Genomic DNA, 121,885 nt, shown 5'->3' with positions numbered 1-121,885 from the left:
GGGCTGTGGGGCAGCGGGTGCCCCCCCGGCCCCCCCATGGGCGCCATGGGGTGCGGGAAGGCGTGGGGGCCCCCCCCCCGGCCCCCCCGGCAGCCCGTGGTAGGGGCGGCCCTCGGCGGGGGCGGAGCTCATCCAGGGGGGGCGGCTCTGCGGGGGGGGGAGAGGGGGGGTGAGCGGGGGGTTGGGGGGTGCCCATGGGGGGGGGGGATCTGGTTTGGGGGGGTTCCCCCATTCCAGGGGGTTCCCCCATTCCGGGGGATTCCCCCATTCCAGGGGGTTCTCCCATTCCAGGGGTTCTCCCGTTACCCCATTCCAGGGGATTCCCCATTCCAGGGGACTATCCCATTCTGGGGGGGCGGGGGGGGGCTGCTCTCCCATTCCAGGGGTTCTCCCGTTATCCCATTCCAAGGGGATTCCCCATTCCAGGGGGTTCCCCCATTCCAGGGGGATTTCCCCCATTATGCAGGCGGGTTATCCCATTTTGGGGGGTGGTTCTCCCGCTCTCCCATTCCGGGGGTTCTCCCGTTACCCCATTCCAAGGGGTTTCTCCCATTCCAGGGGGTTCTCCCATTCCAGGGCTCTCTCCCATTCCAGGGGGGATTTCCCCCATTACAGAGGCGGGTTATCCCATTCCAGGGGGTGGTTCTCCCGTTACCCCATTCCAAGGGGGTTCTCCCATTCCAGGGGATTCCCCCCATTCCAGGGGGTGGTTCTCCCGCTCTCCCATTCCGGGGGTTCTCCCGTTATCCCATTCCGTTTCTCCCGCTCTCCTGCTACCCCATTATGGGGGGGTCTCTCCCATTATTCCGCTCTGGGGGGCTCTCCCGTTATCCCATTACCCCATTCCAAGGGTTTCTCCCGCTCTCCATTCCAGGGGGTCTCTCCCATTATCCCCCCTCCCATTCCAGAGGGTCTTCCGCTCCGACTGTCCCTCCCACTCTCCCATTATCCCATTCCAGGGCTCTCTCCCGTTATCCCGCTCCAGCATCCCTCCCATTACCCCATTCCGGGTGTCCCTCCCATTACCCCATTCCGGGTGTCCTTCCCATTATCCCATTCCAGGGCTCTCTCCTGTATCCCGCTCTCCCGTTATCCCATTCCGACTGTCTCTCCCATTATCTTGCTCCAACTGTCCCTCCGCTCTCCCATTATCCCATTCGGGTCCCTCCTGCTCTCCCGTTATCCCGCTCCGGGTGTTTCTCCCACTCTCCCGCCCTCCCGTTATCCCATTCTGGGTGTCCCTCCGCTCTCCCGCTCCGCCTGTCCCTCCCGCTCCGCCTGTCCCTCCCGCTCCGCCTGTCTCCGCTCTCACCGGGGGGGCGCTGCTGCCGCCGCTTCCCTGGCCGCCCCCCCGGTTCGAGAGGGGGCTGTTGTTGTGGGCGGCTGTAGAGGCCGCGTTCCCGGGAGCCTCCCCCAGCTCCGCCATGAGCGACAGGTATTCCTTGTCCATGCGGGCCTTGTCCTGCGCCGACTGTGGGTCACCCGGCCTGCGGGTGACACAACAGGACACCGGGTGACGGGGGGAATGGGGGTGACAGGGACACGACGGGACACGGGGTGACAGGGGGAACAGGGACACGGGGGTGACGGGGGCTCCTTGTCCATGCGGGCCTTGTCCTGCGCCGACTGTGGGTCACCCGGCCTGCGGGTGACACGACGGGACATGGGGTGACAGGGGGAACGGGGGGGAACGGGGGTGACGGGGGCTCCTTGTCCATGCGGGCCTTGTCCTGCACCGACTGTGCGTCACCCGGCCTGTGGGTGACACAATGGGACACCGGGTGACGGGGGGAATGGGGGTGACAGGGACACGACGGGACACGGGGTGACAGGGGGAACGGGGACACGGGGTGACGGGGGGGGACATGGACACAGGGTGACGGGGGCGCCTTGTCCATGCGGGCCTTGTCCTGCGCCGACTGTGCGTCACCCGGCCTGCGGGTGACACAATGGGACATGGGGTGACAGGGGGAACGGGGGTGACGGGGGCTCCTTGTCCTGCGCCGACTGTGGGTCACCCGGCCTGCAGGTGACATGACGGGACACCGGGTGACGGGGGGAACGGGGACACGGGGGTGACGGGGGTGATGGGGGCTCCTTGTCCATGCGGGCCTTGTCCTGCGCCGACTGTGCGTCACCGGCCTGCGGGTGACACAATGGGACATGGGGTGACAGGGGGAACGGGGACACAGGGTGACAGAGGGGAACGGGGGTGACGGGGGCTCCCTGTCCATTCGAGCCCTGTCCTGCGCCGACTGTGTCCCCCCCGGCCTGCGGGTGACGCCGGGGGTGCGGGGTGTGCGCGCGGGGCTGTTGCGGTGTGCGGCGGTCGCGCGCTCCCACCTGGCGAACTTGCAGTCGGAGGCGATGTGTCCGGCGCCGCCGCACTTGGTGCACACGGTGGTGTTGGTGATGCTGCGGGTCTCGGTGCTCTGCCACGGCCGCAGGATCCTGCGCGACACCGCGACGCCGTCAGCGCGGGGGACGGGGGGACACGCACACGCACACACACACACGGTGTACACACACACACACACACACACACACACACAGTCGCTCACTGGTTGTCGTCCTCGCACAGCGTGCCGTTCAGTCGTGCCAGCTCCACACACACGGTGTACACGCGCACACGCACAGTCGCTCAGCGGTTGTCGTCCTCACACAGCGTGCTGTTGAGCCGCGCCAGCTCCCACACACACACACACAGCGCCATGGTGCACACACACACAGTGTATACGCACAGGCGGTGCACAGCCGCACGCGCACAGGCGCTCACCGGTTGTCGTTCTTGTGCAGCGTGCCATTGAGCCGCACCAACTCCCACACGCAACCACACACACACACAGTGTACATGCACACCGGCGCACAGTCGCTCGGCGGTTGTCGTCCTCGCGCAGGGTCCCGTTCAGCTGCGCCAGCTCCCACACACACACAGTACACACACACACACACACACGGTGTACACCCGTCACAGCCGGTGCACAGGCACTCACCGGTTGTCGTCCTCGCGCAGGGTCCCGTTCAGCCGCGCCAGCTCCCGCACACACACAGTACACACACACACACACGGTGTACACCCGTCGCACAGGCGCTCACCGGTTGTCGTCCTCGCGCAGAGGTCCCGTTCAGCCGCGCCAGCTCCCGCAGCTGCATCTTGCGCAGGTCGTTCTGGTCCTCGGGGGTCTCGATCCCCTGCTTCAGGATGTTGCGGATCTGGGGGGGCAAGGGGGCGTCAGGCGCGCGGGGGGGGACGCGGGGGACACGTGGGGACACGCGGGGACACTCGGTGTCATCTGCTCCACCGGCGCCTTGACGTTGTCCATGGTGTTGGCCGTCACCCGCACGTGCAGGGGGTACAGGGGGACGCGGGGGCGCGCGGGGGGTACATTGTCATGCGGTGCCGCGTGGTGTCACATGCGGTGTCACCTGTTCTACAGCCTTCTTGACGTTGTCCATGGTGTTGGCCGTCACCAGCGCGTGCAGGGGGTACAGGGGGACGCGGGGACGCGCACGGGGGGTACATGGGTACATTGTCACAGTGTCACGCGGTGTCACACGCGGTGTCACCTGCTCTACCGCCTTCTTGACGTTGTCCATGGTGTTGGCCGTCACCAGCGCGCAGGGGGACGCGGGGGCCGCGCGAGGGGTACATGGGTACATTGTCACACAGTGTCACGCGGTGCTGCGCGGTGTCACCTGCTCCACCGCCTTCTTGACGTTGTCCATGGTGTTGGCCGTCACCAGCGCGTGCAGGGGGACGCGGGGGACGTGCGGGGGGTACATGGGTACATTGTCACACAGTGTCACGCGGTGTCACACGCGGTGTCACCTGCTCTACAGCCTTCTTGACGTTGTCCATGGTGTTGGCCGTCACCAGCGCGCGGGGGGATGCAGGGGGACGCGGGGACGCGCGCAGGGGGTACATGGGTACATTGTCACGCGGTGCCGCGCGGTGTCACCTGTTCTACAGCCTTCTTGACGTTGTCCATGGTGTTGGCCGTCACCAGCGCGCGCAGGGGGACACGGGGACGCGCGCGGGGTGTACATGGGTACATTGTCACGCGGTGTCACACGCGGTGTCACCTGCTCCACCGCCTTCTTGACGTTGTCCATGGTGTTGGCCGTCACCAGCGCGTGCAAGGGGACGCGGGGACGCGCGCGGGGGGTACATGGGTACATTGTCACGCGGTGTCACCTGCTCCACCGCCTTCTTGACGTTGTCCATGGTGTTGGCCGTCACCAGCGCGCGCAGGGGGTACAGGGGGACGCGGGGGCGCGCGGGGGGTGTACATGGGTACATTGTCACACGCTGTGATGTGGTGTCACCTGTTCTACAGCCTTCTTGACGTTGTCCATGGTGTTGGCCGTCACCAGCGCGCAGGGGGATGCGGGGGCGCGCGGGGGGTACATTGTCACACAGTGTCACGCGGTGTCACACGCGGTGTCACCTGTTCTACAGCCTTCTTGACGTTGTCCATGGTGTTGGCCGTCACCAGCGCGTGCAGCGGTTCGTCCTCCCCCGGCAGCATCTGCCCGTCCTTGCGGCCGACCTTGCCCTCCTTGACGGAGCCCTTCCCGCGGATCATGATCTTGGCGTTGCACTCCTTCTCGATGTTCTTCAGGGTGTTGCCCCTGGAAAACAGGTGTGTGTGTGAACACGTGTGTGTGTGAACACGTGTGTGTGCACAGGCACGGCGTTGCACTCCTTCTCGATGTTCTTCAGGGTGTTGCCCCTGGAAAACAGGTGTGTGTGTGTGAACACGTGTGTGTGTGTGTGAACACGTGTGTGTGTGCACGGGGACGGCGTTGCACTCCTTCTCGATGTTCTTCAGGGTGTTCCCCCTGCAAAACAGGTGTGTGTGAATGTGTGTGAACACGTGTGTGTGTGAACACGTGTGTGTGTGAACACGTGTGTGTGCACAGGCACGGCGTTGCACTCCTTCCCGATGTTCTTCAGGGTGTTACCCCTGTAAGACACGTGTGTCAACGTGTGTGAACACGTGTGTCAACACGTGTGTGTGTGAACATGTGTGTGTGTGCGCACAACGATGGCGGTGCACTCCTCGATGTTCTTCAGGGTGTTACCCCTGTAAGACACGTGTGTCAACGTGTGTGAACACGTGTGTGCACACGTGTGTGCACAGGCACAGCGCTGCACTCCTCGATGTTCTTCAGGGTGTTACCCCTAGAAAACAGGTGTGTGTGTGAACACGTGTGTGTGTGAACACGTGTGTGTGTGAACACATGTGTGCGGGGGGACGGGGCTGCACTCCTTCTCGATGTTCTTCAGGGTGTTACCCCTGCAAAACATGTGTGTGAACACGTGTGTGCGGGGGACGGCGCTGCACTCCTCCGTGTTCTTGAGGCCGTTACCCCCGCGGGCCACGTGTGTGTGAAAACCTGTGTGTGTGCGGGACACGGGTGTGCGGGACACGGGTGTGCACACCGGGACGGGGCTGCACTCCTTCCCAGCGTTCTTCAACGTGTTCCGCCTGTAGCGTGTCAGCAGCAGGGACACCCGTGTGCGGGGACACACCCGTGCAGGAGACGACACCCGTGTGCGCAGGGACAACACGCGCACCCCGCACACACACCCGCGTGCACACCCGCACACACACCCACGCGCACACCCGCACACGCGCACACACACCCGCACGCACACCCGCACACACACCCACGCGCACACCCGCGCGCCGCACACCTGGGCCCGATGAGCAGCCCCACGAAGTTGATCTCGGGGTACTCGTCCTGCGGGATCATCACTTTGTCGCTGACCCGGGTGGCCGGCGGCCTGTGGGGACAGGGGGGGACCCCGCGGTGACATCGGGGACACCGGGAGGGGACGGGGCCGCCGCGACGCGGGGACACCAGGGGGACGGGGACAGGGCCGGGACACCCATGGGGACACCAGGGGGATGGGGACAGGACTGGGACACCCATGGGGACATCCAGGGCCATGGGGACAGGACCAGGACACCCACGGTGACACCAGGGGGATGGTGACAAGCCCGTGACACTCATGGGGACAGGACCAGGACACCCACGGTGACACCAGGGCCATAGGGACAGGTCTGGGACACCCACAGTGACACCAGGGGGACGGTGACAGCCCCAGGATGCCTGTAGTGACACCAGGCGCCACTCAGGGTGATGGTGACAGTCCCGTGACACCCCTGGTGGCACTAGGGCCATGGGGACAGGCCCGTAACAGCCATGGTGACAACGTGGGTCATGGTGACAAGCCTGTGACGTGTCCATGGTGCCACCAGGTGGCTGGTGACAGCCCTGTGCTGCCCGTGGTGACACCAAGGACACCCACGGTGCCACCAGGGCCACTCATGGTGATGGTGACAGCCCCAGGACACCCGCAGTGACACCAGGATGACGGTGACAGCCCCAGGACAGCCACGGTGGCTTCGGGGCGATGGTGACAGCCCCACGATGCCCGCAGTGACCCCGCGGTGACGGTGAGAGCCCCAGGACACCCACGGCGACGGTGACAGCCCCATGATACCCACGGTGACACCAGGATGACGGTGACAGCCCCAGGACAGCCATGGTGACTGTGACAGCCCCAGGACACCCGCCGTGGCTCCGGGGTGACGGTGACAGCCCCAGGACGCCCGCGGTGACACCAGGATGATGGTGACAGCCCCAGGACAGCTGTGGTGGCTCCGGGGCGATGGTGACCGCCCCAGGACACCCGCGGTGACAGTGACAGCCCCATGATACCCGCGGTGACACCAGGATGACGGTGACAGCCCCAGGACAGCCGTGGTGACTGTGACAGCCCCAGGATGCCTGCAGTGACCCCAGGGTGACAGTGACAGCCCCATGATGCCCACGGCGATGGTGACAGCCCCAGGACACCCGTGGTGACACCAGGATGATGGTGACAGCCCCAGGACACCCGCGGTGACAGTGACAGCCCCAGGACGCCCGCGGTGACAGTGACAGCCCAGGACGCCCGCGGTGACCCCGCGGTGACGGTGACGGCCCCGCGGCGCCACTCACTTGTAGTCGGCGGGCGGTTTGAAGTCGGGGTTGAGCGCCACCATCTCGGTGATGAGGTTGTGCCGCTCCTCCTCCAGCTTCTTGCGCGTGCGGAACTCGCGCGTGTTCAACCGCTTCCCCTCGCTGTTGTAGATGGGCTCGGGGGACGGCGACCTGGGGGCAGGCGGCGTCACCCGCGGCCACCGCCGGCGGCGGCACCAACACCGCGACCGTTACGGCTGTCACTGTGACCGCGCTAGCGCCAATGTGACCATTGCTAGTGTCGCTGCGACTGTTACTAGTGTCACTATGACCATTACTAGCGTCAATATGACCATTGTTAGTGTCGCTACGACTGTTACTAGTGTCACTATGACCACTACTAGTGTCAATATGATCGTTACTATTGTCAATATGACCATTACTATTGACACTACAACCATTACTAGTGTCACTATGACCGTTACTATCGTTCCTGCAAACGTTACTACTGTTATTATAGTTACAACAGTAGTTGTTATTGTTACTATAACCATTATCGCTACCATGATAGCTGTTTTTGTTACTCTCACCGCTACTATCGTTACTCTGTTACTATTACTGATTGTTACTATCGTTATTCCCATTATTACTGTCATTACCCAGACCCTTCTTGTTGTCACTATGGTCATTACTCCCATTACTACAATCATTACTTTCATCGTTACTATCATTACTCTGATGGTTACTATTACTTTGATAATTACTATTGATACTATAATCATCATTCTGATCAATACTAGCATTGCTGTAATTGTTACTACTGTCACCCTAATCATTGCTACCATCGTTCTCATTGTTGCTCTCGTTACTATCGTTGCTATAACAATTCTATTGCTATAACAATTCGTTGCTATAACAATAATAACACGTTATTATCACGTTCTTATCGCGCTCTTATCGCGTTAATATCGCGCAATTATCGCTATTCCCGCGATTCCCGACTCTTTTTCCTCATTTTGGCGCCTTTTCCTAACGCTTTTAGGAGCCGCCGGCGGGAAGCTAAAAGGGAAGAGTCAGTCGCGGTCGCCGCGGCAACACCCCGAAACCCCCCAAAAAAGGGAAAATCCTCCAGGTCGCTCTCCCAGGCTGGATTTTTGGCGGCTTTTTGGCGGCTTTTGGCGCTTTTTTGCCTTTTTTTGGTTAAGGTTCGGAACCTTCTTTAAAAACGTGGCAAATTTTACGGATTCGCTGCAAGAAGGGATCAAGGTTACGGTAAAAAAAACCAACGTTACGGTAAAAATAAAGGTTACGGTAAAAAAACCAACGTTACGGTAAAAACAAAGGTTACGGAAAAAATGAAGGTTACGGTAAAAAAGAAGGTTACGGAAAAAATGAAGGTTACGGTAAAAAAGAAGGTTACGGTAAAAAAGAAGGTTACGGTAAAAAAGAAGGTTACGGTCGGAGCGAGCGTTGGGATCGAAAGGAGCGTTAGGGTCAACACGAAGGTTACGGCAATAAAACCGGTTCAAAAGACGTTCCGGAGGCCTCGGATCGGGAAGGGGCTCTGGAGCGGTCGGAGGCGGCGCCGCTGTCGTCGCAGGAGCAAAGGGTGAAGCCGGAGCCGGCCGCGGCGGCGCCCCCCTCCTCCCCGTATTCCCGTATCCCATATCCCGTGTCCCGGAGCCGGTGCCGGTCCCGGCGCGGTCCCAACCTGTCCTCAGGGTTAGGGGGGATGCCCAGGTCTCCCGTGCGCAGTTTGCGGGTCAGGTCTTCGATCTGCAGTTGCACTGCAAGAAAGCGGCTTAGGGAGGGACGGCGGAGCGGCCGGACGGGGGGCGGCTCCGCGGGGCGGCGCTCCCGGCGCTCCCGGCGCTCCCGGCGCGGCCGTTACCTATGTAGGCCCGTTCCTGCTCCCGCGTGAGCCCGGGCGGGATCACCGTGGGCATCCCGGGAATCACCGTCTTCTGCTCCAGGGAGTCCTGGTTCCAGCGGCTCCGCTTGCGCTTCTTGGGGAAGTCTGGGGGGCGGGAAGGGCGGGAAGGGCGGGAAGGGGGGTCAGCGGGACCGCGCGGCGGAGACGGGGCCTTCCCGGCGGATCCCAGCCCTTCCCAGGGGATCCGGGGCCTTCCCGGTGGATCCAGGTCCTTCCTAGCCGATCTGGACCCCCTTCCCGGCCACTCCAGGTGCCCTTCCCAATGGATCCAGGCCCTTCCCAGCGGATCCGGGTGCCTTCCCACCGGATCCAGGCGCCCTTCCTGGCCATTCCAGGCCCTTCCCAGCGGATCCAGGGCCTTCCCAGCGGATCCAGGGCCTTCCTAGCTGATCTGGATCCCCTTCCCAGCCACCCCAGGCCCTTCCCGGTGGATCCAGGTGCCCTTCCCAGCAGATCCGGGTGCCCTTCCCGGCGGATCCAGGCACTCCTGGAAGGTCCGGATCCCCTTCCCAGAGGATCCGGGCCCTTCCTGGCCGATCTAGATGCCCTTCCCAGCGGATCCGGGTGCCCTTCCCAGCCACTCTGGGCCCTTTCCGGCCACTCCAGGTGCCCTTCCCGGCGGATCCCAGCCCTTCCCAATGAATCCGGACCCCCTTCCCGGCGGATCCGGGTCCCCTTCCCGGCGCTCCCGGTCCCGCTCCCGCACGTGGCCCCTCCCGCCCCCCCCGGGGCCCCCGCGGACCCCCCTGGACAAGGACCGCCCCCCCCCCGTACCGGGCCCAAAACCCCCATGACCGGAACCGGGACCCCCCGGACCGGACCGGGACCCCCTTGAACTGGGCCGGGACCCCCCTGTACCGGGACCGCCCCCTCCCGGAACCCCCCTGTACCGGGGCCAAAACCCCTTTAATCTGGGCCGGGACCCGCCCGAACCGGGGCCAAAACCCCCTTGAACCGGGACCGGGATCCCCCCCGCACCCCACGTGTCCCCCCCGGTACCGGAACCGATCCCGGCCCCCCCCCCCGTACCGATCTCGGTCCCGATCGTCCCCACCCCGTACCGGTCCCGGCCCGCTTCCTCCCCCTCCCCCATACCGGTACCGATCCCCCTACATCGTACCGGTACCGGTCCCCCCCCCCCCCGCACTGGTCCCGGTCCCGGTTCCCCCCCGGTCCCGGTTCCGTTCCCCCCCCCCGCACCGGTTCCGGTCCCGGTTCTGTTCCCCCCCCGGTCCCGGTTCGGTCCCGGTTCCGTTTCCCCCCCCCCGGTCCCGGTTCCGGTCCCGGTTCCGTTTCCCCCCCCCCGTTCCGGACCCGGTCCCGGTCCCGTTTCCCCCCCCCGTTCCGGTCCCGGTTCCGGTTCCGGTCCCGGTTCCGTTCCCCCCCCGTTCCGGTCCCGGTTCCGTTCCCCCCCACCCCGGTTCCGGTCCCGGTTCCGTTCCCCCTCCACCCCGGTCCCGGTCCCGGTTCCGGTTCCGTTCCCCCCCCCCGTCCCGGTTCCGGTTCCGGTCCCCCCGTACCGCTCCTCCGCGCGGCTTTGGCCCGGCGGGCCCCTCGCTGTTCCCGGCGGCGGCGGCGGCGGCTCCGGCTCCCCCCCCCCCCGCGCCGCCCTCGATCGCCAGCGGCGGCGGCGGCTGCTCCAGCCCGGGCGGCGGCGACGCCGCGGGGTAGCGGAAGGGCCCGTAGGGCGCCCCGGAGCCCCCGGGCGGCTGCGGCGGCGGCGGCGGCGGCGGGGGGGGAGCGGCGGCGGCGGCGGCGGCGGCGGCGGGAGCCGCTGGGGCCTGCGGGGCGCCGGGCCCGGGGGCTGCGGCTGCTGCTGCGGCGGCGGCGGCGGCGGCGGCTGCGCCTGGGGCTGCGGCGGCGGCGGCGGCGGCGGCGGCGGCGGCGGCAGCGCCGCGAAGGGGTAGGCGGCGGCCGCCATGAGCGCGGGCGGCGGCGGCGGGCGGAGCTTCCCCAGCGGCGCCGCGTTCGCCCCGGTCGCCATAGAAGCCCCCGCCGGGGCCGCCGGCCTTCGCGAACCTTCCAGGCGGCCGCGGCGCCGGGCGCGCGCGGATTGGCCCGCGGGGCTGTCGGTCACGGGGAGGGGAGGCGCCATTGGCCGGCGGGGCTGCCCGTCCGCGCGCGGCGCGGCCCCATTGGCCGGGGAGAGGGCGGCGCGGCCGGGATTGGCCCGCGCGCGCCGGCCGCGCTCATTGGCCGCCCGCCGCGTCGCTCAAGGCGGAGGCGGTGCGCGGTTGGCGGAGGGGGCGGCGGGGCGGGGCTTGCGCTGCGCGAGCGCTGATTGGGCGGCGCGACGGAGGGCGGGCCCGCGGCGGGGCCGAGGCGCGGCGCCATTGGCTGGCGCGCGGCCCCGCCCCCGCGCGCCACGCGCCCCGGACGCTCTGCGCGGGGGAGCGGGCGGCCCCGTGGCGGGCGGGGGCGGTTGGCCGTGACGTCAGCGGCGCCGCCGCCGCCCATTGGCTGGCGCCGCCGCCCCGCGGGCGAGGCGCGCGCTGATTGGTCGGGAGCGGCGGGGGCGGGGAGGGGCCGGCGCGGGGCATCACGGGAGCGGCCCCCCCCCCGCGCACACATGCGCCGCGGGGCACGACGGGAGCGCGGCCATTTTGTGTCCTCCCCCGCTTTGTCCCCTTGGCCCCAAATCCCCCCTTTTTAGCCCTAAATCCCAACCCACCCCCCCGCCCCCCCCCGCGCGCCCCGAATCCGCCGATTTGGCCCCAAATCCCCCCGCTCCCCCCCCCAGGCGCCGTTTCCGCCCCCGGCGCCATTGGAGCCTCCCGGCCCCCCCCGTCCGGGATCCGGGACACCCCGGGGGGGGGGGGGGACACGTGACCCTCCCCGGCCCCGCCCCTTGGGGGGGGGACACAGGGTTGACCCCATTGGGAGCGGGGGGGGGTGAGCTCAGGATGACGTCACGAGGGGGCACGTGGGGGGGGCTCGTGGGTTTGGGGGGGGCCCATTTCCGGGGGGGGCAGCTCTGCAGGATGACGTCACTATGGGGGGGTCGGGACCCCCCCCACATGGGACTGGGACCCCCCAGGAGAACCGAAACCCCCCGAAATCGCCCCAAAATCCCCGGGGCGGGGGGGGGGGGGGGAAACCGTCCTGGGTCACGTGGGTGGTGGCGGCGCTGGGGGGGGCGATTTGCATCGTAGCCCCGCCCAGATCCGGGCCAGGCCCCGCCCCTCGCGCGGCAACCTCCCGCCTCGCTTGGCCCCGCCCTTCCCGGACGGGGTCCCGCCCCCGATGCCCCGCCCCTCTCCCTACGCTCCGCCCACTTCCCATCCAGGCCCCGCCCCTCTTTTCTCTCCCCCCACCCCTCAATAAAGGAGAGGCCGGCACCAAAATGGCGCTTTATGAACCCAAAACGGCGCTTTATGAACCAAAAACGGCCTTTATTAACCCAAAACAGGATGCGGCAGCCAAGCAAAGGGGGGGCGGGGCTGGAGCTGGGATTTGGGGCTAAAAACGGGGGATTTGGGGCCAAGGAGGGGGGTGACATAATGGGGGGGCGGGGGGAGGTTTGGGGGGACCCCGGAGACCCGGGGGGGGGGGCACGAGGCCCCGCCCATTTTGGGGGGATTCCCCCGTTTTGGGGGTCTCGGAGCCCATTTTGGGGGGATTCCCGCGGTTTTGGGGCCCCTTGCATGTGGAGGGGGCAGCGGGGGGGGGGTCCTGTGGTTCTGGGGGGGGTCTCGGAGCCCCATTTTGGGGAGGATTCCCGCGGTTTTGGGGCCCATTGCATGTGGGGGGGCAGTGGGGGGGTCCTGTGGTTCTGGGGGGGGTCTCGGAGCCCCATTTTGGGGTGAATCCTGCAGGTTTTGGGTCACGGCCCCTTCGCGGGCGCTTGAAGCCAAGGGGGGGGGCAGGGAACGGGGGGGTCCTGCGGTTTGGGGGTCCCAGGGCTCCATTTTGGGGTGATTTCCCCCTTTTTGGGGTCCCAGAGCTCCATTTGGGGCGAATTCTCCTATTTTTGGGATCTCAGAGCTCCATTTTGCGGTGATTCCCCCATTTTGGGGGTCTCGGAGCTCCATTTTGGGTGAATTTTCGTATCTTTGGGGTCTCAGGGGGCCATTTTGGGCTAATTTTCCCATTTTTGGGGTCCCCGAGCTCCGTTTTTCGCAATTTTTCCCGTTTTTGGGGTCCCCGAGCTCCATTTTTCACGATTTTTCCCGTTTTCGGGGTCCCCGAGCCCTGTTTCGGGTGAATTTCCCTGTTTTTCCACTCACAGCCCCTTTCGCGGGCGCTTGAGGAAGCCGAGCGCAGAGAGGGGAATGGGGGGAATCCTGCGGTTTTGGGGGTCTCGGAGCTCCATTTTTAGCGAATTTTCCCATTTTTGGGGTCCCCGAGCTCCGTTTTTCGCGGTTTTTCCCGTCTTCGGGGTCCCCGAGCCCGGTTTCGGGTGAATTTCCCCGTTTTGGGGCTCTCAGAGGCCCTTGCGCGGGCGCTTGAGGAAGCCGAGCGCGTAGGCGCTGGGGGCCGCGCGCTGCTTCCGCAGCGTCACCTGCGACTGGGCCGTGAGCTGCAGTTTGATGGCGCTCGAGTTGATCTTGGGCGCCCGCAGCAGCTCCTGCATCCCCCGCATCTTCTCGCTCTGGAACACGAGCACGGGGCCCGCGGGGGCGCCGGGGACGCCGGGGACACCGGGGACGGCGCTGGGGACACCGGGGACGGCGCTGGGCACGTTGGGCGCGTTGGGCGCGGGGTTGACGTTGTTGGGTGCGTTGGGTGCATTGGACGTGCTGTTGACGTTGGGTGCACTGTTGACGCTGTTGACGCTGTTATTGACGTTGTTGACGCTGTTATTGACGTTGTTGACACTGCCGTTGACGCCGTTGTTGGCGCTGTTGACACCATTGGCGCCGTTGACGCTGTTGTTGGCCCCGTTGGCGCCGTTGTTGACGTTGTTGACGCCGTTGTTGACGCTGTTGGCGCCGTTGTTGACGCTGTTGACGCCGTTGTTGACGTTATTGACGCTGTTGTTGACGCCGTTGTTGACGGTGTTGACGCCGTTGGCGCCGCTCCCCGCGCGGCGCCGCTCGGGCGCCCTCTTGGCCGGCGGCTCCTCCGCCTTGGACTCCCGCCGCGGCCCCCGGCGCCGCCCGTCCCGGGGATCCTCCGGTCCCGGCTCTTCGGCCTCGGCCGCGTCGGCGTCGCGGGACACGAGGGTCACCTGCTGGCGGACCTGGATATGGGGACATGGAGGGGACATTGGGGACATTGGGACATGAGGGGACATTGGGACACCAGGGACACCAGCGTGACCTGCTGGCGGACCTGGAATGGGGACATGGGGACATTGGGGACACCAGGGACACCTGGTGCCACACCTGGGACATGGGGACACAGGGGACATGGGGGGCAGGAGGGAGCCCATGGGGGACATCAAGGGACACCAAGGAGCTGCCGGGACCCCTGTGTCCCCCCCGTGGTGTCACCGTGTCACTCTCGTGGTGTCACTGCGTCACCGTGCCACCCCCGCGGTGTCACCCCCACAGTGTCCCTGTGTCACCCCACAGTGTCGCTGGGTCACCCACGTGTCACCCCCGCAGTGTCACCCCGCCCCCCCGTGTCACCCCGGTGTCACCTCCCGTGTCCCTGTGTCCCCCCCGTGTCACCTGCGCGTCGAAGGGGCCCAGGCTCTGCACCCACCCCAGGACAGGTGTGGGGCTGCCCCACAGGACCCCAGACCCCCAGGACCCCCGCGGTGTCACCCCACAATGTCATCGTGTCCCCATGTCCCCCCCCTCACTGTCACCTGCGCGTCGAAGCAGCCCAGACTCTGCACCCGCCCCCAGGACCCCTGTGCCAGCCCCTGGTGTCCCCCCACGGTGTCACCCCGCAGTGTCCCTATGTCACCCCCGCAGTGTCACCCCCCGGTGTCACCCCCCCGTGTCCCCCCCGCGGTGTCACCCCCCGGTGTCACCCCCCCGTGTCCCCCCCCCCCGTGTCACCTGCGCGTCGAAGCGGCCCAGACTCTGCACCAGGAAGGTGGCCCAGCCCACGTGCAGGACGGGGGTCGGGCTCCCCTCCTCCCACTTGCAGATCCCGTCGTAGAAGCGGAGCAGGAGGGCGAAGCAGCGGGGGTCGCGCAGGGCGGGGAGCGGCGCGCCCGCCTGCCCCACGGCAACAATGGGGCGGCCCCATAGAGTCAATGGGGCGGCCCCATAGAGACCCATAGAGTCAATGGGGCGGCCCCATAGAGACCCACGGCAACAATGGGGCGGCCCCATAGAGTCAGTGGGACAGCCCCATAGAGACCCATGGAGTCAATGGGGCAGCCCCATAGAGACCCATGGAGTCAATGGGGCGGCCCCATAGCGACCCATAGAGTCAATGGGGCGGCCCCCCATGTAACCCCCGCCCGCCTGCCCCATGGCGACCCATAGCGTCAATGGGGCAGCCCCATAGCGACCCATAGAGTCAATGGGGCAGCCCCATAGAGACCCATGGAGTCAATGGGGCGGCCCCATAGCGACCCATAGAGTCAATGGGGCGGCCCCCCATGTAACCCCCGCCCGCCTGCCCCATGGCGACCCATAGCATCAATGGGGCAGCCCCATAGCGACCCATAGCGTCAATGGGGCAGCCCCATAGAGACCCACGGCATCAATGGGGCAGCCCCATAGAGTCAATGGGGCAGCCCCCATGTAACCCCCGCCCGCCTGCCCCATAGCGACCCATAGCGTCAATGGGGCGGCCCCATAGAGTCAATGGGGCAGCCCCATAGAGACCCATGGAGTCAATGGGGCAGCCCCATAGAGACCCACAGAGTCAATGGGGCAGCCCCATAGAGACCCACAGCGTCAGTGGGGCGGCCCCATAGCGACCCATGGAGTCAATGGGGCGGCCCCATAGCATCAATGGGGTAGCCCCCCATGTAACCCCCACCCGCCTGCCCCACAGCATCAGTGGGGAGGCCCCACGGCGACCCATAGAGTCAATGGGGCGGCCCCATAGGGTCAATTGGGCAGCCCCATACTGACCCATAGCGTCAGTGGGGCAGCCCCACACACGCCTCCTTGCTCCAGTGGCTGTGGGTGCCCCCCAAGTGCCCCCAGGGCCCCCCCGCCCCCCCCGCCGTGGGGCGCCCCCCAAGTGCCCCCAGGGCCCCCCGCCCCCCCGCCGTGGGGCGCCCCCCAAGTGCCCCCACCTGGGCGCCGTGGGGCTCGGCCGCGTTGGCCGCCTCCTTGAGCAGGTTGGGGATGACGTCGTTGGCGACGTCGAACAGCTCCTTGTAGATCTCCTCGTCCTCGCGGCAGTAGTTGTAGCTGGGGGCGGCGGCCGCTGTGGGGCTGCCCCACGGATACCCCCGGCCCCACGGATACCCCCAGCCCCACAGATACCCCCCCAGCCCCACAGATACCCCCAGACCCACGGATACCCCCCAGCCCCACGGATACACCCAGCCCCACGGATACCCCCCGCCCCACGGATACCCCCCCAGCCCCACAGATACCCCCAGACCCACGGATACCCCCCAGCCCCACGGATACCCCCCCAGCCCCACGGATACCCCCAGCCCCACGGATACACCCAGACCCACGGATACCCCCCAGCCCCACGGATACCCCCAGCCCCACGGATACCCCCAGTCCCACGGATACCCCCCAGACCCACGGATACCCCCAGCCCCACAGATACCCCCAGCCCCACGGATACACCCGGCCCCACGGATACCCCCCAGACCCGCGGATACCCCCGGCCCCACGGATACCCCCCAGACCCACGGATACCCCCAGCCCCACGGATACACCCGGCCCCACGGATACCCCCAGCCCCACAGATACCCCCCCAGACCCACGGATACCCCCAGACCCACGGATACCCCCGGCCCCACGGATACACCCGGCCCCACGGATACCCCCGGCCCCACGGATACCCCCAGCCCCACAGATACCCCCCAGACCCACGGATACCCCCAGCCCCACGGATACACCCGGCCCCACGGATACCCCTGGCCCCACGGATACCCCCCAGCCCCATGGCTGCCCCACAGCTGCCCCGCATCATCCCCACGACCGCCCCACAGCTGCCCCACGGCCACCCCACAGCACCAGGGAGGGAGCTCTGTGGCTGCCCCACAGCCATCCCCAGCCCCACATCAGCCCCACAGCCGCCCCACAGCTGCCCCATGGCCGCCCCACATCTGCCCCCCTCCGCCCCACGGCGGCGCTCACTCCTGGATGACGGCGGCCGTGTCCGCCCAGGCCTCCAGCGCCTCCCGCACATTCTTGTTGCGGCAGTGGTACCCGGCCAGGTACATGTAGGGGTAGAGGTGCTCGTTGTTGTAGTAGGTGCGGGCGGAGGCGATGCCCTGCGGGGAGACGGGGTTGGGGGGCGCCCCAGAGCGCTGCCCCATAGCCCTGCCCCATAGGGCTGCCCCATAGCCCTGCCCCACAGCCCTGCCCCACGGCGCTGCCCCATAGGGCTGCCCCATAGCCCTGCCCCACGGCCCTGCCCCACGGCCCTGCCCCACGGCGCTGCCCCATAGTCCTGCCCCATAGCCCTGCCCCACGGCCCTGCCCCACGGCGCTGCCCCACGGCGCTGCCCCACGGCGCTGCCCCACGGCGCCGCCCCACGGCGCCCACCTTGTGGTAGAGGGTGAGGGGGTCCGGCCGCCCCGGCGTCGGCTCCAGCTCCTCCAGATCAGCCAGGTTGCCCAGGGCCATGGGGTACCTGCCGTGGGGCGGGGGTCAGACCCACGGCGGGGGGCGCTGTCCCACAGCGCAGACCCTGCCCCATAGCGCAGACCCCGCCCCACAGCGCAGACCCTGCCCCACGGAGCTGCCCCTGCCCCACAGCGCAGACCCTGCCCCATGGAGCTGCCCCCGCCCCACAGCACAGACCCTGCCCCACGGAACTGCCCCTGCCCCACAGCGCAGACCCTGCCCCACAGCACAGACCCTGCCCCACAGCGCAGACCCTGCCCCATGGAGCTGCCCCCGCCCCACGGAGCTGCCCCCGCCCCACAGCGCGGCCCCCGCCCCACTCACTTCTCCAGGTGCCCCATGTCGTAGAGCAGCCAGAGCAGACGCTGTGGGGAGAAGAAGGGTCAGGGCTGCCCCACAGCGGGACCCCCAGCCCCACAGGCAGCCCAACACGCGCCCCACGGCTGCCCCACGGCCGCCCCACACCCTGCCCCATGGCTGCCCCATGGCTGCCCCACGGCTGCCCCACACCCTGCCCCACACCCGCCCCACACCCGCCCCACATCCTGCCCCACACCCGCCCCACATCCTGCCCCACACCCGCCCCACACCCTGCCCCACGGCCGCCCCACACCCTGCCCCACGGCCGCCCCACGGCCGCCCCCCACCTGCTGCAGCTGCAGCAGCTCCAGGCTGTCGCTGTGCGGGTCGATCGCCGGGTTCATGGCGCACACCATAAAAGCCACCTCCATGTGGCGGCTGCAGCGCAGGTAGGAGCCCTTGAGGTACAGCCAGCTCTGGGGACAACGGGGACAATGGGGACAACGGGGACACGGGGGGACAATGGGGGGACAATGCGGACATGGGGGGACAATGGGGACAATGGGGACAATGGGGACAGGGGGGACAATGGGGACAATAGGGGGACAATGGGGACGGGGGGACACGGCGTCACCAGGGCCGCCCGGGCGCCTCCCGACCCCGTCACAACCCCCGTGTCCCCCCATGTCCCCAACGTCCCCCCATGTCCCTATGTCCCTGCCACGTCCCTCCATGTCCCCCCGTGTTCCTCCGTGTCCCCATCATCCCCCCGTGTCCCCAACGTCCCCGCGTGTCCTCCATGTCCCCCCATGTCCCCAAAGTCTCCCCCATATCCCTATTTCCCCCAATGTCCCAGAGTGTCCCCAAGTCCCCTGTCCCCATGTCCCCTCCATGTCCCCACCCTGTCCCCATTGTCACCCTCTCGTCCACGCCGCCCTGGACGCTCTGTCCCCATCTGTCCTCGTGTCCCTTCCCGTGCCAGATGACTCATGTCCCCATGTCCCCCGTGTCCCCATGTCCCCACAGTGTCCCCATGTCCCCGTGTCCCCTCCACGTCCCCATATCCCCGCAGTGTCCCCACGGTGTCCCCATTGTCACCCTGTCCCCATGGTCACCCTCTCGTCCACGCCGGCCTGGACGCTCTGTCCCCTCCGGTCCTCGTGTCCCTTCCCGTGCCACGTGACCTCGGCGCTCTGCTCCCCGCCCCGCCCGAACACGACCCACGCGTGGTCCTCGGACAGGGCCAGGTGGACGTCACCGAGACCGAGCGCCTGACAGGCGGCAACAGCCGCGAAGGCGACACCCGACGAGTCCAGCTTGGTGCCTGTGGGGACATGGGGGACATTGGGGACATGGGGACACGTTGGGGACGTTGGGGACATCAGGGACATTGGGGACACCACGAGGCCATGGCCACTGCCGCAAAGGTGACACCCGACAAGTCCAGCTTGGTGCCACACACACACTATGGGGCACCCCACACGCTATGGGTCGCCCCACACCCCCCGCGCTATGGGGCAGCCCCACACGCTATGGGGCAGCCCCACACCCTGCGCTATGGGGCACCCCACACGCTATGGGGCAGCCCCACTCACCCGTGATGAAGCTGAACAGGGACTGGATGTGCGCGCGGTCCTTGAAGTAGGAGCGGCCCCGGGAACACCCTCCCCCCGCGCTATGGGGCAGCCCCACATCCCACGCTATGGGGCAGCCCCACACGCTATGGGTCGCCCCACACTCACCCGTGATGAAGCTGAACAGCGACTGGATGTGCGCGCGGTCCTTGAAGTAGGAGCAGCCCCGGGAACGCCCTCCCCCCACGCTATGGGGCAGCCCCACACGCTATGGGGCAGCCCACACGCTATGGGTCGCCCCACGCTCACCCGTGATGAAGCTGAACAGGGACTGGATGTGCGCGCGGTCCTTGAAGTAGGAGCGGCCCCGGGAACGCCCTCCCCCCGCGCTATAGGGCAGCCCCACATGGTATGGGGCACCCCCCACGCTATGGGGCAGCCCCACACCCCACGCTATGGGTCGCCCCACACGCTTTGGGGCAGCCCCACACCCCACACGCTATGGGGCACACCCCGCACTATGGGGCACCCCACACGCTATGGGTCGCCCCACACCCCACGCTCACCCGTGATGAAGCTGAACAGGGACTGGATGTGCGCGCGGTCCTTGAAGTAGGAGCGGCCCCGGGAATGCCCTCCCCCCACGCTATGGGGCAGCCCCCCACGCTATGGGGCACCCCACACCCCACACGCTATGGGGCACCCCCCACGCTATGGGTCGCCCCACACGCTATGGGGCACCCCACACGCTATGGGGCAGCCCCACACGCTATGGGGCAGCCCCACACGCTATAGGGCAGCCCCACTCACCCGTGATGAAGCTGAACAGCGACTGGATGTGCGCGCGGTCCTTGAAGTAGGAGCGGCTCAGGCTGTTCCAGATCACGTCCGCCACCTTCCGCACCAGCTCGCGGGGGGAGGCGCCCGGCGCGCGCGGGTACCGGGACAGGTCGACGGCCCCGCGGATCTGCGCCGTGAAGCGCGCGTGCAGCGCGCCCAGCGTGGCCAGCTCGGCCACCGGGAACAGCGCCGGGGGGCTGGGCGGCGCGGGGGGCGGCGCGGGGGGCGGCGCGGCGGGCGCGCCGTGGGGCGCGCTGTGGGGCGCGCTGTGGGGTGCGCTATGGGGTGCGCTATGGGGCGCGCTGTGGGTCCCGCTATGGAGCACGCTGTGGGGCACGCTATGGGGCACGCTATGGGGCGCGCTGTGGGGCGCGCTATGGGGCGCGCTATGGGGCGCGCTGTGGGGCACGCTGTGGGGCGCACTGTGGGTCCCGCTATGGGCTGCAGTGTGTGTCGTGCTCTGGGCCCCGCTATGCGCCGTGCTATGGGTCACGCTCTGGGCCCCGCCGTGTGGTGCCGTGTGGGGCGTGCTATGGGTCGTGCTATGGGGTGTGGTGTGGGCCCCGCTATGGGTCGCGCCATGGGTTGTGCTATGGGTCGTCGCACCGTGGGTCCCGCTATGGGTCGCGCCATGGGTCCCGCTATGGGCCGCGCTATGCGCTGTTGTGCTATGGGTCCCACTGTGGGTCCCGCCATGGGTTGCGCTATGGGTCGTCCCGCTATGGGTTGTCGCGCTGTGGGTTGCACTATGGGTCCCGCTGTGAGTCGTCCCGCTGTGAGTCGTCCCGCTGTGGGTCCCGCTATGGGTCGCGCTGTGGGTCCCGCCGTGGGTTGTGTTGTGGGTCCCGCCGTGGGTCCCGCCGTGGGTCCCGCCGTGGGTCCCCGCGAAGCGCACCCCCGCGGCCGGCAGCGCCCGGTTCACGCACAGCAGATGCTCCACGAACCCCAGGACCAGCGACAGCAGAGCCAGGTCGGGCTCCGGCGTCCGCAGCTCGGCCTCGAACAGGCGGACGACGGCGGAGGGGGAACGGAGCGGGAAGAGCGCCTTCTGCCAGGGCTTGAGACCCATGGGGACACCTGGGGACACGGGGACAACACCGGGACATCAGTGACACTGGGGACACGGGGACACATTGGGGACATGGGGACACGGGACCTCGAACAGGCGGACGACGGCGGAGGGGGAACGGAGCGGGAAGAGCGCCTTCTGCCAGGGCTTGAGACCCATGGGGACAATGGGGACACCTGGGGACAACACCGGGACAACACCGGGACACTGTGACACCTGGGGACACCTGGGGACAATGGGGACAACAATGGGAACACGGCCTTCTGCCACGGCTTGAGACCCATGGGGACACTGTGACACCTGGGGACAACACTGTGACATTAGTGACACTGGGGACACAGGGCCTCGAACAGGCGGATGACGGCGGCGGGGGAACAGAGTGGGAACAGGGGACATGGGGACACATTGGGGACACCATGGGGACATTGGGGACACACTGGGGACATTGGGGCCACCGCAGGGCCAGGCCCCTCCCCCAGGGCTGCCGCCCCCCGGGGACAGGGGCTGTGGGGGGAGGGGACCCCATGGGGCCGGGCAGGACCCCCCCCCAGCGCCCCCCCCGCCCCATAGAGCCCCCAGCCCCACCCAGCCCCACAGCGGCCCCCAGAGCCCCCCGAGCCCCACAGAGCCCTATAGAGACCCCATAGCGACCCATAGAGCCCCAGAGAACCCTATAGTGCCCCATAGATCCCCACACAGCCCCATAGATCCCTCCGAGCCCCACAGATCCTCCCTGAGCCCCACACAGCCCCATAGCGCCCCATAGAGCCCCACACAGCCCCACATATCCCCACACAGCCCCACAGCGCCCCATAGATCCCTACGCAGCCCCATAGATCCCCATAGCGCCCCACAGATCCCCATACAGCTCCATAGATCCCCACAGAGCCCTCATAGTGCCCCACAGCGCCCCATAGATCCCTACGCAGCCCCATAGATCCCCATAGCGCCCCACAGATCCCCATACAGCTCCATAGATCCCCACAGAGCCCTCATAGTGCCCCACAGCGCCCCATAGATCCCTACGCAGCCCCGTAGCGCCCCATAGATCCCCATAAATCCCCACAGCGCCCCATAGACCCCCCATAGATTCCCACGCAGTCCCATAGAGCCCCACACAGCCCCATAGATCCCTCATAGATGCCAACACAGCCCCATAGACCCCATAGATCCCCATAGATCCCCATAGATCCCCATAGCGCCCCATGGATCCCCATAGACACCCCATAGACCCCCCATAGATCCCCATAGACCCCCCATAGCGCCCCATAGATCCCCATAGACCCCACATAGATCCCTATAGCGCCCCATAGATCCCCATAGATCCCCATAGACCCCCCATAGATCCCCATAGCTCCCCATAGATCCCTACGTAGCCCCATAGATCCCCATAGATCCCCATATCCCCATAGCGCCCCATAGATCCCTATAGACCCCCCATAGATCCCCATAGACCCCCATAGATCCCCATAGATCCCCATAGACCCCATAGATCCCCATAGCGCCCCATAGATCCCCACAGATCCCCCATAGATCCCCATAGATCCCCATAGACCCCCCATAGCGCCCCATAGATCCCTACGTAGCCCCATAGATCCCCCATAGACCCCCCCATAGATCCCCATGGATCCCCATAGATCCCCATAGATCCCCATAGCGCCCCACAGATCCCCCCATAGACCCCACGGATCCCGCAGCGCCCCCGCCCCCCTCTCACCGCCGCCGCCGCCGGGGCCGCGCGCGGCACCACGGGAAGGGGCGGGGCCCGCGCGCGCGGGGGCCGCCGGGAGGCGCCGGGCGGGGCGCGGGGGCTGCCGGGAGTTGTAGTCCCGCCCCCCCCGGCCGCGCGGGGGCCGCCGGGAGCGCCCCGAAAGCCGCGGGTTTCACCCCAAAACGGAGCCCTCGGGAAGGGAAACGGCCCCCGAAGGGGCAGAAACTGCCCCAAAAAGCTGCAAATCCGCCCAAATCCCCCCCCCCATGGGGGCCTATGGGGGCTATGGGGGCTATGGGGGCTATGGGGGCTATGGGGCTATGGGGGCTATGGGGGCTATGGGGGCTATGGGGCTATGGGGGCTATGGGGGGTATGGGGGCTATGGGGGATATGGGGGCTATGGGGCTATGGGGGCTATGGGGGGTATGGGGCTATGGGGGCTATGGGGGCTATGGGGGCTATGGGGGCTATGGGGGCTATGGGGGCTATGGGGGGTATGGGGGCTATGGGGGATATGGGGGCTATGGGGGCTATGGGGGCTATGGGGCTATGGGGGCTATGGGGGCTATGGGGGCTATGGGGGCTATGGGGGGTATGGGGGCTATGGGGGATATGGGGGCTATGGGGGCTATGGGGGCTATGGGGCTATGGGGGCTATGGGGGGTATGGGGGCTATGGGGGATATGGGGGCTATGGGGCTATGGGGGCTATGGGGGGTATGGGGGCTATGGGGGCTATGGGGCTATGGGGCTATGGGGCTATGGGGCTATGGGGGCTATGGGGCTATGGGGCTATGGGGGCTATGGGGCTATGGGGGCTATGGGGCTATGGGGGGTATGGGGGCTATGGGGCTATGGGGGCTATGGGGGCTATGGGGGCTATGGGGCTATGGGGGCTATGGGGGATATGGGGGCTATGGGGGCTATGGGGGCTATGGGGGCTATGGGGGCTATGGGGGCTATGGGGGGTATGGGGGCTATGGGGCTATGGGGGCTATGGGGGCTATGGGGGGTATGGGGGCTATGGGGCTATGGGGGGTATGGGGGCTATGGGGCTATGGGGGCTATGGGGGCTATGGGGCTATGGGGCTATGGGGGGTATGGGGGCTATGGGGCTATGGGGGGTATGGGGGCTATGGGGGCTATGGGGGGTATGGGGGCTATGGGGGCTATGGGGCTATGGGGGGTCCTGGTAAAGCGCTCTAGGGGTTGCAGGGTCTATAGGGTCAGGGCTCCGTCCTCGGTCCAGTCCTGTTCAATTTATTCCTCCATGACCTGGATGAAGGCACGGAGCATTGTGTGCACATCTGGAGCATTGTGTGCACATCTGGAGCACTGTGTGCACATCTGGAGCGTTGTGTGCACATCTGGAGCATTGTGTCCAGTTCTGGAGCACTGTGTCCAGTGCTGGAGTATTGTGTTCAGTTCTGGAGCATTGTGACAGTTCTGGAGCATTGTGTTCAGTTCTGGAGTATTGTGTCCAGTGCTGGAGTATTGTGTGCACATCTGGAGTACTGTGTGCACATCTGGAGCATTGTGACCAGTTCTGGAGTATTGTGTCCACATCTGGAGCATTGTGTCCAGTTCTGGAGCATTGTGTCCAGTGCTGGAGCATTGTGTCCAGTTCTGGAGCATTGTGTCCACATCTGGAGTATTGTGTCCAGTGCTGGAGTATTGTGACCAGTTCTGGAGTATTGTGTTCAGTGCTGGAGCATTGTGACCAGTTCTGGAGTATTGTGTCCAGTGCTGGAGTATTGTGACCAGTTCTGGAGCATTGTGTTCAGTGCTGGAGCATTGTGACCAGTGCTGGAGTATTGTGTCCAGTTCTGGAGCATTGTGTCCACATCTGGAGTATTGTGTCCAGTTCTGGGCCCCACAGGACAAGAGGGATGTGGAGCTGCTGGAGAGAGTCCAGCGCAGGGCCACAAGGATGATCAGGGGCCTGGAACATCTGCCCTATGAGGAGAGGCTGAGGGAGCTGGGCCTGTTCAGCTGGAGAAGAGAAGGCTGAGAGGGGACCTGAGCAGTGTCTAGAAGTACCTCAAGGGAGGCAGTGAGGAGGATGGGGCGGCCTCTTTGCACTGGTGGCCACTGATAGGACTAGGGGAAATGGCCGGAAACTGAAGCACCAAAAATTCCACAGGAACTTGAGGAAAAATCCCTTCCCAGTGAGGGTGCCAGAGCCCTGGAACAGGCTGCCCAGAGAGGTTGTGGAGTCTCCTTCTCTGGAGATCTTCAACCCCGCTTGGACGCAGTCCTGTGCCACGTGCTCTAGGTGACCCTGCGTGTGCAGGGGGTTGGACTGGGTGATCCCTGCAGGTCCCTTCCAACCCTAAGCATTCTGTGATTCTATGATTCTGTCCTGTCCCCGTGCTCCAGGTGACCCTGCGTGTGCAGGGGGGTTGGACCGGGTGATCCCTGCAGGTCCCTTCCAACCTGGAGCGTTCCGGGACTCGGTGAAACTGCCCCCAAATTGTTCCCGAAAGCCAAAGATGGCCCCAAAGTGCCCCAAAACCTCGAACTGCCCCCAGAGGGCCCCGAAAGCCACAAAATTCCCCCAAACCGCCCCCAAAATGCCCCAAATTCACCCCAAAGCGCCACTGCCTCTCCCCCCACCCCCCAAGAACGAGCCGTGGGCGGGGCCGGTTCCTGGGATTTACTGGCCCGGGGGGTCCCGGGTGGTTCCGGGGGGGTCCCGGATGTTCCGGGTGGTTCCGAGGGGGGTTCGGGGGTCCCGGGTGGTTCCAGGTGGTGCCGGTTGGTCCCAGTTGGTCCCAGTTGGGTCCTGGGCAGTTCCGGGGGGTCCCGGTTGGCCCCAGTCGGTCCCGGTCCATCCCGGTCGGTCCCGCTCGATGCCGGTCCTGGTCCCGGCCCGGTCCATCGCTGACGGCGCCGCGGGGTTTGGGGGTTGCAGGGGGTCCCGCTCCATCCCCGTCGATTCCGGTCGGTCCCGCTCGGTTCCGGTCCGGTCGGTCCCAGTCTGGTTCGCTCCCATTGGCTCTGCAGGGCGCAGGGTCCCCGTGGGCACGTGCGGTTTGGGGGCTCCAGGGGGTTGCAGGGCGGTCCCGGTCCAGTCGGTCCCGCTCGGTGCCGGTCCCGGTTCCGGTCCCGGTTCTATTGCTGTTGCAGGGCGCAGGGTCCCCACGCAGTTTGGGGGCTCCGGGGGGTTTGGGGGCTCCAGGCGGTCCCGGTCCGCTCGGTCCCGGTTCGGGTCCCGGTCCCGGTTCGGTTCTACCGTCGTTGCGGGGTGCAGGGTCCCCGCAGGCACGCGGGGTTTGGGGGTTTGGGGGTTGCAGGAGGTTTGGGGGTTCCGGGCGGTTCCGGTCCGGTCGGTCCCGGTCCCGGTTCCGGTTCCGTTAACGCCGTTGCGGGACGCAGGGTCCCCGCGGTCGCGCGGGGTTTGGGGGTTTGGGGGTTGCAGGGGGTTGCAGGGGGTTGCAGGCAGTCCCAGTCCGGTCGGTCCCGGTCGGTCCCGGTCAGCTCGGTCCCGGTCCCGGTTCGGTTCTATCGCCGTTGCGGGACGCAGGGTCCCCGCGGGCACGCGGGGTTTGGGGGTTCCAGGGGTTTTGGGGGTTGCAGGCAGTCCCGGTTCGGGTCCCGGTTCGGGTTCCGGTTCCGGTCCCGGTCCCGGTTCCGGTTCGGTTCTACCGTCGTTGCGGGACGCAGGGTCCCCGCGGTCGCGCGCGCGCCGCCCCCGCCGGGCACGCGCACCGGAAGGAGCCGCTCGTGTTGACGCAGCGCTCGAGGGGGCAGCGCCGGCCCCGCCCCCCCCGCTCGCGGCACTCGTCGATGTCTGGGGGGGGCGGAGGGGGCGGGGTCAGGGGGCTCGGAGGCCCCGCCCCCAGCCCCGGAGGCCCCGCCCCCAGCCCGGCGGGACCCCCCGGCCCGGTGCCCCCCCGGCCCGGTGCCCCCCCCCGGTGTCCCGGTGCCCCCCCCGTCCCAATCCCTCCCGGTCCCGCCCGCCCGTCCCCCTCGTCCCGATCCTGGTCCCTCTCGGTCCCGGTGTCCCCCGATCCCCCCCGTTCCGGTCCCGGTCCCGGTTCCGGTCACGGTGCCCACCCAGGCAGCGCGTGCGGGTCGGGCTGGTACCCGGTCCCGGGCCCTCCCCCCGTTCCCTGTCCCCGCGATCCCGGTTCGGGTCCCGGTCCCGGTCCCTGTCCCTCTCCCCGTTCCCTGTTCCGCCCCGGTCCCAGTTTGGGTCCTGGTTCCAGTCCCGATTAAAGTCCCGGTCTGGTTCCGGTCCGGTACACACCCAGGCAGCGCATGCGGGTCGGGCTGGTACCCGGTCCCTGTCCCACCCCCCCGGTCCCGGTTCGGGTCCTGCTCGCGGTCCCGGTCCCTCCCCCCGTTCCCTGTCCCCTCCCCGGTCCCAGTCCCGGTTCGGATCCCAGTCCCGGTCCCGGTTCGGATCCCGGTCCCGGTCCCGGTTCCGGTTCCGGTTCCGGTCCGGTACCCACCCAGGCAGCGCGTCCGGGTCGGGTCCGGTTGGTACCCGGGGGGGCAGTCGCAGCCGCCCCCCCCGCGGGTCCCGAAGGGCCGGAGGCAGCGACCGCCGGGACAGGGACACTCGGAGCTGTCCTCCTCGGAGCTGTCCTCCCCTGGGGACATGGGGACATGGGGACATTGGGGACAGGGACACTCGGAGCTGTCCTCCTCGGAGCTGTCCTCCCCTGGGGACATGGGGACATGGGGACATTGGGGACATTGGGGACATTGGGGACAAGGACACTCGGAGCTGTCCTCCTCGGAGCTGTCCTCCCCTGGGGACATGGGGACATTGGGGACATGGGGACATTGGGGACAGGGACACTCGGAGCTGTCCTCCTCGGAGCTGTCCTCCCCTGGGGACACGGGGACATTGGGGACATGGGGACATTGGGGACATGGGGACATGGGGACATTGGGGACATTGGGGACAGGGACACTCGGAGCTGTCCTCCTCGGAGCTGTCCTCCCCTGGGGACATGGGGACATGGGGACATTGGGGACATGGGGACATGGGGACATTGGGGACATTGGGGACAGGGACACTCGGAGCTGTCCTCCTCGGAGCTGTCCTCCCCTGGGGACATTGGGGACATGGGGACATTGGGGACATTGGGGACATTGGGGACATTGGGGACAGGGACACTCGGAGCTGTCCTCCTCGGAGCTGTCCTCCCCTGGGGACATGGGGACATTGGGGACATTGGGGACATTGGGGACAGGGACACTCGGAGCTGTCCTCCTCGGAGCTGTCCTCCCCTGGGGACATGGGGACATGGGGACATGGGGACATTGGGGACATTGGGGACAGGGACACTCGGAGCTGTCCTCCTCGGAGCTGTCCTCCCCTGGGGACATGGGGACATTGGGGACATTGGGGACATTGGGGACATGGGGACATTGGGGACATGGGGACATGGGGGACAGGGACACTCGGAGCTGTCCTCCTCGGAGCTGTCCTCCCCTGGGGACATTGGGGACATTGGGGACATGGGGACATTGGGGACATTGGGGACATTGGGGACATTGGGGACAGGGACACTCGGAGCTGTCCTCCTCGGAGCTGTCCTCCCCTGGGGACATGGGGACATTGGGGACATGGGGACATTGGGGACATTGGGGACATGGGGACAGGGACACTCGGAGCTGTCCTCCTCGGAGCTGTCCTCCCCTGGGGACATTGGGGACATGGGGACATGGGGACATTGGGGACATTGGGGACATTGGGGACAGGGACACTCGGAGCTGTCCTCCTCGGAGCTGTCCTCCCCTGGGGACATGGGGACATGGGGACATGGGGACATGGGGACATTGGGGACAGGGACACTCGGAGCTGTCCTCCTCGGAGCTGTCCTCCCCTGGGGACATTGGGGACATGGGGACATGGGGACATGGGGACATTGGGGACATTGGGGACAGGGACACTCGGAGCTGTCCTCCTCGGAGCTGTCCTCCCCTGGGGACATGGGGACATTGGGGACATTGGGACATGGGGACATTGGGACACTGGGGACAGGGACACTCGGAGCTGTCCTCCTCGGAGCTGTCCTCCCCTGGGGACATGGGGACATTGGGGACATTGGGACATGGGGACATTGGGACACTGGGACAGGGACACTCGGAGCTGTCCTCCTCGGAGCTGTCCTCCCCTGGGGACATTGGGGACATGGGGACATGGGGACATTGGGGACATTGGGGACATTGGGACATGGGGACATTGGGACACTGGGGACAGGGACACTCGGAGCTGTCCTCCTCGGAGCTGTCCTCCCCTGGGGACATGGGGACATGGGGGACATGGGACATGGGGACATTGGGGACATGGGGACATTGGGGACAGGGACACTCGGAGCTGTCCTCCTCGGAGCTGTCCTCCCCTGGGGACATGGGGACATTGGGGACATGGAGGGGACACGAAGGGGACATGGTGGGACATGGGGGCACCCTCCAGCCTGGGTGTCCCCGGGGGGGGGGATGTCCCCAAAGTGGCGGTTTGGGGTCCCCGGGATGGGGGGGGGGTCCCCATAGAGGGGATGGGGGGGTCCGGGGGGGGGTTCCTGGGGGATTCCCAGGGGGGGTTCCCGGGGGGGGGTTCCCGGGGGGGCCCCGGGGGGGCAGGTCCAGGGGGGTCCCCGGGGGGGGGTGTTGGGGGTTCCCGGGGGTGTCCCGGGGGGTCCTAGGGGGGATTCCCGGGGGGTTCCCGGGGGGGTTCCCGAGGGGGGGTCCCGGGGGGACAGGTCCAGGGGGGTTCCCGGGGGGGTCCCGGGGGGGGTTCCCGGGGGGTTCCCGGGGGGGGTTCCCGGGGGGGTCCCGGGGGGAGGGGCTCTCACCTCTCCGCGGCGCCCCCAGCCCCAGCGGACTCACGTCCCAGAATGCATTGCTCTCGCTGGGGGAGGAGCCGCACGGCTGCCCTGGGGGGGGGGGCACAGGGTGAGCGACCCCCCCCCAGCCCCACGGGACCCCCCATGACCCTATGGGACCCCCCATAACCCTTGGCCCGACCCTGGCCCCACGGGCCCCCCATGGCCTCCCCATGCCCCATAGCCCCCCATAACCCCCTATAGCCCCATAGCCCCCATAGCCCCTATAGACCCCCCGGCCCATAGCCCCCACAGCCCCCACAGCCCCCGGAATCCCCCATAATCCCCCAGCCCCCCGAGCCCCCCCATAACCCCCATAGCCCCCCATAACCCCCCAGCCCCCCATATCCCCCATATCCCCCATAGCCCCATATCCCCCATAACCCCATAACCCCCCCATATCCCCCCTATCCCCCATATCCCCCCTATCCCCCCATATCCCCCCTATCCCCCCCGTCCCCCCCAGCCCCCCCGGTACCGGGCGCGCGGGGGGGGCAGGGCCGGCAGAGCAGCCCCCACCCGGCCCCCCCCCGGCGGCAGCAGCAGTCGTCGAAGGGGAGGGGGCGGCCGGGGAGGGGGAGCCGCAGAGCCCGTCGTCCCCGCGGCGGGACCAGCAGACGTCACGGGTGCGATCTGAACCGGGATAACGTGGGATAATGTGGGATAATGTGGGATAATGTGGGATAATGTGGGAGAACATGGGGAGAACATGGGGAGAACATGGGGATAACGTGGGATAACGTGGGGATAACGTGGGGATAACGTGGGGATTGCATGGGGAGGGGGGAGCCGCAGAGCCCGTCGTCCCGCGGCGGGACCAGCACACGTCACGGGTGCGATCTGAACGGGATAGCACGGATAATGTGGGATAACGGCGTGGGATAACATGGGGAGAACATGGGGATAACATGGGGATTGCACGGGGAGGGGGGAGCCGCAGAGCCCGTCGTCCCCGCGGCGGGACCAGCACACGTCACGGGTGCGATCTGAACCGGGATAGCACGGGATGGCACGGGATAATGTGGGATAATGTGGGGAGAACATGGGGATAACGTGGGATAACGTGGGATAACACGGGATAACGTGGGGATTGCACAGGAGCGGGGAGCCGCAGAGCCCGTCGTCCCCGCGGCGGGACCAGCAAACGTCACGGGTGCGATCTGAACGGGATGGCACGGGATGGCACGGGATAGCACGGGATAACGTGGGATAACGCGGGATAACATGGGTAGAACATGGGGATTGCATGGGGAGAACATGGGGATTGCATGGGGAGAACATGGGGATTGCACGCGGATTGCACAGGGATGCATAGGGATTGCACGGGGAATGCACAGGGATTGCACAGGGATGCACAGGAATTTCACGGGAATTGCCCAGGAATTTCACAGGAATTTCACGGGAATTGCACAGGAATTGCACAGGAATTTCACCGGAATTTCACGGGAATTGCACAGGGATTGTACAGGAATTGCCCAGTGATGCACAGGAATTGCACAGGAATTTCACGGGAATTGCACAGGAATTTCATGGGAATTGCACGGGAATTGCACACGGATCCCACAGGAATTTCACGGGAATTGCACACGGATCGCACAGGGATTGCCCAGTGATGCACAGGAATTTCACAGGAATTTCACGGGAATTGCCCGGGAATTGCACACGGATCGCACGGGGATTCCCCGGGGTCCCCCCCGGCCCCCCCCCCGCTCACCGGGCTCGGGCGGCGCCAGGCAGCGCTTGTGGGCGGGGTCGTAGACGGCGGGGGCGGGGCAGGTGCACACGAAGGAGCCCCGCGTGTTCTCGCAGCGCCCGTGGGGGCAGTTGGACTCGTCCAGGCACTCGTCCACGTCTGGGGGGCGGCAGGCGGAGCGCCCCATAGCGCCCCATAGCGCCCCATAGCGACCCATAGAGACCCATAGCGACCCATAGCGCCCCATAGCGACCCCCGCGCCCCATAGCGCCCCATAGCGCCCCATAGCGCCCCATAGCGACCCATAGAGACCCATAGCGACCCCGCGCCCCATAGCGACCCATAGCGACCCATAGAGACCCATAGAGACCCCGCGCCCCATAGAGACCCCTGTGCCCCATAGCGACCCCCGCGCCCCATAGAGACCCATAGCGACCCCTGTGCCCCATAGCGCCCCATAGCGCCCCATAGCGCCCCATAGCGACCCATAGCGACCCCGCGCCCCATAGCGCCCCATAGCGCCCCATAGCGCCCCATAGCGCCCCATAGAGACCCATAGAGACCCATAGCGACCCCCGCGCCCCATAGCGCCCCATAGCGCCCCATAGAGACCCATAGCGCCCCATAGCGACCCATAGCGACACCTGTGCCCCATAGCGCCCCATAGCGCCCCATAGCAACCCATAGCGCCCCATAGCGACCCATAGCGCCCCATAGCGCCCCATAGCGACCCCCGCGCCCCATAGAGACCCATAGAGACCCATAGAGACCCATAGCGCCCCATAGAGACCCATAGCGACCCATAGCGACCCCGCGCCCCATAGAGACCCATAGCAACCCATAGCGACCCATAGCGCCCCATAGCGACCCCCGCGCCCCATAGCGCCCCATAGCGACCCCGCACCCCATAGCGACACCTGTGCCCCATAGCGACCCATAGCGACCCCAGTGCCCCATAGCGACACCTGTGCCCCATAGCGCCCCATAGCGACCCCACGCCCCATAGAGACCCATAGCGACCCTGTGCCCCATAGAGACCCCTGTGCCCCATAGCGCCCCATAGCGCCCCATAGCGACCCCTGTGCCCCATAGAGACCCCTGTGCCCCATAGCGCCCCATAGCAACCCCTGTGCCCCATAGAGACCCCGCACCCCATAGCGACCCTGTGCCCCATAGCAACCCATAGCGCCCCAATAGCGACCCCGGTGCCCCATAGCGACCCCGCGCTCCATAGAGACCCTGGTGCCCCATAGAGCCCCCCACGCCCCTAGAACCCCCCCGGGCCCCATAGAGCCCCCCAGTGCCCCATAGAGCCCCCTGCACCCCATAGAGCCCCCCCGTGCCCCATAGAGCCCCCCGCGACCCATAGAGACCCCTGTGCCCCCATAGCACCCCCTGTGCCCCATTGCACCCACGGGACCCTATAGCACCCACCTGCACCCCATAACACCTGCCTGCACCCCACAGCATCCCCCTGTGCCCCATAGCACTCACCTGCACCCCATAGCGCCCATAGCATCCCCCTGCATCCCATAGCACCTGCCTGCGCCCCATAGCACCCCATAGCACCCACAGCACCCATAGCCCCCATGGCGCACCCAGGCACTGCAGCAGGCGCCCGTCGTAGTCGTAGCCCTGCTTGCAGTAGCACTGGGTGCCCCCCATGCCCGCTGCGCCCCATAGCACCCATGGGACCCCATAGCACCCCATAGCACCCCATAGCACCCCATAGCACCCACGGGACCCCATAGCTCCCCATGGCACCCATAGCACCTATGGGACCCCATAGCACCCATAGCGCCCCATAGCACCCATAGCACCTATGGGACCCCATAGCACCCCATAGCACCCCATATCGCCCCATAGCCCCCATGGGACCCATGGCGCACCCAGGCACTGCAGCAGGCGCCCGTCGTAGTCGTAGCCCTGCTTGCAGTAGCACTCGTAGCCCGGCTGGGTGTTCACGCACTTCCCGTCCTTGCAGATCTCGTCCCCAAACAGGCTGCACTCGTCGATGTCTGTGGGGACACGGGGACATGGGGACGTGGGGACGTGGGGACATGGGGACATGGGACATGGGGACAGGGGGACATGGGGATGTGGGGACATGGGGACACAGGGACACGGGGACATGGGGACATGGGGATGTGGTACATGGGGACAGGGGGACATGGGGACATGGGACATGGGGACAGGGGGACATGGGGATGTGGGGACATGGGGATGTGGGGACACGAGGACACAGTGACACGGTGACACAGGATACACTGTGCAGCGTGGGCAGGGACATGGGGACATGGTGACACGGTGACACAGTGACACGGGGACACAGTGACACAGGGACATGGGACGCACCGTGCAGCGCCGGCAGGGACATGGGGACATGGGCACACAGTGACACAGTGACACGGTGACACGGTGACAAGGGGACACGGGGACAAGGGGACACGGGGACATGGGGACACGGGGACACGGGGACACGGCACGCACCGTGCAGCGCCGGCAGGGACGTGGGGACACGGTGACACAGTGACACGGTGACAAGGGGACATGGGGACACAGTGACAAGGTGACACGGGGACACGGTGGCACAGTGACACGGTGACAAGGGGACACAGTGACACAGTGACACGTCACCCACCCTGCAGCACCGGCAGGCCGAACTCCCGCGCTCCCGGCTCCAGGATGAAGCCCTTCCCGTCGGGACAGAGCGCCAGGAACTCGGCTGGGGGGGGGACACCTGATGTGGGGGCCACGGGCAGGGGGTGCGCGGGACCCCCGGCACCCATGGGACCCCCGGGACCCCCAGGACCCCCCAGGATCCCCCCAGGACCCACGGGACCCCCGGGACCCCCCGGGACCCCCCCAGGATCCCCCCAGGACCCATGGGACCCCCCAGCACCCATGGGAGCCCCAGAACCCCCGGGACCCCCCCAGGACCCATGGGACCCCCGGCACCCATGGGACCCCCGGGACCCCCGGGACCCCCCCAGGACGCCCCCAGGACCCACGGGACCCCCCAGCACCCATGGGACCCCCGGCACCCATGGGACCCCCGGGACCCCCGGGACCCCCCCAGGACGCCCCCAGGACCCACAGGACCCCCCAGCACCCATGGGACCCCCGGGACCCCCCCAGGACCCATGGGAGCCCCGGGACCCCCCCAGGACCCCCCCAGGACCCATGGGACCCCCGGGACCTATGGGACCCCCCGGGACCTATGGGACCTCCAGGACCCCTGGGACCCCCCAGGACCCCCCCAGGACCCATGGGACCCCCAGGACCCCCCCAGGACCCCACCCAGCACCCATGGGACCCCCCCCCAGCCCCGTACCGGACGAGTGCACGGGGCACGAGAAGACCTCGCACAGGTCCCCCCAGCACCCATAGGACCCCCCCAGCACCCATGGGCCCCCGTACCAGACGTGTGCACGGGGCACGGGAAGACCTCGCACAGGTCCCCCCAGCCGGCGCCCAGCGAGCAGCAGCACTCGCCCCGCGTCACGTTGGGCGCCAGCACCGAGTCGCAGAACACCGAGTCGTCCAGGTTGAGGTAGCACTGCTTGCGGGGCTCCCGCTCTGCGGGTGACAACGGGTGACAACGGGTGACAATGGGTGACAATGGGTGACAACCCATGGGACACCCAGGGACCCCCCGGGTTGAGGTAGCACTGCTTGCGGGGCTCCCGCTCTGCGGGTGACAACGGGTGACAATGACACCACATGACACTGTGTGTGACACCCCGTGGGACACCCAGGAACCCCCTGGGTTGAGGTAGCACTGCTTGCGGGGCTCCCGCTCTGTGACAATGGGTGACAACGGGTGACAATGGGTGACAACCCATGGGACACCCCGTGGGACCCCCCAGGTTGAGGTAGCACTGCTTGCGCGGCTCCCGCTCTGTGGGTGACAACGGGTGACAACGGGTGACAATGGGTGACAATGGGTGACAACCCATGGGACACCCCGTGGGACCCCCAGGTTGAGGGAGCACTGCTTGCGTGGCTCCCGCTCTGCGGGGTGACAACGGGTGACAATGGGTGACACCCCGTGGGACCCCCTGGGTTGAGGTGGCACCACTTGTGCAGCTCCCGTTCTGCACGGGTGACACCCAGGGACCCCGTGTGACACCCCGTGTGACCCCCCCTGTGTGACCCCCGTGTGACCCCCCCGTGTGTCCCCGTCCCCGTCCCCGTCCCCGCGCCCACCCTGGCAGCTGCGCCCGTCCTGCGCGGGGACGTAGCCCTGGTGACAGACGCACACGTAGGAGCCCTCCAGGTTCTCGCAGGCGCCGTGGGGCCGGCACAGCCCGGGGTCCAGCGCACACTCGTTAACGTCTGGGGGGGGTGTGCGGGTGTGCAACACCGTGTGAGCCCCGGGCAAACCCCCGGGCAACCCCCGTGCAATCCCTGTGCAATCCCTGTGCACCCCTGTGCACACCCGTGCAAACCCCGGGGTCCAGCGCACACTCGTTAACGTCTGGGGGGGGGGTGCGGGTGTGCAACACCGTGTGAGCCCCGGGCAACCCCCGGGCAACCCCCGTGCAACCCCCGTGCAATCCCTGTGCAACCCTCATGCAAGCCCCGTGCACCCCCGTGCAAACCCCGGGCATTGCATGCGCAGGTGTGTGGAGACGGCCCTTGTGCACCAGCCCCATGGACGCACACGAGCCCTTGTGCCTTGCACACCCATCCCGCACCCCAGCGCGCTGCACACCCGCCCCACACACTGCGGGTGCATTGCACACCCGCCCCGCACACCGCGGTGCATTGCACACCCCGCCCCACACCCTCTCGTGCATTGCACACCCGCCTCACACACCCTCGTGCCTTGCACACCTGTTCCGCACACCCCATTGCATTGCACACCCGCCCCGCACACCCCCTCGTGCGTTGCACACCCGCCCCCCCCCACGCACCCTTGTGCGTTGCACACCCATCCTGCACACCCCAGTGTGTTGCACACCCCTCCCGCACACCCCCTCGTGCATTGCACAGCCGTCCCCCGCACACCCGTCCCCCGCACACCCCTCCCGCACACCCCCTCGTGCATTGCACACCCGCCCCGCACACCCGTCCCCCGCGCACCCCGGTGCCCCTTGCACACCCGTCCCCCGCACACCATTGTGCGTTGCACACCCATCCTGCACACCCCAGTGCGTTGCACACCCATCCGCACACCCTCTCGTGCGTTGCACACCCGTCCCCCCGCACACCCCGCCCCGCACACCCGTCCCCCGCGCACCCCGGTGCCTTGCACACCCATCCCGCACACCCGTCCCGCACACCCGTGCACTTGCCGCCGTGCAGCAGCGCGTAGCCCGGCCGGCACAGGCAGCGATAGGAGCCCACGGTGTTGACGCAGTCGCCCCCGACGCAGGCGGCCGGGAACTCGCACTCGTCGATGTCTGCGGGGGCGGCGGCTGCGACCCCCAGAGCCCCCCGGGACCCCCAGAGCCCCCTGGGACCCCCCAGAGCCCCCGGGACCCCCCAGGACCTCCTGGGACCCCCCAGAGCCCCCCAGAGCCCCCTGGAACCCCCAGGACCCCCCAGAGCCCCCGGGACCCCCCAGAGCCCCCAGGACCCCCGGGACCCCCCAGGACCCCCCTGGAACCCCAGAGCCCCCCAGAGCCCCCCGGAACCCCCCAGAGCCCCTGGGGACCCCCCCGGAGCCCCCAGCCCCACAGACCCCCCCCCGGCCCCTCCCTGCGCCCCCCAGGTCCCCCCCAGACCCAGAGATCCCCCCAGACCCCCCGCACGGCCCCTGCGCCCCATGGCACCTCCCAGCCCCATATATCCCCCCTGCGCCTCTCTATAGCCCCACTGTGTCCCCCAGACCCCCCTGTATCCCCTAGCTCCCCCGTGCCCCATAGCCTGCCTGCCCCCCTGTGCCCCCCATGCCCCCCTGTGCCCCCCAGCCCCCCCGTGTCCCCCCCATGTCCCCCCATGTCCCCCGTGCCCCCCGGCGTCCCGTGCCCCCCGGCGCCCCCCACCTTCGCAGCGGGGCCGGTCCTTGGCCGCGTGCAGCCCGGCCGGGCACTGGCACTTGAAGGAGCCCAGGGTGTTGACGCAGACCCCGCTGGGGCAGAGCCCGCCGGCCTCGCACTCGTTCACGTCTGCGGGGGCCGTCAGCGCCCGGACACCGGGACCCCCAGGGGGACACCCGGACACCGGGGCCCCGGGGTGTGTGGGGATGGGGGGGACACCCGGACGCCTGGGCCCCGAGGGGACACCTGGACACCGGGACCCCCAGGGGGACACCCGGACACCGGGGCCCCGGGGTGTGTGGGGATGGGGGGGACACCCGGACGCCTGGGCCCCGAGGGGACACCCGGACACCGGGACCCCCAGGGGGACACCCGGACACCGGGGCCCCGCGGGGGACACCCAGACACCGGGACCCCCAGGGGGACACCCGGTACCGCCTGGGCCCCGGGGTGTGTGGGGGTGCAGGAGACACCCGGACGCCTGGGCCCTCGGGGGCACCCAGATACCGGGGCCCCAGGGGTGTTTGGGGGGGGCAGGGGGACTCCTGGACGCCAGGGCCCCTGGGGAACCACTCGGACGCCTGGGCCCCCGGGGGGACACCCAGACACCGGGGCCCCTGGGGTGCACGGGGATGGGGGGGGACACCCGGCCACTGGGGCCCCGGGGGTGCAGGGGGGGGTCAGGGACACCCGGACGCCTGGGCCCCGGAGTGCGGGGGTGTCAGGGGACACCCGGACGCCTGGGCCCCCAGGGGGACACCCGGCCACCGGGGCCCCGGGGGTGCGGGGGGGGTCGGGACACCCGGACGCCTGGGCCCTCGTACCGTGGCAGGCGCCGTGGTGGCCGCGGAAGCCAGGGGGACACGGGGAGCACACGAAGGTCCCCGGCTGGTTCTCGCACTTGCCCTCGGGGCAGGTCCCCGGGTCCAGGCACTCGTTGATGTCTGCGGGGGGGGGCGTCACCGCGGGGCCACCGCGTCCCCAGTGTCACCACCGCCCTCCCGGGCGGGGCCTCTGTCCCCATCTTGGGTGTCCCCGTGTCCCCATGTCCCCATGCTCCCACCCCCACATCTGTGTCCCCATGTCCCCATGTCTGGATGTCCCCATCCCCAAGCCGTGTCCCCATGTCCCCATGTCCCCACATCCCCACAACCCCATCCCCACATCTGTGTCCCCATGTCCCCATGCCCCCGTCCCCAAGCCATGCCCCACGTCCCCAAGCCGTGTCCCCATGTCCCCATGTCCCTGTGCTCTCATCCCATCTGTGTCCCCATGTCTCCATGTCCCCAGGCCATGCCCATCCCCACATCTCTGGCTCCCCAACCCAATGTCCCCATGCGACGTCCCCACACATTCATCCTCGTGCCACGTCCCCGTGTCCCCGTGCGATGCCCGCCCCAGCGTCCCCATGTCCCCGTCCCCGTGTCCCCGTCCCCACCTTCGCAGAGCGGCTGTCTCGTGCCCTTGCGCCGGTAGCCCGGGTGACACTCGCACTTGTAGTGGCCGGGGACGTTGGTGCAGGTGCCACCGTCCCCGCAGATGTCGGCCTTGGCGCACTCGTCCACGTCTGCGCCAGGGCTCGGCGTCACCGCGGCCCCCGTGTCCCCGTGTCCCCGTGTCCCCGCTCCCGTCCCCGCGTCCCCATCTGTGTCCCCATGCCCAACCTCATCCCCATGTGTCCCTGTCCCCATCCCCGTCCTCATGTCCCCATCCCTACGTCCTCGTCACCACCTCCCCCTCCGCAGCCCCATCCCCTTGTCCCTATTCCCATGTCCTTGTCCCCATGTCCCCATCCCCGTCCTGGCGTCCCCATCCCCACGTCCTCGTCACCATCTCCCCCTCTGCACCCCCCCGTCCCTCTCCCCATGTCCTGGTCCCCGTGTCCCTGCTCCTGCCCCCTGCTGCCCCGTTGTCCCCCCGTTGTCCCCCATTGTCCCCCCCATTGTCCCCATGTCCCCATTGTCCCCGTTGTCCCTGTTGTCCCTGTTGTCCCCGTTGTCCCTGCATCCCTGTGTTCCCCCCATTGTCCCCATGTCCCCGTATCCCCCTGTTCCCATTCCCCCCGTTCCCCCCGTGTCCCCCCCATGTCCTTGTTGTCCCCGCATCCCCATTGTCCCCATGTCCCCTCGTTCCCCCCGTGTCCCTGTGTCCCCATTGTCCCCCCGTTGTACCCATTGTCCCTGTTGTCCCCATGTCCCCTGTTGTCCCCGTGTCCCCGTTGTCCCCGTGGTCCCTGCATCCCTGTGTTCTCCCATTGTCCCGTTGTCCCCGTGTCCCTGCTGTCCCCGTGTCCCCCCGTTGTCCCCGTCCCCCCGCCCCCCCATCCCCCCCATCCCCCCCGTTGTCCCCATTGTCCCCGTTGTCCCTGCATCCCTGTGTTCCCACCATTGCCCCCATGTCCCCGTGCCCCCCCGTTCCCCCCGTGTCCCCGTTGTCCCCCCGTTGTCCCCGTGTCCCCCCCCCCGTTGTCCCCCCCGCTCACCCACGCAGGAGCGGACGCCCCGCAGCACCCGCAGCTGGAACCCGCGGTGACAGTGACAGTTGTAGGAGCCGCCCGTGTTCATGCAGACGCCGCGGCCGGGGCCGCACGGCTCCGCCTCGCACTCGTTCACGTCTGCGCGGAGCACACGCGTGTGCGCACGGGTGTTCATGTGTGCGCACACGTGCAGCCCGCGCACGCAAACCCTGCACACGCGTGTGCGCACGGGTGTTCATGTGTGTGTGCAAACCCTCTGTGCACACGTGTGTGCGCACGGGTGTTCGTGTGTGTGCAAACCCTGTGCACACGCGTGTGCGCACGGGTGTTCGTGTGTGCAAACCCTCTGTGCACACGCGTGTGCGCACGGGTGTTCGTGTGTGCAAACCCTGTGCACACGCGTGTGCGCACGGGTGTTTGTGTGTGTGCAAACCCTCTGTGCACACGTGTGTGCACACGGGTGTTCATGTGTGTGCAGCCCGCGCACGCAAACCCTGCACACGCGTGTGCGCACGTGTGTTCATGTGTGCAAACCCTCTGTGCACACGCGTGTGCGCACGGGTGTTCATGTGTGTGCAAACCCTGTGCACACGCGTGTGCGCACGGGTGTTCATGTGTGCGCACGTGCAGCCCGCGCACGCAAACCCTGCACACGCGTGTTCCGTGTGTGCAAACCCTCTGTGCACACGTGTGTGCGCACGGGTGTTCATGTGTGCAAACCCTGTGCACACGCGTGTGCGCACGGGTGTTCGTGTGTGCACACGTGCAGCCCGCGCACGCAAACCCTGCACACGCGTGTGCGCACGTGTGTTCCGTGTGTGCAAACCCTGTGCACACGCGTGTGCAGGGGCACGGGGATGCACAAACCCTGCGCACGCGTGTTCCTTGTGCACGCAAACCCTGCGCACACGCGTGTGCGGGGGCACGGGGACACGCAAACCCTGCACACGCGTGTTCCGTGTGCATGCAAACCATGTGCACGCATGTTCTGTGTGCACACACACACTGTGCACACGTGTGTGCGGGGGCACGGGGACACGCAAACCCTGCACACACGTGTTCCGTGTACATGCAAACCCTGCGCACGTGTGTTCCTTGTGCACGCAAACCCTGCGCACACGCGTATGCGGGGGCATGGGGACACGCAAACCCTGCACACGCGTGTGTTCTGTGTGCACAAACTGTGCACACGCGTGTTCCGTGTGCATGCAAACCCCGCGCGTGTGTTCTGTGTGTGCGCACTGTGCACATGCATGCTCTGTGCACACACACTGTGCACACGCATGTGCGGGGGGCACATGCAGCCCATGCACAAACCCTGCACACGCGTGTTCCGTGTGCCCACGCTCCACACACATGGATGTCTCTGCCCTTCATGTTCCTCATGTCCCCCATGTCCCCCCGTGTCCCCTCATGCCCATGTCCCCATGTCTCCGTGTCCCTCTTTTCCATGTCCTCATGTCCCCCCAATGTCCCCCCATGTCCCCCCCATGTCCCCAATGTCCCCGGTGTCCCCATTGTCCCCAATGTCCCCATGTCCCCGCACCGGTGCAGTAGCGGCGCTGCGGGTGCCAGCGGTACCCGGGGTAGCACAGGCAGCTGTAGCCCCGTGTCCCCAATGTCCCCCCATGTCCCCAATGTCCCCATGTCCCCCCGTGTCCCCAATGTGCCCAATGTCCCCCCGTGTCCCCGTTGTCCCCATGTCCCCCCGTGTCCCCAATGTCCCCCATGTCCCCGCACCGGTGCAGTAGCGGCGCTGCGGGTGCCAGCGGTACCCGGGGTAGCACAGGCAGCTGTAGCCGCTGGTTCCGCTCACGCACTCCCCGGGGCCGCAGATGTTCCGGTTCAGGCGACACTCGTCCGTCTCTGCGGGGGGGACACGGGGGACACGGGGGGCTGGGGGGGCTCTGGGGGGCCCGGGGAGGTTTGGGGGGTCCCAGGGACTAGGGGGGTCTGGGGGTCCCAGGGGGCTGGGAGGTCCCAGGGGCTCTGGGGGGTCCTGGGGGGTCCCAGGTGCTCTGGGGATCCCAGGGAGGTTTGGGGGGTCCCGGGGGGGTTAAGGGGATCTGGGGGGCCCTGGGGGGTCCCGGGCAGGTTTGGGGGGTCCCGGGGGGTTTAGGGGGCTCTGGGGAGCCCAGGGGAGTCCCAGGGTGGTTTGGGGGATCCCGGGGAGCTGGGGGGAACCGGGGGGCTCTGGAGGGTCCCAGGGCGGTTTGGGAGGGTCCTGGGGGTCCCGGGGGGTCCCAGGGTGGTTTGGGGGGGTCCCCGGGGCTTTAGGGGGCTCTGGAGGGTCCCAGGGCGGTTTGGGAGGGTCCTGGGGGGCTTTAGGGGCGTCGGGAGGGTCTGGGGGCGCCCGGGGGCTCCTGGGGCTCCTTGCAGGGTCTGGGGGGGTCAATGGGTCTGGGGGGTCCCGGGGGGTCCCGGGGGATCCCGGGGGGTCCCAGGGGGTCCTGGGGGGTCGGGGGGGTCCTGGAGGGTTCTGGGGGGTCGGGGAGGTCCCGGGGGGTTCCGGGGGGTTCCGGGGGTTCTGGGGGGTCCAGGGGTCGCGGGGGGGCCGGGGCTCTCACCAGTGACCTGAGTGGGGGCGATCTCGGCCGCGCTGCGGGTGTGCTGCTCGGCCACCACGCGCCACACCATGGCCGTGGTGGGACGGGCCACCACCTCTGTCACCACAGTGTCACCAACCGTGTCCCCCCGTGTCCCCATGTCCCCACACCATGGCCGTGGTGGGACGGGCCACCACCTCTGCCACCACAGTGTCACCAACCGTGTCCCCATGTCCCCCCGTGTCCCCCCATGTCCTCCCGTGTCCCCACACCATGGCCGTGGTGGGACGGGCCACCACCGCTGTCAATGGGATGTCACCCACCGTGTCCCCATGTCCCCCCATGTCCCCACACCATGGCCGTGGTGGGACCGGCCACCACCTCTGCCACCACAGTGTCACCAACTGTGTCCCCCCGTGTCCCCATGTCCTCCCGTGTCCCCACACCATGGCCGTGGTGGGACGGGCCACCACCGCTGTCAATGGGATGTCACCCACTGCATCCCCACGTCCCCCCCCGTATCCCGTGGTGGGACCGGCCACCTCTGCCATGGACATGTCACGTGCCTCTGTCCCCACCACATGTCCCCCGGTGCCACCCCCATCCCTGTCCCCATCCCTGTCCCCACACGGGGGTCTCCCGGGGAAGCTCCCCCTGTCCCTGTCCCCGTCCCCGTCCCTGTCCCTGTCCCCCCCCCCGGTCTCCTGTCCCCGTGGGTCCCCGCGGGTCTCACCGGGGACGCGTCCCCCGGCCGTGGGGTCCCCGTGCGGCCCCTCGACCTCCTGCTCCTCCGAGGTGCTCCAGAACGCGGGGAGCTGCGGGGGGGCCAGCGCGTGTCCCCGTGTGTCCCCATGTCCCCTCGTGTCCCCCCACTGCCCAGGGTCCCCCCGTGTCCCCTCATGTCCCCCCACGTCCCCTCATGTCCCCTCATTCCCCAGTGTCCCCCCGTGTCCCCTCATGTCCCCTCACGTCCTCTCATGTTCCCTCATGTCCCCCCGTGTCCCCTCATGTCCCCTCATGTCCCCTCGCTCCTCTGTGTCCCCCCTCCCCAGTGTCCCCCCGTGTCCCCCGTTGTCCCCCCATGTCCCCCCGTTCCTCCATGTTCCCCCCTCCCCAGTGTCCCCTCGTGTCCCCATGTCCCCCCCGCTCCTCTGTGTCCCCCCCTCCCCAGTGCCCCCCCGCTGTCCCCCCATGTCCCCCGCTGTCCCCCGTTGTCCCCCCATGTCCCCTGTTGTCCCCCCATGTCCCCCCGTGTCCCCCGTTGTCCCCCCATGTCCTCCCGTTCCTCCGTGTCCCCCACTGTCCCGTGTCCCCCGTTGTCCCCCCGTGTCCCCCGCTGTCCCCACGCACCATGGCCAGGGGTGTCGCGGCTGCAAGGGGAGGGGGACAGTGAGACCCACTGCAGCGTCCCGGCCCCACGGGGGGGCACAGGGGACACAGAGGGTCGGGGGGGCCTGAGAGGGGACAAGGACCCGGGGGGACACGGGGGGGGACACGGGGGGGGGAGGTCACGGGGGGGTCACAGGGAGGCGTGGCGTGCCTCACACGGGGGGGCGGGGCCCACCGCGGGGAGGGCGTGTCTCGCGCGGGGCGGGGCTTGGTGCGGGAATGGGGCGTGGTGTGGAGTGGGCGTGGCGTCACAGGGCTCGGCCGAGCGTGGCGCGGGGCTGGAGGGGGCGTGGCCCAGCTGGGGGGGCGTGTCACAGGCGGGGGCGGGGCTGGAGGGGGGACGTGTCTCATGCGGGGGGCGTGTCGCGGGGGCGGGGCTCCTGCAGGGGGCGGGGCTCATGCAGTGGGCGGGGCTTACGCGGGGGCGGGGCTCATGCGGTGGGCGGGGCTCATGCAGGGGGCGGGGCTCATGCGGGGGGCGGGGCTCATGCAGGGGGCGGGGCTCTCGCGGAGGGGCGGGGCTCATGCAGGGGGCGGGGCTCATGCAGGGGGCGGGGCTCTCGCGGTGGGCGGGGCTCTCGCGGTGGGCGGGGCTCACGCGGGGGCGCGGGCGCCGCGCTGGGCTCGGCGGCGCCGTCGGGCTGGATGTGGAGGGTGAAGTCGCTCTCGCCCTGGATCGTCAGGGTCTGGTGCGACGTGAGGATGTGGTAGCCCTTCCCCGCGGGGCAGATGGCCTTGAAGGCGGCTGCGGGGCGGGGCGTCAGCGGGCCCCGCCCCCGAGCGGCGGGCACCGCCCCCGAGCGACGGGCACCGCCCCCGAGCGACGGGCACCGCCCCCGAACGGCGGGCACCGCCCCCGAGCGGAGGGCACCGCCCCCGAACGGAGGGCACCGCCCCCAAGCGGCGGGCCCCGCCCCCAAACACGTGCAACCGCCTAAACGCGTGCAATCCCCCCAAAACGCAGCCACACGGCGTGCAATGCCCCCAAACAACGTGCAAACCCCCCAAGCGCGTGCACACCCCCAAAACACCCAAATGAGGTGCAACCCCCCCAAACACACCCCCAAAACACCCAAACGAGGTGCCCCCGCAGCCTCCCGGTCCCGTTCCTGTTCCCGCCCCCGTTCCCGCCCCCGTTCCCGTTCCCATTCCCATTCCCACCCCATTCCCACCCCATTCCCGTTCCCGTTCCCACACACCGGTGCCGTCGGCCGGGCAGCGCTCGCAGCGCCCGCCCCCGTTCCCATTCCCACCCCATTCCCATTCCCATTCCCATTCCCACCCCATTCCCATTCCCATTCCCGTCCCCATTCCCACACACCGGTGCCGTCGGCCGGGCAGCGCTCGCAGCGCCCGCCCCCATTCCCGTTCCCATTCCCATTCCCGTTCCCACCCCATTCCCATTCCCACCCCATTCCCGTCCCCATTCCCATTCCCATCCCCATTCCCATTCCCATTCCCATTCCCACCCCATTCCCATCCCCATCCCATCCCGCACCGGTGCCGTCGGCCGGGCAGCGCTCGCAGCGCCCGCCCCCGTTCCCGCTCCTGTTCCCGTTCCCATTCCCATTCCCATTCCCACCCCATTCCCGTTCCCACACACCGGTGCCGTCGGCCGGGCAGCGCTCGCAGCGCCCGCCCCCGTTCCCATTCCCATTCCCATTCCCATTCCCACACACCGGTGCCGTCGGCCGGGCAGCGCTCGCAGCGCCCGCCCCACGCCTTGCCATTCCCATTCCCGTTCCCATTCCCACCCCATCCCCATTCCCACCCCATTCCCATTCCCACCCCGCACACACCGGTGCCGTCGGCCGGGCAGCGCTCGCAGCGCCCGCCCCCGTTCCCATTCCCATTCCCATTCCCATTCCCATTCCCATTCCCGTTCCCGTTCCCGTCCCCGTTCCCGCTCCCATTCCCACCCCATTCCCACACACCGGTGCCGTCGGCCGGGCAGCGCTCGCAGCGCCCGCCCCACGCCTTGCCCACGCTGCAGCAGCAGGTCTGGCGCGACAGCCGCGTGGGCAGCGGGTGCTGACACTGCTGCGGCCCCGACACCAGCCGGAAGCAGAGGCTCTTCTCCTCGGGGGCCTTCTCGGCTGCGGGCGCCGCACGGTCCGCACGGGACCCCCGGGACCCCCGGGACCACCCGGGACCCCCCGGGACCACCCGGGACAACCGGGACCACCCGGGACCCTCCGGGAGCCCCCGGGAACCCCTGGGACCATCCAGGAACCCCCAGGACCCCCGGGACCCCCGGGACAACCGGGACCACCCGGGACCCCCCAGGATCCTCCGGGACCCCCTGGGACCATCCAGGAACCCCCAGGAACCCCTGGGACCCCCTGGGACCATCCGGGACCCTCCGGGACCCCCTGGGACCATCCGGGACCATCCGGGACCCCTCGACCACCCTTGGGACCCCCCGACCACCCTTGGGAGCCCCCGGGACCCCTCAGACCCCCCAGGATCCCCTAGGACCCCCCGGACCCCCAACCACCCTTGGGGCCCCCCAGGACCCCCCGGGACCTCCCGACCACCCTTGGGGCCCCCCGGGACCCCTCAGACCCCCCAGGATCCCCTAGGACCCCCCGACCACCCTTGGGACCATCCGGGACCCCCTGGGTCCCCCTGGGACCATCCGGGACCCTCTGGGACCCCCCTGACCATCCTTGGGACACCCCAGGACCCCCAGGACCCCCGGGACCCCCCGGGACCATCCAGGACCATCCGGGACCCCCCAGGACCTCCCCGACCACCCTTGGAACCCCCGGGGACCGCCGCGACCACCCTTGGGACCCGCAGGACCCCCCGACCACCCTTGGGATCCCAGGGGCGCCCCCCAAGGGCCCCCAGGACCCCCCTATGGCCCCCAATGTCCCCCCAGCACCTCCCGGACCCCCTCGGGGCACCCCCAAGGGTCCCCAGGACCCCCTGGGACCCCCCATAACCCCCCAGCACCACCCGGACCCCCTCGGGGCACCCCCAAGGGTCCCCCAGGACCCCCTGGGACCCCCCACACCTCCCCCTGGGCCCCCAGGACCCCCCAAGCCCCACAATCCCCCTAACCAGGACCCCCCAACCCCCACTGACCCCCGGGCCCCCCCATTGGACCCCTAGACCCCCCAAGCCCCCCCCATGCCCCCCCCGCCCCTTACGCAGGCACTGGCTGCGGGACGGCCCCGGCGCGTGGCCGGGTTTGCAGGCGCAGCGGAAGCTGCCCTGGGTGTTGAGGCACTCGCCGTTCTGGCACACGCCCTGCATGGCGCACTCGTTGATGTCTGCGGGCACACGCGCGTGCAAGCCGTGTCACACGCGTGTGCATGCACCGCGCGCACGTACACTGCACGCAGCCCGTGCACATACACTGCATGCACCGCGTGCATGCACACGCACACGCTGCATGGCGCACTCGTTGATGTCTGCGGGCACACGCGCGTGCAAGCGATGTCACACGCGTGTGCATGCACCACGCGCACGTACACTGCATGCACCCCGTGCATGCACACGCACACGCTGCATGGCACACTCGTTGATGTCTGCGGGCACACGTGCGTGCAAGTCGTGTCACACACGTGTGCACGCGCGGGAATGTACTGTGTGCACATACACTGCATGCACCCCGTGCATGCGCACACACACGCGCTGCATGGCGCACTCGATGTTTGCGGAGCACACGCGTGCGACAGGACTGTGCACACGCGTGTGCATGTGCAGCCATGCACCACCCACAGGCATGCACCCTGCACACGCCATGCACAGACATGCACTGCGCATGCACATGCTGCTGTTGCTGTCCATGGTGAGCACGCGTGGGCGCGCTTGCACACGCACGTGCATTGCACACACACACGCGTGCATGCACGTGCCCTGCATGACACACGCTGTGTGTGTGTGAGAACACGCATGCACGCACACGCACACGCATGCACCCACATGCACACGCACGCACACGCGTGCACACACACTCACGTGCATTGCACACACGCACACACGCATGCACACGCGTGCACACACGCACACACGTGCATTGCGCACACGCACACACGCTCACGTGCATTGCACACACGCACACACGCATGCACACGCGTGCACACACACACTCACGTGCATTGCACACACACACACACACGCGTGCACACACGCTCACGTGCATTGCACACACACACGCACACACACTCACGTGCATTGCACACACACACACACGCACACACGCGCGTGTGCACCGCCGGCCGCGCGCCTACCCTGGCAGTGGCTGCTGTTGAGGCGCTTGTAGCCCTGGGGACAGTCGCCGCCGCCGTCCCCCCGGATCGGGCCCGTCTTCTGCACCCCCGAGTCTGCGGGGCCGCCCCAAATCCTGCGTCCCGGGAGGGGCCCGGACGCCGGGGCCCCCCCAAGCCCCCCCCCGTGCCCGCACTCACACTGCAGCGGGGGACACTTGTGGCACTTGCTCTGTCCCCACGCGGTGCCGATGCTGCCGCAGCAATCCTCCTGCTTGGTGAGGCCGGGCAGCGGGTTGCTGCCGCACTGCGGGGAGCGCGAGCTGGGGGCGCCCGGCGCGGCCGGGACCCCCGGGACCCCCGGGACACCCCGGGATCCCCCGGGACCCCCTGGGATCCCCTGGGACACCCAGGGACACCCTGGGACACCCCGGGACCCCCCGGGACCCCCCGGGACCCTCCGGGACACCCCGGGACACCCTGGGATCCCCGGGACACCCCGGGACACCCCGGGACCCCCTGGGACCCCCCGGGACCCCCCGGGACCCCCCAGGACCCACTGTGTCCCCCTGGCACTGCCTGGGCGCCCCCTGTGTCCCCTGTGCCCCCCCGGACTTCTCCTGTATCCCCCTGTGTCCCCCGGTCAACCTCAGAGACCCCTGGGACCCTCTGTGTCCCCTCCGTCCCCCTGGATAGTCCCTGTGTCCCCTGTGTCCCCCTGGACATCCTCTGTGTCCCCTGTCCCCCCCAGGCACCCCCTGTGTCCCCCTGCATAGTCCCTGTGTCCCCTGTGTCCCCCGACATCCTCTGCGTCCCCTGACCCCCCCCGTCCTCCCCCAGATGCCCCCCCCCCAGTGCCCCCTCGGTACCTGCCCCCCGTACAGTCCCCCCCCCGCCGTGCCCCCCCCTCGGTGCTCCCCCGGTTCTCCCCTCGGTCCCCCTCCCCGGTACTCCCCCCCCCGGTACCCCCCCCGGTACCCCCCCCGGTACCCCTCCCGGTACCCCCCCCGTACAGTCCCCCCCCCGGTGCCCCCCCCCCCGGTGCCCCCCCCGGTTCTCCCCTCGGTCCCTCTCCCCGGTACCCCCCCCGGTGCCCTCGTGGTGCTCCCCCCTGGTCCCCGCCCCCTCGGTCCCTCTCCCCGGTACTCCCCCCCCCGGTACCCCCCCCCGGTGTCCCCCCGCGGTGCCCCCCCCGGTCCTCACGGCCTGCTTGGGCAGCGTCTCCTGGAAGCAGCGCCCCAGCGGTTTGTGCGGGGGGGGGCGGCCGTGCGGCGGCGGCGGCGGCGGCGGCGGGGGGGGGGCGGCGGCGGCGGGGGGGGGCGCGGCGGGCGCCAGCAGCAGCGCGGAGCGGGGCGGCGCGGGCGGCTCCAGCCGCTGAACCTGCACCGAGGCCTCGCGCGGGTGGTGGAGCCGCACGTTGAGCAGCGGCGGCGGCGGCGCCTGCGCTGCGGGGGCACCGGGACCTCGCACCGCGCGCGGGGACGGCGGGAGCGGCGGGGACGGGAGCCCCGGGACGGGAACCCCGGGACGGGATGGGACGGGACGGGACGGGAGCCCAGGACGGGAGGGGAGCCCCGGGGACGGGACGGGAACCCCGGGATGGGATGGGACGGGACGGGAACCCCGGGAGGGGATGGGAACCCGGGACGGGACGGGATGGGAACCCCGGGATGGGATGAGATGGGACGGGACAGGAGCCCAGGACGGGAGGGGAGCCCCGGGGACGGGACGGGAACCCCGGGATGGGAACCCCGGGATGGGACGGGAGCCCCGGGACGGGACGGGACGGGATGGGAGCCACCATGCACCGGGACCTCGCACCGCGCGCGGGGACGGCGGGAGCGGCGGGGACGGGACGGGAGCCCCGGGGACGGGACGGGAACCCCGGGATGGGACGGGAACCTCGGGATGGGACGGGATGGGACAGGACGGGAACCCCGGGACGGGAACCCCGGGACGGGATGGGAACCCCGGGATGGGAGCCCCGGGATGGGATGGGAACCCCGGGACGGGATGGGACGGGATGGGAACCCGGGACGGGACAGGAACCCCGGGATGGGACGGGAACCCGGGACGGGACGGGAACCCGGGACGGGACGGGATGGGATGGGATGGGAGCCACCATGCACCGGCACCTCGCACCGTGCGCGGGGACGGGCGGGAGCAGCGGGACGGGACGGGAGCCCCGGGATGGGACGGGAACCCCGGGATGGGATGGGAGCCCCGGGACGGGACGGGACGGGACGGGATGGGAGCCCCGGGACGGGACGGGACGGGATGGGACGGGAACCCCGGGATGGGACAGGACGGGACGGGATGGGAGCCCCGGGACGGGACGGGACGGGACGGGAACCCCGGGACGGGACGGGAGTCCCGGGACGGGATGGGACGGGATGGGAGCCACCATGCACCGGGACCTCGCACCGTGCGCGGGGACGGGCGGGAGCACCGGGACGGGACGGGAACCCCGGGACGGGACGGGAACCCCGGGATGGGACGAGATGGGACGGGATGGGAGCCCCGGGGACGGGACAGGAGCCCCGGGACGGGACAGGACCCATCATGGAGGGGACGGGAGCCCGGGACGGGACGGGACCCCGGGACAGGATGGGACGGGACCCGCCATGGAAGGGACGGGACGGGAGCCCCGGGGACGGGATGGGAGCCCCGGGACGGGACAGGACCCACCATGGAGGGGACGGGAGCCCGGGACGGGATGGGAGCCCCGGGTCGGGAGCGCGGGACCGGATGGGACCCTCCATGGACTGGACAGGACCCCCTGGACGGGATGGGACCCCCCGGAACCGGACGGGGACACCCCCGGGATGGGACAGGACGCCCAGGACGGGGCAGCCGCGCCGGGACCCCCCCCCCGGGATGGGACCCCCCCCATAGCACGGGACCCCCCGGGATGGGACCCGCCCCCCCAGGGGACAGGACACCCCCAGACCCTGCGCCCCCCCTCCCCCCGCGATGGGACCCCCCCAGAGCTGGGGACCCCCCAAACCGAGACACCCCCCAAACCAGGCCCCCCCCCCCGACTCCCCCAAGCCGGGACCCGCGGGGGGACCCCAAAACCCCCCGCCGGACCCCAAACCCCCCCCGCATGGCACCCGGTGACGTGGGGACCCCCCCCGGGACCCCCCCCCTCCTTGCAGTGCGCTCATCCCGGGCCCCCCGTGACCCCCCCCAACCGGGACCCCCGGGGGGACCCCAAACCCCCCCCGCCAGACCCCAAAACCCCCCTGCAGGGGCACCCGGTGACGTGGGGACCCCCCCGGGACCCCCCCCTTGCAGTGCGCTCATCCCGGGCCCCCCGTGCCCCCCCCCCAAGCCGGGACCCCCGGGGGGACCCCAAAACCCCCCGCCGGACCCCAACCCCCCCCCCGCACAGACACCCGGTGTCGTGGGGACCCCCCCGGGACCCCCCCCCCTTGCAGTGCGCTCATCCCGGCCCCCCGTGACCCCCCCAGCCGGGACCCCAGAACCCCCGTTCCCGCCCGGTTCCGGTACCCTCGGCCGAGTGGTGCCCGGGCCCCAGCGGCACCACGAACGTGGCGTGGCTGACGTGGCCGCCGCCGCCGCCGTGTCCCGGGGCCGGCTCGGCGGGGCCGTCCGCGATCACCTGCACCGCGTACACGGCCACCTTGGCGGCCTCGGCCTCGGCGGCGCCCGGGGCGGCGGGAGGCGGCGGCGGCGGCGGCGGCGGGGGGGCCGCCCCCCCCCCCGCGCGGCCCGCGGGCACCTGGCAGAAGCGGCCGGTGAAGTCGGGCGGGCAGAGACAGTGCGAGCGGGACGAGCATTGACCGCCGTTCATGCACGGGAGCGGGCACACCACTGCGGGGGGGGCACGGCGTCGGGGGGGGCACCGGGGGGGGAACCCCCGGAACGGCCCCCACCCCGGGAACGGCCCCCCCGGAACGGCCCCCACCCCCGGAACGGCCCCCCCACCGGGAACGGCCCCCCCGGAACGGCCCCCCCGGGACGTGCATTGACCGCCGTTCATACACGGGAGCGGGCACACCACTGCATGGGGGGGGGGCACGGCGTCGGGGGTGGGTAACGGGGGGGGGAGCAACCCCCGGAACGGCCCCCCCGGAACGGCCCCCCAATGTGCACGGGCAGAGACAGTGCGAGCGGGACGAGCATTGACCGCCGTTCATGCACGGGAGCGGGCACACCACTGCGGGGGGGGCACGGCGTCGGGGGGGCGGTAACGGGGGGGGGGAACCCCCGGAACGGCCCCCCCGGAACGGCCCCCCCGGAACAGCCCCCCCCCCCCGGGACGTGCATTGCCCGCCGTTCATACACGGGAGCGGGCACACCACTGCGGGGGGGGGGGGCACGGCGTCGGGGGGGGCACGGGGGGGGAGCAACCCCCGGAACGGCCCCCCCGGAACGGCCCCCCCACGGGGTGCACGGCCCCCCCTCCATGGTGCATAGACCCCCCCCATAGTGCACACCTCCCCCGTGGTGCACAGCCCCCCCACCCCGTGCACGGCCCCCCCCACTGGGCACGGAGCCCCCCCAATGTGCACGGAGACCCCCCATGCACGGCCCCCCCGTGGGGCGCAGCCCCCCCCATGGGGAACGGCCCCCCCAATGTGCATGGAGCCCCCAAAATATGCACAGCCCCCCCCCGGGTGCACGGCCCCCCCCGGTGCACGCACACGCGTGTGCGCGGACACGTGTGCACACGCAGGCTCCCCGCACAGCTGTGCACGGCGCTGGCGTGTCCGGGCGTGCGCACACGCGTGTGCAAACAGCGCCGGGTGCCCCCCGTCCCCGCGGGCTGCAGGGCCCTGGTGTCCCCTCCCTGCGTCCCGCTGCTGTCCCCAGCCCTGTCCCTGTCCCCGTCCCCAGCCCTGTGCCCGTTGCACATGGATCCCGTGCCCGTTGCACATGGATCCCGTGCCCGTTGCACATGGGTTGTGTGCCCGTTGCACGTGGATCCCGTGCCCGTTGCACGTGCATCCCGTGCCCATTGCACGTGCATCCCGTGCCCGTTGCACATGGGTTGTGTGCCCGTTACACGTGGATCCCGTGCCCATCGTGTGCCCCTTGCACACAGACCCACGTCCATTGTGTGCCCGTTGCACGTGGATCCCGTGCCCGTTGCACATGCATCCCGTGCCCATTGCACGCAGATCCCGTGCCCGTTGTATGTGCATCCCGTGCCCATTGCACATGGGTTGTGTGCCCGTTGCACGTGGATCCCGTGCCCACGGTGTGCCCGTTGCACACGCATGGTGTGCCTGTCACGTGTCTGTCGCACATGCATCGTGTGCCCGTTGCCCGTGAATTCTGTGCCCGTTGCACGCAGATCATGTGCCCGTCGTGTGCCTGTTGCACGCGGATCCCGTGCCCGTTGCACATGGATCATGTGCCCGTTGCACGTGGCTCCCGTGCCTGTTGCACATGGATCCCGTGCCCGTTGCACGCCCGTCGTGCACCCCTCGCACGCGGCCCCGGTGTCCCCCGTGTCCCCTGGTTTTGGTGCCCGTTTTGCGCCGCCACCTCTTGGCCCCGCGAGTCCGTCCTGCTGCCAGCGCCGCCCGCGGCAACGGCGTCCCCATGTCCCCAGGGTCCCTGCGCTGCTGTCCCCATGTCCCCAGGGTCCCTGCGCTGCCATTCCCCGTGTCCCCCATGTCCCCGTGTCCCCAGGGTCCCTGCGCTGCTGTCCCTGTGTCCCCCATGTCCCCATGTCCCCAGGGTCCCTGCGCTGCCATTCCCCGTGTCCCCATGTCCCCGTGTCCCCAGGGTCCCTGCGCTGCCATTCCCCGTGTCCCCAGTGTCCCTGGGGCGCCCAGTGTCCCTGCGCTGCTGTCACTCGTACCCTCAGTGTCCCTGTGTTCCCATCCTTGCTGTCCCCATGTCCCCATGCTGCTGTCACTGGTACCCATGGCATCCCCGCTGTCCCTGTGCCACCATCCCCACTGTCTCTGTGTCCCCGTGCTGCTGTCACTGGTACCCTCGGTGTCCCCGTGCCATCATACCCGTGTCCCGGTGTCCCCATCCTCATGTCCCCATGTCCCTGTGTCCCCATGTCCCCATGTCCTCGTGTCCCCATCCCCATGTCCCCGTGTCCCCGTGTCCCCGCTCACCCACGCGGAAGCCGGAGCCGGTCAGCGTGTCGGCGCCGTGCCCGTTCTCCCCGATGAGGGTCATGTTGGTGCCCGGTTTGCAGCTGTCCCCATGTCCCCATCCCCATGTCCCCATGTCCCCATCCCCATGTCCCCATGTCCCCATGTCCCCATGTCCCCATGTCCCCCCCGTCCCCGCTCACCCACGCGGAAGCCGGAGCCCGTCAGCGTGTCGGCGCCGTGCCCGTTCTCGCCGATGAGCGTCATGTTGGTGCCCGGTTTGCAGCTGTCCCGGCACTGGCCCTTCAGGCAGGTCCGGCGGCAGATGAGCGGCGCGAACACGACCTTGAAGCGCTCGCGGGCCACGGCCGCCCCCCCGGGGCCCCCCAGCGCCGCCAGCAGCAGCGCCAGGGCCCAGCGCGCGCCCGCCATGGCGCCCGGACGCCGGGGCCCCCGACACGGGAACCCCAAACACGGGGACCCCCAGACACGTAGACCCCCAAACACGGGAACCCCCGGACACGGGGACCCCCAAACACGGGAACCCCAAACACGGGAACCCCTCAACACAGGAACCCCCGGACACAGGGACCCCCGGACACAGGAACCCCCCGGTCCAAGGAGTCAGACACAGGGACCCCCCAATCCGAGACACCGGGACCCCCCCGCTCCCGACACCGGGAATCCCCGGCCGGGACACCGGGACCCCCCCGGATACCAGGACCCCCCGGCCCAGGCACAGGGCCCCCCCGGCCCGAAAAGCAGCCGGACACCGGGACCCCCCCCCGCGGACACCGGGACCCCCCGCGGACACCGGGATCCCCCCGGTCCCCGGGACCCCCCCGGCCCGGACGCCGGGGCCCCCTCCCGGGGCTGCAGCGGCCGCCGGGCCCCCCCTCGCTCGCGCGCCGGACGCCTGGGCCCCGCCGGCCCCGGGGCTGCCTGTGGAATGGGGCGGACGTTGGGGGCGGGGGGGGCCCGGACGCCTGGGCCCCCGCTGGAACGGGGGAGGTGGGCGGGGAGCCCGGGCTGGCGCTGGCACCGGGAGGGTGGGCGGGACCCCGGACGCCTGGGCCCGCTCCAGGGCGGCGGGGGGGGCACCGGGCCGGGGGGGGGGGGGGCAGCGCCGAGCCCGGACGCCGGGGCCCACGGGGGCACCGGGAGGGGGGGGCCGGGCTCGTTGTGGCACCGGGGGGGGGGGCCCGGACTCCCGGGCCCCGCTCCAGCCCCTGGGCGGGGGGGGCGGGGAGAGGGGGCGGGGCCCGGACGCCTGGGCCCGCGCCCAGCGCCGGGGGGGGGCGGGGCCGGACCCCGGGGCCAAAACGGGGGGGGGGGGGGGAGGTTGAGGAGAACGGGGGGGGGGGGACAACTGTGGGGGGCGGGGCCGCTCGGGGGGCGGGGGGATGGGCGGATTCCGGGGGGGGGGTCAGAGCCAGCGGGGCCTCACGGGGGGGGGGCGAGGTGTCGCCCCTCCCCCCGGACGCCCGGGCCCCGCCCCCCCCGCGCTGGTGGCACCGGGTTTATTCTCACTTCCGGCGGGGGCGCGCACAAGGGGGGGCACTTCCGGCGGGCCGTTCCGCGCGGACGTGAGCGGCGAGGCACTTCCGGCGCGCGAGGCCCGGGCAGTTCCGCCCGCGCGGGGGCGGGGCCGGCGCGGTGACGTCACGCGCGGCTCGCCGGGGTCCGGGCGGGGCCGCGCGGCGGGGGCGGGGCCGAGCGGCGGGGGCGGGGCTGCCGCCCGCGGGGCGGCCGCGCCGTGGCCGGGGGTGCAGCTGCAGCGTAATGAGATGCTAAAGACATGTTAATGAGATGCAGTCAAATGAAGGGGTGTGGCCAAGGAGCGGGGGCGTGGCTGATTAGTCCAGACAGGCCCCTTTTTGGGCTCCCGGGGTCCGCAAAGGGCAGGAGAATCCTGGGATTTGGGGGCTGCCCCCAGCCCCCTGCGCTGCCCTGGAGCTGCATTTGGGGCTCCCAAAGAGCCTTGGGGGGTCAGAGCTGGGAAAGGGGGGCTCAGCCCCCTGTTTTGGGGCTCCACAATAGAGGCCCAGCCCCGTGTTTTGGGGCTCAGCCCCTGTTTTGGGGCTCAGCCCTGTGTTTTGGGGCTCCCAACAGGGGCTCAGCCCCCCGTTTTGGGGCTCCACAATAGAGGCCCAGCCCCGTGTTTTGGGGCTCAGTCCCGTTTTTTGGGGCTCAGTCCCGTTTTTTGGGGCTCAGCCCCCCGTTTTGGGCTCTGGAACGGAGGCGGCCGCTCCTGCCCTGGTGGAGCTGGAAGAGCCCCCCGGGTTTGGGGCTCCCTGGGCCCAGCCAGGGCAGCTCCGTCCTCCCCTCGGAGGCTCCCGGAGGCTCCCGGGGCTCCCAGGCTGTTCCGGAGGCCCCGGAGCTGCAGGATGGAGCCCGTTCCCCGGTGCTGCCTCCCCCCCGGGCTCAGGGGGTGCTTTGGGGCTCCTCAATGCAGACCAAGGGCTCCGTTTTGGGGGTCCAAACCCGGTTCTGGTTGGGGTCAGGAGCAGGGGCCAAGGGCTCCGTTTTGGGGGTCCAAACCCGGTTCTGGTTGGGGTCAGGAGCAGGGGCCAAGGGCTCCGTTTTGGGGGTCCAAACCCGGTTCTGGTTGGGTCAGGAGCAGAGGCCAAGGGCTCCGTTTTGGGGGTCCAAACCCAGTTCTGGTTGGGGTCAGGAGCAGAGGCCAAGGGCTGCGTTTTGGGGGTCCAAACCCGGTTCTGGTTGGGTCAGGAGCAGAGGCCAAGGGCTCCGTTTTGGGGGTCCAAACCCGGTTCTGGTTGGGGTCAGGAGCAGAGGCCAAGGGCTCCGTTTTGGGGGTCCAAACCAGTTCTGGTTGGGTCAGGAGCAGAGGCCAAGGGCTCCGTTTTGGGGTCCAAACCCGGTTCTGGTTGGGTCAGGAGCAGAGGCCAAGGGCTGCGTTTTGGGGTCCAAACCCGGTTCTGGTTGGGGGGTCAGGAGCAGAGGCCAAGGGCTCCGTTTTGGGGGTCCAAACCCGGTTCTGGATGGGTCAGGAGCAGAGGCCAAGGGCTCCGTTTTGGGGTCCAAACCCGGTTCTGGTTGGGGGTCAGGAGCAGAGGCCAAGGGCTCCGTTTTGGGGGTCCAAACCCGGTTCTGGTTGGGGTCAGGAGCAGAGGCCAAGGGCTCCGTTTTGGGGGTCCAAACCCGGTTCTGGTTGGGTCAGGAGCAGAGGCCAAGGGCTGCGTTTTGGGGGTCCAAACCCGGTTCTGGTTGGGGTCAGGAGCAGAGGCCAAGGGCTCCGTTTTGGGGGTCCAAACCCGGTTCCGGTTGGGGGTCAGGAGCAGAGGCCAAGGGCTCCGTTTTGGGGTCCAAACCCGGTTCTGGTTGGGGTCAGGAGCAGAGGCCAAGGGCTCCGTTTTGGGGGTCCAAACCCAGTTCTGGTTGGCGTCAGAAGTGGGCACAACCGCGCGGCGGGAGGGAGACAAGCGCAGCCGCCACCGTCGGCTCCGTCCAACACTTTATTCCAGGTGTAGCCGGTGCTTCCGGCGCAGGGAATCGTCAGTCATCGGGAATCAACACCCGTCCCATCTCCATAAGGGAGCTGCTCCACGAGGACCCCCTAAACAGGTTGTTCGTTACCCCATAAAGAGGTTGTACAGGACAATGAGATTGCTCAGATCCAACGGGTTCATCACACACAATTAACAAGGTAATTAGCCAAATGAGACCCACCAGTCACACCAGTTGGTTGATCACAACCGGATGAACAAGACGACAGCGCGAGCAGCCCAACAAGGTCCTGGTGTTTTACGTCACAGTCGCACACGGGTGACGGGGCAGTGACACAAGCGCTTACGGTGTAGGCAGCGCCGTGCGGCCCCTATGGATGGGGAGGGTCCCTATGGACCGGGATGGCCCCCCTATGGACCAGGGTGGCCCCTATGGATGGGGACGGTCCCTATGGACCGGGACGGCCCCCCTATGGATGGGGACAGCCCCCATATGGACAGGGATGGCCCACCTATGGACCGGGACGGTCCCTATGGACCCGGGATGGCCCCCCTATGGATGGGGAGGGTCCCTATGGACCGGGACGGTCCCTATGGACCGGGGTGGCCGCTATGGATGGGGAGGGTCCCTATGGACCGGGACAGCCCCCCTATGGATGGGGATGGTCCCCCTATGGACTGGGACAGCCCCCCTATGGATGGGGAGGGTCCCTATGGACCGGGATGGCCCCCCTATGGATGGGGAGGGTCCCCCTATGGACTGGGACAGCCCCCCTACGGATGGGGAGGGCCCCCCTATGGACCAGGACGGTCCCTATGGATGGGGACGGTCCCTACAGACTGGGATGGCCCTCATGGATGGGGATGGCCCCCCTATGGACCGGGACGGTCCCTATAGACTGGGATGGCCCCCATGGATGGGAATGGCTCTCCTACGGACCGGGACGGCCCCCCTATGGATGGGGACGGTCCCTACAGACTGGGATGGCCCCTACAGATAGAGATGGCCCCCATGGATGGGGTCGGCCCCCCTATGGACCGGGACGGCCCCTATAGATGGGGATGGTCCCTACGGATAGGGATGCCCCCCCCCCCCATGGACAGGGACAGTCTCTATGGACCGGGACGGCCCCTATGGACCGGGATGGCCCCTATGGACCGGGATGGCCCCTATGGATGGGGAGGGTCCCTATGGATGGGGATGGCTCCCCTATGGACCGGGATGGCCCCTATGGACCGGGATGGCCCCTATGGATGGGGATGGCTCCCCTATGGACCGGGACGGCCCCTATGGACCGGGACGGCCCCTATGGACGGGGATGGCTCCCCTATGGACCGGGACGGCCCCTATGGACCGGGATGGCCCCTATGGACCGGGATGGCCCCTATGGATGGGGAGGGTCCCTATGGATGGGGATGGCTCCCCTATGGACCGGGACGGCCCCTATGGACGGGGATGGCTCCCCTATGGACCGGGATGGCCCCTATGGACCGGGACGGCCCCGGCTCCAGCGCTCGGGGGGCCCGAACGGGGCCAGGGCCGAACCGGCCGAACCGGGACCGCGCTCGGTGCGAGCGAGCGCCGCCCGGCCGGGCCCGACGCCCCCGGTCCGGTCCGGTCCGGTCCGGTCCCGGCTCCGCCGCTCGGGCCGGTCCCGCCGCTCCCGCGCGCACCGGGACCGGGGCCGGTTCCGTCTCCTTCTTTCGCACCCCCCGGGACCGGTTCCGGTTCCAGTTCCGGCTCCCGCGCGCACCGGGACCGGGGCCGGTTCCGTCTCCTTCTTTCGCACCCCCCGGGACCGGTTCCGGTTCCGTCTCCTGCTCCCGCGGCCGCTGGGACCCGTTTGGTCCCGGCTCCCTTTGTGGCTCCGGTTCCGGTCCCGCCCCTCAGCGCCGCCCCCGGTCCCGGTCCCGGTCCCGGTCCCGCCCGGCCCATCCCGGGGATAACGAGGCGGCTCCGCCGGGAGCGTCGCCCGCAGGTTCCGGCCTCATCCCGGAGCTGGAGCCGCCGTTTTCCCAACCCCCCCAGCACCTTCTCCTCGTCCTTCCCGGTTTTTTTTCCCGTTTTGTGGAATTTGGGAAAAGCTGCCACAAACCCGACGCGGGCGCCGCACGGAGCCGCTGTTCCCGGGGGCTCCCGGTGCCGCTTCCCGCCTCATTCCGGCCCCTCTTCCCTCCTGCCCTGTCCCTGCTTGGGGATCCCTTGGGATCACCCCCTTTTCCAGGATCCGGCGGATCCGGGAGGGTTTCCCGCCTTTCTTTGCTCCGGAGCGCTCCGTCCCGCTCCCATTCCGTGTTGGGATTCCAGGGCTTCCCGCTCCCATTCCACGTGATCCCTGTTTCTATCCCGATCCTGGTTAATCGCAGCTCTCCCTGCCCATTCCACACAATTCCCGCTTGAATTCCAGCTAATTCCCATTCCAGGGGATTTCAGTGTCTCTTCCCGGCCATTCCTTCTACCCCCCAGGGCTCCATTCCCGGAGGATTCCCGGGAAGCGGCTCCCCCCTTCCCGATTCCACACACGCGGCTCCGTTGGAGAGTTTATTTCACCGGGAAGAGTGGCGGGAGCCGCGGGAAGGCGGCGGGAACGGCGACATTCCGGACTCGGCGCCGCCGCCGCGCATGGGAAAAAAAAAAAAAACTACAGCCGGTTCTCCCTCCTCATCCCAAAACGTGGAAAATAATGTGGGAAAATCGAGGAAAATGAAGGGAAAGGCGGGGAAAACTAGCTCAGAGCTGAGCCTAGACCAGCTAGGGGAGCGCGGGGGGCCTAAAAGCGAAGCGATCCCTGGAAAAGGCTCCGAAATCCCTGGAATTGCGAGGGGGGGGGGTTAGGCTACGCAGGAGCCGCCGTGTCCGCTAGGAGCTAAGTCGGGAGCCGGGAATGGGGGGCCCCGGCGTCCGGGCGCCTCGGACCTGCAAGAGAAAGAGCAGAGCGGGGTGAGCGGCGGCGCCGGGGCGCGAACGGAGCGTCCGGATCCTTCTGGAGCCTCCCGGGAGCCTCCGCTCCCCGACCTCCCCCCCGGCGGCGGGAGCCCCGCGCGGATCCCCCCCCATCCTCCGGGATGTGGGGGTGGATTTTCCCGATATTCCGGGGCGGATTTTCCCGATATTCCGGGGTGGATTTTCCCGCTATTCCGGGGTGGATTTTCCCCGCTATTCCGTCTCCGGCGCGCGCGCTCACCTCCGGCTCAAAACGCGGAGTAGCGCGCCCTGTCCGCGTACGGGTCCCGCGCGAACCGCTGCACGTCGTAGAGGGAGGCCCGAGCCACGGAGGACACCGGCGACAGCTGCCCACGCTCGTACGAGTACGCGTCTCCCACGCTGGTGGCGGCGGCGGCGGCCGCGGCGGCGCGGCGCAGGGGGCTCCGGTCGCGCGCGTAGTACGTGGACGAGGCGGCCGCGGCGGCCGCGCTGGCGGCGGCGGCCACGGCGGCGGCCGCTCCGGGGGTCGGCAGCAGCGCCCGGTCATAGGGGTCGAGCGCGGCGGGGAGGCGGGCGGCCACGGCGCCGCCGGCCGCCATGGCCGTGGACTGCACCTGCGAGTACTGCGCGTACTGCGAGTACTGCGCCATGGTCTGCTCCGCGTAGGCGTCGTAGCGCACGCGGTAGCGCTTGTAGTAGTCGACCATCCCGCCATAGGCGTCATCGTAATAGACGGTCTCCCCGTAGCCCGCGGGGTAGGGGGTGCGCACCGCGCCGTACTGCTCGTTATAGGCCTCGGTAAAGTCGGCCGCCTGGCCCGGGCGGTCTACGGGACACTCTTTAGACCAGTGCCCTTCCTTCCCGCAGCGGTAGCAGCCGCTCTTGTCGCCCATCCCCGGCGCGGTCCGGAGCCGACTCGTGGACAACTGCACGCGCATCCGCTTGCCTTGAAGAAACAGACGCAGAGGGGGGCGAGAGTTAACGGGGACGACAGCGGGACACACACAGACAACAGGCGGTAACGACGACAGGCGGCCGCTCCGCTACCGGGATCCGCCCGCTCCCGCGGCCTCCGCGGAGGCGCCGGGAAAAGGGGCCCGTTCCGAGCGGATCCGGCGGCAACACCCGGAGCGCGTCCCGGGAAACGGCCGGAAAAACCCCCGGGTGCCGGCGAGGCTGCGGAAGCGGGCGCCGCGCGGGAGCCGCCGGCCCCTCCGGAGCTTCCGGAGCCTCCCGGGAACGCGAGGGAGGCGCCGGGAAGCGGGAGCGGGATCGGCGGAGACGGGAGGACGGGGAGGCTCCGGCCTCCTTGCGCCGAGCGAAAAGGGAGGCGGGAAACGGCCCCCGCGGCGGGATCTGTCCTTGCCATCCGGATACGGGAATGCCGAAGGGAAACGTGCGTGGAAAGGGCTCCCCTCCGGCAGCTTCGGATCCGCACGGAAAGGAGGTTTCCGTGCGGCCCTTCCCAGCGGGAGCGCCGGCATCCCGCCTATCCCCACGGAGCGCCGGGAGCCCCCGGGCGCTTGGAATGCCCCGAAGGGCTGGAAGCGCTTCCCAAGGCGGAAAAACGGGAATTCCTCCCGTTCCCTGCGCTCCCGGCAAACGCCGGGAATTGGGATTCCTCCTCTTCCTGGTGCTCCCGGCAAACGGGATTCCTCCCTTTCCCTGCACTCCTGACAAACGCCGGGAATTGGGATTCCTCCCCTTCCCTGTGCTCCTGGCCAATGCTGGGAAGCGGGATTCATCCCCTTCCTGGCACTCCCGGAAAACGGGATTTGTCCCCTTCCTTGAGCTCCTGGCCAATGCCGGGAAGCGGGATTCCTCTTCCCAGTGCTCCTGGCAAATGGAATTCCTCCCTTTCCCTATGCTCCAGGCAAACACCAGGAAGCGGGATTCCTCCCCTTCCTGGTACTCCTGGAAAACAGGATTCCTCCCCTTCCTGGTACTCCCAGAAAATGGGATTCGTCCCCTTCCCTACGCTCCAGGCAAATGCTGGGAAGCGGGTTTATCCCCTTCCTGGCACTCCCGGCAAACGGGATTCATCCCTTTCCCTGAGCTCCCGGCAAACGGGATTCATCCCCTTCCCTGAGCTCCCGGCAAACGGGATTCATCCCCTTCCCTGAGCTCCCGGCAAATGCCGGGAATTGGGATTCCTCCCCTTCCCGGCACTCCCGGCAAACGGGATCCCCCCCTCCCCAAACGCCGGGAAGCGAGGCCGCTCCGGCCGGATCCGCTCCCGTTTCCGGCGGCCTCCTCCTGCGGATCCCAGCTCCGGGAGGGTCGTGGATCCGGGTCCCGGCTCCGGGAGGATCCCGTGGATCCCGGCACCGGCCCCGGGAGGATCCCGGTGGGATCCGGGCCCCGGCTCCGGGAGGATCCCGGTGGGATCCGGGCCCCAGGAGGATCCCGTGGATCCTGGCACCGGCCCCGGGAGGATCCCGGTACCGGCTCCGGGAGGGCTGCGGATCCCGGTACCGGCCCTGGGAGGATCCCGGTACCGGCTCCGGGAGGGCTGTGGATGCCGGTACCGGCTCCGAGAGGATCCCGTGGATCCCAGCACCGGCCCCGGGAGGGCTGCGGATCCCGGTACCGGCTCTGGGGGGGCTGCGGATCCCGGTACCGGCCCTGGGAGGATCCTGGTACCGGCACTGGGAGGATCCCGTGGATCCCGGTACCGGGAGGGCTGCAGATCCCGGTACCGGCTCCAAGGGGGCTGCGGATTCCGGTACCGGCTCCAGGAGGGCCGTGGATCCTGGTACCGGCTCCAGGAGGGCCGTGGATCCTGGTACCGGCCCTGGGAGGATCCCGGCACCGGCTCCGGGAGGATCCCGTGGATCCTGGTACCGGCCCTGGGAGGATCCTGGCACCGGGAGGGCTGCGGATCCCGGTACCGGCCCTGGGAGGATCCCGGCACTGGCCCCAGGAGGATCCCGGCGGGATCCGGGCCCCGGCCCCGGGAGGATCCCGCGGATCCCGGCCCCATCCTCACCCTGGAACTCGGTGTTGTCCAGGCCGCGCAGCGCCTCCACGGCGTCCTCGGCGCGCTCCATGTGCACGAACGCGTAGTCCTTGACGATGTCGCACTCGATGACCGGGCCGTACTCCTCGAACTTGGCGCGCAGCTCCAGGTTGGTGCACGTGGGGCTGATGTTGCCCACGTGCAGCTTGGTGGACGCCTTGCTCTTGTTCTTGGAGGCCTCCACGTTGATGCAGACGCCGTGCAGCTTGTGGTGGTGCAGGTTGCGGATGGCGTCCTCGGCCGCCGTCTTGTCCTCGATGTGCACGAAGCCGTAGTTCTTGATGATGTCGCACTCCAGCACCTTGCCGTACTGCTCGAACAGCGCGCGGATCTCCTGCTCCGTGGCCTCGCGCGGGAGGTTCCCGATGAACAGCTTCACCATGGCGGCCGCGCCTGCGGGACACGGCGCCAACGGTCACGGACAGGGCCCCAACGACCCTATGGGGCGCCCTATGGGGCTATGGGGCACCCTATGGGGCTATGGGGATCCCTATGGCCCTATGGGGAGCCCTATAGGGCTATGGGGATCCCTATGGCCCTATGGGGAGCCCTATGGCGCGGGAGGTTCCCGATGAACAGCTTCACCATGGCGGCCGCGCCTGCGGGACACAGCGCCAACGGTCACGGACAGGGACCCCAAACCTATGGGGTGCCCTATGGGGCTCCCTATGGCCCTATGGGGCTCCCTATGGGGATCGCTATGGCCCTATAGGGCTCCCTATGGCCCTATGGGGAGCCCTATGGCACGGCAGGTTCCCGATGAACAGCTTCACCATGGCGGCCACGCCTGCGGGACGGACCGACGGTCACGGACAGGGCCCCCCAAACCTATGGGGCACCCTATGGGGCTATGGGGCTCCCTATGGGGCTACGGGGATCCCTATGGCCCTATGGGGAGCCCTATGGTCCTATGGGGATCGCTATGGCCCTATGGGGAGCCCTATGGACCCCCGACTCTATGGAGCACCCTATGGGGCTCCCTATAGCCCTATGGGGATCCCTATGGCCCTATGGGGAGCCCTATGGCCCTATGGGGCTCCCTATGGCCCTATGGGGATCGCTATGGCCCTATGGGGATCGCTATGGCCCTATGGGGCTCCCTATGGCCCTATGGGGAGCCCTATGGCCCTATGGGGATCGCTATGGCCCTATGGGGAGCCCTATGGCCCTATGGGGAGCCCTATGGACCCCCGACTCTATGGGGCACCCTATGGCCCTATGGGGCTCCCTATGGCCCTATGGGGATCGCTATGGCCCTATGGGGATCGCTATGGCCCTATGGGGCGCCCTATGGCGCGGGAGGTTCCCGATGAACAGCTTCACCATGGCGGCCGCGCCTGCGGGATGCGCCAACGGTCACGGACAGGGCCACCCGACCCTATGGGGCGCCCTATGGGGCTATGGGGCACCCTATGGGGCTACGGGGATCCCTATGGCCCTATGGGGAGCCCTATGGGGCTCCCTATGGCCCTATGGGGATCGCTATGGCCCTATGGGGAGCCCTATGGCCCTATGGGGAGCCCTATGGACCCCCGACTCTATGGGGCACCCTATGGCCCTATGGGGCTCCCTATGGCCCTATGGGGATCGCTATGGCCCTATGGGGCACCCTATAGCCCTATGGGGATCGCTATGGCCCTATGGGGCTCCCTATGGCCCTATGGGGCGCCCTATGGCCCTATGGGGCGCCCTATAGCCCTATGGGGATCGCTATGGCCCTATGGGGCGCCCTATGGCCCTATGGGGCGCCCTATGGCCCTATGGGGATCGCTATGGCCCTATGGGGCGCCCTATGGCCCTATGGGGCTCCCTATGGCCCTATGGGGCTCCCTATGGCCCTATGGGGATCGCTATGGCCCTATGGGGAGCCCTATGGCCCTATGGGGAGCCCTATGGCATGGCAGGTTCCCGATGAACAGCTTCACCATGGCGGCCGCGCCTGCGGGACGCCACGCAGGTCACGGGGGGGCACCGGCGCTATGGGGCGCCCTATGGGGCTCCCTATGCCCCCCCCCGACCCTATGGGGCTCCCTATGGGGCTCCCTATGCCCCCCCCCCGACCCTATGGGGCTCCCTATGGCCCTATGGGTCTCCCTATGACCCCTCCAACCCTATGGGGCTCCCTATGGCCCCCCTGACCCTATACCGCTGCCTATGGCCTCCTTCCACCATGGTCTCTACTGGGCTCCCTATGGCTCCCCTGGACCCTATGGGGCTCCCTATGGCCCCCCTTCCACCATGGTCCCCTATGGGGCTTCCTATGTCCCCCCCCCTTCCACCATAGCTCCTATAGGGCTATGGCCCCCCCAACCCTATGGGGCCCCCTAGGACGCCCCCCCCCAGTCCCCCTAAACCCTAATGGGGCTCCCTATGGCCCCCCTGACCCTATAGGGCTCCCTACGAACCCCCCCCCAACCCTATGGGGCTCCCTATGGCTCCCCCTTCCACAATCCCCCCCAATCTCCTGCCTCATGGCCCCTCCTCGAGGCCCCCCCGGGCCCACGAACCCCCCCGAGGCCCCACGGAGCCCCCCGAGCCCCACGGAGCCCCCCGAACCCCCCCGGGCCTCACGGAGCCTCCCGAGGCCCCCCCGAGCCCCACGGAGCCCCCCGAGGCCCCCTCGGCCTCACGGAGCCTCCCGAGGCCGCCCCGGAGCTTCCCCCGTCTCCGCAGCGCCCGAGCGGGCCCCGCCGCTCCCCCCCGGTGCTCGGGACGTTGCCCCCCCGCTCCGGGACCCCCCCCGGGCCCCCCGGTACCGGCGGCGCCGCAGCCCCGCCCCCACCTGCGCCCCTGCCCGCCGCTCGAGCCTCACAAAATGGCGGCGGCGGCGCTGCGCGGCGCGGCCCCGCCCCCGCGCTGCCATTGGCTGGCGCCGCTGTCCGTCAAGCGCCGGCGGGGCGGGAGCAGTGGGGGAGGCGCCCCCTGCGATGGGCGGCGTGGGCGGGGCCGCCGCCGCCCGCCGGAGCCAATCGGAGGAGGAGGGGGCGTGGCCGGCGGCCGGCGGAAGGATCCATCGGGAGCGGGCGGGGGGGGGGACTGGAACGACCCAAGGGGGGACTGGGGGGGGGGGGCGGAACGAACCATTCCCGCCCTGGGGGGGGGAAGAGAAGTGGGGAGACCCCCGGGACTGGGGGGGATCCCCTGGGATCCGGGGGGATCCCTTGGGAAACCCCATTGTGGGTTTGGGAGGGGGATCCCTTGGGATCCGGGGGGGGGGATCCCTTGGGAAACCTCATTGTGCGTTTGGGGGGGGAATCCCCTGGGATCCGGGGGGGGGGGGGGGAATCCCTTGGGAAACCCCATTGTGGGTTTGGGGGGGGCATCCCCTGGGATCCAGTGGCCATGGAGGGATCCCCTGGGATCGGCTCATCCCCTGCGTTGAGCACACGTGTCCCCGTCCCCATCCCAATCCCTATCCCCATCCCCTTCCCTCCCATTCCCATCCCTTCACAGTTCCCATCCCAGTCCCTATTTCCATCCCATTCCCTCCCTAGTCTCATCCCTGCCCCATCCCCATCCCAGTCCCTATTCCTATCCCCTTCCCCCCATTCCCATCCTTTCACAGTCCCCACATCCCTGTCCCATCCCCATCCCAGTCCTTATTCCCATCCTGTTCCTTCCCTATTCCCATCCCTTTGCAGTCCCCATCCCAGTCCCTACCCCCATCCCATTCCCTCCCTATTCCTTCCCCTCCGCAGTCCCTCTTCCCCATCCCACTCCCTCTCCCCATCCCAGTCCCTCCCTATTCCAATCCCAGCCCCATCCCAGTCCCTATTCCCATCCCGTCCTCTCCCTATTCCAATCCCTGCCCCATCCCCATCCCAGTCCCTATTCCCATCCCATTCCCTCCCTATTCCTTCCCCTCTGCAGTCCCTCTTCCCCATCCCACTCCCTCTCCCCATCCCAGTCCCTCCCTATTCCAATCCCAGCCCCATCCCAGTCCCTATCCCCATCCCATTCCCTCCCTATTCCAATCCCTGCCCCATCCCCATCCCGCTCCCTCTCCCCATCCCACTCCCTCTTCCCACCCCATCCGTATCCCGCTCCCCAGCACCACTCGGAGCCGCCCTCTCTACACGGGCTCTTTATTGGGGGCCGGCAGCAGCCGGCGCTGGGGACGTCACCGGCCCGCGGGGGGGACGGCCGCGGCCGCCGCGTCCCCGTCCCCGTCCCGCCACCCTCCGTCCCCGTCGCCCCTATTTGCTCTTCTTGAAGAAGCTGAAGCGTTTCTCGCGCTCGCGGCCGCGCGCGGGGCCCTCGCCGGCCGTCCCCGGTGGCCCCGGTGGCCCTGGTGGCCCTGGTGGCCCTGGTGGCCCCGGTGGCATGCTGAGCGCCCGCGTCATGCCCTTGGCGCCCGCCGTGTCCTCGCTCGGTGCCGCCGGGGCCGCCGCCGCCGCCGCGTGGATCACGCGGAGCCACGTGCTCATCTCGGCCTGGGGGACACGGGGACACGGCTCACGCGGGGACAAGGGACGGGGACGCGGTGGCGCCGTCCGGGGGTCTGCGGCAGGTTTGCGTGGGCACACGCGTGTTCACGCGTGTCTAAATACATGCAGCGTGTTTGTATGGATGCACATGTGTTTGCATGGGCACACGCGTGTTCACACGTGTCTGTACACATGCAGTGTGTTTGTATGGGTGCACACGTGTTTGCAAGGGCACACACGTGTTCACGCGTGTCTGCACACATGCAGTGGGTTTGTATGGATGCACACGTGTTTGCATGGGCACACGCGTGTTCACGCGTGTCTGTACACACACACTGTGTTTGCATGGATGTACACGTGTGTCTGCACACACACAGGGTGTTTGCATGGGCACACGTGTTCACGCGTGTCTGCACACACACAGTGTGTTTGCATGGATGCACACGTGTGTGCACACACACAGTGTGTTTGCATGGACACACATGGTCACGTGTGTCTGCACACACACAGGGTGTTTGCATGGGCACACATGTGTTCATGCGTGTCTGCACACACGCAGCGTGTTTGTACAAATGCACACGTGTTTGCATGGGCACATGCGTGTTCACGCGTGTCTGCACACACACTGTGTTTGCATGGATGCACACACATGTCTGCACACACACAGTGTGTTTGCATGGGCACACATGTTCACACGTGTCTGCACACACGCAGCGTGTCTGCACACACGCTCACACACGTGTGTGCCCATGCACTAGCACGTTTGCGTGGACACAGCTGGCTCACGCGCTGGCACATGGCGTGTCCAGCACCGTGTTTGGACACCCCATGTCCGTGCAAACCCCGACACGCGTGCCCGGCTGCACACGCGTGTCCCCGCGCACGCGATGCCCGTGCTCACCTCGTCCTTGGCCTGGAACAGGTACTCCTTGCCATCACTGAGCCTGGGGGGGGCACAGGGGGCTCAGCGTGGCACTGTCCCCACGTGTCCCCCCGTGTCCCCCCGTGTCCCCGTGTGTCCTCCCGTGTCCCCGCATGTCCCCCCGTGTCCCCCTGCGTGTCCCCCCCATGTCCCCGCATGTCCCCGCGTGTCCCCCCGCGTGTCCCCCCCCACGTCCCCCCATGTCCCCGCGTGTCCCCCTGCGTGTCCCCCCGTGTCCCCACGTGTCCCCCCCGTGTCCCCGGGTGTCCCCCTGCGTGTCCCCCCGTGTCCCCAGGTGTCCCCTCACGTGTCCTCCCGTTTCCCCCCGTTTCCCCTCATGTCCCCGCGTGTCCCCCCGTGTCCCCCCGTGTCCCCGCGTGTCCCCGCGTGTCCCCAGGTGTCCCCTCGCGTGTCCTCCCATTTCCCCCCATTTCCCCCCGTGTCCCCGCGTGTCCCCAGGTGTCCCCTCGCGTGTCCTCCCATTTCCCCCCATTTCCCCCCGTGTCCCCGCGTGTCCCCAGGTGTCCCCTCGCGTGTCCTCCCGTTTCCCCTCGTGTCCCCGCGTGTCCCCGCGTGACCCCGGGTGTCCCCTCGCGTGTCCTCCCGTGTCCCCCCGTGTCCCCAGGTGTCCCCCTGCGTGTCCCCCCCCGTGTCCCCGCGTGTCCCCGCGTGTCCCCCCGCGTGTCCCCCCGGCGCACCCCAGCTTGAAGACGTGCTTGCGCTTCTTGTAGTCGCTGGCGACGCTGCAGCGGGCGCCGCGCAGGGCGGCGGGCGCCTCGCCGTGGTACGGGGCGCCCAGCCCCGCGCTCTTGGCGTCCTTGTACACGGCCAGGCTGCCGCGGCGCAGCACGCAGTACACGCTCTGCCACGACCTGGGGACAAAGGGGACAGCAACGGCCATGGCGGGGGACGGCCCGGCCCGCGCTGGGGACACGCCACCCGTGGGGGGACACGGCGGGACCGGTGGAGCAGGTTGCCCCTTTAAGGAGCCGTTGCCCCTTTAAGGGGTTCCGTTGCCCCTTTAAGGGGGCTGCGTTGCCCCTTTAAGGAGCCATTGCCCCTTTAAGGGGTTCCGTTGTCCCTTTAAGGGGCTGCGTTGCCCCTTTAAGGAGCCGATGCCCCTTTAAGGAGCCGTTGCCCCTTTAAGAGGCTGCATTGCCCCTTTAAGGGGATGTTGGGGGTGTGGCCAGTGCGAGGGGGCGGGGCTCTTGGGCGGGGATAGGTACGGGGCTGCAGGGGGAGGGGTCTGCAATGGGCGTGTCGCGTGGGGCGGGGCTTGTAAGGGTGTGTCCCGGAGGGGGCGTGTCCCAGGAGCGGGAGTTTAGAGGGGTGTGTCCTGGTGGGAAGGGCCTAACAGGGGGCGTGTCCAGGGGGTGGAGCCTATCGGGTGTTCCCCAAAGGGGGGGCGTGTCCCGGTTGGGGGCGTGTCAATAGAGGACCTGTCGCGCCAGGGCGAGTGTCGCAATAGGGGGCGTGTCCTGGCAAGGGGCCTATTGCAATAGGGGGCGGTTCGCGACAGGAGGGGGCGTGTCCCACGGGGGGGGCGTGTCGAGGCCGGGGGCGTGTCCTGGCAGGGGGAATGTCGCAACAGGGGGCGTGTCGCAATAGGGGGCGTGTCCCACGGGGGGGCGTGTCCCACGGGGGGGCGTGTGCCGCAGGGCCCATGTCGCAATAGGGGGCGTGTCCTGGCAAGGGGCCTATCGCCACAGGGGGCGTGCCGCGGCAGGGGGCGTGTCCTGGCAGGGGGGATGTCGCAACAGGGGGCGTGTCGCGACAAGGGGCGTGTCGCAATTGGGGGCGTGTCTCACGGGGGGGCGTGTGGCGGCGGGGGGCGTGTCCTGGCAGGGGGAATGTCGCAACAGGGGGCGTGTCGCGACAAGGGGCGTGTCGCAATTGGGGGCGTGTCTCACGGGGGGGCGTGTCGCAATGGGGGGCGTGTCCCGCGGCAGGGGGCGTGTCCCGTGACAGGGGGCGTGTCCCGGGGCAGGGGGCGTGTCCCGCGGCAGGGGGCGTGTCCCGGCAGGGGGCGGGGCTCACCGGCTGGCCGCCCTCCTCCCCGGCGCCTCCATCTCCTGCTTGCGGCTCAGGGCGCCCTCGAGGCTCTCGGGGGGGGCGGCGGGGGGGGCGGCGCGGGGGGGCAGCGTCGCCGCGTGCGCCCCCTCCGGGGGGGCCGCCGCCCCCCCCCGCGGCCGCCCCCGCGGGGACCCGGGCCCCCCCCCCGCTCCGTTGCTCAGCGGCGCCTGGGGGGGACACGGGGGGGGAGGGGGGGGGTCAGGACCCGCCTCCTTTTTTTTTGGGGGGGGGGCACATTGTGGGGGGGGGGTTACCTGGGGGGGGGCGGCGTCCGGGCAGACCCCGTTGACGGCCGGAGCTTCGGGGGGGCGGCTCGGGGGGGCCGGGGGCCTGGGGGGATGGGGAGGGGGTGAGGAGGGGGGGAGAGACCCCCCCCCCCCAGCCCCGAGGTCCCCCCAGGTCCCTCCATCCCCTCGATGTCCCCCCATGTCCCTCCATTCCCCCAATGTCCCCCATCCCTTAACGTCCCCCAATGTCCCTTCATGTCCTTCCATGTCCCCCTATGCCCCCCCAATGTCCCCCCATGTCCCTCCATCCCCTCGATGTCCCCCCATGTCCCCCCAATGTCCCCCCATGTCCCTCCATCCCCTCGATGTCCCCCCATGTCCCCCCAATGTCCCCCCAGGTCCTTCCATCCCCTCGATGTCCCACCATATCCCTCCATTCCCCCAATGTCCCCCATCCCTCAATGTCCCCCCATGTCCCTCCATGTCCCCCATCCCACCCATGTCCCCCATCACCCCATGTCCTTCCATTCCCCCAATGTCCCCCCATGTCCCCCCGTGTCCCCCCATCCCCCCAAAGTCCCCCCAATGTCCTCCCATGTCCCCCCATCTCCCCGATGTCCCCTCATGTTCCCCCATTGCCCCCCATCCTTCAACATCTGCCATGTCCCTCCATGTCCCCCATCCCACCCATGTCCCCCCATGTCCTTCCATTCCCCCAATGTCCCCCAATGTCCCCCCAATGTCCCCCATCCCTCAATGTTCCCCCATGTCGCTCCATGTCCTCCCATGTCCCCCCATGACTCCCAAGGTCCCCCCAATGTCTCCCATCCCTCAATGTCCCCCCATGTCCCCCCATCCCCCCCATCTCCCCAATGTCCCCCCATCACCCCATGTCCTTCCATTCCCCCATTGTCACCTCAATGTCCCCCCAATGTCCCCCCATGTTCCCCCATTGTCCCCCATCCCTCAATGTCCCCCCATGTCCCTCCATGTTCCCCCATGTCCCCAATGTCCCCCCATCACCCCATGTCCTTCCATTCCCCCAATGTCCCCCCATGTCCCCCCGTGTCCCCCCATGTCCCCAATGTCTCCCCAATGTTCCCCCATGTCCCTCTATGTCCTCCCATGTCCCCCCTACTCCCAATGTCCCATCTCCCCAATGTCCCCCCATGTTCCCCCATTGTCCCCCATCCTTCAATGTCTGCCATGTCCCTCCATGTCCCCCATCCCGCCCATGTCCCCCCAATGTCCCCCATCCCTCAATGTCCCCCCCATGTCCCCAATGTCCCCCCATCACCCCATGTCCTTCCATTCCCCCCATGTTCCCAATATCCCCCCATGTCCCCAATGTCCCCCATGTCTCTCCATGTCCCCCCATGACCCCCCAATGTCCCCCCATGTCCCCAATGTCCCCCCATGTCCCCAGTGTCCCCCCATGTCCCCAATGTCCCCCATGTCTCTCCATGTCCCCCCATGACCCCCCAATGTCCCCCCATGTCCCCAGTGTCCCCCATGTCCCCAATGTCCCCCCATTCCCCCCAATGTCCCCCCATGTCCCCAATGTCCCCCATGTCTCTCCATGTCCCCCCATTCCCCCCAATGTCCCCCCATGTCCCCAGTGTCCCCCATGTCCCCAATGTCCCCCCATTCCCCCCAATGTCCCCCCATGTCCCCAATGTCCCCCATGTCCCTCCATGCCTCCCCAATGCCCCCCCATGTCCCCAATGTCTCCCCATGTCCCCAATGCCCCCCCATGTCCCCAGTGTCCCCCCGCGCCCCCCCCCCGGTCACCGGTGCGTGTCCCCCGTGCCCGGCCCGTTGGGGACGTCGCCGGTGGCCGCGGGGGCCTCGGGGGCCGCGGGGGGCGGCGTGGGCGGCCTCTTCGCGGCCTCCTCCTCCTCGCGGCGCCGCCGCTCCCGCTGCTCCAGCTGCCGGGGGTGCAACGAGTGCGTCAGGTCTCAGCCCATGGGAATGGGGGGATCCCGGTGCACTGAGCGCGTCGGGTCTCAGCCCATGGGAATGGGGATCCAGGTGCACCGAGCGCGTTGGGGCTCAGCCCCATTGGAATGGGGATTGGGGTGCAGCGAGTGCATCGGGTCTCAGCCCCGTTGGAATGGGATGGGGGATCCCGGTGCAGCGAGCGCGTCAGGTCTCAGCCCCATTGGAATGGGGATCCCGGTGCAACGAGCGCGTCGGGGCTCAGCCCATGGGAATGGGGGGATCCCGGTGCACTGAGCGCGTCAGGGCTCAGCCCCATGGGAATGGGATGGGGGATCCGGGTGCAACGAGCGCGTCAGGGCTCAGCCCCCCCATGGGAATGGGGATCCGGGTGCAGCGAGTGCGTCAGGTCTCAGCCCATGGGAATGGGGATTGGGGTGCAGCGAGTGCGTCAGGTCTCAGCCCCCCACGGGAATGGGGATCCCGGTGCAGCGAGTGCGTCGGGGCTCAGCCCCATTGGAATGGGGATCCCGGTGCAACGAGCGCGTCAGGGCTCAGCCCATGGGAATAGGGATCCGAGTGCGTCGGGGCTCAGCCTCATTGGAATGGGGATCCCGGTGCAGCGAGTGCGTCGGGGCTCAGCCCCATTGGAATGGGGATCCGGGTGCACTGAGCGCGCCGGATCTCAGCCCCATGGTAATGGGGATCTGGGTGCACCGAGCACGTCAGGTCTCAGCCCCATGGGAAGGGGGGATATTGGCGGCAGATGCACCGAGCGCGCCAGGTCTCAGCCCCATGGGAATGGGGATCTCGGTGGTAGATGCACCGAGCGTGCCGGGTCTCAGCCCCCCGGGAAGGGGCTCCGGGTGCACTGAGTGTGTCAGGTCTCAGCCCCATGGTAATGGGGATTTCAGCGTGGGATGCACCGAGCGCGCCAGGTCTCAGCCCCCCCGGGAAGGGGCTCTGAGTGCACCGAGTGTGTCAGGTCTCAGCCCCACCATGGTAATGGGGATCTCAGTGGCAGATGCACCGAGCGCACCGGGTCTCAGCCCCCCCACAGGAAGGTGTTGGGGGGCTCCGCGTGCACCGAGCACGCCAGGTCTCAGCCCCACCATGGTAATGGGGATCTTGGTAGTAGATGCACCGAGTGTGTCAGGTCTCAGCCCCATGGTAATGGGGATCTCTGCGGTAGATGCCCCGAGCCCGTCAGGTCTCAGCCCCATGGGAAGGGGGGATATTGGCAGCAGATGCACCGAGCCCGCCAGGTCTCAGCCCCTCCATGGGAATGGGGATCTCGGTGGTAGATGCACCGAGCGCGCCAGGTCTCAGCCCCATGGTAATGGGGATCTCGGTGGCAGATGCACCGAGTGTCTCAGGTCTCAGCCCCATGGTAATGGGGATCTCTGCGGTAGATGCCCCGAGCCCGTCAGGTCTCAGCCCCATGGGAATGGGGATCTCAGTGGCAGATGCCCCGAGCCCACCGGGTCTCAGCCCCTCTATGGTAATGGGGATCTCAGTGGCAGATGCACCGAGCCTGCCAGGTCTCAGCCCCATGGAAAGGGGGGGATCTCAGTGGCAGATGCACCGAGCGCGTCAGGTCTCAGCCCCCCGGGAAGGGGCTCTGAGTGCACCGAGTGTGTCAGGTCTCAGCCCCCCCATGGTAATGGGGATCTCTGCAGTAGATGCACCGAGCGTGCCAGGTCTCAGCCCCCCGGGAAGGGGCTCTGAGTGCACCGAGTGTGTCAGGTCTCAGCCCCTCCATGGTAATGGGGATCTCTGCGGTAGATGCACCGAGCGTGCCGGGTCTCAGCCCCATGGAAAGGGGGGGATCTCAGTGGCAGATGCCCCGAGCCCGCCGGGTCTCAGCCCCTCTATGGTAATGGGGATCTCAGTGGCAGATGCACCGAGCCCGCCGGGTCTCAGCCCCCCGGAAAGGGGCTCTGAGTGCACCGAGTGTGTCAGGTCTCAGCCCCCCCATGGTAATGGGGATCTCTGCGGTAGATGCCCCGAACCCGCCGGGTCTCAGCCCCCCGGAAAGGGCCCCGCTCACCGTGGTGAGGCGCCGCAGCGCGGCGAAGCGCTCGTCCCAGGCGGCCGCGGCCTTCTGGAAGCCCTGGTGCCGCTTGAGCAGGGCCTCGGCCTCGGCCACGCTGGCGCCCAGCTCGGCCGAGCGCACGATGGGCTCCTGGCTGGCGAGCCAGGCCTCGGCCATGCTGGCGTCGCGCGCGAACGTCAGCACCTCGGCCACTGCGGGGACATGGGGACGGGGGGACGTGGGCCCTGGCGTCCGGGAGCGCCCCGCGGACGGGGGGACATGGGGGGACATGGGGACAGAGGGACATGGGGGACGTGGACCCCAGCGTCCGGGAGCGCCCCGTGGACGGGGGGACATGGGGGGACATGGGGGACGTGGGTCCCGGCGTCCGGGAGCGCGCCGCGGACGGGGGGACATGGGGGGACAGGGGGACATGGCGGACGTGGGGACGGGGGGACGTGGGCCCCGGCGTCCGGGAGCGCCCCGCGGACGGGGGGACATGGGGGGACATGGGGACAGAGGGACATGGGGGACGTGGGCCCCGGCGTCCGGGAGCGCCCTGCGGACGGGGGGACATGGGGGGACATGGGGGACGTGGGCCCCGGCGTCCGGGAGCGCCCCGCGGATGGGGGGACATGGGGACAGGTGGGACATGGGCCCCGGTGTCCGGGAGCGCCCCGCGGACGGGGGACATGGGGGGACATGGGGGACGTGGGCCCCGGCGTCCGGGAGCGCCACGCGCATGGGGGGACATGGGGGGACATGGGGACAGAGGGACATGGGGGACGTGGGTCCTAGTATCCGGGAGTGCCCCGCAGACAGGGGGACATGGGGGTACATGGGGACGTGGCCCCGGCGTCCAGGAGCGCCCCGTGGATGGGGGGACACGGGGGGACACGGGGACAGGGGGACATGGGGGACGTGGGGACAGGGGGGACGTGGTCTCTGGCGTCCGGGAGCGCCCCGCGGACGGGGGGACATGGGGGGACAGGGAGATGGGGGCCCCTCGGACAGGGGGACGGGGGGACGTGGGCCCCGGCGTCCGGGAGTGCCCCGCGGACGGGGGGACATGGGGGGACACGGGGACAGGGGGACATGGGGGACGTGGGGACAGGGGGACGTGGGCCCCTCGGACAGGGGGACAGGGGGATGGGGCCCCGGTGTCCAGGAGGGCCCCTCAAACATGGGGACAGGGGGACATGGGCCCCTCGGACAGGGGGATATGGGGACAGGGGGACAGGGGGACATGGGGATATGGGGACAGGGCCCCGGCATCTAGGAGGCCCCACGGCCAGGGGGATGGGGTACAGGGGGGACGTGGGCCCCTTGGACATGGGGACACGGGGACATGGGGACACGGGGACAGTGGGACATGGGGACAGGGCCCCGGCGTCCGGGCGCTCACCCAGCTGCAGCCAGTCCATCTTGTGCTGCCAGCGCTCGCCGATGTCCCGGCGCCGCTCCTGCAGCTGCGCCAGCTGCTCCGAGATCTGGGGACACGGGGAGCGCACGGTGACCGTGGGCGATGGCGGGGGGACATGGGGACACGGGGACGAGGGGGGCACAGGGACAGGGAGGAGGGGACAGGAGGGACCCGAGTGCGGGGACGGGGACACGGGGACAAGGAGGACACAGGGACAGGGAGGAGGAGTACAGGAGAGGGCTCCAAGTGAGGGGACAGGGACGAGGGGACAAGGGGAGCACAGGGACAGGGATGAGGACAGGAGGGACCCGAGTGTGGGGACAGGGACAAGGGGGGCACAGGGACAGGGATGATGGGGACAGGAGGGACCAGACTACGGGGACAGGGACGAGGAGGACACAAGGACAGGGATGAGGACAGGGGGGATCTGAGTATGGAGACAGGGACAAGGGGAGCACAGGGACAGGGATGATGGGGACAGGAGGGACCCGAGTGTGGGGACAGGGACAAGGGGAGCACAGGGGCAGGGATGAGGGGGACAGGAGGGATCCAAGTGAGGGGACAGGGACGTGGGGACGAGGAGGGCACAGGGACAGGGATGATGGGGACAGGAGGGAGCCGAGTGAGGGGACAGGGACGTGGGGACGAGGAGGGCACAGGGACAGGGATGATGGGGACAGGAGGGACCCGAGTGAGGGGACACGGGGACACGGGCAGCACAGGGACAGGGCTGAGGAGGACACAGGGGGGATACAGGAACACGGGGGACACCAGGACAGGACATTTGGGGCTCCAAGGACACAGGGACAGGCCAGCGCGGAGGGACCGGGCCCAAAGGGGACAGGAGGGACCCGAGTGTGGGGATGGGGACGTGGGGACAAGGGGGGCACAGGGACAGGGATGAGGGGGACGAGGGGGATCCGAGTGTGGGGACAGGGACAAGGGGAGCACAGGGACAGGGATGATGGGGACAGGAGGGACCAGACTACGGGGACAGGGACGAGGGGGGCACAGGGACAGGGATGATGGGGACAGGAGGGACCTGAGTGTGGGGACATGGATGTGGGGACAAGGGGGGCCCAGGGACAGGGATGATGGGGACAGGAGGGACCCGAGTGTGGGGACAGGGACACGGGGACAAGGGGGGCACAGGGACAGGGCTGATGGGGACAGGAGGGACCCGAGTGTGGGGACGGGGACGTGGGGACGAGGAGGGCACAGGGACAGGGGTGATGGGGACAGGAGGGACCCGAGTGCGGGGACAGGGACAAGGGGGGCACAGGGACAGGAATGAAGGGGACAGGACGGGGCTTCAAGTGTGGGGACAGGGACAAGGGGACAAGGGGGGCAGAGGGACAGGGATGATGGGGACAGGAGGGACCTGAGTGCGGGGATGGGGACACGGGGACAAGGGGGGCACAGAGACAGGGCTGATGGGGACAGGAGGGACCAGACTACGGGGACAGGGACATGGGGATGAGGGGAGCACAGGGACAGGGCTGATGGGGACAGGAGGGACCAGACTACGGGGACAGGGACGAGGAGGGCACAAGGACAGGGATGAGGACAGGGAGGACACTCGGGGCTCCCGGGACACGGGGACGGGCCAGCGCGGAGGGGGACAGGCGGTGGCCCTTGGTGGCCACCTTGTCGGCCGCGTAGTGGCCCTGGCGCAGCAGCGCGGTGCCCGCGGCCACGCAGGCGGCGAAGCAGTCGGCGCGCGCGTCCACCTCCGCCTTGATGCTCTGGTGGTTCTTGATGACTAGATCAGCCGAGGACACATCCCTATGTGAGGACAACCGTGTGTCAGGCGGCGGCGGCGGTGACAACACCCGCCCCCCGGTGTCCCCTTTGTCACCGCGGGCGCTCGTGGCCCTCGATCTGCAGGCGGACGCCGTCCATCCAGAGCGCCAGGTCGCGCGCGGCGCGCAGGAAGCGGAACTGCTCGACGGCGTCGAGGAGGCGGCGGCGGCGGCCCTGGCTGCGCGCGCGCAGCGCGGCCCACGCGGCGCTCACGGCGCGCTCGTGCCGCCCGATGTCCTCGGCCTTGGCGCCCGCGTAGGCCCCGGCCAGGCGCGCGGCGTCGTCCTGCACCTGCTGCACCTGCGGGGACGCGGCGGCCGTGAGGCGCTGCAGCGGGCAGGGATGTGATGCAGCGGGCAGGGACGTGCTGCAGCGTGTTGGGACGTGATGCAGCGTGGAGGGACGTGCTGCAGCGTGCAGGGACGTGATGCAGCATGTTGGGATGTGTAATAGCGTGTTGGGACGTGCAGCAGCGTGCAGGGATGTGATGCAACGTGCAGGGACAGGCTGCAGCGTGTTGGGATGTGTAATAGCGTGTTGGGACGTGCAGCAATGTGCAGGGACGTGCTGCAGCGTGTTGGGATGTGCTGCAGCGTGTTGGGATGTGTAATAGCGTGTTGGGACATGCTGCAGCATGTTGGGACGTGCAGCAGCGTGCAGGGATGTGATGCAACGTGCAGGGACGTGCTGCAGCGTGTTGGGATGTGCTGCAGTGTGCAGGGATGTGCTGCAGCGGGCAGGGACGTGCAGCAGTGTGCAGGGACTTGATGCAGCATGTTGGGATGTGTAATAGCGTGTTGGGACGTGCAGCAGCATGCAGGGATGTGATGCAACATGCAGGGACGTGCTGCAGCGTGTTGGGATGTGCTGCAGCGTGTTGGGATGTGTAATAGCGTGTTGGGATGTGCTGCAGCATGTTGGGACGTGCAGCAGCGTGTTGGGAAGTGCAGCAGTGTGCAGGGACATGATGCAGCGTGTTGGGATGTGCTGCAGCGTGTTGGGAAGTGCAGCAGTGTGCAGGGACATGATGCAGCATGTTGGGATGTGCTGCAGCGTGTTGGGATGTGCTGCAGCGTGTTGGGATGTGCTGCAGCATGTTGGGACGTGCAGCAGCGTGTTGGGAAGTGCAGCAGCATGCAGGGACGTGATGCAGCGTGTTGGGATGGGCTGCAGCCTGTTGGGATGTGCTGCAGCGTGCAGGGATGTGATGCAGCGTGTTGGGACGTGCAGCAGCGTGCAGGGATGTGATGCAACATGCAGGGACATGCTGCAGCGTGTTGGGATGTGCTGCAGCGTGCAGGGACGTGCAGCAGTGTGTTGGGATGTGCTGCAGCGTGTTGGGATGGGCTGCAGCATGCTGGGATATGTAATAGTGTGTTGGGATGTGTAATAGCATGTTGGGATGTGCAGCAGCATGCAGGGACGTGCTGCAGCATGCAGGGATGTGCTGCAGCGTGCAGGGACATGTGGCACTGCACTGGGACGTGCTGCAGCGTGTTGGGATGTGCTGCAGCGTGTTGGGATGTGCTGCAGCATGTCAGGATGCAGCAGCATGCAGGGACGTGCTGCAGCATGCAGGGACATGCTGCAGTGGGCAGGGACGCGATGCAACGTGCAGGGACATGCAGCAGCGTGTTGGGACGTGCTGCAGCATGCAGGGACATGCTGCACCGTGCAGGAACATGTAGCACTGCACTGGGACATGCTGCAGCGTGTTGGGAAGTGCAGCAGCATGCAGGGATGTGTAGCACTGCACTGGGACGTGCTGAAGCATGTTGGGATGTGCTGCAGCGTGCAGGGACATGGTGCAGCGTGCAGGGATGTGCTGCAGCAGGCAGGGACATGCAGCAGCGGGCAGGGATGTGCTGCAGCGTGTTGGGATGTCCTGCAGTGTGCAGGGATGTGCAGCAGCATGTCGGGACATGTAGAATCATGCCGCGACATGCTGCAGTGTGCAGGGGCATGTAACACTGCACTGAGACGTGCTGCAGCGTGCAGGGACGTGCAGCAGCGTGCAGGAACATGTGGCACTGCACTGGGATGTGCTCCAGCGTGTTGGGATGGGTAGCAGCATGCCAGGACGTGCAGCAGCGTGCAGGGACATGCAGCAGCATGCAGGGACGTGCAGCACCATGTTGGGATGTGCTGCAGCGTGCAGGGACCTGCAGCACTGTGCAGGGACACACTGCACCACGTCAGGACACACTGCACTGCATTGGGACGTGCTGCACCGCATTGGGACGTGCTGCACCACGTCAGGACACGCTGCACTGCGCTGGGATGTGCTGCACCACATTGGGACACGCTGCACTGCACCAGGACATGCTGCACCGCATTGGGACACGCTGCAGCACATCAGGACACACGACACTGCATTGGGACACACTGCACTGCATTGGGACGTGCTGCACCACGTCAGGACATGCTGCACTGCATTGGGACACACTGCACTGCACTGGATTGTGCTGCACCGCATTGGGACACACTGCAGCACGTCAGGACACACTGCACTGTATTGGGACGTGCTGCACTGCATCGGGACATGCAGCACCATGTCAGGACATGCTGCACTGCACTGGCACGTGCTGCACTGCACCGGGATGTGCTGCATCGCATCGGGACACGCTGCAGCACATCAGGACACACGGCACTGCATTGGGACACACTGCACTGCATCGGGACATGCTGCACCATGTCAGGACGTGCTGCACCGCATTGGGACGCGCTGCACCGCATTGGCACGTGCTGCACTGCACTGGGACACACTGCACTGCACTGGGACGTGCTGCACCGCATTGGGACGCACTGCACCACGTCAGGACACGCTGCACTGCACTGGGACGTGCTGCACTGCATTGGGACATGCTGCAGCACATCAGGACACGCGGCACTGCATTGGGATGTGCTGCACAATTTCAGGACACACTGCACCGCATTGGGACGCGCTGCACCACGTCAGGACACGCTGCACTGCACTGGGACGTGCTGCACTGCATTGGGACGTGCTGCACCGCATTGGGACACGCTGCATCGCATTGGGACACACTGCACTGCATTGGGACACACTGCACTGCACTGGGTTGTGCTGCACCGCATTGGGACGCACTGCACCACGTCAGGACGTGCTGCACCGCATTGGGACATGCTGCACCGCATTGGGACGTGCTGCAGCACATCAGGACACGCGGCACTGCATTGGGATGTGCTGCACCGCATTGGGATGTGCTGCACCACATTGGGATATGCTGCACCATGTCAGGACGTGCTGCACCGCATTGGGACGCGCTGCACCGCATTGGCACGCGCTGCACCGCATCGGGACATGCTGCACCATGTCAGGACGTGCTGCACTGCATTGGGACACGCTGCACTGCATCGCGACATACTGCACCATGTCAGGACGTGCTGCACTGCATTAGGACGCACTGCACCGCATTGGGACGTGCTGCATTGCACTGGGACACACTGCATCACATTGGGACATGCTGCACTGCATTGGGACACACTGCACTGCACTGGGTTGTGCTGCACCGCATTGGGATGCACTGCACCACGTCAGGACACGCTGCACCGCATTGGGATGTGCTGCACCGCATTGGGACGTGCTGCAGCACATCAGGACACACGGCACTGCATTGGGACATGCTGCACTGCATTGGGTCACACTGCACCGCATTGGGACGCACTGCACCACGTCAGGACACGCTGCACTGCACTGGGACGTGCTGCACCGCATTGGGACGCGCTGCACCATGTCAGGACGTGCTGCACTGCATCGGCATGTGCTGCACTGCATTGGCACGTGCTGCATTGCACTGGGACACGCTGCACCGCATCGCGCCGCGCCGCAGCACGCCAGCACCCGCCGCCGCGCTCACCTGCGCGCTCAGCGCCTGGATGTCGTGCTCGTAGGCGCTGTGCATGCGCTGCATGGCCTCGGCCGTGTTCAGGTCGCGGCCCAGCTCCTCGGGCAGCTGCTGCTGCTTGTGCTGCACCTGCGCCAGCGTCTCGCGCGCGTCGTGGTAGAAGCGGTGCAGCTCGTAGGAGGCCGCCAGCATCTGCGCGCGCGTGTCGATGAGCTCCAAGAGATCAGCCCAGGCCTCGTTGAGGCCGTCCTTCCACTCGGCCACGGTGGCGTTTTCCGAGTGCCCGGCGGCGATGAGCGCGTCGGCCAGCGCGTTGACGCCGTCCACGCGCTCCTGCCCGATGCCGCTCGTGTCCCGCGAGAAATCCCGGAATTTATCCCGCAGCATCTGCAGGGAAATGCACTTGTCATGGTGGGTGATAAGGTGACCATGAGGCAGCAGTTGCCCTCAAGGCCAATGGGATCCTGGGGTGCGTTAAGAAGAGCAGGTCGAGGGAGGGGATCCTGCCCCTCTGCTCAGCCCTGGGGAGGCCACATCTGGAGTATTGTGTCCACATCTGGAGTATTGTGTCCAGTTCTGGAGTATTGTGTCCAGTTCTGGAGCATTGTGTCCAGTGCTGGAGTATTGTGTCCAGTGCTGGAGTATTGTGACCAGTTCTGGAGTATTGTGTCCAGTGCTGGAGCATTGCGTCCAGTGCTGGAGTATTGTGTTCAGTTCTGGAGTATTGTGTCCAGTGCTGGAGTATTGTGTCCAGTTCTGGAGTATCGTGACCAGTTCTGGAGCATTGTGTTCAGTTCTGGAGCATTGTGTCCAGTTCTGAAGCATTGTGTCCAGTTCTGGAGCATTGTGACCAGTTCTGGAGCATTGCGACCAGTTCTGGAGCACTGTGTCCAGTTCTGGGCTCCACAGGACAAGAGGGATATGGAGCTGCTGGAGAGAGTCCAGCGCAGGGCTACGAGGATGATCAGGGGCCTGGAACATCTGCCCTATGAGGAGAGGCTGAGGGAGCTGGGCCTGTTCAGCTGGAGAAGAGAAGGCTGAGAGGGGATCTAATCAGTTTATATAAATACCTCAAGGGAGGCTACGAGGAGGATGGTGCTGGCCTCTTTTCAGTGGTGGCCACTGATAGGACTAGGGGAAATGGCCGGAAACTGAAGCACCAAAAATTCCATAGGAACTTGAGGAAAAATCCCTTCCCAGTGAGGGTGCCAGAGCACTGGAACAGGCTGCCCAGAGAGGCTGTGGAGTCTCCTTCTCTGGAGATCTTCAAACCCGCTTGGACGCAGTCCTGTGCCACGTGCTCTGGGTGACCCTGCGTGTGCAGGGGTTGGACTGGATGATCCCTAGAGGTCCCTTCCAACCCTGAGCATTCTGTGATTCTATGATTCTGTGATTCTATGATTCTATGATTCTGTGATGCTATGATTCTGTGATTCTGTGATGCTATGATTCTATGATTCTATGATTCTGTGATTCTGTGATTCTGTGATGCTATGATTCTGTGATTCTGTGATTCTATGATTCTATGATTCTGTGATTCTGTGATTCTATGATTCTATGATTCTGTGATTCTATGATTCTGTGATTCTGTGATTCTATGATTCTGTGATTCTGTGATTCTATGATTCTGTGATTCTATGATTCTGTGATTCTATGATTCTATGATTCTGTGATTCTGTGATGCTATGATTCTGTGATTCTGTGATTCTATGATTCTGTGATTCTGTGATTCTGTGATTCTGTGATTCTATGATTCTATGATTCTGTGATGCTATGATTCTGTGATTCTATGATTTTATGATTCTATGATTCTGTGATTCTGTGATTTTATGATTCTGTGATTCTGTGATTCTATGATTCTATGATTCTGTGATGCTATGATTCTGTGATTCTATGATTCTATGATTCTGTGGTTCTGTGATTCTGTGATTCTGTGATTCTGTGATTCTATGATTCTATGATTCTGTGATTCTGTGATTCTGTGATTCTATGATTCTGTGATTCTATGATTCTGTGATTCTGTGATTCTGTGATTCTGTGATTCTATGATTCTGTGATTCTGTGATTCTATGAAAAGGGAGCGGGATGAGGGGCTGCGCGGGGATGCGGCGGGGACCCCCTGCACCGCGCGGCGCCCACCGTGACGTGCTCGTAGTCCTGGCCCAGCTCGTGCGAGGCGGCCACCACCTCGCGCTCCGAGATCCACTGCTCCAGGTCGTCCAGGTCGCGCCGGAGCTGGCAGAGGCGCTGCTGCTCCTGCAGCGCCGCGCGCCGCTCCGCCGCCAGCTCCTGCAGGCTGCCGTAGAGCTGCGCCACCTGCGCCTGCCGCTGCGCCAGCCGCTCGCTGCGGGCACGGCCGCGCGTCAGCCGCGGGGACGGTGCGCGGGGACGCGCGGGGACGGGGGGGACGGCACGGTGACAGGGGGGATGGCGGAGAGGTGGCCGGGCAGCGTGGCACGGTGTGCGAGGAGATGGGATGGAGATGGCACAATGTGCAAGGACAGGGATGGGATGGAGATACCCGGTGCCCATGGCACAATGTGCAAGGACAGGAATGGGACGGAGATGGCACAACGTGGAAGGGCAGGGATGGCACGGAGATGCCTGGTCCCCATGGCACAATGTGTAAGGACAGGAATGGGATGGAGATGGCACAATGTGCAAGGAGAGGGATGGGATGGAGATGCCTGGTCCCCATGGCACAATGAACGTCCATGTGGATGGCATGGAGATGCCCAGTGCCCATGGCACAATGTGCAAGGACAGGAATGGGACGGAGATGCCACAATGTGCAAGGAGAGGGATGGGATGGAGATACCCGGTGCCCATGGCACAATGTGCAAGGACAGGGATGGGATGGAGATACCCGGTGCCCATTGTACATGTGTCCATGCAGATGGCATGGATATGGCACAGTGTGCAAGGACAGGGATGGCACGGAGATGCCTGGTCTCTGTGGCACAACATGTGTCCATGGGGATGGCACAGATATGGCACAATGTGCAAGGACAGGGATGGCACGGAGATGCCTGGTCCCCATAGCACAATGCATGTCCATGTGGATGGCACAGATATGCCTGGTCCCCTGGCACAATGTGCAAGGACAGGGATGGGACGGAGATGGCAACAATGTGCAAGGAGAGGGATGGGATGGAGATACCCGGTGCCCAGCTCACAATGTGTATCCACAGGGATGGCACAGGGATCCACAGGGATGTGTGTCGATGCGGATGGCACGGATATGGCACAATGTGCAAGGACAGGGATGGGATGGAGATGGCACAATGTGCAAGGAGAGGGATGGGATGGAGATGCCTGGTCCCCATGGCACAATGTGCAAGAACAGGGATGGGACGGAGATGGCACAATGTGGAAGGGCAGGGATGGCACGGATATGCCTGGTCCCCATGGCACAATGTGTAAGGACAGGAATGGGATGGAGATGGCACAATGTGCAAGGAGAGGGATGGGATGGAGATACCCGGCACCCAGGGCACAATGTGTATCCACAGGGATGGCACGGAGATGCCCGGTGCCCATGGCACAATGTGCAAGGACAGGGATGGGATGGAGATACCTGGTGCCCATGGCACAATGTGTATCCACAGGGATGGCACGGAGATGCCCAGTGCCCATGGCACAATGTGCAAGGACAGGGATGGGATGGAGATCCCCAGTTCCCATGGCATGTGTATCCATGTGGATGGCACAGATATGGCACAATGTGGAAGGGCAGGGATGGCATGGATATGCCTGGTCCCTGTGGCACAACGTGCAAGGGCAGGGATGGGATGGAGATACCCGGTGCCCATGGCACAATGTGTATCCACAGGGATAGCACAGAGATGCCCGGTGCCCATGGCACATGTGTCCATGTGGATGGCATGGATATGGCACAGTGTGCAAGGACAGGGATGGCACGGATATGCCTGGTCCCCATGGCACAATGTGCAAAGAGAGGGATGGGATGGAGATACCCGGCACCCAGGGCACAATGTGTATCCACAGGGATGGCACGGATATGCCTGGTCCCTGTGGCACAATGTGCAAGGACAGGGATGGGATGGAGATGCCTGGTCCCCATGGCACAATGTGTATCCATGGGGATGGCATGGAGCCGCCCGGTCCCCACGGCACAATGTGCAAGGACAGGGATGGGATGGAGATACCCGGTCCCCATGGCACAATGTGTATCCACAGGGATGGCACGGCGCCACCCGGTCCCCACGGCGCCACACGCACCCACGGGCCCCGTCCCCATCACGGGCACAGCCGCGGGCCCCGCCGGGCCAGCACTGACCTCTCGGGGTGGCCGCTGGCCACCAGCTCGCGGCTCTGCCCGTCCAGCTGCCGCACGGTGGCCGCGTAGTCCCGCAGCGCCTGCTCCAGCCCCAGGTGCCTGCTCAGCATGGCCTGCGCGCCCAGCTCGTCCTGCGGCGCCGGGGACGCGTTGAGCGCGCGCCGTCGCCACCGCCACCGCGGCCTCCGTCCCGGCCGCGGCCTCCGTCCCGGCCTCACCTTGGCCTTCTCCTGGGCCATCATGTGCAGCTCCTGCTCGCCCATCCAGGCCTCGGCCTCGGCGGCGTCGCGGTAGAACTGCTGGGCGGCCTGGGCCTCCTCGAGGCGCCGGTGGCGCCGCTCGGCCTGCAGCCGCAGCTCCCGCCAGGCCTCGCGCAGCTCCCGCGCCCGCTCGGCCGGCGCCGCGCGCGGCCGCCCCAGCAGCTCCTGCACCCGCGGCTCGTGGCCCTGCAGCTCCTTCTGCAGCGTCTGGGGACGGCGGGGACCGTCAGGGGACACGGGGACGCGGCGGTGGCCGTCAGGGGACGTGGGGACATGGGGACGCGGTGGTGGCCGTCACGGGGACGCGGGGACACGGCAGTGGCCGTCGTGGGGACGCGGGGACATGGCGGTGACCATCGCGGGGACGTGGGGACGCGGGGACGCGGCGGTGGCCGTCGCGGGGACGCGGGGACGCGGCGGTGGCCATTACGGGGACGTGGGGACGCGGGGACACGGCGGTGGCCGTTGCGGGGACACAGGGACGCAGCGGTGGCCGTCACGGGGACGCGGGGACACGGCGGTGGCCGTCGTGGGGATGCGGGGATGCGGCGGTGGCCGTCATGGGGACACGGGGACGCGGCGGTGGTCGTCACGGGGACGTGGGGACGTGGTGGTGGCCGTCACGGGGACACAGGGACACGGTGGTGGCCGTCGTGGGGACGCGGGGACGCGGCGGTGGCCGTCACGGGGATGCGGGGACGCGGCGGTGGCCGTCGTGGGGGCACAGGGACACGGTGGTGGCCGTCACGGGGACACAGGGACGCGGCGGTGGCCATCGTGGGGATGCGGGGACGCGGCAGTGGCCATTACGGGGACGTGGGGACGCGGGGACACGGCGGTGGCCGTCACGGGGACGCGGGGACGCGGCGGTGGCCGTCACAGGGACACAGGGACACGGTGGTGGCCTTCGTGGGGATGCGGGGACGCGGCAGTGGCCATTACGGGGACGTGGGGACGCGGCGGTGGCCGTCACGGGGACGCGGGGACGCGGGGACGCGGCGGTGGCCGTCACGGGGACACGGGGACATGGCGGTGGCCGTCACGGGGACTTGTGGACGCGGCGGTGGCCGTCACGGGGACGCGGGGACTTGGGAACGCGGTGGTGGCTGTCACGGGGACGTGGGGACGCGGGGACGCAGTGGTGGCCGTCACGGGGACACGGGGACACGGCGGTGGCCGTCACGGGGACTTGTGGACGCGGCGGTGGCCGTCGCGGGGATGCGGGGACGCGGCAGTGGCCGTCATGGGGACGCGGGGACGCGGCGGTGGCCGTCGTGGGGATGCGGGGACGCGGCGGTGGCCGTCATGGGGACACGGGGACGCGGCAGTGGCCGTCACGGGGACGTGGGGACCCCCCGGCGCCCACCTGGTTCTTCTTGATGAGCAGCTGCACCGAGGGCAGGTCCTTGCCGTGGTCCGTGGACTCGGCCAGGGCTCTGCGCTCCTGCACCCACAGCTGCGGCGGGACGGGAAGGACGCCCGCTCGTCCCCATTCCCGATTCCCACCCGGCTTTGGGCCCTGGGACCTCCCGGTCACACCAATTCCATCCCAGGTTTAGGGAGCTGGGACCTCCCGGTCACACCAATTCCCACCCGGCTTTGGGGACTGGGACCCTCCGGCCCCCCTGATCCCATCCCAGGTTTAGGGAGCTGGGACCTCCCGGTCACACCAATTCCCACCCGGCTTTGGGGTCTGGGACCTCACGGACACCCCAATCCCATCCTGGCTTTGGGGTCTGGAACGCTCCAGACACCCCGATTCCATCCTGGGTTTAGGGAGCTGGGATCTCCCGGCCACCCCGATTCCCTCCTGGCTTTGGGGACTGGGACCTTCCGGCCACCCTGATCCCATCCCGGCTTTGGGGTCTGGAACCTCCTGGCCCCCCCGATCCCGTCCCGGCTTTGGGGAGCTGGGTCCTTCTGGCCACCCCAATCCTGTCCCAGCTTTGGGGACTGGAACCTCCCGGACACTCCGATTCCCACCCGGGTTTGAGCCCTGGGACCCTCCGGCCACCCCAATTCCCTCCCAGCTTTGAGGCCTGGAACCTTCTGGAAACCCCGATCCCATTCCGGGTTTGGGGTCTGGAACCTCCTGCCCGCCCCGATCCCATCCCGGTTTTGGGATCTAGAACCTCCTGCCCCCCTCGATCCCATCCTGGCTTTGGAGCTTGGAAACTCCTGGCCCCTCCGATCCCATTCCGGGTTTGGGGTCTGGAACCTCCTGCCCGCCCCGATCCCATCCCGGTTTTGGGATCTAGAACCTCCTGCCCGCCCCCGATCCCATCCTGGCTTTGGGCTCTGGGACCTCCCGGCCCCCCCGATCCCATTCCGGGTTTGGGGTCTGGAACCTCCTGGCCCCCCCGATCCCGTCCCGGCTTTGGGGAGCTGGGTCCTTCTGGCCACCCCAATCCCATCCCGGCTTTGGGGCCTGGAACCTCCCGGACACTCCGATTCCCACCCGGGTTTGAGCCCTGGGACCCTCCGGCCACCCCAATTCCCTCCCAGCTTTGAGGCCTGGAACCTTCTGGACACCCCGATCCCATCCCGGCTTTGGGGTCTGGAACATCCCGGCCGCCCAGATCCCATTCCGGGTTTGGGGTCTGGAACCTCCTGCCCCCGCCGATCCCATCCCGGTTTTGGGATCTAGAACCTCCTGCCCCCCTCGATCCCATCCTGGCTTTGGAGCTTGGAAACTCCTGGCCCCTCCGATCCCATCCCGGGTTTGGGGTCTGGAACCTCCCGGCCCCCCCGATCCCATTCCAGGTTTGGGATCTGGAACCTCCCGGCCCCCCCGATCCCGTCCCGGCTTTGGGGTCTGGAACCTCCCGCCCCCCGCCCCGATCCCATTCCAGGTTTGGGCTCTGGGACCTCCCGGCCCCCCCGATCCCATTCCGGGTTTGGGCTCTGGAACCTCCCGCCCCCCCACCCGATCCCATTCCAGGTTTGGGCTCTGGAACCTCCCGCCCCCCCACCCGATCCCATTCCAGGTTTGGGATCTGGAACCTCCCGCCCCCCCGATCCCATCCCGGCTCCGGCCCCGTCCCCCCGCGCTCACGATCTCGTCCTCCAGGTCCCGGTTGAACTGATGCTCCTCCTTGGAGGCCAGGAGCTTCCGGCAGCGCTCGCGGAGCGGCTCCCGCAGCGCCCGGAATTTCTCCTCCAGGGCGCGGAACTGCCCCTGCACCTCGGCCGTGTGGGCGTCCTCGGGGCTCAGCGCCTCGGCCTCCGCCCGGATGCCCTCCAGCTCCTTCTCCCGCACGGCCAGCTGGTTTTCCAGGATCTGCCGGGGCGGGAACGGCGGGATGGAGCGCGGCCGCGCGGGGCCCGTTCCCGCGCATCCCAAACCCCAGCGGTTCCTGCTCCCCGCGCAACCCAACTCCAAGCGGTTCCTGCTCCCTGTGCATCCCAACTCCGAGCGGTTCCTGTTCCCACACATCCCAACTCCAAGCGGTTCCCGTTCCCGCACATCCCAACTCCGAGCAGTTCCTGCTCCTGTGCATCCCAACCCCGAGCAGTTCCCATTCCCCACGCATCCCAACTCCGAGGGGTTCCTGTTCCCACACATCCCAAATCCCAGCGGTTCCGGCTCCCCGCACATCCCAACCCTGAGCGGTTCCTGTTCCCATGCATCCCAACTCCGAGCAGTTCCTGTTCCCACACATCCCAAATCCCAGCGGTTCCCAATCCCCACACATCCCAACTCCAAGTAGTTCCCGCTCCCCGTGCATCCCAAATCCCAGTGGTTCCCATTCCCGCGCATCCCAAATCCCAGCAGTTCCCGCTCCCCGTGCATCCCAACTCCAAGCGGTTCCTGCTCCCTGCACATCCCAACTCCGAGCGGTCCCCTTCCCGCGCATCCCAACTCCGAGTGGTTCCCATTCCCCACGCATCCCAACTCCGAAGGGTTCCCGTTCCCACACATCCCAAATCCCAGCGGTTCCCAATCCCCGTGCATCCCAACCCCGAGCAGTTCCCATTCCCCGCGCATCCCAACTCCAAGCGGTTCCCATTCCCACGCATCCCAAATCCGAGCGGTTCCTGCTCCCTGCGCATCCCAACTCCAAGCGGTTCCTGTTCCCGCACATCCCAAATCCAAGTGGTTCCCAATCCCTGTGCATCCCAACCCTGAGCGGTTCCCGCTCCCTGCGCATCCCAACTTTAAGCGGTTCCCCTTCCCGCGCATCCCAACTCCGAGTGGTTCCCGTTCCCCGTGCATCCCAAATCCTAGCGGTTCCGTCTCCCTGCACATCCCAACTCCGAGCGGTTCCCATTCCCCACGCATCCCAACTCCAAGGGGTTCCTGTTCCTGCACATCCCAAATCCCAGCGGTTCCCAATCCCTGTGCATCCCAACCTCGAGCAGTTCCCATTCCCTGCACATCCCAAATCCCAGCGGTTCCCAATCCCCGCGCATCCCAACTCCGAGCAGTTCCCGTTCCCGCATATCCCAAATCCAATTGGTTCCCACTCCCAGCGCATCCCAACTCCACACACACACATGGGCACATCCCACCCAGTGTATCCCACGCAGTGTATCCCAGTGCTGCATCCCACTGCCGCATCCTGCTGCCGCATCCCACCGCATCCTGCCTGCCCCATCCCACCTGGTGCATCCCACCACCGCATCCCACTGCATCTTGCTGCATCCCGCTCCATCCCGCCGCATCCCACCACTGCATCCCACCACATCCCGGTCCATCCCACCGCATCCCGGTCCATCCCGCTCCATCCCGCCGCATCCCACCACTGCATCTCGCTCCATCCTGCTCCATCCCGCTGCATCCCACCATCGCATCCCGCCACATCCCACTCCATCCCGCTGCATCCTGCTGCATCCCGCTCCATCCCACCACATCCCACTGCATCCTGCTCCATCTTGCTGCATCCCACCACTGCATCCCACCGCATCCCGCTCCTTCCCACCGCATCCCGCTCCATCCCTCTGCATCCCTCCGCATCCCGCTCCATCCCTCCGCATCCCGCTCCATCCCGCTCCATCCCGCCGCATCCCACCACTGCATCCTACCACTGCATCCTGCTCCATCCCACCACTGCATCCCACCGCATCCCGCTCCATCCCACTGCATCCCGCTCCATCCCGCTGCATCCTGCTGCATCCCACCACTGCATCCCACTGCATCCCGCTCCATCCCGCCACATCCTGCCGCATCCCGCTCCATCCTGCTGCATCCCGCTGCATCCCACCGCATCCCACTGCATCCCGCTGCATCCCACTGCATCCTGCTCCATCCCACCACATCCCACCACCGCATCCCACTGCATCCCGCTCCATCCTGCCGCATCCCACCACCGCATCCCGCCGCATGCCACCACTGCATCCCAGCTTATTCCACCACTGCATCCCACCGCATCCCACTGCATCCCACTCCATCCCGCTCCATCCCGCTCCATCCCTCCGCATCCCACTCCATCCCGCTCCATCCCACTCCATCCTGCTCCATCCCTCCACATCCCGCTCTATCCCGCTCCATCCCACCGCATCCCACCGCATCCCACTCCATCCCGCTCCATCCCTCCGCATCCCTCCGCATCCCACCGCATCCCCCTCCATCCCGCTCCATCCCACTCCATCCTGCTCCATCCCTCCACATCCCGCTCTATCCCGCTCCATCCCACCACCGCATCCCACTGCATCCCGCTCCATCCCGCCGCATCCCGCTCCATCCCACCACTGCATCCCGCCGCATCCCGCCGCATCCCGCTGCATCCCGCCCCATCCCGCCGCCTCCCCCCGCACCTGCTGCCGCTGGAGCAGGATGTTGACCCCGGTGAGGTCCCGTCCCAGCTGGTCGCAGCGGAGCTGCCCCTGCGCGGCCGCCAGCCAGGCGCGCAGCGCGGCGCAGGAGCGGGCGCAGAGCGCGGCGCGGCGCGCGCCCCGCAGCCCCCGCGCCCGCGCGCCCGCGCGCGCCTCCAGCGCGGCCCAGCGCCCGCGCAGCGCCGCCAGCGCCGCCGCCACCGCCGCCTCCAGCGCCGGCCGCGCCGCCGCCAGCGCCCGGCCCTCCTGCAACGGGACACGGGGACACGGGACGGTGGCGGCGCCGGAATGGGACATGGGGACAGCGGGTGGATCAGGGACACGGGGACACGGGACGGTGGCGGCGCCGGAACGGGACACGGGGACACGGGGACATGGGACGGTGGCGGCGCCGGAACGGGACATGGGGACATGGGGACAGTGGGTGCACTGGGGACACGGGGACACGGGACGGTGGCGGCGCTGGAATGGGACATGGGGACAGCGGGTGGATCAGGGACACGGGGACACGGGATGGTGGCAGCGCCGGAACGGGACATGGGGACACGGGGACGGTGGCGGCACTGGAATGGCCGGATCGGGCCTTGGGGCAGCGGGTGGATCAGGGACATGGGGACACGGGATGGTGGCGGTGCCAGAATGGGACATGGGGACACGGGGACACGGGGACAGTGGCGGCGTCGGAACGGGCGCATCGGGGACATGGGGACGGAGAGTGTATCAGGGCATGGGGACACTGGGTGCATTGGGGACACGGGGATGGAGGGTGGATCAGGGACACAGGGACACGGGATGGTGGCGGCGCCGGAACGGGACATGGGGACAGTGGGTGCATTGGGGACACAGGACGGTGGCGGCGCCGGATCGGGACACGGGGACGGCAAGTGCATTGGGAACACGGGGACACGGGGACACAGGACGGTGGTGGCGCCAGAACGGGCGCATCGGGATATGGGGATGGTGGGATGGAGGTGGCATCAGAATGGGTGGATCGGGGACACGGGGACAGTGAGTGCATTGGGGACACAGGGACATGGGACAGTGGAGGCGCTGGAATGGGCGGATTGGGGACATGGGGACGGCGGGTGGATCAGGGACATGGGGACAGCAGGATGGAGGTGGCATCAGAACGGGTGGATCGGGGACACAGGGACACGGGACGGTGGCGGCGCTGGAATGGGCGGATCGGGACATGGGGACGGCGGGATGGTGGTGGCATCAGAACAGGTGGATCAGGGACATGGGGACAGCGGGTGGATCAGGGACACGGGGACACAGGGACGGTGGCGGCGCCGGAACGGGACATGGGGACATGGGGACGGCGGGTCGATCAGGGACATGGGGACAGTGGGTGCATTGGGGACACGGGACGGTGGCAGCGCTGGAATGGGCGGATCGGGACATGGGGATGGTGGGATGGAGGTGGCACCACGACGGGTGGATTGGGGACATGGGGACAGTGGGTGCATTGGGGACATGGGGACACGGGGACGGTGGCGGCGCCGGAACGGGCGGATCGGGACATGGGGACAGAGGGTGGATCAGGGACACGGGGACACGGGATGGTGGCAGCGCCGGAACGGGCGCATCGGGGACACGGGGGTGGTGGGATGGAGGTGGCACCACAACGGGCGGACTGGGGACACGGGGACGGTGGCGGCGTCAGAATGGGCGGATCAGGACATGGGGATGGAGGGTGGATCAGGAACAGAGGGGCATGGGGACACGGGGACGGTGGCGGCGCCGGAACGGGCAGATCGGGGACATGGGGATGGCGGGATGGAGGTGACATCGGAATGGGTGGATTGGGGACATGGGGATGGTGGGATGGAGGTGGCACCGCAACAGGTGGATTGGGGACACGGGGGCAGTGGGATGGTGGTGGCACCGGGACGGGCGGCCATACCCGCTCCGTGTGGCATGGGGACAGCACAGGGATGTCCCATCCCCATGACACAACAGGTGTCCATGGGGATGGCACGGCCATGCCGAGTCCCCATGGCACGGGGATGGCACAGAGATGTCCCATCCCCATGACACCACGTGTGTCCGTGGGGATGGCACGGCCATACCCGCTCCGCGTGGCACGGGGCCGCCCGTCCGCGCCCGCTCGCGCTGTCACCGTGTCCCCACCTTCTCCACCTTGTCCAGCCGGTCCTTGTTGGACGCCAGCTCGGCCATGAACGCCTGGTGCTTCTGCCACTTGGAGTGGAGGTTGCGGGCCTCGTCCCAGGGCACGTCCTGCGTCGCCGGCATCTTCTCGTTGATCCAGAGCGTGAGCTGCGGGCGCAGGGGACGGCGGTGACGCCGGTGACGCCGCGGCGGCCTCCGCGCGCCCGGCGCGCCGCTCACCTCCTGCCCGTCCTGCAGGAACCGCTGCAGCTCCCGGTTGTCCCGCAGGCGCCGCAGCAGCTCCTGCGCGGCCTCCTGGTTGCGCCGGTGCCTGCGGGGACGGCGCCGGGGGGTGACACCGGGCAGGGCCACCGCGGGCGACGCGGGTGACGCCGGGACCCACCTGCTCTCCACGGAGGCCACCGTGTCCTGCGCCTTGTCGCCGTGGGGGCCGCCCTCGGCCACCAGCTTGCGCCCGGCGGCCGCCAGCGCCTGCACGCGCTCGCCGTTGGCCTCCACGGAGGCCGCCAAGTCCTCGTGCTTCTTGAGGGCGGCCTCGGCGGCCTCCAGCGTGCCGGGCACCTCGGCGTGCGCCAGCGCGTGCTCCTGCGCCCGGGGGAGGACGGCGTCACGGAGGGTCCCCGCGGTGTCCCCACGCTGTCCCCTGCATGGGAGGCCACTCACCTGGGCGCCGAGGACGCCCTCGAGCTGCTGCGCGTCGCGCAGGAAGAGCTGGAAGGCCAAGGCCTGGGAGAGGCCGCGCTGCCGGGCCTCCCACGCGCGGCCCAGCTCGTCCCAGGCGGCGTCGATGGCGTCGAGGCGCTGGCGCAGGAGGCGGCGCGGCGCGTCCTCGCCGCCGCGCGCGGCCCCGCGGTAGCCGTCGCGCGCGCCGCGGTACTCGTCGCCGTAGCGCGCCATCTCCTCGCGGAGGCCCTCGTGCTGCCGCAGCAGCCGCTCGGCCTCGGCCGGCGAGGCCGGCGCCTCCTCGGAGGCCGCGGCGCCCTGCGCCCGCGCCAGCCAGCCCTGCAGCGCCGCCAGGTCCCGCAGGGCGCCCTGCAGCGCGGCGGCTTCGCGCAGCGCCTCCTCGCGCCGCCGCAGGCTCCCGCGCAGCTCGGCCCGCTCGGCCTCCACGGCCTCCAGGCGCGCGCGGGCCGAGGCCGCCTGCTCCGGCTGCGCGGCCTCCAGCCTGGCGGCCTCGGCGCGCAGCTCCCGCACTTTGCCCTCCACGGCCTCCAGGTCCCGCTCCATCCCGGACAGTTTCCGCTGCAGCGCCGCGACGCCGGCCAGGTCGGCGCCCGGGCCCTGCGTGGCCTCGATGGCCTTGGTCTTGTCCCGCATCCAGGCCGTGGTCTCGGTGCATTCCAGGAGGAAGTTCTGCACGTCCAGGGCCGCCGTCAGCGCCGCCTTCTTCTGCTCGGCCAGCGCGCGGAAGCGCTGCCAGCTGCGGGGAGAGCGGGTCAGCGCCGCCGCAGCCGCCCCCCGCATCCCGACATTCCCGTCTGCATCCCGATATCCCTGTCTGCATTGCGACATCCCCATCTGCATCCCGACATTCCCGTCTGGAGCAGCCCTCCGCATCCCGACATTCCCATCTGCATCCCGACATCCCTGTCTGCATCGCGATATCCCTGTCTGCATCCCGACATTCCCGTCTGCATCCCGATATCCCTGTCTGCATTCCGAGTATCCCTGTCTGCATCCCGACATCCCCGTCTAGAGCAGCCCTCCGCATCCCGATATCCCCGTCTGCATCCCGATATCCCCATCTGCATCCTGACATCCCTGTCTGCATCCCAAGTATCCCTGTCTGCATCCCGATATCCCTGTCTGCATCCCGACATCCCTGTCTGCATCCCTAGTATCCCTGTCTGCATCCCAATATCCCCGTCTGCATCCTGATATCCCCGTCCGGAGCAGCCCTCCGCATCCCGATATCCCTGTATGCATCCCGAGTATCCCAGCCTGGAGCTGCCCTCTGCATCCCGAATATCCCTGTCTGGGGCAGCCCTTTGTGTCTGGAGCATCCCAATCCCGGGAGCATCCTGGTGTCAGGAGCATCCCGGTGCTGGGAGCATTCCTATTCCCGGAGCATCCCGATGCCAGGAGCATCCCGGTGCCCGGATCATCCCCATGCCTGGAGCATCCCGGTGCCAGGAGCATCCCAATGCTGGGAGCATCCCGGTGCCCGGATCATCCCCATGCCTGGAGCATCCCGCTCCCGAGTGGAATCTCACCGGTCATTGAGCTGCTCCCACGTGGCCTGGATGCCGTCGCCGTCCGGCAGCTCCGCGGCCGCGCGCTCCACGGCGGCCACGCGCGCGGCCAGGCCGGACATCTCCGGCTCCAGCGTCTCGAACCTGCGGGATCGCGGACACGGGGTCGGCATTCCCGCTGCCAGCGCGCGTTCCTGGTGCCGGAGCGCATTCCCGGTGCCCGTGTGCATTCCTGGCGCCGCAGCGCATTCCCAGCACCCGTGCGCATTCCCGACACCGCTGCGCGTTCCTGGCGCCATGGCGGGTTCCCGGCGCTGCAGCGCATTCCCGGCACCCATGCGCATTCCCAACACCGCCGTGCATTCCAGCACTACCACGCGTTCCCGACACCGCTGCGCGTTCCCAGCGCCCGTGTGCGTTCCCGGCGCTGCAGCGCGTTCCCAGTGCCATGGTGTATTCCCGGTGCCCGTGCGCATTCCCAACACCGCTGTGTGTTCCTGGTGCTGCAGCGCATTCCCGGTGCCCGTGTGCATTCCTGAACCGCTGCGCGTTCCTGGTGTCATGGCATTCCCGGCGCTGCAGCCCATTCCCGGCGCCCGTGCGCATTCCCGATGCCCATGCGCATTCCCAGCACTGCAGCCCATTCCCAGCGCCCGTGCGCATTCCCGGCACCGCCGCGCATTCCTGGCGCCCGTGCGCATTCCCGGCGCCGCCGCGCATTCCCAGTGCCCATGCGCATTCCCGGTGCCCATGCGCATTCCCAGCACTGCAGTCCATTCCTGGCGCCGCCGCGCATTCCCGGCGCCGCCGCACATTCCCAGTGCCATGGCGCATTCCCGGCGCTGCAGCCCATTCCCGGCGCCCGTGCGCATTCCTGGTGCCCGTGCGCATTCCTGGCACCGCCGCGTGTTCCTGACATTGCAGCCCATTCCAGGTGCCCGTGCGCATTCCCGGCACCGCCGTGCATTCCCGGTGCCCATGCGCATTCCCGATGCCCATGCGCATTCCCAGCACTGCAGCCCATTCCCGGCGCCCGTGCGCATTCCCGGCACCGCCGCGCATTCCTGGTGCCCATGCGCATTCCCGATGCCATGGCGCATTCCCGATGCCCATGCGCATTCCCAGCACTGCAGCCCATTCCTGGCGCCCGTGCGCATTCCCGGCGCCGCCGCGCATTCCCGGTGCCCATGCGCATTCCCGGTGCTGCAGCCCATTCCCGGCGCCGCCGCGCATTCCCGGCGCCACGGTGCGTTCCTGGCGCTGCAGCCCATTCCCGGTGCCCGTGCGCATTCCCGGCGCCGCCGCGCATTCCTGGTGCCCATGCGCATTCCCGATGCCATGGCGCATTCCCGATGCCCATGCGCATTCCCAGCACTGCAGCCCATTCCTGGCGCCCGTGCGCATTCCCGGCACCGCCGCGCATTCCCGGTGCCCATGCGCATTCCCGGTGCCATGGCACATTCCCAGCACTGCAGCCCATTCCCGATGCCCATGCGCATTCCCAGCACTGCAGCCCATTCCTGGCGCCCGTGCGCATTCCCGGCGCCGCCGCGCATTCCCGGTGCCCATGCGCATTCCCGGTGCCATGGCGCATTCCGGGGGCTGCAGCCCATTCCTGGTGCCCCTGCGCATTCCTGGCGCCGCCGCGCATTCCCGGTGCCCATGCGCATTCCCGGTGCCATGGCACATTCCCAGCACTGCAGCCCATTCCCGGTGCCCGTGCGCATTCCCGGTGCCGCCGCACATTCCCGGTGCCGCCGTGCATTCCCGGCGCCCGTGCGCATTCCCAGCACTGCAGCCCATTCCCGGTGCCTGTGCGCATTCCCGGCGCTGCAGCCCATTCCCGGTGCCCGTGCGCATTCCCGGCGCCGCCGCGCATTCCTGGTGCCCATGCGCATTCCCGATGCCATGGCGCATTCCCGATGCCCATGCGCATTCCCAGCACTGCAGCCCATTCCCAGCGCCCGTGCGCATTCCCGGCACCGCCGCGCATTCCTGGTGCCCATGCGCATTCCCGGTGCCACCGCGCATTCCCGGTGCCCATGCGCATTCCCGGTGCCATGGCGCGTTCCCGGCGCTGCAGCCCATTCCCGGCGCCCATGCGCATTCCCAGCACCGCCGCACATTCCCGGTGCCGCCGTGCATTCCCGGTGCCCATGCGCATTCCCGGCACCGCCGCGCATTCCCGGTGCCCGTGCGCATTCCCGATGCCCATGCGCATTCCCAGCACTGCAGCCCATTCCCGGTGCCCATGCGCATTCCTGGCGCTGCAGCCCTTTCCCAGCCCCCAGGCACATTCCCGGTGCCACGGCGCATTCCCAGCACTGCAGCCCATTCCCGGTGCCCGTGCGCATTCCCGGCGCCACCGCGCATTCCCAGCACTGCAGCCCATTCCCGGCGCCCGTGCGCATTCCCGGCGCCGCTGCGCATTCCCGGCGCCCATGCACATTCCCGGTGCCACGGCGCATTCCCAGCACTGCAGCCCATTCCCGGCGCTGCAGTCCATTCCCGGCCCCCATGCACATTCCCGGTGCCATGGCGCATTCCCAGCACTGCAGCCCATTCCCAGCACTGCAGCCCATTCCCGGCGCCCGTGCGCATTCCCAACACCGCCGCGCGCCCCCGCCGCCGCTCACCGCTGCTGCACGACCTCCAGGTCGTCGAGGCGCTCGGGCAGCCGCAGCGCCTGCAGCCACTGCTCCTTCTCGCCCAGCCAGAGCGCGCAGGCGTCGGCCTCGCTGCGCGCCGTGTGCAGGCCGAGCGCGCGCCGCAGCCGCCCGCGCCGCCGCTCCGCCAGCTCCGCCAGCTCCCGGCAGCGCCGCTCCAGCGCCGGGAGCCGCTCGGAGACGCCGGCCGCGCCGGCGGCCGCCTGCTCCCGCAGCGCGCCCACGGCGCGCCGCCGCTCCCGCGCCTCGGCCTCCAGCTCGGCGTGCTTCCGCGCCAGGCTCCGCGTGGAGTACTCGTCGTGGCCCAGCTCCGCGGCGGCCGCCAGGCGCAGCGCGTCCTCCAGCCAGGCCTCGGCCTCGGCCGCCTCCGCCTGCAGCTGGTGGAGGCCGGCGGCCTCGCGGAGGCGCCGCTGCCGCTCGCCCGCCAGGGCCTCCAGGCGCTGCCAGCGGCTCTCGACGTCGCGGAGCCGCCCGGCCACGTCGGCGGCGCCCGGCAGCGCCCGGCCCCGCGCCAGCGCCTCCCGCAGCGGCGCCGCGCGCCCGCTCATCTCGCCGCGCAGCGCGCCGTGCTGGCTCAGCAGGCGCAGCGAGCTCGTCAGGTCTCGGCCCACGTCCTCGCACGCCAGCAGCCGCTCCTGCTCCCGCATCCAGGCCTCCTCCTCGCCCATGTCCCACAGGAACTTCCAGAGGCGCCGCGACTCCTCCAGCTTGGCGCGCCGGAGCGCCGCCAGCTCCGACAGCTCCCGGTAGCGGCGTTCCAGCGTCTCCACGCGCTCCCGCACGCACTGCGGGTCGCAGGGGTGGTAGCCTGCGGGACACGGAGCGGGAATGAGACGGAGCAGCCCGGATGGACAACCGGAGTCGGGAGCATCCCGGATGGACAGCCAGAGCGGGAGCTGGGAGCATCCCGGCCGGACAACCGGAGCCGGGAGCATCCCGGATGGACAACTGGAGCTGGGAGCATCCCGGATGGACAACCGGAGCTGGGAGCATCCCGGATGGACAGCCAGAGCAGGAGCTGGGAGCATCCCGGATGGACAACCGGAGCCGGGAGCATCCCAGATGGACAACTGGAGCCGGGAGCATCCCGGATGGACGGCCGGAGCTGGGAGCATCCCAGATGGACAGCCAGAGCGGGAGCTGGGAGCATCCCGGATGGACAACCGGAGCCGGGAGCATCCCAGATGGACAACCGGAGCTGGGAGCATCCCGGATGGACAGCCAGAGCGGGAGCTGGGAGCATCCCGGCTGGACAACCGGAGCCGGGAGCATTCCCGACGGACAGCCAACACCAGGGGTATTCCCACCGGACAACTGGAGGCAGGAGCATTCCCACCGGACACCCAGAGCTGGGAGCATCCCGGCTGGCCAGCCGGAGCCGGGAGCATTCCCGCCAGACAACCGGAGCCAGGAGCATTCCCACCGGGAGCATTCCCGCCGGACAGCGGCACCAGGAGCATTCCCACCAGACAGCCAACCCCGGGAGCATCCTGGATGGACACCCAGAGCCGGGAGCATTCCCACCGGACAACCAGAGCTGGGAGCATTCCCGCCGGGAGCATTCCCACAGACAGCGGAGCCGGGAGCATTCCCACCAGACGCCCAGAGCCGGGAGCATTCCCGCTGGACAGCCGGAGCTGGGAACATTCCCGCCGGGAGCATTCCCACCGGGAGCATTCCTGACGGACAGCTGGAGCTGGGAGCATTCCCACTGGGAGCATTCCTGCTGGCCAGCTGGAGCCGGGAGCATTCCCACTGGGAGCATTCCCGCTGGGAGCATTCCCACCGGGAGCATTCCCGTCGGACAGCTGGAGCCAGGAGCATTCCCACCAGGAGCATTCCCACCGGGAGCATTCCCGCTGGGAGCATTCCCGCCACGAGCATTCCCACCGGGAGCATTCCCCCTGGGAGCATTCCCGCCCGGAGCATTCCCGCCGGGAGCATTCCCGCCAGGAGCATTCCCGCCGGGAGCATTCCCGCCGGGAGCATTCCCCCTGGGAGCATTCCCACCAGGAGCATTCCCGCCAGGAGCATTCCCGCCAGGAGCATTCCCGCCGGGAGCATTCCCCCTGGGAGCATTCCCACCAGGAGCATTCCCGCCAGGAGCATTCCCGCCGGGAGCATTCCCACCGGGAGCGTTCCCGCTGGGAGCATTCCCGCCAGGAGCATTCCCGCCGGGAGCGTCCCCGCCGGCCGCGCTCACCGTCGGCGGCGTTCCCGGCGAAGCGCTGCGCGGCGGCGCTCACGGCCCGCACGCGCTCGGCCTGCGCCGCGATGTCGGCCTCCACCAGCGCGTGGATCTGCAGCAGGTCGTCCACGCCGTGCAGGTGCTTCCCGAAATCCTGCGACTGCAGCCGGCCCTGCGGCGGGAGCGGCCGGGAGAGTCCAGAGCCCGCGCGTTTGCATCCATGCGCTCGCATCCATGCGCTCGCATCCACGTTTGCATCCATGCGCTCGCATCCATGCACTTCCATCCACGCGCTCGCATCCATGCACTCGCATCCACGCTTGCATCCGTGCACTTGTATCCATGTGCTTGAATCCGTGTGCTCACATCCATGCTCACATCCAAGCACTCACATCCATGCACTTGCATCCACGCACTCACATCCACATTCGCATCCGTGCGTTTGCATCCACGTGCTCCCATCCACGCGCTCACGTCCATGCGCTCGCATCCATGCAATCCCATCCATCTGCTCCAATCCATCTGCTCCCATCCATGCACTCACATCCACGCGCTCCCATCCATGCGCTCCCATCCATGCACTCACATCCATGCTCCCATCCATGCGCTCCCATCCATGCGCTCCCATCCATGCGCTCCCATCCATGCTCCCATCCATGCGCTCCCATCCATGCGCTCCCATCCATGCTCCCATCCATGCACTCCTATCCATGCTCCCATCCATGCGCTCCCATCCATGCTCCCATCCATGCACTCACATCCATGCGCTCCCATCCATGCTCCTCCCATCCATGCGCTCCCATCCATGCGCTCCCGTCCATGCTCCCATCCATGCTCCCATCCACGCGCTCGCATCCATGCGCTCCCATCCATGCTCCCATCCATGTGCTCCCATCCATGCTCCCATCCATGCGCTCCCATCCATGCGCTCCCATCCATGCTCCCATCCATGCTCCCATCCATGCGCTCCCGTCCATGCTCCCATCCATGCTCCCATCCACGCGCTCGCATCCATGCGCTCCCATCCATGCTCCCATCCATGCGTTCACATCCATGCTTCCATCCACGCGCTCCCATCCATGCGCTCCCATCCACGCTCCCATCCACGCGCTCCCATCCACGCGCTCCCATCCATGTGCTCCCATCCATGCGCTCCCATCCATGTGCTCCCATCCATGCTCCCATCCACGCGCTCCCATCCATGCTCCCATCCATGCTCCCATCCATGCTCCCATCCACGCGCTCCCATCCACGCACTCCCATCCACGCGCTCCCATCCATGCACTCCCATCCATGCTCCCATCCATGCTCCTCCCATCCATGCGCTCCCATCCACGCTCCCATCCACGCGCTCCCATCCATGCGCTCCCATCCACGCACTCCCATCCATGCGCTCCCATCCATGCGCTCCCATCCATGCGCTCCCATCCACGTGCTCCCATCCATGCTCCCATCCATGCGCTCCCATCCATGTGCTCCCATCCATGCTCCCATCCACGCGCTCCCATCCACGCGCTCCCATCCACGCACTCCCATCCACGCGCTCCCATCCATGCACTCCCATCCATGCTCCCATCCATGCGCTCCCATCCACACACTCCCATCCATGCGCTCCCATCCATGCTCCCATCCATGCTCCCATCCATGCTCCCATCCATGCACTCCCATCCACGCTCCCATCCATGCGCTCCCATCCATGCTCCCATCCATGCACTCCCATCCATGCTCCCATCCATGTGCTCCCATCCATGCTCCCATCCACGCGCTCCCATCCATGCGCTCCCATCCATGCTCCCATCCACGCTCCCATCCATGCGCTCCCATCCACGCGCTCCCATCCATGCGCTCCCATCCATGCGCTCGCATCCATGCTCCCATCCATGCGCTCCCATCCATGCTCCTCCCATCCATGCGCTCGCATCCATGCTCCCATCCATGCGCTCCCATCCACACACTCCCATCCATGCTCCCATCCATGCTCCCATCCATGCGCTCCCATCCATGCTCCTCCCATCCATGCACTCACATCCATGCTCCCATCCATGCTCCCATCCATGCTCCCATCCATGCGCTCCCATCCATGCGCTCCCATCCACGGCTCCCGCGCTCCCGCCCACCTTCATCTCCTCCATCCAGTCCATGAGGTGCCCCAGGTCCCGCAGCATCTTCTGCAGCTCCAGGTGCAGCAGCAGCCGCTGGCGCCGCGAGGCCAGCAGCCTCCGCAGGGCGTCCCAGAGCCGCGTGACGTTGTCGCGCCGCGCCAGCACGCGCCGCACGCCGTGGTAGCCCTCGGCCTCCAGCTCGGCCGCCACGGCGCTCACGGCGCGCACGCGCTCGCCGTACGCCACGATGTCGCTCTCGATGGCCTCGTGCTTGCGCACGGCGGCCTCCACCGCCGACATGTCCTGCCCGAAGTTATCCTGGGATAACGGGGAGCGGGTGAGGAGGACGCGGCGCGCGCGGGGCCGGACGCCGGGGCCCCCCGGCGCGGGGCGCACCTGGGCCACCAGGCGCTGGTTCTCGCTGAGCCAGGTCTCGCGCAGGGCCGCCTTGCGCTCGAAGCGGGCGGCCAGCTGCTCCAGCTTCTCCTGCCGGATGAGCTCGTCCCGCAGCGCCAGCTCCCGCTCGTGCTCCGCCTTCTCCAGCCGCTCCCAGGCCTGCGGGACGGGATGGGGGGAGGCTGCGGCGCGCGGGGCCTCCAAGGGCCTCCGCGCGGCCTCCGGGGCCTCCGCGCGCATTGGTATGGGGAGGACCTATGGGCTTCCATGCAGCCTCCGGGGCCTCCATGTGCACGGGGCCGGGGAGGCCCTAGGGCCTTTCGTGTAGCCTCCAAGGGCCTCCGTGCGCATGGGGCCGGGGAGGCCCTATGGGCTTTCGTGTGGCCTCCGGGGCCTCCGTGCGCACTGGTATGGGGAGGCCCTATGGGCTTTAGTGCAGCCTCCCAGGGCCTCCGTGTGCACTGGGCTAGGGAGGCCCTATGGGCTTCTATGCGGCCTCCAGGGCCTCCGTTTGCACGGGGCCAGGGAGGCCCTATGGGCTTCCATGCGGCCTCTGGGGCCTCCGTGTGCATGAGGCTGGAGAGGCTCTATGGCCTTTCGTGTGGCCTCCAAGGGCCTCCGTGCACACTGGGCTGGAGAGGCCCTATGGGCTTTTGTGCGGCTTCTGGGGCCTCCGTGTGCCCTGGGTCGAGGAGGCCCTATGGGCTTTCGTTTGGCCTCCAAGGGCCTCTGTGTGCACTGGTATGGGGAGGCCCTATGGGCTTCCATGCAGCCTGCGGGGCCTCCATGTGCATGGGGCTGGAGAGGCCCTAGGGCCTTTCGTGTAGCCTCCAAGGGCCTCTGTGTGCATGGGGCCGGGGAGGCCCTATGGGCTTTCATGCGGCTTCTAAGGGCCTCCGTGTGCACTGGGCTGGGGAGGCCCTATGGGCTTTCGTGTGGCCTCCAGGGCCCCCGTGCGCATTGGTATGGGGAAGCCCTATGGGCTTTAGTGCAGCCTCCCAGGGCCTCCGTGTGCACTGGGCTAGGGAGGCCCTATGGGCTTTTGTTTGGCCTCCAAGGGCCTCCGTGTGCCCTGGGCCAGGGAGGCCCTATGGGCTTCTATGCGGCCTCCAGGGCCTCCGTTTGCACGGGGCCAGGGAGGCCCTATGGGCTTCCATGTGGCCTCTGGGGCCTCCGTGGGCATGGGGCTGGAGAGGCTCTATGGCCTTTCGTGTGGCCTCCAAGGGCCTCCGTGCACACTGGGCTGGGGAGGCCCTATGGGCTTCTGTGCGGCCTCTGGGGCCTCCGTGTGCCCTGGGTTGAGGAGGCCCTACGGGCTTTCGTTTGGCCTCCAAGGGCCTCTGTGTGCACTGGTATGGGGAGGCCCTATGGGCTTCTGTGCGGCCTCCGGGGTCTCCGTGTGCATGGGGCTGGGGGACCCTATGGGCCTTCGTGGGGCCTCCCGGGGCCTCCATGTGCACTGGGCCAGGGGGTCCTATGGGCTTTCATGTGGCCTCCAAGGGCCTTTGTGTGCACTGGGCTGGGGGACCCTATGGGCCTTCGTGGGGCCTCCAAAAGCCTCCATGTGCACCGGGACGGGGAGACCCTATGGGCTCCCATGCGGCCTCCGGGGCCTCCGTGCCCTTGGGGCCTCTCCAGGCTTTCATGTGGCCTCCCGGGGCCTCCGTGCCTCCCGGGCCTCCGCCCCGCTCGCGCACCTTGTTGATGTCAGCGCTCAGCCTCCCGTCGCGGGGCACGTAGCCTTTCTGGTTGTTGGCCCGCAGGCGGCTCTGGATGCTGAAGAGCAGCACCTCCAGGTTGCCCTTTTCCATGAACCTGCCGGGAAGAGCGGTGGGACGCGGCGGTGCGGAGGCCGGCGCGGAGGCCGCCGCGGCGGCGTCCCCCGTCCCCGCGGCGCTCACTTGGGCGGCTTCTCCACGGTGCGGTAGGTGTTGAAGGCCTGCAGCTGGCCCTGCACGCCGGCCAGCGAGTTGGCGAGCTCGCGCGCGCTCAGCGCCGCCGCCGTCTCCGCGATCCAGCGCAGCAGCGCGGCCGCCAGCGCCTCGTACTTGGCCACCAGCCGCTCGGCCTCCAGCGCCGCGTCCAGCACCTGCGGCGGGGGGGACAGCTGGCCCCGTGTCCCCTCCGCGTGTCCCTGGGTCCCCTCCATGTGTCCGTCCATCCCCTCCGCGTGTCCCTGGGTCCCCTCTGCATGTCCCTCAGTCTCCTCCATGTGTCCCTGTGTCCCCTCCACGTGTCTCTGGGTCCCCTCCATGTGTCCCTGGGTCCCCTCCGTGTGTCCCAGGGTCCCCTCCGCGTGTCCCTGGGTCCCCTCCATGTGTCCGTCCATCCCCTCCACGTGTCCCTGGGTCCCCTCCATGTGTCCCTGGGTCCCCTCCATGTGTCCATCCATCCCCTCCGTGTGTCCCTGGGTCCCCTCCGCATGTTCCTGGGTCCCCTCCACGTGTCCCTGGGTCTCCTCCACATGTCCATCCATCCCCTCCACGTGTCCCTGGGTTCCCTCCACGTGTCTGTCCATCCCCTCCGCATGTCCCTGGGTCCCCTCCATGTGTCCCTGGGTCCCCTCCATGTGTCCGTCCACCCCCTCCGCGTGTCCCTGGGTCCCCTCCACGTGTCCCTGTGTCCCCTCCGCGTGTCCCTGTGTCCCCTCCGCATGTCCCTGGGTCCCCTCCATGTGTCCCTGGGTCCCCTCCATGTGTCCGTCCACCCCCTCCGCGTGTCCCTGGGTCCCCTCCGCATGTCCCTGGGTCCCCTCCGCGTGTCCCTGGGTCCCCTCCATGTGTCCCTGAGTCCTCTCCATGTGTCCATCCATCCCCTCTGCGTGTCCCTGGGTCCCCTCTGCATGTCCCTGGGTCACCTCTGTGTGTCCCTCAGTCCCCTCTGCATGTCCCTGGGTCCCCTCCGCGTGTCCCTGGGTCCCCTCCATGTGCCCATCCTTTCCTTCAGCCTCCCCTGTGCCCTCTGTGGTGGTTCCGCTTGTCCCTGTGTCCCCTCGCCCTGTCCCTGGGTCCCCTCTGGCCGTCCCCATGTCCCCTCTATGTGTCCTGTCCCCTCCACGTGTCCCATCCCTGTGTCCCCTCCGCCCGTCCCTGTGTCCTCTCCATGTGTCCCATCCCTGTGTCCCCTCCGCCTGCCCCTTTGTTCCCTCCATGTGTCCCATCCCTAAGTCCCCTCCGCCTGTCCCTCTGTCCCCTCCATGTGTCCCATCCCTAAGTCCCCTCCGCCTGTCCCCATGTCCCCTCCATGTGTCCCGTCCTCTCCGTGTGTCCGTCCATCCGTCCTCTGCCTCCCCTGTGCCCTCCTTGGTGGCGCCAACATCTGTCCCTGTGTCCCCTCTGCCTGTCCCTGTGTCCCCTCCATGTGTCCCCTCCATGTGTCCCGTCCCGGTGTCCCCGCGTCACCTTCCCGATGCGCTTCCCCTCCACGGCCAGCGCCTTCATCTTGGAGAAGTAGTGGTAGAAGGTGGCCACGTAGGTGATGATGGACTTCTCATCGGGCTGCTCCACGTTGACGTCTGCGCGGGGAGGTGGCACCGGGTGTCACCCGGCCGCGGGGACACCCCCCCCAATGCCACCAAGTGCCACCGTCACCTTCGGGGTCGAGCAGCTTGGTGAGGCCCAGCTCGCGCTCGGCCACGGTGAAGGCGTTCTGCAGGTTGTAGTGCGCGTTGCAGCGCTGCAGGGCCTCCATGTCCACCAGGTCGGGGCTGCGGGGACACGGGGACGTCACCGGGACGTCACCGTGTCGCCGGGCTGTCACCGCGTCACCGGGATGTCCCCGCATCGCTGGGGTGTCACCACGTCACCGGGGTGTCAACACGAGCAACGCGCGCCGGGATCACCCCGCATCTCCGGGATGTCACCGTGTCGCCAGGGTGTCACTGTGTCGCTAGGGTGTCAACGTGAGCCGGGGTGTCAATGCGCACCGGGGTGTCAACGCGCGCCAGGATGACCCCCCATCTCTGGGACGTCACCGCGTTGTCGGGGTGTCACCGCGTCACCGGGGTGTCAACGCGAGCCAGGGTGTCAATGCGCACCAGGGTGTCCCATGTGCTGGGATGATCCCGCATCTCCGGGACGTCACCGCGTCGCTGGGGTGTCACCGTGTCGCCAGGGTGTCAACACACACCAGAGTGTCACCGTGTCGCCAGGGTGTCCCCGCATGCTGGGGTGTCCCCACGTCACCAGGGTGTCACCATGTCCCCGGGGTGTCCCCACGCGCCAGGATGTCCCCGTGTCCCTGCGGTGTCCCCACGCGATGGGGTGTCACTATGCCGCTGGGGTGTCCCTGTGTCGCCGGGGTGTCCCCGTGTCGACAGGATGTCCCCGTGCGTCAGGGTGTCACCGTGTCCCTGCGGTGTCCCCGCTCACCGGTGCTTGTGGATGATGGCGTTGAAGGCCAGCCCGTCGCGCCAGCTCGTTGTGAAGTTGTGCACGTTGACACTCTGGTAGCTACAGGCGGTGGCAGTGCGGGTTGTCACCGCTGTCCCCAAGCCCGTGGTGTCCCCACGGTGTCCCCAACCCCGAGGTGTCACCAGTGTCCCCAGCCCCACAATGTCCCCAGCCCTGTGGTGTCCCTGCTGTCCCCATGGTGTCCCCACGGTGTCCACAGCCCCACAGTGTCCTCGGTGTCCCCATGGTCCCTGTGGTGTCCCCAGCCCCGCGGTGTCCTCACAGTGTCCCCAGCCTCGTGGTGTCCTCAGTGTTCCCATGGCCCCTGTGGTGTCCCTGCAGTGTCCCCACAGTGTCCTCACGGTGTCCCCAGCCCCATGGTGTCCTCAGTGTCCCCATGGTCCCTATGGTGTCCCCAGCCTCGCGGTGTCCCCACTGTCCCCATGGTCCCTGTGGTGTCCCCGCAGTGTCCCCACAGTGTCCTCACGGTGTCCCCAGCCCCACGGTGTCCTCAGTGTCCCCATGGTCCCTATGGTGTCCCCAGCCTCGCGGTGTCCCCACTGTCCCCATGGTCCCTGTGGTGTCCCCGCAGTGTCCCCACAGTGTCCTCACGGTGTCCCAGCCCCACAGTGTCCTCGGTGTCCCCATGGTCCCTGTGGTGTCCCCAGCCCCGTGCTGTCCCTGTGTCCCCGTGTCCCCATGTCCCTTCTGTCCCCTCTGTCCCCACTGTCCCCGTGTCCCCGTGTCCCCCTGCTGTCCCCGTGGTCCCCACATCCCCCCGCTGTCCCCATGTCCCCGTGTCCCCGCGCTCACCCGGCCGTCTTCATCTGGCACCAGAGCAGCAGCGCGTCCTTGGCCGACTTCTTCTCCCTGTTGTCCTCCGTCTCCACGCTGATGTCCTGGATCTGGGAAGCGCCAGCGGGACCGGCCACCGCTTAGGGGGGCTGGGACCCCATGGAGGAGACAGGGACCCCATGGGGGGGGGGCGGGACCCCATAGAGGGGACAGGGACCCCATAGAGGGAACAGGGATCCTGGGAGGGGGACAGGGGCCCCATGGCGGGGGACAGGGACCCCATGGGGGGGACAGCGATCCTGGGAGGGCAGGGACCCCATGGAGGGGACAGGGACCCCATAAAGGGGACAGGGACCCCATGGAGGGGACGGGGACCCCATGAGGGGACAGGGATCCCGGGGGGGTAGGGACCCCATGGGGGGGGACAGGGACCCCATGGGGGGGACAGGGACCCCCCAAATGGGCACAGGGACCCCCTGAATGGTACAAGGACCCCCCAATGGGCACAAGGACCCGCCAGTGAGCACCGGCATTCCCCAATGGGCACAAGGACCCCCCCAACGGGCACAGGGATCCCCCAATGGGCACAGGGACCCCCCCAATGGGCTCCGGGACCCCCCAGTGGGCACCGGCATCCCCCAACGGGCACAGGGACCCCCCAACGGGCACAGGGACTCCCCAATGGGCTCCGGGACCCTCCAATGGGCACTGGGACCCCCCAACGGGCACAGGGACGCCCCAGATAGAAGTAGGACCCCCCGAACAGCACAGGGACCCCCTATTGGGCTCTGTGACCCCCGGATGGGCACCGGGACCCCCCGACGGGCAGAGGAACCCCTCAACGGGCACAGGGACCCCCTATTGGGCTCCAGGACCCCCCGATGGCCACCAGGACCCCCCATATGGAACTGGGACCCCCCAGATGGCACAAGGACCCCTCAACGGGCACAGGGACCCCCCACATGGAACCGGGATCCCCCAAATGGCACAAGGACCCCCCAACAGGCACAGGGACCCCCCAGATGGAACTGGGACCCCCAAAATGGCAGAAAGACCCCCCGGTGGGCACAGGGACCCCCTGATGGGCATCGGAACCCCCTGATGGGCACTGGGACCCCCCAGATGGAACTAGGACCCCCCAAATGGCACAAGGACCCCCCAACAGGCACAGGGACCCCCTATTGGGCTCCGGGACCCCCCGATGGGCACCAGGACCCCCCACATGGAACTGGGCCCCCCCGGATGGCACAGGGACCCCTATTGGGCTCTGGGACCCCCCGATGGACACCGGGAACCCCCAATGACCACAGGGACCCGTCAACAGGCACAGGGACCCCCTGTTGGGCTCCGGGACCCCCCGATGGGCACAGGGACCCCCGGACGGGTACAGGGACCCCCCAGATGGAACTGGGAGCCCCCAGATGGCACAAGGACCCCGCAACCAGCACAAGGACCCCCCCCAGATGGAACTGGGACCCCCCAAACAGCACAGGGACCCCCTATTGTGCTCTGGGACCCCCCGATGGGCACCGGGACCCCCCGATGGGCACAGGGACCCCCCAGATGGAACCAGGCCCCCCCGGATGGCACAAGGACCCCCCAAATGGCACAAGGACCCCCCAACAGGCACAGGGATCCCCTATTGGGCTGTGGGACCCCCTGATGGGCACAGAGACCCCCCAGATGGAACTGGGACCCCCGAAATGGCAGAAAGACCCCCCGGCGGGCACAGGGACCCCCTATTGGGCTCCAGGACCCCTTGATGGCCACCGGGACCCCCAGATGGAACCGGGGCCCCCCACATGGCAAAAGGACCCCCCGGCGGGCACAGGGACCCCCCAATGGGCACTGGGACCCCCCAGATGGAACTAGGACCCCCCAAATGGCACAAGGACCCCCCAACAGGCACAGGGACCCCCTGTTGGGCTCCAGGACCCCCTGATGGCCACCAGGACCCCCCACATGGAACTGGGCCCCCCCGGATGGCACAGGGACCCCTATTGGGCTCTGGGACCCCCCGATGGACACCGGGAACCCCCAATGACCACAGGGACCCGTCAACAGGCACAGGGACCCCCTGTTGGGCTCCGGGACCCCCCGATGGGCACAGGGACCCCCCGACGGGCACAGGGACCCCCCCAGATGGCACAAGGACCCCCCAATGGGCACAAGAACCCCCCCAGATGGAACTGGGACCCCCCGAACAGCACAGGGACCCCCTATTGTGCTCTGGGACCCCCTATTGGGTTCCGGGACCCCCCAACAGGCACAAGGACCCCCCAGATGGCACAAGGACCCCCCAACGGGCACAAGGACCCCCCGAACAGCACAGGGACCCCCTATTGTGCTCTGGGACCCCCCGATGGGCACAGGGACCCCCTGTTGGGCTCCGGGACCCCTCGATGGCCACCAGGACCCCCACATGGAACCGGGTCCCCCCGCATGGCACAAGGAGCCGCGGGGGCACCTGGAAGCGCAGGATGATGGTCCAGACCAGGCCCAGCGTGAGGCGGTGGTTGCCGTCCACGATGTCGTGCGAGCCGACGTTCTCCAGGTGCACGCGCTGCTCCTTGAGGAACTGCAGCGCCTTGTCCACGTTCTCCAGGCAGTGGATCCGCATGCGGCCCTTGGTGGGCTTGGGCTGCAGAGGGGCACGGCTGTCCTGTCCCGTGCCGTCCCGTGCAGTCCCATGCCGTCCCGTGCTGTCCCATGCCGTCCCATGCCATCCTGTCCCATCCCGTGCCATCCCATTCCATCCCACTCCATCCTGTGCCATCCCATTCCGTCCCATCCCGTGCCGTCCCGTGCTGTCCCATGCCATCCTGTGCCATCCCACCCCATTCCACTCCGTCCCGTGCCATCCCGTGCCGTCCTGTACTGTCCCGTGCCATCCCATCCCATCCTGTCCCGTCCCGTCCCATCCTGTGCCGTTCTGCCCCATCACGTCCCATCCTGTGCCATCCCGTGCCATCCCGTCCCATCCCATGCCATCCCGTGCTGTCCCGTGCCATCCCATGCCATCCCGTGCCATCCCGTGCCATCCTGGTGCCCGGACATGGGACCCTTGTCCCATCCCATCCCATCCCGTGCCATCCCAGCGCCCGGACGCGGGACCCTCGTCCCATCCCTTGTCATCCTGTCCCAACCTGTGCTGTCCCGTCCCATCCCGTGCCATCCGTGCCATCCCAGCACCTGGACACAGGGCCCTCGTCCCATCCCGTCCCATCCCATGCCATTCTGTGCTGTCCCATGCCATCCTGGTGCCCGGACATGGGGTCCTCATCCCATCCCGTGCCATCCCGTGCCATCCTGGCACCCGGACACGGAGCCCTCGTCCCATCCCATCCCATCCTGTGCCATCCCGTGCCATCCCATTCCATCCTGACGCCCGGACATGGGGCCCTCGTCCCATCCCATGTCATCCCGTGCCATCCCATCCCATCCCGTGCAGTCCCAGTATCCGGATCCCAGAGCCCTCGTCCCATTCTGCCTCTTCCGGCCCATCCCATCTCAATGCCTGGACACCGGGGCCCTTCTCCTGCCCCATCCCGACTCCCGGACGCTGGGGCCCTTTTCCCGCCCCATCCCAGTTCCCGGTTCCCGGTTCCCTTTTCCCGCCCCATCCCGGTTCCCGGTTCCCGGTTCCCTCTTCCCGCCCCATCCCGGTTCCCGGTTCCCTTCTCCCGCCCCATCCCGGTTCCCGGTTCCCAGCTCCCTTTTCCCGCCCCATCCCGGTTCCCGGTTCCCTTCTCCCGCCTCATCCCGGTTCCCTTTTCCCGCCCCATCCCGGTTCCCGGCTCCCTTTCCCTTTTCCCGCCCCATCCCGGTTCCCAGTTCCCTTTTCCCGCCCCATCCCGGTTCCCGGTTCCCTTCTCCCTCCCCATCCCAGTTCCCGGTTCCCTTTTCCCGCTCCATCCCGGTTCCCGGTTCCCTTTCCCCCCCCCCCCATCCCGGTTCCCGGTTCCCGGTTCCCTCTCCCGCCCCATCCCGGTTCCCGTTCCCGTTCCCGCCCCATCCCGGTTCCCGTCCCCGTTCCCGCTCCCGCCCCATCCCGGTTCCCGGTTCCCGTTCCCGTTCCCGCCCCATCCCGGTTCCCGTCCCCGTTCCCGCTCCCGCCCCATCCCGGTTCCCGTTCCCGTTCCCGTTCCCGCTCCCGCTCACCAGCTGCTCTCCCGAGAGCACCTCGAGCAGCCGCAGCAGCAGGCGCCCGTCGCGCAGGTCCCCGTAGAGGTCCCCGACGCGCGCGGTGGCCCGGGCCAGGTGCGAGTTCACCCACTTGGTGAAGGTTTTCTTCTGCACGGCCTCGCGCTCGTCTGCGGGACGCAGCCCTCAGCGCCCGGGAACACCCGGAGACCCCCCGGAGCGCCCGGGAATCCCCGGAGACCCCCCGGAGACCCCCTGGAGACCCCCTGGAACGGCTGGAGACCCCCTGGAGTGCCCGGGAACCCCCGGAGACCCCTGGAATGGCTGGAGACCCCCTGGAGTGCCCGGGAACACCTGGAGACCCCCCGGAACGGCTGGAGACCCCCCCGGAGCACCCAGAGCGCCCGGAGACCCCCCGGAGCGCCCGGGAACCCCTGGAGATCCCCTCAAATGGCTGGAGACCCCCCGGAGCTCCCAGGAATCCCCGGAGACTCCCCAGAGCACCCGGGAATCCCCAGAGACCCTCCGGAGCACCTGGGAACCCCTGGAGATCCCTTGGAATGGCTGGAGACCCCCCGGAGCTCCCAGGAACCCCCGGAGACCCCCCGGAGCGCCCGGGAACCCCCGGAGAGCTCCCGGAACGGCTGGAGACCCCCCGGAGCTCCCAGGAATCCCCAGAGACCCTCCGGAGCACCTGGGAACCCCTGGAGATCCCCTGGAATGGCTGGAGACCCCCTGGAGTGCCCGGGAACCCCCAGAAACACCCTGGAATGGCTGGAGACCCCCCAGAGCTCCCAGGAATCCCCAGAGACCCCCTGGAGCGCCCAGGAACCCCCGGAGACCCCCCGGAATGGCTGGAGACCCCCCAGAAGGGCTGGAGACCCCCCGGAGCACCCGGAGACCCCTGGAACCCCCAGAGACCCTCCAGAGCTCCTGGGAACCCCTGGAGATCCCCTGGAATGGCTGGAGACCCCCGGAACGGCTGGAGACTCCCTGGAGCTCCCAGGAATCCGCGGAGACTCCCTGGAGTGCCCGAGAACCCCCAGAGACCCCTGGAACGGCTGGAGACCCCCCCGGAGTGCCCAGGAACCCCCAGAGACCCCACGGGAACCCCTGGAGATCCCCTGGAATGGCTGGAGACCCCCTGGAGTGCCCGGGAACCCCTGGAGATCCCAGGAATCCCTGGAGACCCCCCAGAGCGCCCGGGAACCCCCGGAGACCCCCTGGAATGGCTGGAAACCCCCTGGAGCACCCAGAGTGCCCGGGAATCCCTGTAGACCCCCAGGAGACGTCCAGAGCACCCGGAACAGCCGCAGACCCCCAGGAACCCCTTGGGACCCCCCCGGAGCGCCCAGGAATCCCCAGAGACCCCCCGGAGCTCCTGGAGAGCTCCAGGAACCCCTGGAGACACCAGAGACTTCTCAAATATCCCCAAGACTCCTGAGATGCCCAGGAACCCCTGGAGGGGCCCAGGCGTCCGGGTGGGGGGTTCTATGGGGCGGAGGGGCCCAGGCGTCCGGGCGGGGCGCCGTGGGCGGGGGCGGGGCTGGGTGTGCCGGTTTCGGGGTACGGGGGGGGGGCGGTTTCGGGGAGGGGGGGGCAGGGAGAGCTGTGGGAACCGGGAGGGACCTATAGGGGCCTGGGGACCCCATAGAGCCCTATAGGGCCGGGGGGACCCTATAGGGACCCCTCGGGAGTGGGGGGGTCCTGGGGACCCTATAGGGCCTGGAGCTGCCGTGGGGGGGGGGACCGGCAGGGCCCCATAGGGAACCGGCTGGGGAGGGGATCCCTGTTCCGGGGGGGATTCCGACCCCATTCCAGGCGGATCCCGACCCCATTCCCGGCAGATCCCGCCCCCTTTCCGGGGGGTATCCCATGCACGTTCCAGAGTGGAATGCCCATTCCCGGCGGATCTGGACCCCCTTCCAGAGAGGGATCCCGACCCCATTCCCAGCAGATCCCATCCCCATTCCTGGCAGATCCCGCCCCCTTTCCAGGGGGTATCCCATCCAGTTCCAGAGTGGGATCCCGCCCCCATTCCCTGCGGATCCCGCTGCCATTCCAGCGGGGGATCCCATCCCCATTCCTGGTGGATCCGGCTCCCATTCCAGAGGGGGATCCCACTCCTATTCCAGGCAGCTCCCGACCCCATTCCTGGCGGATCCCATCCCCATTCCTGGCAAATCTCGCTCCCATTCCCGGCAGCTCCCACTCCCATTCCAGAGGGGGATCCTGCCCCCACTCCCGGCGGATCCCATCCCCATTCCCGGCGGCTCCCGCTCCCATTCCCAAGGTGGATCCCGCCCCCATTCCCAGCGGATCCCATCCCCATTCCCAGCAGACCCCATCCCCATTCCCAGCGGCTCCCACTCCATTTCAGAGGGGGATCCCATCCCCATTCCTGGCGGATCCCATCCCTGTTCCTGGCAGCTCCCGCTCCCATTCCCGAGGTGGATCCCACCCCCATTCCCGGCGGATCCCATCCGCATTCCCGGCGGCTCCCGTTCCCATTCCCGAGGTGGATCCCGCCCCCATTCCCAGCGGATCCCCTCACCTTGCAGCTCCTTGAACCGGCCCTCCAGGACGTCCCCGGGGGGGTCCGGGGGGGGCCGGGACATGGCCGGGATGGGGACAGGGACCCGGAGGGGGGACAGGGACCCGGGATGGGGACAGGGACGCGGGGGGGGGACAGGGACCCGGGGGGGGGGACAGGGACGCGGTGGCAGCCGGGGGGACCCGGCGGCTCCGGCGGCTCCGGCGGGAGAGGGAGGCGCCGGGAATGAACGTGGGAACAGGTCGGGCCGCCCCGCGCGGGCTGCGTGTCCCGGCGTGTCCCGGCGTGTCCCGCGTGTGCGTGGGGCTGCAGCGGCCGCGTGCACACGCGTGTGGTGTGTGCGCATGTGTGCAGTGTGTGCACGCTTGTTTATGTGTGTGCGTGCGTGTGCACACGTGTATAGAAGCATGTACATACGTGCGCGTGTGTGCACACATGCATGCACATGTATGTCGCGTGTACACGCTTGTTTATGTGTATATGTGCGTGTGCATGCATGTGCATGTGTTTACAGAAACATACACACATGTACATGTGTGTTTATATGGGCATGCACACGCATGTCACGTGTGCACGCTTTTTTATGTGTATATGTGTGTGCATGCGTGTGCACATGCGTACAAAAATATGTACACACGTGAAAGTGTGTTTATACATACATGCACATGCATCGCGTGTGCATGCTTTTCTATGTGTGTATGTGCATGTGTGTACACATATACACACGTGAAGGTGTGTTTATACATGCATGCACATGCGTGACGCATGTGCACACTTGTTTATGTGTGTATGTGGGTGTGCATGCGTGTGCACGTGTGTACAGAAACATATACACATGTGAACATGTGTTTATACATGCATTCACATGCGTGTCACGTGTGTGCACGCTTGTTCATGCGTGTACGTGCGTGTATACGTGTGTACCCATACACACACATGCGCGTGTGCTTATACATGCATGCACACATGTGTGACGTGCACACGCACATCGTGTGTGCACGGTTGTTTATGTGTCTATGTGCGTGTACATGCGTGTGCACGTGTGTATAGAAGCATGTACATACGTGCGCGTGTGTGCATACATGCACGTACATGTATGTCTTGCGTGCACACTTTTTTATGTGTATGTGTGTACATGCATGTGTGTGTGTACACAGGCATATACACATGTGCATATGTGCTTACACATGCATGCACACGTGTCGCGTGTGCACGCTTATTTATGTGTGTATGTGTGTGTACATGTGTGTGCATGTGTGTATAGAAGCATATACATACGTGCGCTTGTGTGCATACATGCATGCACACGCATGTCGCGTGTGCACGCTTTTCTATGTATGTGCGTGTGCACGCTTGTTTATGTGTGTATATGCATGTACATCCATGTGCATGTGTGTACAGAAACATATACACACGTGAACGTGTTTATACATGCATGCACATGCGTGTCGCATGTGCACACTTGTTTATGTGTGTACGTGCGTGTGTACGCGTGTACAGAACCATATACACCCGTGTATGTGTGCTTACACGTGCATGCACACGTGTGTCACATCTGCACATGCGTGTAGTGTGTGCATGCTTGTTTATGTGTGTATGTTCATGTGCATGTGTGTGCACGTGTGTGTAAAAGCATATACATACGTGCGCGTGTGTACATACATGCATGCACACCCGTGTCACCTGTGCACGCTTGTTTATGTGTATATGTGTGTGTACATGCGTGTGTATGTGTGTACAGAGGTATATGCACACGTGTGTGCTTATACATGCCTGCACACGTGTGTTACGTGTGCACATGCGTGTAGTGTGTGCACGCTTGTTTATTTGTGTACGTGTGTGTACATGTGTGTGCATGTGTGTATAGAAGCATGTACACACATGAACGTGTGTTTATACATGCATGCACATGCGTGTCACGTGTGCACGCTTGTTTATGTGTGTACGTGCGTGTGTGCGCGTGTACAGACACATATACACATGTGCATGTCCGCTTATACGGGCATGCACACACGTCGCGTGTGCACGCTTGCTTATGTGCGTATGTGCGTGTGTGTGCATGTGCGCAAAACCATATACACATGTGCAAGTGTGCTTACACATACATGCACATGCATGTCGCGTGTGCACGCTTGTTTATGTGTGTATGTGCGTGTACGGGCGTGTGTATGTGCGTACAGAAGCATATACACGTGTGTGTGCTTGTACGTGCATGCACACATGTCGTGTGTGCACGCTTGTTCATGTGTGTATGTGTGAACACATGCATGTGTATGTGTGTACAGAATCATTTACAGATGTGCATGTGTGCTTATGCATGTCACATGTGCACACTTATTTACGTGTGTATGTGCCTGTGCATGCGTGTGTACATGCATACAGAAGCATATATGCATATATATGTGTGGTTATACATGCACACGCATCGCGTGTGCACGCTTCTTTATGTGTGTGTGCGTGTGCACGTGTGCACACATATACACACGTGCATGTGTGCTTATACATGCATGCACACACGTGTAGCATGTGCACGTTCTTTTATGTGTGTATATGTGTGTACCTACGTGTGCACGTGCTTATAAAAGCACGTGCATATGTGCGCATGTCTGCGTACACATATGTAAACATATATCACGTGTGAACACTTGTTTATGTGTGTATATGCGTGTGCATGCGTGTGCACATGTGTATACAAGTATATACACATGTGTATATGTGTTTATACATGCATGCACACGCATGTTGTGTGTGCATGCTTGTTTATTTGTGTTTGTGCATGTGCATGCGTGTGTGTGTACAAAAACATACACATGTGCATCTGTGTGTACACATGCACGGACACACGTGTCCTGTGTGCGCGCTTTTTTATGTGTGTATGTGCGTGTGTACGTGTGTACAGAAGCATATACACACATGCATGTGTGCTTATACATGCATGCACATGCGTGTCGCGTGTGCACGCTTGTTTATGTGTGTATGTGCGTGTATGTGCGTGTGTACGTATGTACAGAAACATATACACATGTGCATGTGTGCTTACACATGCATACATGCATGTTATGTGTGCACGCTTGTTTATGTGTGTGCGTGTGTACGTGTGTACAGAAGCATATACACACATGCATGTGTGCTTATACATGCATGCACACGCGTGTCGTGTGTGCATGCTTGTTTATGTGTGTATGTGTGTGTACATGTGTGTGTATGTGTGTGCAGAAGCATATACACACGTGTATGTGTGCTTACACATGCACGCACACGTGTGTCATGTGTTCCCGCTTATGTGCGTGTGCATGCGTGCACACATGTGTATAGAAGCATATGCATATATGCATGTGTGCTTATACACGCATGCACACGTATGTCGCGTGTGTACACTTGCTTACACGTGTGTATGTGTACACATGCGCGTGCACACGTGTATAGAAGCAAATGTATATGTGTGTATACGCGCATGCACACGTATGTTGCGTGTGTACACCTGTTTATGTGCATATGTGTGTGCACACGCGTGTGCGTGTGTGTTCCTGCACACGCGTGTCTGCCGCACACAGGCACCCCGGGGAGGGCTGTGCCATGACGTCCGTGTGTCCCCATCGTGTCCCCAAGGGGGGAGGTGACACGTGGGGGGTGGCAGTGTCCCCACCCTGTCCCCAAGGGGGAGAGGTGACACGTGCGGGGGGGGGGGCTGTCCCCACCATGTCCCCATTGTGGGAGGTGACACATGTGGGGGGGACGGTGTCCCCATCGTGTCCCCAAGGAGGGAGGTGACACATGTGGGGGGGGCAGTGTCCCCACCATGTCCCCATTGTGGGAGGTGACACATGTGGGGGGGTGGTGTCCCCATCGTGTCCCCATTGTGGGAGGTGACACATGTGGGGGGGGGCGGTGTCCCCACCGTGTCCCCATTGTGGGAGGTGACACGTGCGGGGGGGGGGGGGGCTGTCCCCACCCTGTCCCCAAGGGGGGAGGTGACACATGTGGGGAGGGGCAGTGTCCCCATCGTGTCCCCAAAGTGGGGGACGGACACGACGTCCGTCTGTCTCCACAGTGTCCCCAAGGGGGAGAGGTGACACGTGGGGGGGGGGTGGCCCCACTGTGTCCCCAAGCGGGAGTAGATGGGGGGGACCCAACATCTGTCAGTCCGTCCCCAGCATGTCCCCAAGGGAGGGGACAGGGACACGACGTCCATCTGTCCGTCCCCACCGTGTCCCCAAGTGGGAGTGGATGGGGGGGACACACAACATCTGTCAGTCTGTCCCCACTATGTCCCCAAGGTGGGGGACGGGGACATGACATCCGTCTGTCCCCACTGTGTCCCCAAGAGGGAGTGGACGGCAGAGTGGGGACAAGATGTCCATGTGTGTGTCCCCACCGTGTCCCCAAGGCAGGGGATGGGGACACAACGTCCATCTGTCCGTCCCCACTGTGTCCCCAAGCGGGAGTGGATGGCGGAGGGGGGACACGACGTCCGTGTGTGCGTCCCCAACGTGTCCCCAAGGAGGGGGAGGGACATGACGTCCACCTGTCCGTCCCCACCGTGTCCCCGTGTCCCCACCGTGTCTCCAAGGGGGGAGAGACGCCTGTCTGTCCGTCCTCACCGTGTCCCCAAACAGGCGGAGGGGGGCACGGCGTCCGCCTGTGCATCCCAACCGTGTCCCCAATGTGTCCCCAGGCGGGGGGGGATACAACGTCCGCCTGTCTGCCCTCCCCGTGTCCCCAGTGTCCCCAGTGTCCCCGTACCGGCGAGCGCCTTGATGCGGGAGCGCTCGAACAGGCGCGCGGGGCTGTCCTCGTTGTCATCGCCGTCACCCGGCGCACCGCCGGCCCAGCGGCTGTTCACGCCGTTGTACTGCTCCCGGATGTCCCGGCTGTCGTAGTCCGTGGGGGACAACATGGTGCCACCTGCGGGGGACAACAACCCCCCCCGCCGCGATGTCACCGCGATGTCACCGCGATGTCACCCGCGGGCGGCCGGGCGCCCCCCCCTTCCCGCTCCGCATGGCGCAGCCCGGGAATGCTGCAAGGAAGGGGGGGGGGAGGAGGCCGCAACCCCCCCCTCTGCCGCAGGGGGCCCAGGCGTCCGGGATACCCCCCCCAACAAGGGGCCCAGGCGTCCGGGGATGGTCCTGAGGGATCCGGGTGTCCAGGGACAACCTGGGGGGGATCCCAGATATCCAGGGATATCCTGCCCCCCACTTCCAAGGGGATCCAGGCATCCAGGGACAACCTTGTGGGGGGATCCCAGATATCCAGGGATATCCTGTCCCCCACTTCCAAGGGGATCCAGGTGTCTAGGGACAACCTGGGGGGGGATCCCGGATATCCAGGGATATCCTGCCCCCCCCGGCCCCTTCCAAGGGGATCCGGGTGTCCAGGGACAACCTGGGGCAGATCCCAGATATCCAGGGATATCCTGCCCCCCACTTCCAAGGCGATCCAGGTGTCCAGGGATGGCCCTAAGGGATCCAGGGACAACCTTGGGGGGGATCCCAGATATCCAGGGATATCCTGCCCCCCCCCCCAGCCCCTTCCAAGGAGATCCAGGTGTCCAGG

At 67.5% G+C, this 121,885-nt stretch overlaps 5 protein-coding genes across 7 annotated transcripts; all 5 read right to left on the bottom strand.

The window, feature by feature from the left end:
• Nucleotides 1-1,312: 1,312 nt before the first annotated feature.
• SF1 (splicing factor 1) lies at nt 1,313-8,994 on the bottom strand (the record flags this gene model as incomplete). Its single annotated transcript, XM_088538944.1, is given in 9 exon segments — nt 1,313-1,487; nt 2,344-2,451; nt 3,097-3,116; nt 3,118-3,213; nt 4,449-4,632; nt 5,702-5,791; nt 7,015-7,167; nt 8,687-8,762; nt 8,867-8,994. Coding segments are annotated over 9 exon segments (957 nt in total), but the record flags the coding sequence as incomplete, so codon positions are not given.
• Nucleotides 8,995-13,325: 4,331 nt separating this feature from the next.
• MEN1 (menin 1) lies at nt 13,326-21,361 on the bottom strand. 3 transcript variants are annotated; one of them, XM_088538946.1, is made up of 11 exons: nt 21,204-21,361; nt 20,253-20,546; nt 18,994-19,210; nt 18,226-18,354; nt 17,903-17,943; nt 17,498-17,585; nt 17,086-17,222; nt 16,017-16,176; nt 14,860-15,021; nt 13,942-14,090; nt 13,326-13,665 (listed from the first exon to the last, which is right to left on the bottom strand). In XM_088538946.1, the coding sequence occupies exons 1-11, from the start codon at nt 21,359-21,361 to the stop codon at nt 13,332-13,334; spliced, it is 1,869 nt and encodes a 622-aa protein (XP_088395072.1). In that variant the 3' UTR covers nt 13,326-13,331. The 3 variants fall into 3 exon arrangements, with proteins under 3 accessions (XP_088395072.1, XP_088395073.1, XP_088395074.1); XM_088538947.1 differs by having other exon boundaries at nt 18,994-19,202; nt 20,263-20,546; XM_088538948.1 differs by having other exon boundaries at nt 13,326-13,635; nt 13,918-14,090; nt 16,053-16,176; nt 18,994-19,202; nt 20,263-20,546.
• Nucleotides 21,362-26,716: 5,355 nt separating this feature from the next.
• On the bottom strand, nt 26,717-54,740 carry LOC148590535 (latent-transforming growth factor beta-binding protein 3-like). Its single transcript, XM_088538943.1, is given in 28 exon segments — nt 26,717-26,865; nt 27,530-27,670; nt 29,888-29,968; nt 30,396-30,497; nt 30,500-30,550; nt 31,632-31,769; nt 33,500-33,628; nt 34,252-34,335; nt 35,031-35,189; nt 35,820-35,948; nt 36,899-37,018; nt 37,604-37,726; nt 38,422-38,541; nt 39,036-39,164; nt 40,080-40,211; nt 41,814-41,939; nt 42,641-42,736; nt 43,353-43,434; nt 43,970-43,989; nt 44,427-44,474; nt 44,598-44,753; nt 45,943-46,104; nt 47,164-47,286; nt 48,250-48,342; nt 48,427-48,532; nt 49,429-49,670; nt 51,739-52,062; nt 54,512-54,740. Coding segments are annotated over 28 exon segments (3,594 nt in total).
• Nucleotides 54,741-60,956: 6,216 nt separating this feature from the next.
• On the bottom strand, nt 60,957-66,594 carry LOC148590534 (RNA-binding protein 4-like). The gene is made up of 3 exons (XM_088538942.1): nt 66,503-66,594; nt 63,691-64,113; nt 60,957-61,647 (listed from the first exon to the last, which is right to left on the bottom strand). The coding sequence occupies exons 2-3, from the start codon at nt 64,100-64,102 to the stop codon at nt 60,968-60,970; spliced, it is 1,092 nt and encodes a 363-aa protein (XP_088395068.1). The 5' UTR covers nt 64,103-64,113; nt 66,503-66,594; the 3' UTR covers nt 60,957-60,967.
• A 1,322-nt stretch (nt 66,595-67,916) lies between these two features.
• Nucleotides 67,917-121,226, bottom strand: LOC148590533 (spectrin beta chain, non-erythrocytic 2-like). The gene is made up of 35 exons (XM_088538949.1): nt 121,073-121,226; nt 113,794-113,945; nt 112,100-112,273; nt 109,651-109,742; nt 108,817-108,897; nt 108,037-108,152; nt 107,848-107,960; nt 106,348-106,535; nt 106,144-106,261; nt 104,447-104,605; nt 104,066-104,368; nt 101,964-102,120; nt 99,731-100,568; nt 97,116-97,238; nt 95,566-96,322; nt 95,285-95,487; nt 95,122-95,212; nt 94,903-95,049; nt 92,752-93,015; nt 90,050-90,274; nt 88,361-88,450; nt 86,953-87,201; nt 86,735-86,865; nt 84,574-84,778; nt 82,447-82,821; nt 78,624-78,868; nt 78,412-78,550; nt 76,748-76,832; nt 75,358-75,554; nt 73,161-73,297; nt 71,397-71,472; nt 71,107-71,309; nt 69,768-69,941; nt 69,049-69,091; nt 67,917-68,153 (listed from the first exon to the last, which is right to left on the bottom strand). The coding sequence occupies exons 1-35, from the start codon at nt 121,224-121,226 to the stop codon at nt 67,917-67,919; spliced, it is 7,041 nt and encodes a 2,346-aa protein (XP_088395075.1).
• Between the last annotated feature and the right edge of the window lie 659 nt (nt 121,227-121,885).

This window comes from Tinamus guttatus, unplaced genomic scaffold (genome assembly GCF_059628265.1).
Source record: "Tinamus guttatus ecotype Peru unplaced genomic scaffold, ASM5962826v1 Tinamus_guttatus_pri_ptg001276l, whole genome shotgun sequence".
Taxonomy (NCBI): Eukaryota; Metazoa; Chordata; class Aves; order Tinamiformes; family Tinamidae; genus Tinamus; species Tinamus guttatus.
Note: the sequence above shows the minus strand (reverse complement) of the source record. Positions and strands in the feature narration are given on the sequence as shown.

Excerpts from the sequence above, each read along its gene's own strand:
- MEN1 (XM_088538946.1), bottom strand. The coding sequence starts at position 21,361 with ATGGGTCTCAAGCCCTGGCAGAAGGCGCTCTTCCCGCTCCGTTCCCCC. Across the intron at positions 17,586-17,902 it reads GACATGGGGCACCTGGAGAA|GTACCCCATGGCCCTGGGCA; the intron begins GTGAGTGGGGCG and ends GCCCCACGGCAG. Across the intron at positions 15,022-16,016 it reads CCACGGCGGGGGGGCGGGGG|GCGGGCGCGCCGCTCCCCGC; the intron begins GCCCTGGGGGCA and ends GCCGTGGGGCAG.
- LOC148590534 (XM_088538942.1), bottom strand. The coding sequence starts at position 64,102 with ATGGTGAAGCTGTTCATCGGGAACCTCCCGCGCGAGGCCACGGAGCAG. Across the intron at positions 61,648-63,690 it reads GGACAACACCGAGTTCCAGG|GCAAGCGGATGCGCGTGCAG; the intron begins GTGAGGATGGGG and ends TGTTTCTTCAAG.
- LOC148590533 (XM_088538949.1), bottom strand. The coding sequence starts at position 121,226 with ATGTTGTCCCCCACGGACTACGACAGCCGGGACATCCGGGAGCAGTAC. Across the intron at positions 102,121-104,065 it reads ACTGGATGGAGGAGATGAAG|GGCCGGCTGCAGTCGCAGGA; the intron begins GTGGGCGGGAGC and ends CTCCCGCCGCAG. Across the intron at positions 100,569-101,963 it reads CGCCGGGAACGCCGCCGACG|GCTACCACCCCTGCGACCCG; the intron begins GTGAGCGCGGCC and ends CGTGTCCCGCAG.